The sequence below is a fragment of the Miscanthus floridulus genome, chromosome 6 (genome assembly GCF_019320115.1).
Source record: "Miscanthus floridulus cultivar M001 chromosome 6, ASM1932011v1, whole genome shotgun sequence".
NCBI lineage: Eukaryota > Viridiplantae > Streptophyta > Magnoliopsida > Poales > Poaceae > Miscanthus > Miscanthus floridulus.
The window spans coordinates 43,377,275-43,521,453 of NC_089585.1; the positions used below are offsets into that span (position 1 = coordinate 43,377,275).

At 45.1% G+C, this 144,179-nt stretch overlaps 6 protein-coding genes, 2 long non-coding RNA genes, 1 other non-coding gene and 1 pseudogene across 12 annotated transcripts; 5 read left to right on the plus strand and 5 right to left on the minus strand.

The window, feature by feature from the left end:
• Window positions 1–48,495: 48,495 nt before the first annotated feature.
• On the minus strand, window positions 48,496–49,129 carry LOC136458165 (uncharacterized). Its single transcript, XR_010759920.1, has 3 exons — window positions 49,042–49,129; window positions 48,792–48,890; window positions 48,496–48,629 (listed from the first exon to the last, which is right to left on the minus strand). It is a non-coding gene; the product is annotated as an uncharacterized lncRNA (long non-coding RNA).
• Window positions 49,130–53,033: 3,904 nt separating this feature from the next.
• Window positions 53,034–67,880, plus strand: LOC136455976 (uncharacterized). Of its 4 annotated transcripts, none has more exons than XM_066455718.1 (10): window positions 53,034–53,495; window positions 62,151–62,268; window positions 62,575–62,671; window positions 62,964–63,070; window positions 63,561–63,683; window positions 63,880–64,033; window positions 64,598–64,658; window positions 64,768–65,132; window positions 65,568–67,134; window positions 67,236–67,880. In XM_066455718.1, exons 1-10 carry the CDS (start codon window positions 53,377–53,379, stop codon window positions 67,480–67,482), a joined length of 2,958 nt encoding a protein of 985 aa, XP_066311815.1. In that variant the 5' UTR covers window positions 53,034–53,376; the 3' UTR covers window positions 67,483–67,880. The 4 variants fall into 4 exon arrangements, with proteins under 4 accessions (XP_066311815.1, XP_066311818.1, XP_066311816.1 ...); XM_066455719.1 differs by having other exon boundaries at window positions 53,358–53,495; window positions 62,117–62,268; XM_066455720.1 differs by having other exon boundaries at window positions 53,358–53,495; window positions 62,117–62,268; window positions 62,597–62,671.
• Window positions 53,689–57,548, plus strand: LOC136455977 (uncharacterized). The gene has a single exon (XM_066455722.1). The coding sequence runs from the start codon at window positions 55,837–55,839 to the stop codon at window positions 57,445–57,447; it is 1,611 nt and encodes a 536-aa protein (XP_066311819.1). The 5' UTR covers window positions 53,689–55,836; the 3' UTR covers window positions 57,448–57,548.
• Window positions 67,881–69,015: 1,135 nt separating the features above from the next.
• LOC136458166 (outer envelope pore protein 16-2, chloroplastic) lies at window positions 69,016–70,289 on the minus strand. The gene is made up of 5 exons (XM_066458152.1): window positions 69,989–70,289; window positions 69,810–69,910; window positions 69,680–69,713; window positions 69,493–69,560; window positions 69,016–69,359 (listed from the first exon to the last, which is right to left on the minus strand). The coding sequence occupies exons 1-5, from the start codon at window positions 70,161–70,163 to the stop codon at window positions 69,213–69,215; spliced, it is 525 nt and encodes a 174-aa protein (XP_066314249.1). The 5' UTR covers window positions 70,164–70,289; the 3' UTR covers window positions 69,016–69,212.
• Window positions 70,290–78,015: 7,726 nt separating this feature from the next.
• Window positions 78,016–81,562, minus strand: LOC136458167 (uncharacterized; annotated as a pseudogene).
• Window positions 81,563–87,573: 6,011 nt separating this feature from the next.
• On the plus strand, window positions 87,574–88,958 carry LOC136458169 (universal stress protein A-like protein). Its single transcript, XM_066458153.1, has 3 exons — window positions 87,574–88,028; window positions 88,179–88,404; window positions 88,614–88,958. Exons 1-3 carry the CDS (start codon window positions 87,839–87,841, stop codon window positions 88,693–88,695), a joined length of 498 nt encoding a protein of 165 aa, XP_066314250.1. The 5' UTR covers window positions 87,574–87,838; the 3' UTR covers window positions 88,696–88,958.
• A 946-nt stretch (window positions 88,959–89,904) lies between these two features.
• On the minus strand, window positions 89,905–90,005 carry LOC136462141 (small nucleolar RNA snoR128). Its single transcript, XR_010760660.1, has one exon. It is a non-coding gene; the product is annotated as a small nucleolar RNA snoR128 (small nucleolar RNA).
• Window positions 90,006–97,329: 7,324 nt separating this feature from the next.
• LOC136458170 (uncharacterized) lies at window positions 97,330–98,143 on the plus strand. The gene has a single exon (XM_066458154.1). The coding sequence runs from the start codon at window positions 97,456–97,458 to the stop codon at window positions 97,945–97,947; it is 492 nt and encodes a 163-aa protein (XP_066314251.1). The 5' UTR covers window positions 97,330–97,455; the 3' UTR covers window positions 97,948–98,143.
• Window positions 98,144–98,841: 698 nt separating this feature from the next.
• LOC136458171 (uncharacterized) lies at window positions 98,842–100,140 on the minus strand. The gene is made up of 3 exons (XR_010759921.1): window positions 100,061–100,140; window positions 99,032–99,627; window positions 98,842–98,943 (listed from the first exon to the last, which is right to left on the minus strand). It is a non-coding gene; the product is annotated as an uncharacterized lncRNA (long non-coding RNA).
• Window positions 100,141–103,474: 3,334 nt separating this feature from the next.
• On the plus strand, window positions 103,475–110,032 carry LOC136460536 (uncharacterized; the record flags this gene model as incomplete). Its single annotated transcript, XM_066460196.1, has 8 exons — window positions 103,475–103,703; window positions 103,835–103,918; window positions 105,763–105,842; window positions 105,952–106,020; window positions 106,145–107,516; window positions 107,614–107,735; window positions 108,679–108,769; window positions 109,795–110,032. Coding segments are annotated over 5 exons (516 nt in total), but the record flags the coding sequence as incomplete, so codon positions are not given.
• Between the last annotated feature and the right edge of the window lie 34,147 nt (window positions 110,033–144,179).

Genomic DNA, 144,179 nt, shown 5'->3' on the forward strand with positions numbered 1-144,179 from the left:
GATATAAAGAGAAAAGAAAAAGGAAAGAGAAAAAGGGAGGGGAATTGCTGTGCTGGATCTATTTTCCTGTAGTTTTTTTTTTATAGAATATAGGTTTACTTATTCCTTACTTGGACAAAAGGGTTCATTTGCCCAATTATAGATACCAGGGCCGTTGGGCAATCATAGCTCCTGGGTTAGATGGCCCATGTCTTATGAATATTCAATTTACGATGAAACTTTTTTTTGCCAAGCCAAAAATAGCTGAAATTGATAATATGAATCTTTAGTGAAACAGAAATAGTATCAAATTCTTGTGTACACGATATTTTAAAGCATCAAATAATCAATTAATAATACATGTTGTACGGTCAAACATAAATAAACATTTATCATAGAAAACACGTGCGACGTAAACAAGCAATTGATGAGGTACACCTTTCAAAGGTATGATAAAACGTCGAGCTTCGAGACACTTTCGAGACCCTCTATATATATTTGAATCCAACGGCGGTGTATGTTTCTTCTTCTTCTCCCTTCTTCCCGGCTGACCGTTGGCGCTATCCGTGATGGGGGAGGGGGTCCATATTAACCATTAGGTAGTATCACCTCCGACAATGCCACGTTAGGTCTTGTTTAACTACAATCACATCTACCTAGCTTAATCTATGTGTGTTACAGTGAAATTATATGAAAATAGGTAATTTTCCCACATCCAAGTACCTACGTGGTAGCTAAAGGGGGTGAATAGCCAATTACAATTTGTAAAAACAAAGACACTAGATAACAAGATTAGTACCAAGGATAATTCTACCACTATCTAGTGTTTTGGAACCTAGGGTGAGCTTACAACCTACAATTTTAATGTCAAAGAGGTAAATTAAGCTATGTCGCTAGAAATGAAATGCAAGTAATGAAAGAGTTAGAAAGCAATATCACACAAGGGATGGCACAATAGTATATCCCATGGTTCGCTGACTTGCCAGTCACCTACATCAATGTTGAGGTGAGTTCTAGGAATTAACGCTTCTCTACCAAGATTCAACACCGCAAGGTTGCCTCCTCCACTTGAGGGCTCGGTCTCTAAGCCGACTCGATCACAAGGCACTCTCAACTCCTCTTTTTTCACTAGAGTGATTCTTTGCCTCTCTAGTGGGGTGGGATCCAATAGCCCCTCACAAATCCTCCTTTGGACCACCTCATAATCTTTAATTGAGTACTTCAACATAGTCTCGTTGCTCCAAGCCATCTAGGTGGCGGCAACCATCAATAGTATTAAGCAAATCACACAGTAAACATAATCTCTAGTGCCACTCAATGCAATTTCTCAAAGCAATGCACTAGCATCTTGATCTTTCACTCAAAAGATAAATTCCAAAACAAATGTATAAGTGGAGAAGCTTGAGGAGTGCTCTAGTATGTGTACGTGACTGTCCAAAAGTCCAAAAAGGTTGCATGCCCAGGCAAGGTGTCGGCCCCTCATTTCTGAGAGTCCTAGGTGCATCTGTACTTGCGCCAGGATCATGCACAAGTACGCAGAAAATCAACAGAATTGGTACAGCTAAAAAGAAAGGTTGCGAGCTTTATTAATATCTAATAAGAGTCTTACAACCGTAGCCTGAATGGCGTAGTTGTAGGCTTACAGAGCTAGCAGAAAACTATTGCCACGGGCGACACTTATTCATGGTGGTCTCTAATACGATGGTATTCTACTACGTAGCGATAACCTATTCCACAAGCAAGCTCGAGCGCAGGCCAAAACCCTAGCTTCGATGTCATCTCCTACGTTTGGACTCTTCGCGTAACTCCTAATCTTCGTGATGCGCTTCCTCGTCATAACCTTGGTCTTCTTCGGTGCCAAAGCTTGTGTGTGTCAACAATAGGACGTACTCAGCAAGCCCTAATCATAGGGTGGAAATAGAGGTGTGGTGGTGATTATAATTAAGGGTTGGGTCCTAGTGGGGCATTACCATACCGGCTAGTTCTGGGGTTAGTGTCATCTTTGTGTTAGTTACCAGTTTCATTACGCATAAAAGTAAAGCTAATCATAGTGTCACGTCCTAACATCTGCCCATTCCAAGATCATGGCTATTCGAATAGATTTGAGTAACTCTGCAGAGGTGTACACATTTCCTGCACATGATAGGCACTATCCCTTCCATGATCAGTGGTTGAAATAGACCTAACAAGACCTCGTGCCCGCTTGGGTGCTACCCTAGACTTCCATATAACCCTACCACGGCTTCTCAGGGGTTGGCAAACACAAAAACCATGATGATACCTAATTATCCCAACATGATGATACCTAATCATCACAAGAGTCAATAATAATCATGGGCTCGAACGTGGCCAAAATCAAGGGGCTTAATGTGGAAGATCACCTAGCATCCACGCCAACCGGACCATGGAGGATCACATAGCATCAATGTCTGCTCCTAATATTTCGTTGCCTACATCGACCTCCTAATAGGAATTATACTTTCGCCCAACAGGGGTGTGAGATCCAGTCTACCCATATAGACTATGTGGCTGTACATAACATCGCACTAGGCGAGAGGGACTACGAACCGGTCCTTATGTGACCAAGACGAGCATCTCCCCGGGAACCCAATCCAGGCATTTCCACCAAGATAACTTATCCCACATAAGCTATCCCCGCTCGTCACCTGTCGACATCTAGTTTTAGATTTTCCAAGTTTTATGTTTTAGTCATTTTTATCCTTAAGTTCTTCAGTGTCATGGAGCTCATAATATAACAAAACGAACATGTATCTTACTTCAACACTAATCATTTTAATAACTGAGCTCATATTTTAGGATCATGATTAAGCAAGTTGTTTTAGCATAAGTGATTAAGCAAGATGGTAGAGGGGGAGGGGAGCTAGGACTTGCCTTCGCTGTTGACTTCTTCTAGCACGATCTCGTAGTCGGGGTCCTCACTTTCCCGGTAGTCACCGTCGCCTGTCGACGTAGCTATTGCATAAGACTACCACCAACGCAAAAGAAAAGGGGAAAAGCAAACATAGAATAATATGATGGCACTAGGGTGGATGCATAGAGCTAGATTTTAGGTGGATTTTAGAAGTGGTTACACCTAAAATGGAGTTAGGATGCAAAAGATATGCATTTTATAAGTTTATTTCATAGCTAATTATCTAGATGGAATTTTATATGTATTTTCTTGTGCATGAAAATGTGTGCAAACTATATGGTTAAATTCCTTAACGCATCTAGTTTATTTACAAATTTTCTAGAAATTTTTCTAAGCTAAGAAACTGGTTTTATTGCCTTATGTGTACACTAACCGGGTGCACCTAGCATTTTCCTAACTGTACCTAGCTCCGTGTGCATGTGACGTGTGTGCATGTGTATGACAGGTGGACCAGGCTGCCACATCAACGGTGACGGTGCCAGCGGCGTTACGACCGTGGGCCTGTGTGACAGAGGGAGAAAGAGAGAGAGAGGGAGACGACGGGACAGGACGAGATAGGACGGTAATGGCTATGCCGTTGCCGTATGGCCCCACAAGACAGAGAGAGGGAAGGGCGAAGGAGAGACAGCGGTGGCCAGGATGGCCTCACCATTGATGAAACAGGTGAGGGAGGCACCGAGCTTGCTAGAGCAAGTCACGCCGGCAACGTCGGGCCTCGGTGGTGACGGGTGAAAGGTGGACGGGGCTCGGGAGTACACACCGTCGGCGGTGGTGACCTTGCCGGTGACAATGGGTGCCCAAGGTAATGACAACGGCTCGCCAAAGGTTCTGCAGTGGCATCGCTCAACGAAAACGTCCCTAGTGGCCCTAACTATCCTAACCAACTACATGTGCATGTTTGTGGGTTAACGGTGAGTGCAACAGGGTACTCTAGAGTCTAGCCAAGCCTTGTCATTGGCTAGTCGGTAGACATGGCGACACGGCAGGGTGCGATGCACGGTGGCAGCACAACACTAGGACCTAGACCACTAACTAGCTAAAGCAGAAGGAAGAGGGGGAGCTCAAGGACTCACCTGCTAACCCAATCAACCAAAGGTGCAACAAGGTGGGAGGAAGAGGAAGGCGGCTCCAATGGCGCCGGCGGCTCCCAATTTGGGGAAAACCGAAATAGAGGAAGGAGGAGAGGAAAGGGGAATGGAAAGGGGAGATGAGGTGTTCTAGCTCAAGGCAGAGCTAGGTGGGGAGGAGCACGAGGTTGGAGCGGCAATGGCTTGCCCACGCGTGCTGGGAGAGCTCGGGCTCATCCATGGCGGTATGGCGAGGCGAGCTCACCACCAGTGTGTCGAGGGAGGTGCAGTGAAGAGAGTGAGAGAGGAGAGGAGAGGTGGTGTGGGGTCACGAAAAGATCTTCATGTCGCTGGCCTATGGTAGACGACAGCCCTGACAGCCAGGGTCCACCTGCCAGTGAGCGAGAGAGGGAGAGGGAGGAGGCAGGCACGGCGTGGGCCGGGGCGCTGTGATGGGCCTGGCCTAAGTCACATAGGGGAGGGAGAGGAGAGGGAGAAGGGAGTGGGCTATTGCCGCTGCTGCCGTGGTCCGAGGGGGAGGAATGTGCCCATTGCTCATTTTCCATTTTCCTTTTCTTTTTCTTTTTCCTAGATTTCCTATTCTATGTTTAAATGCAATTTGAATTCAAATTTGAACATGCATGTATGCAAGGTATGCCACCATATGCTCAAGCAAACAAGCAAACACTCAAGCACACATTTCTACACTATAGTTTTATTTCTAGGTTGGCATATTTACTACTAATTACTAGGTTATTTATTTAGGTGATTAGGTTATTAGGCAAAGTTTTAAAAAGTTCAATTTTTTGTGGTTTCTAAACTAGATCAAAATTTTAGGGTGTTACAAACCTACCCCCTTAAAAAGAATCTCATCCTCGAGATTCAAACTGATCCTCAAATAGATAGGGAAATTCTTTCTTAAGATGATCTTCTCTTTCCCAAGTGGCTTCTGCCTCGGTTGTACCCAACAAAATCTTACTGTAGTCCTTCTTGTTTTTTGGGTGGCAACATCCAATATCCTGACTGGTCTCTCTTGATACTGTAAATCTGGCTTGTAAATCCATGGCTTCCATAGGTGCTTGTTCTTTTGGTACCCTCAAACATTTCTTTAGTTGTGAAACGTGAAACACATCAGTGAACATCTGCTATTTCTGGTGGTAATTCTAGTCGATAAGCTATGGCTCCAATCTTTTCTATAATCTGATATGGTTCAATATACCATGGTGCTAAGTTTCCCCTGACTTAGAATCTTTGAGTTCCCCTAATAGGTGATACTTTCAAATAAGCATACTCCCCTTGTTGAAATTCCAATGGCCTTCAGCTGGGTGTCTGCATAACTCTTTTGTCTGCTTTGTGCTACTTTTAGATTCTCTCAGGACCTTGGATACTTGCTCTTCGGCTTCCTTGATCATATCTGGGCCAAATAAACTTCTTTCTCCAACCTCAGACCACATTAATGGGGTTTGGCATTTTCTTCCATATAATGCTTCAAATTGTGACATCTTCAAACTTGTTTGATAACCATTGTTGTAGGAGAACTCTATGAATGACAAGTTCTTTTCCTAGTCTTTTCCATAAGTGAGTATGTAGGCTCGTAACATGTCTTCCAATATTTGATTTACCCGCTCTGTTTGTCCATCGGTTTGCGGATGATACGCTGAACTATAATCCAGACATGTTCCCAATGCTTTGTGTAGGCTCTTCCAAAATTGTGTGGTGAATTGAGTCCCTCTATCTGATACTATTTGGCTTGGTACTCCATGCAAGCGAAGGATGTTGTCAATGTATAGTTGTGCCAGCTTGTTCCCTTTATAATTGGCTCTAACTGGTATAAAGTGTGCCACTTTCGTCAGTCAGGTCTACTATGTTCCATATGGAATCATGTCCATTTTGTGTCTTCGGCAGCCCTACTACGAAGTCCATGCTAATCTCATCCCACTTCCATACTGGTATGTGCAATGGTTGAAGTAGTTCGGTGGGTCCTTGATGTTCGGCTTTTACTCATCGGTAGGTATCGCATTGGGCGACATATTCAGTGATATCTCCTTTCATTCCGGTCCACCAATACTTTGGCTTGAGGTCCATGTACATCTTGGTTGATCCTAGGTGGATAGAGTATGAGGAATGGTGTGCTTCTTCTAGTATTAATCTTCAGAGGGCTTCATCTTGGGGTACGCATATCCGATCTTCATACCATAATTTTCCTTGCTCATCCACTCTAAATCCTAGGATTTTCTTCCTACTACTTAGCTTCTTGAGGTCTTGTATTTCTCTGTCCTAGGTCTTGTGCTTCTTTTATCTGATCTTCTAGTGTTGGTCGTAATTGTAGAACATTGAGGGTGCCTTGTGGTATGATCTGTAGGTTCAGTTGATGGATGTCTTGTGCTAACTCTAGGTCTCCTATTCAAGGCTGTCATGTGGTGGCAATAAGACTTTCTACTTAATGTGTCTATGACTACATTGGCCTTGGCTGGATGATACTATACACTTAGGTCATAGTCCTTGATTAATTCCAACCATCTTCGTTGTCGTAGATTCAAGTCAGGGCTAGGTGAAAAATGTACTTCAAGCTCTTGTAATCCGTTAATATTTCACACTTGTTTCCAATGAGGTAGTGTCTCTATATCTTCAGGGCGTGAACTACGGCTGCTAGCTCCAAGTCATGGGTTGGGATAATTTTCTTCATGCTTCTTCAGTTGTCGGGAGGCGTAAGCGACCACTTTGTCATCTTGCATTAGGACGCATCCTAGTCCTTGTCGGGAGACGTCACAATATACTATGAAGCTTCTGTGTATGTCTGGCAATGTAAGTATTGGGGCTATACTCAATCTTGTCTTCAACTCTTAGAAGCTCTCTTCACATGCATTGATCCACTTAAACTCCTTTCCTTTCTGTGTCTGGGCTATCATGGGTCTTGCGATCTTCGAAAATCCTTCGATAAATCTTCGGTAGTAGCCTGCTAGTCCTGAGGAAACTATGAATCTCTATCACATTGGTCGGTTGCTTCCATTCTGATATAGCCTTAACCTTTTCTGGGTCTACTTTTACTCCTTCTACGGTGATAATGTATCCTAGGAAGGCGACTTCTTGTAACCAAAATTCACACTTGCTGAAACTTGTCGTATAGTTCATGTGCTTGTAACTTGTTCAATATCACTCTCAAATGTTGCTCATGTTCTTCCGCACTTCTTGAATATATTAGAATGTTGTCGATGAATACCACTATGAACTTGTCTAACTCCTCCATTAAGACTTTTTCATTAGATTCATGAAATATGTCAGGGGCTTTGGTCAATCCAAATGACATGATGGTGAACTCGTATTGTCCATAGCGGGTCACAAATGTTGTCTTTGGGATGTTGCTGAGCCAAATCTTCAGTTAGGTAGTAGCCTGATCTCAGGTCTATCTTGGAGAAATACTTGGCACCTTTTAATAGATCAAATAAGTTGTCAATCCTTGGTAGAGGGTACTTGTTCTTGATAGTGACTTCATTCAATGATTAGTAGTCGAGTTCTGAGACTGCCATCTTTCTTCTTCACAAATAGAACTGGTGATCCCTAGGGTGATGAGCTTGGTCTGATATATCCTTTGTCTTGTAACTCTCGTAGTTGCTTCTTTAGTTCTCCTAACTCATTGGCTGCCATTCTATAGGGTCTCTTTGCTATTGGTGTAGTTCTAGGGTATTAAGTCAATGATAAACTCCAAATCTCTGTCTGGTGGCATTCTGGGTAACTCTTCTGGGAACACATCGGGGTACTCACATATGACTGGTACTTCTTCCATAGTTGTTGCTTGTACATTGCAAACCATTGGTTCTATTCTCAGGGCTTGAGGGTAACACTTCACCATGATTCCATTGTGATTTGTCAGGGTCGTTGCTCTATCACTGCAGGATGTGTTGTCATAGTGTCTCTTTAACCAATCCATTCCCAATATTATGTCCAATCCTTCAGTCTTCAGTACTACCAAATCCACTTGAAATTCCACTCTATTTATCATTATCTTCACTCGAGGGCATTTTAGAGTGCATTTGAGGATAGCTCTAGGGGTTCGAATCAAGAGAGGGGGTGGGGAGTAACACTATTCTTAAACTATTCTTAAGCATAAAACATGTAGAAACAAATGAATGCGAAGCTGCCGTAGTCAAACAACATGGTTGTAGACATGGAGTTTACTAGAAACTAACCATACATGACATCAGTTGTTGCCTGTACTTCCTCTACGTTGACGTGGTTTAACATGGCCTTGCCTGAAATGTTGGGCACTCTTCCTTGGTGGTCCAGAATTTTGAGGTGCGGTGCGTCCATTTCCTGAGGCGATTGTCCTATTACTGGCCACTGCCTAGGCTAGGGCATAGTTTGCAGGCTTTATAAGGGCATTAGGTGATACGGTGTCCTGGTTGATGGCATCCAAAACAAGCGTCTGACGCTATGGTGTTGTTGCTTTTGGGCTAAGTGTTATTACTATTATTGCTACTGTTGTTGTTCTTGAAGTTGGATGTGGTCTATGAGGTGTTGGATCTAGATGACTTATACTGTATGGTTGGCTAGTATCTTGCAGGTGTGGTATTGTTGGTATGGACTCACTGAGTCCTTTCTTGTTGGCGAGCACATTGCATCAGAAACTTGCGCTTTCTTTCTCCTTCACTTCTGTTGCGCTCTTCTTCCAATAGTATGGTGCGGTTCATCAGGGTGTTGAAATACAAGTATATGTGAGTAATTATTTGTGAAGGGGGCCATGGCGCCTAAGAGGGGGGGGTGAATTAGGCAACTTAAAATTCTAACTCTAAACTATGGCCTCTTTTTCTACCCTTAGCAAAACATATGCAAAAGATAAACTATCTAAATGTGCAACTATAGTTTTGCTAGTGTGTTGCTACCTCTACCACAAAAAGGAGTAATACAAACAACGTAAATGCGGAAGCTAAAGAGCAAGGTAGAGATATGCAAACTCTCGTTGATGACTCTAGTATTTTTACCGAGGTATCGAGAAGCGCGCAAGCTTCCCCTTAGTCCTCGTTGGAGCCCCTCATAAGGAATCCCTCGCAAGGGTCAAGCTCCTAGTCGGATACCTCCATGGATAGCCCCGGGCCTTCCCCACGCGCAAGTGGTCTCCGGTGTGCCTTCCGGCAAGCCTCTCCTGGACCGTTCCCCGCCATCTTCACTATCAAGCTTCCGGCCGAAACACTGCGGGCCTTGTTCCCTTTGGTACATGGTGGTGGCCACACTACAAACGCGGTTGGTGTGATCTCGCAAGACTACAACCCCCTCCGATGTACAACAAAGGTGCACACAAGCACCGAGTGGTAAGAGGTATGCAAACCTCACTAAACACTAGGGCTAAACCTAGAGCAAGCACATAAGCGGTGGTCTAATCAATCTAAGCACTTCGCAAAGTACCTACGCTAATCACCTAATGAATCACTAAGCACTATGCAAGTGGAGATCACTAAAATGATGTATCAATAGCCTTGGTATGTTTCCTCAGCTCCACCCACCTCAAATGGCTGGTTGGGAGGTCTATTTATAAGCCCCACAGAGAAAGTAGCCGTTGGGGATGAAATCCCTCTTTTCTACTACTGACCGGACACGTCCGGTCGTCCCGACCATTAGAGCGCGCATCAACTAATCGGACGCTGATGGCGTCCTGGTCACATGCCATTGGATGCGTTCGGTCACAATTTCGCCACTCTAGAACCTCTAGACTCGATCGGACATTGTAAGTTCCTACGACTGATCAATTTGCTGCCATCGTTCGGTCAGTACTGAGTGTGTTGCCAGGGATGACGAATAGTGCCATCAGTGCATCCAGTCACTTTCAGTACTTAGCATCCGGTCGCTGCTACTGACTGCCTGTTGTTGCTGAGCCTCTTGATCGGAGCATCCGGTCACTATGACGCCAACATCTGGTGCTAGCGTCCGGTCACCTCTATGAGCTCGTTTCTTCATGATCTTGCGTCCGGCTTGGTTCCTATCTTCATGGTTGGACTTTGCTTGATATCTTGGGTCTTCTCTTGTGCTTCTAGGGTCTTACTTAAGGTGTTGATCATCGGATCATCACGTCGCCTTCGTCCAAGTCACGTCTTGCACCCTATTAAACTACAAAACAATCACTTGCAAATTCACTAGTCCAATTTGGTTGTGTTGGTCATCAAACACCAAAATCCAAAGTAAATGGGCCTAGGGTCTATTTTCCTTACAATCTCCCCCTTTTTGGTGATTGATGACAACACGACCAAAGCAAGCAAATAATAATAAAAATTTTGGAATCTAAAAACTATTTACTTGCTAGGATGCAATGCGAAGGGCAAGTTTATATGATGTTGAAAGATACCACTTGTAAGCCTAAAAGATACCAATTGAAGATACCAATTGTAAAACTAAAAGGTACCACATGTAAACATCTTTGAAAACTTATCTTGCCCTTGCAAATGTCCCCATGTGATATTATGGATTTAAGCCTTGCTTTTGGTCCTACAAATTCTCCCCATTACATAGACTAATCCATAATCCACCATCCTCCCTTTCTCGGACCATTACTACTTGTAAATTATTATGATCAGGCTTGGCCCTACAAATTAATGCTTGCTTTTGGTCCTACAAATTCTCCCCCTTTGGAATCAAACACTAAAAAGGAAGACATTAGTAGCACAGAGGGTCAAACTTTGTGATCCTTTGTATGTGGAGTGGAATAGGTCACAAAGTTTGACTCTCACATTACATAGACTAAGCTCCCCCTAAATATATGCATACATATGATGGAGAATGTAGTCTATGCATAATTGGCAAATTAATGCTCAAGGGAGTTTAATCTATATAATGCATGGAGAAAGCATATAAATACCAAAGTGAAATCAACATAATGATATCGGTTCAGAAATACCACATGTGGAAACCAATTTGATTTCTACCACTTGCAATAGGTGGTGGATATTTGAAGTATGATGCTTAACTTCGGGGACTCCATTTTCCTTGCAACTGAGACTACTACACACATGATAAGCTTGAAAAGGTGTTAGTCTCAAAGCATCCAACTTGTAGAGTAACCTCCCCTAAAACTGTGCACACAAGTATGGAATACTTGTAGGAGACATGCACATTGATTTTAGAATAAAAAATACCACTTGAAAGATGACATCACATGAATGTGAGAATCATTTTCGAAGGTGATATTCGGGGGAATTATCTACAATTTGGACTTTGGCACATATTAGATGAACAATTGTAAAACAAGCTATGTGCCGTGCTCCTAAACAATTTAAACCATGTAGGTTTGCTCCAAGGGTTAAGAATGAAACCGAGCAAGCCTACCATAAGATATACCTAGTGTATGCAAGACAAAATATTAAACATGCAAGTGCAAACCTAGGCATGAATGGAACTAGATGCTAATTGAGGATTGCAAGAATTTGAATCTTGATACCAATTGCAAGAAATTAAATCTAGTTACCTAACATGGGAAGGGGAATCTGGGTCCATAGTATTCACTAACCCACTTGGCAATATCCTTGTCCATCATGATGCACCCCATGAAATGCACCCATACTTTGCCAAGTCTCCAAATTCCCCGACGTCCATCGGACTTCTCACTTCCCTTTTAGGATCCAAACCTTCTTGGTGCTCTTCATATTTGAAATGATCTCTTTTGGCACCCAAAAGCATTTGACCCCATTGTTGGCTTGCTTGTTCACCTTGATGGCCACCACCTTGTCATTTTTCTTCTTCTTTAAGAGATAAGGTATGGATGCCTTTTTGTCCACCTTGTTGATGTAGATGTTGGAGAGCCTGCTTATTTGCTTTTTCTCTTTCTTCTTAGCTCCTCCCCCATTCTTCACCTTGCACTCATAGGACTTGTGGCCTTCCTTGTGGCATATATAGCAAACCATGGTTTGTCCTTTATCAAGCTTCTTCACTCCCTTGATGGTGTTATCTTGATGAAGTTGGGCTTGCTTCATCTTGCCTTTCACTTGAGTCAAGTCCTTGGTGAGGCGAGCCACTTCTTGCTTGAGTTGCTCATTCTCCTTTGCAACCTCTTGTGTGCATGTATCTACAACAACTTTCTCAACACAAACTTGGTTGCACAAAGATGAGTCTAAACATAAATCATTACAAGAAGTAGAGGCATCCTTTTTAGGCATGTCAAAGATTGAACCTTTCTTATAAGTGCCTCGGTGGGGGTGGTACCGACGGCTTCAAGATTAGCAACTTTATTAGTTAGCTCATCACAATGTTTGCACATAGTTTCCATTTTAGCAAGCAAACATTTATAAGCATCTTGTGAGCTAGCTAACTTTTTCTTTAATTTTTTATTTTTCTTTACAAGTTGCTCATCATTGATTGTGCAATTATTTGTGTTTGCACTAGTCTCAAGTTGCTCAATTTTAGTAGATAGCTCCATATTAAGATTGGCAAAAGTTTCATATTGTTCAAGCAAAGTAGCATAAGTTTGTTGTGAGCTATCTAGTTTTTTCTTTTATTTTTTCAAGCTTCTTTTGTTGACTAGTGCACACTTTAGCAAAGTTAAGATTTTCTTGCACAATTTTATCATAAGAAGGTAGCTCATCATCACTATCATTGTCACTATCACTAGGGATAGATTTTTTGTTACCTCGTGCCATAAGGCTCACACGTGAGGTGCTTGATGATGAGTGCTTGTGCCCTCGCCTCTTGTGATGGTCTTCTTCTTCACTTGAAGAATTATCCCATGACCTTATTGATGTGAGGGCTTTGTCCTTGCATGCCTTCTTCTTTGTTTGGGTGTGGGCTTATTTGGACAAACTTCCACAAAGTGCCCCAACTCGCCGCATCCATAACATCCTTTCTTTCTTTGCTCATTTCTTTGATTGGTGAAGATGATATCTTGAATTTGGATGGGCACACCCTTGACATTGAGCCTTTGGATCATCTTCTCCACCTTGTTGATAAGCCTGATAGATTCTTCATCAAGGTCGGAGGTGGAGGAGGAAGATTGATCATCATCACTTGAATCATCATCATCATCTTCTTCTTCTTCATCTTCACTTGAGGAGCTTGAGCTTGAGCTTGTCTCAACTTGCTTGCCCTTCATCTTCTTCTTTTTCACTACATGTGAGAGCTTTGCCTTTGCTTGATGAAGAGGCTTCTTCTTGACCCATCTTGCATGACATTTCAAATGCCACTATCTTGCCAATGACTATGGGCGGGGTCATGGTGCTCAAGTCTTCCAAGTTGTGAAGGATGGTGATGATGCTTGCATATTTCTTTTATGGTAGCACAGAGATGATCTTCCTCACGATGTCCACATCATCTAGCTTTATTAATCCTATTCAATGAAGCTCATTGATAATTAGATTCAAATGAGAATACATATCATGAACAAGCTCATCATCATTTATTTCAAAGGAATCATAATTTTGTTTAGCTAGATAATGTTTTTGCTCACAGAACATTAGTTGTGCCATTATGGAGCTCTTGGAGTTTTAACCAAATTTCATGTGCCATATTTAAAGTGAACACTTGGTTAAACACATCCATGCTAAATGATTCAAGCAAGCAATTTTTAGCTCTAGCATTGAAATGAATTTCTTTTTCTTCACTCTTTGTGGGTTTATCGGGATTCTTAATGGGTTTCATCCCGTCACGAGTGACTCTCTAAACACCCAAATCAACCGCCTCAAGGTAACAAGCCATTCTAGCTTTATTGTGGGGGAAGTTAGTGCCATCAAAGTGCGGAGGCCTAGAGGTATCCATCCCAACCACTCTAAATAGCGTCGGCACAACGACGGTGAAGCTAAAGGTCCAAATGGAGCCAACCGGCTCTGATACCACTTGAAGGGGACCATGACGCCTAAGAGGGAGGGATGAATTTGGCAACTTAAAATTCTAACTCTAAACTATGGCCTCTTTTTCTACCCTTAGCAAAACCTATGCAAAAGATAAATTATCTAAATGTGCAACTATGGTTTTGCTAGTGTGTTGCTATCTCTACTGCAAAAAGGAGTAATACAAACAACATAAATGCGGAAGCTAAAGAGTAAGGTAGAGATATGCAAACTCCTATCGATGACTCTGGTATTTTTACCGAGGTATCTAGAAGCGCGCAAGCTTCTCCCTAGTCCTCGTTGGAGCCCCTCGCAAGGAATTCCTCGCAAGGGCCAAGCTCCTAGTCACATAACTCCATGGATAGCCCTGAGCCTTCCCCACGCACAAGTGGGTCTCTGGTGTGCCTTCCGGCAAGCCTCTCCTAGACTGCTCCCCACTATCTTCACTATCAAGCTTCCGGCCGAAATGTCGTGGGCCTTGTTCCCTTCAGTACACGATGGTGGCCACACCACAAACATGGTTGGTGTGATCTCACAAGACTACAAGCCCCTCCGATATACAACAAAGTTGCATGCAAGCACCAAGTGGTAAGAGGTACGCAAACCTCACTAAACACTAGGCCTAAACCTATAGCAAGCGCATAAGCGGTGGTCTAATTAACCTAAGCACTTCGCAAAGCACCTACGATAATCACCTAATGAATCACTAAGCACTAAGCAAGTGGAGATCACTAAAATGGTGTATCAACACCCTTGGTATGTTTTCTCAGCTCCACCCACCTCAAATAGCCGGTTGGGAGGTCTATTTATAAGCCCCATAGAGAAAGTAGTCGTTAGGGCCGAAATCCTGCTTTTCTGCTACTGACCGGACGCATCCGATCGTCCTGACCGTTAAAGCATGTGTCAACTGATCGGACACAGATGGCATCCGGTCACATGCCATCGAACGCGTCCGATCGTAATTTCACCACTCTGGAACCTCTCTAGACTCGATCGAACGCTGTAGTTCCTGCGTTTGGTCGATTTGCCGCCATTGTCCGGTGAAGTATTGAGTGTGTTGTCGGGATGATGACCAGTGCCATCGGTGTGTCCGGTCACTTTCAGTACTTAGTGTCTGGTTGCTGTTGTTGACGCCTGCTGTTGCTGAGCCTCTTGATCGGAAGCGTCTGGTCACTATGCCTGCCAGCGTCTGGTGCTGCGTCCGGCCACCTCTGTGAGCTTGTTTCTTGGTGATCTTGTGTACTGGCTTGGTTCCTATCTTCATGCCTAGACTTTTCTTGATATCCTTGGTCTTCTCTTGTGCTTCTAGGGTCTTGCTTAAGGTGTTGATCATTGGATCATCACGTCGCCTTCGTCCAAGTCACATCTTGCACCCTATTGAACTACAAAACAATCACCTACAAATTCATTAGTCCAATTTAGGTTGTGTTGGTCGTCAAACACCAAAATCCAAAGTAAATAGGCCTAGGGTCCATTTTCCTTACAATTTGCTCTCTCATACTGCATTAAGTTCTCTTCTAAAGCATCTCTGCTTCTTCTTGTCGGTATTGACATCATATGGTGCATAGCGCGCTAACTTCATGAATTTTCGAATATACTGATTTACTGTCATTGGTCCTTGTCTCAGGGAGCGAAAATTCTTCAGCTTTTATCTCCATAATTCCTTCGAGACTATGATATTCATGAAATGCTTCCACAAAATTTTGCCATGTGAAGTGTCCGGTTCATTAGCTGCATCTTGATAATTTTCCCACCATTCACCAGCTACTCCTACTAGTTGATGGTTAGTTGAATTGACCTTCTCTTCATCAGTAGCTCTTACTACATTTAACTTCTTGGTAATGGTGTGCAACCAATCATCTGCTGCAAGTGGGTCTTCTTCCGCACTGTTGAAAGTCGGACAGGGTGAAGTCTCATAAAAGCTGCCATTTTTCCTTGTCCATTTCCATTGTCTAGTCTTCTTGCAAGATTTTCCAATAGTTGTGTCGTCTATCCATTACTTCTACCAAGGTGGGTGGAGGTGGTGGTGGTTCTTCTCCTTGCACTAAATCATTTCCAATAGTCTGCTCTACTTCATCTTCGCCTTCTTCTTGTACTTCTTCTATAATTGGTATATTATTTTCCTGAGATTGCCCATGCCTCTGATTATGATGCCCGTGATTGCCTCTATTTGGCCTGCCTCTAGGTGGTGTAGCTTGTTCCTCTGCTTCATGAACCTACCTTTTGGTAGCCCTTTCACGGCATTCATGAATCATGTCAGATCTTCTTTCCATCTGTTGCTATGGAATAGCAAGGATGAGAAGACATCCTCTAGGTTTTCATTAGGGAAAGAAAACAAACAAGCCAATCAAGCATAAACAACACACAACATACTACATCATAGGGTAGTTACATATATATGACACAAGGGTGCATCATACACATTAACTGTTAGGATGGTACTTCGTGACTACTTGTACTCTAGTGACATCGAAGCACTACTAAGCGTACTACTACTAGGGTACTAGGCATAACTACTAGGTGCTACAGCTCAGATTATTTATTTTACAAGAGCTGCAATCTCATAGAGGTCCCATCACTAGATTCACTTGCACATCCTTTCACATCTTAAGGTGGTTCACTGGCATTTGCATCCCTAGCAATTTTCTTCTTGGTCTTGGTTCCTTAATAAGCTCTCTTTCCTTTCTTCCCCAAATGTTTCTTCTACTATGGATGCTCGAGGGCCTTCTGTAGTTCTTGCTTGTACTATTCTTTTTCTTCTCTCATGGCTAACAACTATGAGTTTATAATGAGTAGCTCCATCCTCAGGGCTCGTGCTTCTACTTCTGCTTCCTTAAGTCTAATGGTCTGTATCTTAAACTCCTACTCTTGATGTATGTAGAGGGTGTCGAGGGCTTGTAGGTACTTGGTAGTGGTCACTAATGGGTATATAGGTGACCGGAGTTCTACCTTTTCCATGGCCTCGATCTTCTTGCACCAAATAAGAGAGGTCTGATCCATCATAGGAAAAATTCTTGCATGGGTGTTGTCGATCTCCGCTTCATACTCCTAGCAAATATCCATGAGAGCTCGTCTTGCTACAATCTAACATGTGTCATCTAGTTCTTTTCCTTTTGCTAGGGATGCATCTAACCCTGGAACCAGTGCTTAATGGATGCTTAGTAATATGCAGGTGCACTTCGCACATGGATGTTCTATCCTCCTCGTACTCGCGGCCATAGTACAAGGGACATTCAGTAACTCCAAGGTGCTGAAGCGTCTCCCAGAGGAGTGGTGGAAAGCCTCCAAAGCTCAAGTAGACCGAACTGATCCATGTGTCCTCCATGGCTGCAAAATTTCACCACATAGGTTAGAAACATTTTGCGACAAAATCGAAGGGATAGTAGCAAAAGTTTGTTGTTATAGCATTACCAAAAGGGTGTGCTATCATTCCTACTAAAACTACAATTATAAAACGTGTCCCAAACCTAGGGCTTCGTCCTACGGTCAAGCTCGGCTCTGATACCACTCTATCAGCCCCTCATTTCTTAGAGTCCTAGGTGCATCTGTACTTGCGCCAGGATCACGCACAAGTACGCACAAAATCAATAGAATTGGTACACAGCTAAAAAGAAAAGTTGTGAGCTTTATTAATTTCTAATAAGAGTCTTACAACCGTAGCCTGAATGGCGTAGTTGTAGGCTTACAGAGCTAGCAGAAAACTATTGTCATGGGCGGCACTTATTCATGGTGGTCTCTAATATGATGGTATTCTACTACGTAGCAATAACCTATTCCACAGGCAAGCTCAAGCACGGCCGAAACCCTAGCTTCGATGTCATCTCCTACGTTTGGACTCTTCGCGTAACTCCTAATCTTCATGATGCGCTTCCTCGTCGTAACCTTGGTCATCTTCGGTGCCAAAGTCTGTGTGTGTCAACAACGGGTGAGTACTTACAAACTTAGCAAGCCCTAACCATAGGGTGGAAATAGAGGTGTGGTGGTGATTATAATTAAGGGTTGGGTCCTAGTGGGGCATTACCATCCCAGCTAGTTCTTGGGTTAGTGTCATCTTTGTGTTAGTTACTAGTTTCATTACGCATAAAAGTAAAGCTAATCATAGCATCACGTCCTAGCATCTTCCCATTCCAAGGTCATGGCTATTCGAATAGATTTGAGTAGCTCTGCAGAGGAGTACACATTTCCCCACATGATAGGCACTATCCCTTCCATGATTAGCGGTTGAAATAGACCTAATGAGACCTCGTGCCCGCTTGGGTGCTACTCTAGACTTCCATATAACCCTACCTCGGCTTCTCAGGGGTTGGAAACACAAAAACCAGGATGATACCTAATTATCCCAACATGATGATACCTAATCATCACAAGAGTCAATAATAATCATGGGCTCGAATGTGGCCAAAATCAAGGGGCTTAACGTGGAAGATCACCTAGCATCCATGCTAACCGGACCATGGAAGATCACATAGCATCCATGTCTGCTCCTGATATTCCATTGCCTACACCAGCCTCCTAATAGGAATTATACTTTTCCAATGGGGTGTGAGATCCAGTCTACCCATATAGACAAGTGGCTATATGTAACATCGCACTAGGCGAGAGAGATTACAAACCGGTCCTTACATGACCGAGACGAGCATCTCCTCGGGAACCCTATCTAGGCATTCCCTGCCAAAATAACTTATCCCACATAAGCTATCCCCACTCGCCCCCTATCGGCATCTAGTTTTAGGTTTACCAAGTTTTATGTTTTAGTCATTTTTGTCCTTAAGTTCTTCAGTGTCCTGGAGCTCATAATATAACAAAACGAATATTTATCTTACTTCAACAGTAATCATTTTAATAACCGAGCTCATATTTTAGGATCATGATTAAGCAAGTTGTTTTAGCATAAGTGATTAAGCAAGATGGTAGAGGGGGAGGGGAGCTAGTACTTGCCTTTGCTGTTGACTTCTTCCGGCATGATCTCGTAGTCAGGGTCCTCACTTTCCCGGTAGTCACCGTCGTATGTCGGCATAGCTATCACATAAGACTACCACCAACACAAAAGAAAAGGGGAAAAGCAAACATAGAACAATATGGTGGCACTAGGGTGGACCCATAGAGCTAGATTTTAGGTGGATTTTAGAAGTGGTTTCACCTAAAATAGAGTTAGGATGCAAAAGATATGCATTTTATAAGTTTATTTCATAGCTAATTATCTAGATGGAATTTTATATGTATTTTTGGGTGCATGAAAATGTGTGCAAACTATATGGTTAAATTTGTTAACACATCTAGTTTATTTATAAATTTTCTAGGAATTTTCCTACGCTAGGAAAGTGGTTTTATAGCCTTCTGTGTACACTAACCGAGTGCACCTAGCATTTTCCTAACTGTACCTAGCTCTATGTGTGTGTGACGTGTGTACGTGTGTATGACAGGTGGGCTAGGCCACCACGTCAGGGGTGACGGCGCTAGCGACGTTATGGCCGTGCGCCCGCGTGACAGAGGGAGAAAGACAGAGAGGGAGAGGACGGGATGGGACAGGACAGTAACGGCTATGCCGTTGCCGTATGGCTCCACAAGACATAGAGAGAGGGAAGGAGGAAGGAGAGATGGTGGTAGCCAGGATGGCCTCGCCAGTTATAGAACAGGTGAGGGAGGTGCTGAGCTCATCAGAGTAAGTCACGCCGGCGACGTCGGGCCTCGGTGGTGACGGGTGAAAGGTGGACGAGGCTCGAGAGGCCACGCCATAGCTGGTGGTGACATTGTCGGCGACAGCGGGTGCCCAAGGTGACGACGGCGGCTCATCGAAGGTTTCATGGTGGCTCCGCTCAACAAAAATGGCCCTAGTGGCCCTAACTATCCTAACCAACTACATGTGCGTGTTCGTGGGTGAACGATGAGTGCGACAGGGTACTCTAGAGTCTAGCCGAGCCTTGTCGTCGGCTAGCCGGCGGGCATGGCGGCACGGTGGGGTGCGGTGCATGGTGGCAATGTGACATGGGGACCTAGACCACTAACTAGCTAAAGCAGAAGGAAGAGGGGGAGCTTAGGGACTCACCTGCTAACCCAATCGACCAAAGGCGCAGCAAGGAGGGAGGGAGAGGAAGGCGGCTACAATGGCGTCGGTGGCTCCTAATTCAGGAAAGACCGAAATAGTGGAAGGAGGAGAGGAAAGGGGGAGGAAAGGGGGAGATGAGGTGTTCTAGCTCAAGGCAGAGCTGGTAGGGAGGAGCGCGAGGTCAAAGCAGCAATGGCTAGGCCTATTTATAGGCCGACCATGTTGGTTCCGGCAGCGAGATATATTCTCGCACGCCGAGCTCACCGAGCCACGCACACGTGCCTATTTCCGCTAGGTCGGTTCACCACAGTGCGGGCTTGCCCACACATGTGGCTGGGAGAGTTCGGGCTCATCCATGGTGGTACAGCAAGGAGCGCTCACCGCCACATGTCGAGGGAGGAGCAGTGAAGAGAGTGAGAGAGGAAATGAGAGGTGGTGTGGGGTCGCGAAAAGATCTTCACGAGCCTATCCTTTCACCGGGGCAAGACGATGGCGGTGGGGCCAGCTAGTTCAGGTGGCGACACGGTATTTGTGTCGCTGGCCCGAGGTAGACGACGACCCTGATAGCTAGGGTCCACCTGCCAGCGAGCGAGAGAGGGAGAGGGAGGAGGTGGGTGCGGCGTGGTCCGGGGCACGGTGATGGGCCAACCCAAGTAACAGAGGGGAGGGAGAGGAGAGGGAGAAGGGAGTGGGCTGCTGCCATTGCTGCCGTGGGCCAAGAGGGAGGAATGAGCCCATTGCTCATTTTCCATTTTCCTTTTCTTTTTCTTTTTCCCTGATTTCCTATTCTATGTTTAAATGCAATTTGAATTCAAATTTGAACATGCATGTATGCAATGTATGCCACCATATGCTTATGCAAACAAGCAAACACTCAAGCACACATTTCTACACTATTATTTTATTTCTTCGTTGGCCTATTTATTAATAATTACTAGGGTAATTATTTAGGTGATTAGATTATTAGGCAAAGTTTTAAAAAGTTCAAATTTTTAGTGATTTCTAAACTAGGTCAAATTTTAGGGTGTTACACAAGGCAAGTGTCACACCCGATTTTAAGGATAAAATAGGATACAAAATCTTATGTGCGCCCAGAAATCAATCACACACTTAAGCCGACAAATTATGAATAGTATCATCAAGAGTGTTTATTACATCATGAATAATAGAACATAGTCTTCACATATATGTAGCAGAAGTATAAAGTAAAATCTCTCGCGGAAGCTCCATATCACAGGGATGTCAACTAGTTGACCACAAGTCTAGTAATCCTCAGGAAAGTCGTCATTACCATAGCCATCTGTTACCCATCCAGGATTTTTATCCAAATAATGAAAATAAACAAGCGTAAGTACATGTCGTACTCAACAAGTGTAACATGGGGTTCATGAGGCTCAAAAGTCTTGACACAGGTTCAACAACATTCAGCTTTTACTTGTCACAATTTTAGCATAAGAGTAGCAACAAGTTGTTTCAATCCCAACGCAGAACACATGATCAATGTAAACATGAATAATGAATAGCATAAACACATAATTCTTAGTGATCATCTATTCCATAAATGTTCCAAGGCCGCTCATGACCGTGAGCACGGCTAATATACCAGTTTTACACTCTACAGAGGTTGTACACTTTTACTATGAGTCATGATACCCATATACCTAGGTTAATTACTCCCAAAACACTTCTAAGGTGAGCAGGCAGGGTCACTATGAAGCCTTTCAAAGGTTCTTCTAACAAGTTAGGGCCATTAGATTCACTCGACAAATAGATGTAGGAACCCCCTGTCGAATGGCACAATTCCATTGTGGCTATACGCATAAGAGTAGAGGTTGTCCTATACCCGATTCGTCAAGCCATTCTTACACCACAAACATGGTTGGTGTGATCTTGCAAGACTTCAAGCCCCTCCGATGTACAACAATGGTGCGCGCAAGCACCGAGTGGTAAGAGGTATGCAAACCTCACTAAACACTAGGCCTAAACCTATAGCAAGCGCATGAGCGATGGTCTAATCAACCTAAGCACTTCGCAAAGCACCTACGCTAATCACCTAATGAATCACTAAGCTCTATGCAAGTGGAGATCACTAAAATGGTATATCAACACCCTTGGTATGTTTCCTCAGCTCCACACACCTCATTTGGCTGGTTGGGGGTTGTATTTATAAGCCCCATGGAGAAAGTAGCCATTGGGGATGAAATCCTACTTTTCTGCTACTGACCGGACGCTGAACTCGTCATGACCAGACACGTCCGGTCGTCCCGACCATTGGAGCCGCAAACACTTGATCAGACGCTGCCAGCGTCCGGTCACCTACCATCGGACGCGTCTGGTCGCAATTTCGCCGCTCTAGAACCTCTCTATATTCGACCAGACTCTGCTATTCTATGTCCGATCAATTTTGTCGCTAGCGTCCGATCGCTGCTGATGAGGCCTATCTGCCGAGCCTCTGGTCCAGCGTTCGGTCGCTTCTTCCAGCGTCCGATCTAGAGTCCGATCGCCTCTACGAGCTCGTTTCTTCGTGATCTTGCATACGGCTTGGTTCCTATCTTCATGCTTGGACTTTGCTTGATATCTTAAGTCTTCTCTTGTGCTCCTAAGGTCTTGGTTATGGTGTTGATCATCGGATCATCACGTCGCCTTTGTCCAAGTCACGTCTTGCACCCTATTAAACTACAAAACAAACACTTGCAAATTCATTAGTCCAATTTGGTTGTGTTGGTCATCAAACACCAAAATCCAAAGTAAATGGGCCAAGGGATCCATTTTCCTTACAATCTCCCCCTTTTTGGTGATTGATGACAACATGGCCAAAGCAAGCAAATAATAGAATTTTGAAATTTAAAAACTACCTACTTGCTAGGATGCAATGCAAGGGGCAAGATTATATGATGCTAAAAGATACTACTTGTAAGACTATACAGAAACTTATCTAGCCCTTGCAAATATCCCCATGTGGTATTATGGATTTAAGCCTTGCTTCCTACAAGTTTTCCTAGTTTTCCCATTACTTAGGCTAATCCATAATCCACTATCCTCCCTTTCTCAGACCATTACTATAAATTAATGCTTGCTTTTGGTCCTCAAAATTCTCCCCCTATGGAATCAAGCACCAAAAAGGAAGACATTAGTAGTACAAGGGATGGTCAAACTTTGTGATCCTTTATGTGTAGAGTGAAATAGATCACAAAATTTGACTCTCACATTATATAGACAAAGCTCCCCCTAAATATATGCATACATATGATAGAAGGCAGAGCATATGCATAATTGGCAAAAAATTTTGCTCATGGGAATTTAATCTATATAATGCATGGAGAAAGCATATAAATACCAAAATGAATTCAACATGATGATATTGGTTTAGAAATACCACATGCGAAAACCAATTTGATTTCTACCACTTGCAACCGGTGGTGGATCTTTAAAGTATGATGCTTAACTCCGGGGACTCCATTTTCCTTACAATGAGACTACTACACACATGATAAGCTTGAAAAAGTGTTAGTCTCAAAGCATCCAACTTATAGAGTAACCTCCCCCTAAATTTTTGCACATGATATTCGGGAGAAATTATCTACAATTTGGACTTTGGCGCATATTAGATGAACAATTGAAAGACAAGCTATGTGCCAGTGCTTCTAAACAATTTTAAACCATGTAGGATTGCTCCAAGGAATAAGAATGAAACCGAGTAAGCCTACCATATGAAATACCTAGTGTATGCATGACAAAAGATATAAGCATGCAAATGCAAACCTAGGCACAAATAGTAACTAGATGCTAAAAGATACTAATTATAGGAAAATTTGAATCAAATACCAATTGTAGTAAATTAGATCTAGTTACCTAACATGGGAAGGGGAATTTGGGTCCATAGTATTCACTAACCCACTTGGCAATGATTTTGTCCTTCATGATGCACCCCATGAAATGCATCCATACTTTTGCCAAGTCTCCAAATTCCCAGATGTCCATTGGACTTCTCACTTCCCTTTCGGTATCCAAACCTTTTTGGTGCTCTTCATGTTGGAGATAATTTCCTTTGGCACCCAAAAGCGTTTGACCCCATTGTTGGCTTGCTTGTTCACCTTGATGGCCACCACCTTGTCATTTTTTTTCTTCTTCAAAAGATAAGGTGTGGAGGCCTTCTTGTCCACCTTATTGGTGTAGGTATTGGAGAGCTTGCTTGTTTGCTTCTTCTCCTTCTTCTTTGCTCCTCCCCCATTCTTCACCTTGCACTCATAGGACTTGTGGCCTTCCTTTTGGCACACGTAGCAAACCACGGTTTGTCCTTCATCAAGCTTCTTCACCTTCACTTGAGGAGCTTGAGCTTGAGCTTGTCTGAACTTGCTTGCCCTTCATCTTCTTTTTCTCGCTACATGCGAGAGCTTTGCCTTTGCTTGATGAAGAAGCTTCTTCTTGACCCATCTTGCGTGACATTTCAAATGCCACTATCTTGCCAATGACTATGCCCTGGGGTCATGGTGCTCAAGTCCTCCATATTGTGAAGGATGGTGATGATGCTTGCATATTTCATTTGTGGTAGCACGGAGATGATCTTCCTCACTATGTCCGCATCATCTAGCTTTATTAATCCTATTGAATGGAGCTCATTGATAATTAGATTCAAATGAGAATACATAACACGAACAAGCTCATCATCATTCATTGTAAAGGAGTCATAATTTTGTTTAGCTAGAGAATGTTTTTGCTCACTGGACATTACTTGTGCCGTCATGGAGCTCTTGGAGTTTTAACCAAATTTCATGTGCCATATTTAAAGTGAACACTTGGTTAAATGCATCCATGCTAAATGATTCAAACAAGCAATTTTTAGCTCTAGCATTGAAATGCATTTCTTTTTCATCACTCTTTGTGGGTTTTTCGGGATTCTTGATGGGTTTCATCCCGTCACGAGTAACTCTCCATACACCCAAATCAACCGCCTCAAGGTGGCAAGTCATTCTAGCCTTATAGTATGAGAAGTTAGTGCCAGTCAAAGTGCGGAGGCCTAGAGGTATCCATCCCAACCACTCTAAGTAGCGTCGGCTCAATGGTGGTTAAGCCAAAGGTCCAAATTGAGCCAACCAGCTCTGATACCAATTGAAGGGACCATGACGCCTAAGAGGGGGGGTGAATTAGGCAACTTAAAATTCTAACTCTAAACTATGGCCTCTTTTTCTAACCCTAGCAAAACCTATGCAAAAGATGAACTATCTAAATATGCAACTATGGTTTTACTAGTGTGTTGCTATCTCTACCGCAAAAGAAGTAATACAATCAATGTAAATGCGGAAGGTAAAGAGCAAGGTAGAGATATGCAAACTCATGTCGATGACTCCGGTATTTTTACCGAGGTATCGAGAAGCACGCAAGCTTCCCCCTAGTCCTCGTTGAGCCCCTCGCAAGGGCCAAGCTCCCGGTCGGGTAACTCCGTGGATAGCCTTGGGCCTTCCCCACATGCAAGTGGGTCTCTGACGTGCCTCTTGGCAAGCCTCTCCTGGATGCTCCCCGCTGTCTTCACTATCAAGCTTCCGGCCGAAACACCGTGGGACTTGTTCCCTTCCATACACGATGGTGGCCACACCACAAACGCGGTTGGTGTGATCTCGCAAGACTTCAAGCCCCTCCGATGTACAACAATGGTGCGCGCAAGCACCGAGTGGTAAGAGGTATGCAAACCTCACTAAACACTAGGCATAAACCTAGAGCAAGCGCATGAGCGATGGTCTAATCAACCTAAGCACTTCACAAAGCACCTACGCTAATCACCTAATGAATCACTAAGCTCTATGCAAGTGGAGATCACTAAAATGGTGTATCAACACCCTTGGTTTATTTCCTCAGCTCCACACACCTCATTTGGTTGGTTGGGGTTGTATTTATAAGCCGCATGGAGAAAGTAGCCATTGGGGATGAAATCCTGCTTTTCTGCTACTGACCGGATGCTGAACTCATCCTGACCAGACGTGTCCGGTCATCCCGACCATTGGAGCCACGAACACTTGATCAGACGCTGCCAGCATCCGGTCATCTGCCACTAGACGCATCCGGTCGTAGTTTCACCACTCTAGAACCTCTCTATACTCGACCGGACTCTGTTGTCTTGTGTCTAGTCGATTTTGCCGCCAGCGTCCGGTCACTGCTAATGATGCCTGTCTACTGAGCCTCCGGTCCAGCATCCGGTCGCTTCTTCCAGCATCTGGTCCAGAGTTCGGTCGGCTCTACGAGCTCGTTTCTTCGTGATCTTGCGTACGGCTTGGTTCCTATCTTCATGCTTGGACTTTGCTTGATATCTTGAGTCTTCTCTTGTGCTCCTAAGGTCTTGGTTATGGTGTTGATCATCGGATCATCACGTCGCCTTTGTCCAAGTCACATCTTGCACCCTATTGAACTACAAAACAAACACTTGCAAATTCATTAGTCCAATTTGGTTGTGTAGGTCATCAAACACCAAAATCCAAAGTAAATGGGCCAAGGGTCCATTTTCCTTATAGTAACCACTAACAAGCTAGAAAAGGTCCTCATACTAAGCTAAAGCCAGAGCCATGTAGCCCTCACAGCTGTACTGTAAGTCCCTGGATGATTACTTACAGATAAGTCCTTAGGGAGAGAAATCTAAAGCATTTAGAAAGTAGCTAAACACTCCTGCCCCATGTTTCCAAGTTGCTAAAAAGTCATATTTTAATGTTTATTGCATATACCATTAGGTCAAGTTACAAGATCATGGTTTAATCGGGCACTAGCAAAGCTACCCAATGCAAATCCCATAGGAGACAAGGTATAAGTTCAATTCTAGGGAATCCCTATAAAGGTGACACATGCAACATAAATTAAATGTATTAAAGTTGATGGAAAACAAGGATAATCCCATGCTATACTTGCCTTGAACAAACCACTCTTGCTGATCCTACTCGTCAAAGTAATACTCTTGGTCTCCCACTGAATTGTTCACCAGTCTATACTCGATAATCACAGCAACATACAAGCATCCAGAAGCAATCATGCATATCAAACAAAAGCTATAGATTAGAACTAGTACACCAACCAGCATAAAATCAAGATGAAAAGTTTGTAAAATGAATCTATGTCTCATTATGAACACACAGACATGAAGATCATAAAAATCAGAGCTAAAACGAAGAAGTTATGAATTAAACAAAATTTCCTTTGGTAAAATAATAGATTAAATCTAACCTCTAATTTTAAAATTTGAAAACCTACTTAAAAGTAGTATGAACATGTAGATTATGGAATTATGAACCTAACGCAACTTGAATGGATCAAATCGGAGTTAATACGGAGATTTTATGGCCTACGGTCCACGACTGAGAGAAACAAGAGCACAAGGAGAGAGGAAATCAGGGCGAACTCACCGCGACCGAAAACAAGGATGGGGAACCGACCATGGAACATGGCGGCGGCTCGAACCTGATGATGATGGTAGATCTTAGGGTTGCGCAGTGGTTGAAGCAAAAGCGAGGGTGGCGCGGGCTTGGCTACTATTTATGGGCAGAACTTACTTGGGGTTCACGTCAGACACGGCGTAGCGGAGGCAGATTTGGCAGCTACGACGGTGATGTTGTCCGGCTTGGACATGAACCAAGGAAGGAGATGCGCTTGACATGCCAGGCCCTCTCGTCAGCGACCGAGAGAGGAAGGAAGGAGACATGCGGCATAGTTGCTTGCGACAGAGCGAAGCTAGGCCGGTTGCGAAAGTGGGTCGGGAGAGAGAGCTGGGCCACACAGAGTGTGGGGTATGGCTCCTGGTATCCACAAGACAAGACATGAGTCACACCATCAGAGGTGGCCCAGTCCATAAGATCAAGGCGTGCATGGCGCTGCTCGGCGTGCACCGCAAGCTATTGTATAGTACCAAATAGGATACTTTCCTTGTAACCATACCCCTCTAGAGTATATAAGGAGAGGCAGGGGTCCCCTACTCGACATCTCAATGCAATACATCAGAACATAGGATGTAGGTATTACGTCATACTAATGGCCAAACATGTCTAAATCTTGTGTCTTGGTGCTTGTATTACCATCTCGCTCCTGATCTCGCTCACCTCTACAACAAATCTACCATCATGGGATACCCCTCGGTGGACTACCGAGCATCTTCTATCGACAGTTGGCGCGCCAGGTAGGGGGTGTGTGCTTGATCCCATGGCGAGACAAATGGACCTCAAATCAATAGCGCGTTCTTGTCAACAATCACATGGAGATCCATGTCGGTCCACGACGATGATTCATCACTGGCTACACCAGCCCCTACGACAGCAGATCCGATCTCGAAACCACCTCAGAGGTCATCTTCACCAACAACTCACTGCCCGCCAGGTGCTCGCCGTCAACGCCAACCACATAACGCCATACTCCGCAGACCAGATGTTCTGTCTAAAGCTAAGTCACGCTTTAATATTTTCCTAAATATTCTCCAATCTTCGTATATCGCCATGTTGTTTCTCTGAATTGTTTTCTCCATGTTTGCTCTCCAAATGATTTTTTGAACCCCTGAACAGTCGCGTTGATGCTCGGATGCCTCCAGAGATGGCCTTGTCTCTAGCTCCTCCCTACACGTGCTATAGGCTCCTCGCTCTGCATTATGGGTGGTCGGCAGCGGCTCCATGGTCACGCCTATTCCACCTACACATGCACGGGCTTCATGCTCGATGTTATGGACTATGGCCTAGCTAGGGCTAAAGACTTAGCTACACACTAACTGGTTGGGTGGTTTATATTAAATATAAATACATCTTCACACCAACTAATTGCCGAGGTACATATGCTATTTCATCGCCATTGCTGATTTTTCTCCGGAGTTCATATATTTTTACATCATGTACTACCTGTTCTACATGTTTGTATTGCAGGATCATCGTCCAGGTGATCGGATCACCTGGTGCTTAGACTTCTCCACCGATCAACTGGTCAGACCGCTTGGTCCATGGACTCCATTGCCGACCAGTTGATCGGACTGTTCACCAGTCGCTTCTACTCAATGCTCACTTCGCCGCCGACCAGTTGACCAGACTAGCGGCTCCTTAGTCACACCTGTTCCTCCTACACGTGCACGGGCTCCACGCTCGACGTTATGGACTATGGGCTAGCTAGGGCTGGAGACTCAGCTACATACTAACTAGTCGGGCAGTTTATATTAAATATAAATACATCTTCACACCAACTAATCACTGAGATACATATGCTATTTCATCGCCATTGCAGATTTTTCTCTAGAGTTCATATATTTTTACATCATGTACTACCAGTTCTACATGTTTGTATAGCAGGATCATTGTGCAGGTGATCGGACCACCTGGTGCTCGGACTCCACCAATCAACTAGTCGGACCGCTTGGTCCATGGACTCTGTCGCTGACCAGTTGATTGGACTATTCGTCGGTTGCTTCTACCCAATGCTCACTTCGCCGCCCACCAGTTGACCAGACTGTTCGTCGCTCGTGCTTCATCTCTAGCTACGCCGATTACTCCTCAGCGCTCAGATTCTTCATGCTCGAGGACTAAGTGGGCACACTTTACCGCATGGACATCGCTAGCTATGTTGGTGCTCGGACTTCACCAGCTATGCTAGGGACTCCTCGGTTTGCCAGCTTCGCTGGGAACTCCTCGGTCCTTGGACACCGCCAGCTATGCCGAGGACTCTTAGGTGCTCGGATATCACCAACTATGCTGGGGACTCCTTGGTGCTCAGACATCACCACCTATGCCAGGAACTCCTCGGTGCTCGGACATCGCCGGCTACGCCGAGGACTCCTCGATGCTAGGACATCGCTAGCTACGCCGGGAACTCCTTGGTGCTCGAACATCACCAGCTACGCTGGGGACTCCTCGGTGCTCGGACATCGCCCGCTACGCCAGGGACTCCTCGATGCTCGGACATCGCTAGCTATGCTGGGGACTCCTCAGTGCTCAGACATCGCCAGCTACGCTGGGAACTCCTCGCTGCTCGGACATCGCCAGCTACACCGAGAACTCCTCGCTGCTCAAACATCGCCAGCTACGCTGGGAACTCCTCACTACTCGGACATCACCATCTATGTCGGGGACTCCTCGGTGCTCGGACATCGCCCTTGGTGGTTACGTCTCATCGGTGTGCTATCAAGCTGCTCCATGCTGTTTGGATCAGGATGCTGATCTTGGGCAGCACATCTAGGGTCTTGATACGCGCATGTCGGATGACGTCGGCAAAGCTTTCAGACTTATTTTTCTTTGACCCTGCTACAAGATTCATACTTCATCTTCTAGCAGGCTCGAGGACTAAGTGGGCACACTACACCTTGTAGTGAATGTGCGCTTTTCTCATCTCAAGGCTACACCTAGGGACTGGCTACCTACTTGGCTGGTCTTCTACTTTCTGACCCTAGCACCATGTGACTACATCACCTACTATTAGGCTCAGGGACTAGCTTTGGGGGTATGGCCCTCGGTATCCACAAAACAAGACATGAGACGCACCATCAGAGGTGGCCTGACCCACAAGATCAAGGCATGCACGGCGCTGCTCGGCATGCACCGCAAGCTATTATATAGTACCTAATAGGATACTTTCTTTGTAACCCTACCCCTCTAGAGTATATAAGGAGAGGCAGGGGTCCCCTACTCGACAATGCAATACATCAGAACATAGGATGTAGGTATTATATCATACTAACGGCCGGACCTGTCTAAATCTTGTGTCTTGGTGCTTGTATTACCATCTCACTCCTGATCTCGCTCACCTCTATGACAAATCTACCATCGTGGGATACCCCTCAGTGGACTGTCAATCATCTTCCGTTGATAGTTGGCGCGCTAGGTAGGGGGTGTGTGTTTGATCCCATGGCGAGCCAGATGGTCCTCAAATCAACAGCACATTCTCATCAACACTCTCATAGAGATCCATGTCGATCCACAACGATGATTCATCACTGGCTACACTAGCCCCCATGATAGCAAATCTGATCTCAAAACCACCTCTGAGGTCGTCTTCACCAATAACTCACTGCCCGCCAGGTGCTCGCCATCAATGCCAACCAGATAACGCCATACTCCACCGACCAGACATTCTGTCTAAAGCTAAGTCATACTTTAATATTTTCCTAAATATTCTCCAATTTCCATATATCGCCATGATGTTTCTCTGAACTGTTTTCTCTATGTTTGCTCTCCAAACAATTTTTCAAACCCCTGAACAGTTGTGTTGATGCTCGGACGCCTCCAGAGATGGCCCTATCTCTGGTTCCTCCCTACACATGCTATAGGCTCTGTGCTCTATGTTACGGGTGGTCGGCAGTAGCTCCTTGGTCACGTCTGTTCCTCCTACACGTGCACGGGCTCCATGCTCGATGTTATGGACTATGGGCTAGCTAGGGCTAGAGACTTAGCTACACACTGACTGGTCGAGCGGTTTATATTAAATATAAATACATCTTCACACCAACTGATCGTCGAGCTACATATGCTATTTCATCGCCATTGCTAATTTTTCTCCATAGTTCGTATATTTATACATCATGTACTACCTGTTCTACATGTTTGTATTGTAGGATCATCGTCCAAGTGATCGAACCACCTGGTTCTTGGACTTCTCCATCGATCAACTGGTTGGACCGCTTGGTCCATGGACTCCATTGCCGACTAGTTGATCAGACTGTTCGCTGGTCGCTTCTGCTCAATGCTCACTTCACCGCTGACCAGTTGACCAGACTGTTCGTCGCTCGTGCTTCATCGCTAGCTATGCCGGTTACACCTCGACGCTCAGATTCTTCATGCTCGAGGACTAAGTGGGCACACTTCACCGCACGGATGTCGCCAGCTATATCGAGGACTCCTTGGTTCGCTAGCTTCACTAGGAACTCCTCGGTCCTTAGACACCGCCAGCTACGCCAGGGACTCCTCGATGCTCGGATATCGTCGGCTACGCTGGGGACTCCTCGGTGCTCGGACATCGCCAGCTGCGCCGCAAACTCCTTGGTGCTCAGACATCACCAACTATGCCGGGGACTCCTCGGTGCTTGGACATCACCAGCTACGTCGAGAACTCCTTGGTGCTCGGACATCGCCAGCTACACCGAGAACTCCTCGATGCTCGGACATCGCCAGCTACGTCGGGGACTCCTCGGTGCTCGGACATCACCTGCTACGCTAGGGACTCCTCGGTGCTCAGACATCGCTAGCTACGCCAGGGGCTCCTCGTTGCTCGGACATCGCCAGCTACGCTAGGAACTCCTCGCTACTCGGACATCACCAGCTACACCAAGAACTCCTCGCAGCTCGAACATCGCTAGCTACGCCAGGAACTCATCGCTGCTTGGACATCACTGTCTACGTCGGGGACTCCTCAGCACTCGGACATTGCCCATGGTGGTTACGTCTCATCGGTGTGCTATCAAGCTGCTCCATGCTGTTCAAATCAGGGTGCTGATCTTGGGCAGCACATCTAGGGTCTTGATATGCACATGTCGGATGACGTCGGCAAAGCTTTTAGACTTCTTTTTCTTTGACCCTGCTACAAGATTCATTCTTCATCTTTCAGCAGGCTCAAGGACTAAGTGGGCACACTTCACCTTGCGATGAAGGTGCGCTTTTCTCATCTCGAGGCTACGCTCGAGGACTGGCTGCCTGCTTGGCTGGTCTTCTACTTTCTGACCCTGGCACCACATGACTATGTCACCTACTGTTAGGCTAAGGGACTAGCTGTGGGGGTATGGCCCTCGGTATCGACAAGACAAGACATGAGCAGCACCATCAGAGGTGGCTTGGCCCACAAGATCAAGGCGTGCACGGCGCTGCTCGGCGTGCACCGCAAGCTATTGTATAGTAACAAATAGGATACTTTCCTTATAATCCTACCCCTCCAAAGTATATAAGGAGAGGCAGGGGTCCCCTACTCGACATCTCAATGCAATACATCAAAACATAGGATGTAGGTATTACGTCATACTGACGGACGAACCTGTCTAAATCTTGTGTCTTGGTGCTTGTATTACCATCTCACTCCTAATCTCGCTCACCTCTACGACAAATCTATCATCGTGGGATACCCCTCGGTGGACTGTCGATCATCTTCTATCGACAGTTGGCATGCCAGGTAGGGGGTGTGCGCTTAATCCTATGACGAGCCAGATGGTCCTCAAATCAACAGCGCGTTCTCATCAACAATCTCATGGAGATCCATGTCGGTCCACGACGATGATTCATCGCTGGCTACACCAGCCCCCACGACAGTAGATCCGATCTCAGAACCACCTCCAAGGTCATCTTCACCAACAACTCACCGCCCGCTAGGTGCTCGCCGTAAATGCCAACCAGATAACGCTATACTCCATCGACCAGACATTTTGTCTAAAGCTAAGTCACGCTTTAATATTTTCCTAAATATTCTCCAATCTCTGTATATCACCATGATGTTTCTCTGAACTGTTTTCTCCATGTTTGCTCTCCAAATGATTTTTCAAACCCTCAAAAAGTCGCGTTGATGCTCGGACGCCTCCAGAGACGACCCTATCTCTAGCTCCTCCCTACACGTGCTATAGGCTCCGCGCTCTGTGTTATGGGTGGTCGGCAGTGGCTTCTTGGTCACGCCTGTTCCTCCTACATGTGCACGGGCTCCGCGCTCGACGTTATGGACTACGGGCTAGCTAGGGCTGGCGACTCAGCTACACACTAACTGGTCAGGCGGTTTTTATTAAATATAAATACATCTTCACACTAACTAATCGCTGAGCTGCATATGCTATTTCATCACCATTGTTGATTTTTCTCTAGAGTTCATATATTTTTACATCATGTACTACCCGTTTTACATGTTTGTATTGCAGGATCATCGTCCAGGTGATCGGACCACCTGGTGCTCGGACTTCTCCACCGATCAACTGGTCGAACCGCTTGGTCCATGGACTCCATCGCTGACCAGTTGATCAGACTGTTTGCCGGTCGCTTCTACTCAATGCTCACTTCACCACCGACTAGTTGACCAGACTGTTCATCGCTCGGGCTTCATCGCCAGCTATGCCGGTTACTCCTCGGCACTCGGATTCTTCGTGCTCGAGGACTAAGTGGGCACACTTCACCGCATGGATGTCGCTAGCTATGCTAGTGCTCGAACTTTGCTAGCTATGCCAGGGACTCCTCAGTTTGCCAGCTTCGCTAGGAACTCCTTGGTCCTCAAACACCACCAGCTATGCCGAGGACTCCTCAGTGCTCGGATATCACCAGCTACGTCGGGGACTCCTCGGTGCTCAGACATCGCTAGCTGCGACGTGAACTCCTCGGTGCTCAGACATCGCCAGCTACACCAGGGACTCCTCAGTGCTTGGACATCGCCAGCTATGCCAAGAACTCCTCGGTGCTCGGACATCGTTGGCTACGCCGGGGACTCCTCGGTGCTCGGACATCGCCAGCTACGCTAGGAACTCCTCGGTGCTCGGACATCACCAGCTATGCCGGGGACTCCTTGGTGCTCGGACATCACCCGCTACACTGGGGACTCCTCGGTGCTCGGACATCGCCAGCTACGCTGGGAACTCCTTACTGCTCGGACATCACTAGCTACACCGAGAACTCCTCACTGCTCGGATATCACCATCTACACCGAGGACTCCTTGGCACTCGGATATCGCCCTTGGTGGTTACGTCTCATCGGTGTGCTATCAAGCTGCTCTATGCTGTTCGGATCAGGGTGCTGATCTTGGGCAGCACATCTAGGGTCTTGATACGTGCATGTTGGATGACATTGACAAAGCTTTTAGACTTCTTTTTCTTTGACCTTGCTACAAGATTCATTCTTCATCTTCCAGCAGGCTTGGGGACTAAGTGGGCACACTTCACCTTGCGATGAATGTGCACTTTTCTCATCTCGAGGCTACGCCCGAGGACTGGCTGCCTGCTTGGCTGGTCTTCTACTTTCTGACCCTGGCACCACATGACTACGTCACCTACTGTCAGGCTTAGGGACTAGCTATGGGGGTATGGCCCTTGGTATCCACAAGATAAGACATGAGCCGCACCATCAGAGGTGGCCTAGCCCACAAGATCAAGGCATGTACGGCGCTGCTCGGCGTGCACCGCAAGCTATTGTATAGTACCAAATAGGATACTTTCCTTGTAACCCTACCCCTCTAGAGTATATAAGGAGAGGCAGGGGTCTCCTACTCGACATCTCAATGCAATACATCAGAACACAGGATGTAGGTATTATGTCATACTGATGGCCAAACATGTCTAAATCTTGTGTCTTGGTGCTTGTATTACCATCTTGCTCCTGATCTCGCTCACCTCTACGACAAATCTACCATCGTGGGATACCCCTCGATGGACTGCCGAGCATCTTCTGTCGACATAGAGGAAACCAGGGAGGCGGGGTGTCTAGGCCTACGGGAAAGGAATGAAATCGAGCTAGGCCAGCGGAAAAGAAAACAAGGCCGGGTGGAAGCTGGCTGCTTGGGCCCAAAGCCAGGGAGGGAAAGGAAATCCTTTTCTATTTTCTAAACCAATTTCTAAACAAATTTTAAATGCAAATTCAAATCAATTTGAATTCTGATTTCAAACAACACAGTACAAAAATAATATGCAGCGGCATGAATACATAAACATGTAGGTAAACCTTATATTTGAATTTAATTTGATAAAATTTATTATTTTCCTATGTTGCATGCACACACTATTGCATAAATAAATCCAATTCACCCATTTTCAAAATGTTGCAAATTTTAGGGTGTTATAATTCTACCCCCCTTAAAATGAATCTCGTCCTCGAGATTCGGACGATGCTTACTCAAAAAGCTGCGGGTATGTTTTCCTCAAATCATCTTCTCTTTCCCAAGTAGCCTCATCTTCTGTGTACCGATTCCACTGAACCTTACACATCTTTATAACTCAGCTCCTCGTAACTCTTTCTGCTGTCTCCAAAATCTTTACCGGAAATTCCTCATATGTAAGATCTTCCTTAACTATAAGCTCTTCTAACGGTATCTGCTCCTCTAGTACACGCAAACACTTCTTTAATTGAGACACATGGAACACATCGTGCACACCCAACAAACTCTCAGATAATTCCAACTGATAAGCTACTTCTCCATGTCTCTAAAATCTTGAAAGGCCCAATATACCTTGGTGCTAACTTTTCTTTCATGTTAAACCTTCTCACACTTCTCATAGGTGACACCTTCAAGTAAACATAGTCCCCTACTTCAAAAACCAATTCTCTTCTCTGAGTGTCAGCATAACTCTTCTGTCGAGACTGAGCCACTCTCAAGTTATCTCTAATCATCCTTACTTGCTCTTCTGCGTCTCTTAAAACAATGGGTCCAACACTTGAGTTTCTCCCGTTTGATTCCAAAACAATGGGGTTCTACACTTTCGGCCATACAAAGCTTTAAAAGGTGCCATATTGAGACTCTTCTGATAACTGTTGTTATATGAGAACTATACATAAGGCAAACTCTTGTCCCAACTAGTACCATACTGCAATGCACAAGCTCTCAACATGTCCTTTAATATCTGATTAATCCTCTCAGTTTGTCCATCTATCTGAGGATGATATGCTGTGCTAAAATTCAACTTTGTTCCCAACAAACTATGTACTTGCTGCCAAAAATGAGATGTAAATTGAGTACCCTGATCAGACATAATTTTCTTGGGAACTCCATGTAGACACACTATCCTCTCTCTATATAATGCAACCAATTGGGGACCAGTATAGGTAGTCTTGACCGGTAAGAAGTGAGCAACTTTAGTTAATCGATCCACTATCACCCATATTGAATCATAACCTCTCTGAGTGCGTGGTAACCCAACAATAAAGTCCATACCAACTTCTTCCCACTTCCACTCAGGTATCTTCATTAGTTGTAATAATCCTACAGGTCTTTGATGTTTAGCTTTGACTCTTTGACATGTATCACATAAAGCAACATATTCAACAACATCTCTCTTAAGTCCATACCACCAGTACTTCTCTTTCAGATCCAAATACATCTTGGTACTCCCGGGATGAATAGAGTAAGCAGACTCATGCATCTCATGAAGAATCATGTCTCGTATAACCCTATTCTCAGGCACACATAGCCTTTTCCCAAACCATAGAGTTCCATTATCATCCATATGGAATCCTGGTGCTTTACCAATCACTATGTTTTCCACTATTTTTTTCAACATCGCATCAACTGGCCCTTACATATTTCTTGCTCTAGTTTAGGCTCCAACACCAACTCCACTGCATTAGTGACAAAGCCCAAGTCCAGTCTCTCAAATTCAGCACACAACACACTTGACATAGGTGCCACTTGCACCTCATTGGCATAACTCTTCCTGCTAAGAGCATCAGCAACAACATTCACCTTCCTAGGATGATAGTGTACCTCTAGATCATAATCTTTAATCAGCTCTAACCATCGAAGTCGTCTCATATTCAGATCCGTTTGAGTGAAAATATACTTCAAACTCTTGTGATCAATATAAATGTTGCTCTTATGTTCGATAAGATAGTGCCTCCATATTTTCAGAGCATGAACCACTCCTGCTAACTCCAAATCATGAGTAGGATAGTTTAGCTCATGCTTTCTCAACTATCAGGATGCATAGGCCACTACTCTTCCTTCTTGCATAAGAACACATCCGAGACCTTGACGAGATGCATCATAATAGATAGAAAAGCTCTTGCTCAAATCTAGCAAAACCAGTACTAGACTGTAGTCAACCTCTTCATCAATTCTTCAAAGTTAGCCTGGCACTTCTTGGACCACACAAACTTAGCATTTTTCTCCAACAAGGCTGTCATAGGCTTGGTAAGTTTAGAAAAACCTTCTATGAACCTTCTATAGTATCCAGCCAATCCTAAGAAACTATGAATCTCTCCCACATCAGTTGCTGGTTTCCAACTCAACACATCTCTCACCTTGTTTGGATCTACTGCTATTCCACCATTAGAGACAACATGGCCTAGGAAAGAAACTTCCTTCAACCAGAATTCACACTTGCTTCGCTTAGCATATAACTTGTCTTCTCTAAGCTTTTGCAAGACCAACCTTAGATGTTTAGCATGCTCTTCTTCTATTTTGGAGAATACCAATATATCATCGATAAATACCACCATAAACTTATCCAAAAACTCCATGAACACCTTATTCATCAAGTACATAAAGTAGGCAGGTGCAATGGTCAAACCAAAGGACATAACGGTGTACTTGTACAAACCATACCTCATAGTAAAAGTTGTCTTGGGTATGTCAGTTGCACGAATCTTCAACTGATGATAACCAGAACGAAGATCAATCTTAGAGAAAACATAAGAACCTCTCAACTAATCAAACAAGTCATCAATTCTAGGTAGCAGATACTTGTTCTTGATAGTAACCTCAATGAGTGACCGATAATCAACACACATCCTCTAAGTACCATCCTTCTTATCAACAAATATAATCGATGCTCCCTAAGGTGATGAACTAGGATGAATGAAACCTTTCTTCTGTTACTCCTTTATTAGTTTATTAAGTTCCTCTAGTTCATTAACCCCTATTCTATATGGATGCTTAGCTATAGGTGTAGTTCCAAGTAATAATTTAATAATAAACTCAATGTCATGGTCAGGTGGCATACCTGGCAAGTCATCGAGAAACACATCTAGAAATTCATCCACTACTGGGAACTCCTTGTTGACACGATCATCAAGCTAGTTCACTGTGGCTGTCGATTGATTCTGCACTACAACATCAACACTGATTCTATCCCCATTCGGTGCGGTCATAACGACTACCTTCTCCTTACACTGAATCACTACTTCTTGTTACATCATCCAATCCATACCTAGGATCACATCAATGCCAAATGTTCTCAACACAATGGGGCTCACTTTAAACTCTACCCCCCTTAAGGATAGGCTAGTCGGAAGACAATGATAAGAAGCTTGCATACTACCACCTGGTGAGTTTACTAATATGGGATTTGGCATGGCACATAAGGGATGCTATGGTTTCTAACAAATGCTTGTGATATGAATGAATGCAAAGCTCCAGAATAAAAAAGAACAGTGGCAAGAGTGGAATTAACATCAAACGTACCGAGCATGACTTCTGGTTCCACAAGCGCCATCTCTATAGACACATGATTCACCTTTCCTATGTTGGGTGCTGGCTTCTACGGTGTTCTTTTCTGATTACTATGCTAACCCTAGGGTGTTTGCTAATTTTGCTTCCTGGGGCAATGGTTAGTATAATGTCCAACCTCTCCACAATGATAGCATATGTTGGGGGTACTAGGTGCATTGGTCTTTATGGGTGTTGTTGGGTGTTCCCTGTCATGGTGTCTGCTAACCACTCTGCTGCTAGGGACATTGATTGTCATTCTACTGCTGGTTCAGGTTGCGCTGAGGGTACTGACCATGATTCCACTGATTAGGTGGTCCCTTGGTACCTCTGCTGGAAGCGTTGCTAAGGGTTGGTGCGCGGACGAGTATTACTTCTAGAGGCTTGTCCCTGAAGCCTCCTCTTCTTGGTCTCCATCTCTTTGCGCTTGTTGTCAATAACAATAGCGTGATTCACCAATGTCTAGAAATTGGGGTATGTATTAGACATAAGTTAGAGTTGCGGACCATCATACAAACCCTTGAGAAAGCATTGGTGTTTTATCAGCATCATTAGCCACCTCATTCAGAGCGTAACATGACAACTGAGCAAACTTGTCATGATACTCAGCTACGGACATAGATCCCTGTTTTAGAGCTCTGAATTCCTCCTGCTGAGCTCTATCAATCCTTCATGTATGTGGTAGGATCTAAAATTCTCTCTAAACTCCTATCAGGTGATAGGAGGAGCATTGGCGGGACATCCATACTCAAATGCCTCCCACCAGTCTTAGGCTTCTCCCTGGAGTTGTCCTGACGCGTACAACACCTTCTGCTGATCATCACACTATGCTATGTTGAGTTGCTTTTACACTACATGAAGCCAATCATCTGCTTCTAGTGGATCAGTGGCATGAGAGAACACCGGGGGTCGGCCCTTCAAGAATTCACCATGCTTGTCACACGGTGCTCCCCCAACCGGTTGATTCTGCTGATTCTACACCAGAGCTTATATAAGTTGTATCTGCACTGCTAGAAGTTGCTCAATAGTCGGTGGCGGTGGTGGTGGTGGATGTGGGGGAACACCTCCATGACCTCGGCCTCTTCCTATTCCAGACATCTGACATCCAACATAAATGTTCAAAATTTAGAGATTTTTTAGTTATATGCACTTATAGAGATATAGAATATATTCTGAAAATTTTCTGGATGAGTCCAACATTAGCAGCTCAGTAATACAGTCATATCTCAAGTTCCAGATATCCAAAAGAGGCATGCTTTATATGGTTCGAAAGTCTAAGAAATTATCTACAACTTTTATTCAGACCCCATTTCCAGATTATGTCATTAGATTACTCAAAAACAGGATACAACAGAAACTATTCTAGATTCCAGACTGCGTAGAAACTTCAACTTAAAACAGCTATATCTCACAAGCCATATCAGATATAGGGGTGATTCTAGAGGCATTGGAAAGATACTTAAGTATAGTTTCTCGCATAAAAATTTCATAATCTTTAGTCAAGTAGATTTAGATTGGCATTGAGATAAGTGCAGACTGCTTTGAAAAACAGATCCGAGAGAACAAGATGTACCAAACCCAACTATTTATTTATTGACTCAAACTTTAATATCCTTAACTATGGAACTTGTAGACATTCCCACAAAGTTCCAGCACTCATTACAAAAATCCAACTCACACATAAACATAATAATAAATCAACTAGGCACACCAAAGTTCACACCGCACTTCTAGACTCAACTCAACTTGACCCGTGCTACTAACGTCTTATTACATAAAAGGGACTCCAACACCTATAGGCGAAATTTATGGGGAAGCTCCTTGTACATCCTTGGCAGGTTGAGGCACACCCTTTGCTCGCCTATCACTTGTTGGTATCTCTTAAGGGTTTCCTGCTGTGCCTTCAACTGATCTTCCAATCGCCGAATCTTCGCTATAGACTCACAGCCAAAGTGTACCATTACTTGGGTAGTTGGATCCATGCCCTGTGGGTCCATTATTGCCCACTCCAATTCAGGGTGTTGGCGAGGGAGGAATCGATATTGGTCCTCCTTCATATCCTCAAAGCGACGACCATGGAGACCCATGTAGGCTGCAGCGGCTACATCTTCTATGCTATCTTCCATAGTGGCACAGTGAGCGTGATGCGCATAGTTCGAATCCATCTAGTATGCATCCTTCTATTCATCCCTGATGGAGATGCACACCTTAGTCTTCCAATAAGTGTCCTCTAGAGGGTGCGTACGCTTGGTGCAAACGTACTCCATAGCCGCATCCCAATCTCCGTAGTAGGTCTAAAGAATCCCTATAAGTCAGTGGTACGAGACAGAAGATTAACACCCCGGCTTGTACTAGACCTTTGTAGTCCATCCTAGGGGAGGGGTTGGCTCATCCTCTTGAACGGTGTCTTCCTCATCATCACCATCATCGGACAATAAGACGACCTCCACTTCTTCGGGTTCTTCTTCTTTAGGCTCTTCCTAGAATAGCTCAGGCATAGGTGCAGGTGTTGGCGAATCAACTTCTTGTTCCTGGGGTTCCTCCTCATGTGGCTCCATGGACAAACCATGAGGCGGGTAGTAGCCTCCGGTGCTAATGCGAGCGGTCTTATTGGCACGAGGCATCTACAGAATTAGATTTAGTCATATTAGAAGCAATATTTTTCATAACAGAGTAAGGCAAAAGGAGCATAAAACTTTAGCAAATAACAAGGGTGAGATGGAAAGCATGAAATGAGTGAAGCAAAAGAAGCTAACACGACCATTGCTAACTAGGCTTGTGTCCTACAGTCAACACGGCTCTGATACCAATCTGTCACACCCGATTTTAAGGATAAAATAGGATGCAAAATCTTATGTGCGCCCAGAGATTAGTCACACATATAAGACAATAAATTATGAATAGTATCATCACAAGTGTTTATTACATCATAAATAATAGAATATAGTCTTCACATATATGTAGCGGAAGTATAAAGTAAAATCTCTTGCGGAAGCTCCATATCACAGGGACGTCAACTGGTTGACCATAAGTCTAGTAATCCTTAGGAAAGTCGTCATTACCATAGCCATCTATTACCCATCCAGAATTTTTATCCAAATAATGAAAATAAACAAGCGTAAGTACATGTCGTACTCAACAAGTGTAACATGGGGTTTATGAGGCTCAAAAGGCTTGACATAGGTTTAACAGCATTTAGCTTTTAGTTGTCACAATTTTAGCATAAGAGTAGCAACAAGTTGTTTCAATCCTAACGCAGAACACATGATCAATGTAAATATGAATAATGAATAGCATAAACAAATAATTCTTAGTGGTCATCTATTCCATAAATATTCCAAGGCCGCTCGTGACCGTGAGCACGGCTGATATACTAGTTTTACACTCTACAGAGGTTGTACACTTTCACTGTGAGTCGTGATACCCATATGCTCGGGTTAATTACTCTCAAAACACTTCCAAGGTGAGTAGGCAGGGGTCACTATGAAGCCTTTCAAAGGTTCATCTAACAAGTTAGGGCCATTAGATTCACTCGGCAAACAGATGTAGGAACCCCCTTGTCGAATGGCACAATTCCATCACGGCTATACACATAAGAGTAGAGGTTGTCCTATACCCTGATTCATCAAGTCATTCTTACGCCAATGAAGGTAACCATTAACAAGCTAGAAAAGGTCCTCATACTGAGCTAAAGCCAGAGCCATGTAGCCCTCACCGCTGTACTATAAGTCCCGGATGATCACTTACAGATAAGTCCTTAGGGAGATGAATCTAAAGCATTTAGAAAGTAGCTAAACACTCCAGCCCCCTGTTTCCAAATCGCTAAAAAGTCATATTTTAATGTTTATTGCATATACCATTAGTCAAGTTACAAGATCATAGTTTAATCGAGCACTAGCAAAGCTACCCAATGCAAATCATATAGGAGACAAGGTATAAGTTTAATTCTAGGGAATCCCTATCAAGGTGACACATGCAATATGAATTAAATGTATTAAAGTTGATAAGAAACAAGAATAATCCCATGCTGCACTTGCCTTGAACAAACCACTCATCAAAGTAATACTCTTGGTCTTCCACGAATTGCTCACCGTCTATACTCGTTAATCACAGCAACATACAAGCATCAAGAAGCAATCATGCATAGCAAACAAAAGCTATAGATTAGAACAGTACACCAATTAGCATAGAATCAAGATGAAAAGTTTGTAAAATGAATCTACGTCTCATTACAAACACACAGATGCTAAGATCACAAAAATCAGAGCTAAAACGAAGAAGTTATGAATTAAACAAGATTTCCATTAGTAAAATAATAGATTAAATCTAACCTCGAATTTTAAAAGTTGAAAATCTATTTAACATTAGTATGAACATATAGATTATGGAATTACGAACCTAACAAACCTTGAACGGATCAAATCAAAGTTAAAACGGAGATTTTATGGCCTATAGAAGGTAGTGGCAATTCTGTAAATAAGTGGAACTTGATTTTTGAATTAAAATAAATAAAACCTGAGTTTTAAGTCTGGCTGAGGACAGCGGGCATTATTAAAAGAAAAGGTAGGGGTCCTTTTGAAAGAAACTAGGGACGGCGGGTTAAGATCTGAATAATTGTAATGGCATTTTTGCAAATTTCGTAGCGAAAGGGTATGGTTGCATCTGGACCGTTGGATCTAAAATCAACGATGCAGATAATATGGGAGCGGGGGAGAGAGAAAGCTAGCCGGCCGAAACAGGACCGACACGGTGGCGCCATGGCCGGAGCGGGCGGCTCTAGCGATTCATGGCCTACGGTCCACTACTGAGAGAAACAAGAGCACGGGGAGAGAGAGGAAATCAGGGCGAACTCACCGAGACCGAAAACAAGGACGGGGAACCGACGATGGCACGCGGCGGCGGCTCGAACCCGACGGCGGCGACGGAGCTTAGGGTTGCGTGGCGGTTGAAGCAAAAGCGAGGGCGGTGCTAGCTCTAGGACAGGGTAGGGAGGCGGCACGGGCTCGGCTGCTATTTAAGGGCGGAACTTACTTGGGGTTCACGTCAGACACGGCGTAGCGGAGGCGGATTCGGTAGCTACGGCGGTGATGGTGTCCGGCTTGGACACGAACCAAGGAAGGAGATGCGCCTGACATGCTGGGCCCTCTCGTCAGCGACCGAGAGAGGAAGGAAGGAGACGCGCGGCGCGGCTGCCTGTGGCCGAGCGAAGCTGGGCCGGTTGCGGAAGTGGGCCAGGGTGAGAGAGCTAGGGCCAGCGGAAAAGAAAACAAGGCCGGGTGGAAGCTGGTTGCTTGGGCCGAAAGCCAGGGAGGGAAAGGAAATCCTTTTCTATTTTCTAAACCAATTTCCAAACAAATTTTAAATGCAAATTCAAATCAATTTGAAATCCGATTTCAAACCACACAGTACAAAAAAAATATATGCAGCAGCATGAATGCATAAACATGTAGGTAAACCTTATATTTGATTTTAATTTGATAAAATTTATTGTTTTCCTATGTTGCATGCACACACTATTGCATAAATAAATCCAATTCACCTATTTTTAAAATGTTGCAAATTTTAGGGTGTTACAGCAAGTATATAAATCACACTCAACTAGTCGTTACACTCACTAACCTGGGAGCACCAGTGGATTCCTCAACGATAACATGCCAGTGTGCTCAACTATGCTGAAACTAGCCGTTAAACTCCGGTGAGATCTTCAATATGCCAACGGATGTTTTCGGTGAGTGCATGAAAACACCCTTTGGGATTACTCTCCGGCACACCTCTCTGTTGTTGCACTGAAGAGCTCCGGTGAGCATATTTGAAATTAGCGTTCTTCCTCTTGCACTGTTCAAAAGCTCCGATGCACACCAGAATGTTAGGTTTGGATGTTCGAAAACAAGCTAAGTGGGCCACTGTTACAACCCTCCAGTTCAACACCGGAGAGCTCCGATGACCCTACAAACGGTGCAGTCATCGTGTTTTACGAAACGTGCTAGCTCCAAATGGTTTCCCACAAGACAACCTTCACCTCTAGCACTTAATTAGAATTTTTAAAGGTTGGTCATGTGATTTTCAAAATACCACCTGAATCTATACGCAATGCAAAGATCGATCTCACAAGTGGCACTAAAGTGGCACTAGATAACTATATACAAACTTTAAGGAGCTAAGAGGTAATCTGTTATGTTGAGTACCCTTCATTGATGATCCCTCCATGCATGCTTGTTCTCTCGCTCTTGGTTTGACCCCCCAATAATAGTGAAGATGTGCCCGAGCAAAGGTAAGATTGAGTTCACTTTTATACAGATGCTTCTTCTTGATTTTCTTACTTTGGGCCAAAGCCTTACAGGGTTGGTTTGCCAATTGTTGATCTAAAGGATCAGCCAATGAAAGAGTTGGAGTATCACTATTTTAAGGAGTTAGAGAGTGTTCGGCTGGCATTAAATTGCTACTGTAGCAGCTGAAAAACATTGTTCATGCTGGAATTTGATGAGAGAAAAACGCTGCTTCCGGCTAGAAAAAAAAAGGCCAGCCAGCCAGCCGAAGCTGACCAGCCGAACACGCTGTTAGATTGCAGTAAGGTGCTAAAGCTGACTGAAAGTTGGCCCACCATTGATTGTTAATGATGGGTACTACATTGTAACTCATCTTCGGGAAATAAGTTACTACGAGGGTTGGGGGTGGAAAATTGTGGGAAATTGGGCAATATGATTCCTTTTGTCTTTTGTCATAGTTGTGTGTGAAAGATATTTTGGAGGTTCCACTTTTCTTGCTCTTCTTTTGCTTTAATTTCCATAATCATTTTATCAAACTTACATTCTTTGTATATGTGTGCCCAACGTTTTCGCTGCAATACATGCAATACAGTGGTTCTCTGCCTTGGCATCTACCGCCTTGACCTCCAAGTCCTCGTCGAGGAAAATCTTCCCCGCCCCTTTGCTTGCGAGACTGATCTAGGCCTGGAGGCTCCGTGCTTTGTTCAGTAACCCTATGCTACTTTAACCATTTTTGCCGTGTTCCATCAACTAAATCCCTTGAATCAACACACCTATGGAAAAACAATGTCATAATATATTTTTAGATCTGCTCGATTGGCTTAATCTCATTTGTTGGTAGCCTTCTATCAACTTTGGCATATTTTCTTATGACCTTCTCGAACGCCCTTGGTCTTTGGCTTAAAGTCAACTTTAGACATGCATCCTTTGAACTAGGCTCAAAGGTGGCGGATCGAGTACTCTCATCGAGGCGTTAGCAAATAGTTAGTCAATCTAGAAGGGAGATGTATGCGTAAGAGTTATCTCCTAAAATGTTGATAGTGGTACCCCTCCGTTCTAAATTATAAGTCGTTCTGAATTTTCTAAATATGTAACTTTTATTATATACTTAGATATAAGTCATATCTAGATATATAATATTAAATAAAGCTATGTATTAAAAAAAGACGACACAACTTACAATTTTGAATAGGAGTATCATATATGTTGCGCTGACAGATAGTGTAACTTCAACTTGCAGGCGGGCTCGTTCGCGGCCGGCCACTAACCCGCCTCGCTTGCCGCAAAGTTTATTAGCGGGCTTGCGGCTTGCCACAAAGCTGTGGATCGAGTGGTACCCTCCGTTCTAAATTATAAGTCGTTCTGAATTTTCTAAATATGTAACTTTTATTATATACTTAGATATAAGTCATATCTAGATATATAATATTAAATAAAGCTATGTATTAAAAAAAGACGACACAACTTACAATTTTGAATAGGAGTATCATATATGTTGCGCTGACAGATAGTGTAACTTCAACTTGCAGGCGGGCTCGTTCGCGGCCGGCCGCTAACCCGCCTCGCTTGCCGCAAAGTTTATTAGCGGGCTTGCGGCTTGCCACAAAGCTGCGGATCTTGCGGACAAGTGTTCTGCGAACACAACAAACTTGTATGCAAAACCCGCAAGACCCGTAAGATGTACAGTACAGTATCTATGTATTATGTTTCCTAGGCTAAAGGGATGTTGCCCCTCATGCAATCTTAATGAGAACAATGTCGATGTCAAGCCACTGCTCTATGAGAACATACTGATTCGTTGGCCAGCCTGTATAAGAAGCAAAAATTAGCTGCGCAGGATGAAGATACATAAGTGCATGGAATAAAGATGCTGTACTGATTCTTTCTCATCACAAAACAGGCAGAGATCATTTTCTACCTTTCTTCTTTTACCTAAGTTGTCTCTAGTTAACTAGCTTATTTTTCGTCAGCAGCCAAACAAAATAGGAGGGACTTTGATATCCCAAACAGAAGAAACTAAGACATGATGGACTCCCCTGAAGTTAACTACTTTATATAAAGACCGTGTAGAATATAATCCATTAGAGTTAAACTTCCAGATTAAAGCATCATCACTGTCCTCAAAGGAAATAGTTGTAGCTAACTGAAAAACTTCTTCCAGATCTCTGAAATTTAGAATAACCCTTGCAGTATTTTCAGGAAATTTCTGTGAGTCCCCAAATCTCTAAAATTTGAAACAAACACATAAATTAGCTTATCTCATAAATACAAAATAAATTCAAAAAAATGTTCACTTGTAACTATCTACCTTCCTCTTCTTTCCAAAATCCAACTAAGTAGTTCCATGAAACGTTCTAGGGAATGACCGGTTTGTATTCAACATGTAAGAAGTTTGTGGTCCCTTTGTTCTAGAAATCATCGTGCTCTGAAACATAAAGGAACACTCAAAGTTACTATGTTGATACTGAAAAGGCACAGCATCCAGAGCTTAATTCAAAGTTACTATGTTGATACTGAAAAGGCACAGCATCCAATTCCAATAATAAACCACAAGGCTAATTACTTTTTTTAGTGATAGCAATAAGAGCTGGAATAGTTTCCAATTTTCAGTCTGCTTCACCTTAAGCTTTGCATTTTCATTCACAGCTTGTTGAAGTTTTCCCTCTAAAAGGTCTATCTGTTCTGAGACTCCTCTGGTATGCTGAATTCATATATAAAACCATATGCATCAGTAATGGCACTGGAATGTTTGCAATAAGAAAGGTAAACTACAGCAAACGATATATACTGTGGCACTCCGAATTTAACAGCACTATCTGCGCAAAGCAGATGGTTTTTTTAATCATAAAAAAAAGAAATAGATGAACATACAGAACAAAAATATTCCCAGATTTTGCAAGTGAGCAATGTTCAGAGCTCTTTCACTGAAAAATACAAATCCAAAGGGTACATGCATCCTGAACATAATTGGAGTGGTTCTGAAAAGGTATGAATTCAAAGCATACATGCATCCAGAGCTTAATTCAAAGTTACTATGTTGATATTGAAAAGGCACAGCATCCAATTCCAACAATATACCACAGGCCAATTACTCGACACAAATGCATATATGTAACTTCTGGGGAAATAAACAAGAGACACTGCAAAGTGAGCAAAACACCATCCAGACAGACACCAATCTAAACCATGCTAGTATAGACTGACAGGATAGTTGGGATAAATCTCAAGAATAACTATAACAAGAGTTGCTTGTGAACTGATCTGCACAGCTGCTCCAAGTGCAATAACCTCATCAGGGTTCACTGTCACATTGGGGTCCTTTCCTGTCATTTTCTTGACAAGCTCTTGAACTGACTGGTATTCTAGTTGAGCCACCAACAAGAATAACCTCATCAATATCTTTGAATTGCAACTTTGCATCTCTAAGGGCATTGTCCACAGGAGTCCTCAGCCTGAATGATAGTTTGACAAAAAATATATATCAGCAACAAGTTCTATCTTCAATCCAATCGGACCATATTTAACCACATGCTAGTAGCTGTCAGAAGCATGCAAAATTATGTACATCTATAATCTTTGATCTGAGTATGCTATCATGGGCCATAATTATGTACCTATCAAGGAGATTTGAGCATAGCTCTTCAAATTTAGCCCTGGTAAGAGTAGTCTCAATATGCTTGGGGTCATCTACAGTAGCTGTAATAAAAGGCAAGCTGAAGGAACAGATAAGAAATTAGAATGGAGCAAGCAAAAAAAACACGCTTTAAGGATGTTAATTCTGAGAAAAAAAAGAACCTTATGTTTGTTTGGGTCAAAGCAAAAAAAAACACGCTTTAAGGATGTTAATGCTGAGAAAAAAAGAACCTTATGTTTGTTTGGGTCAAAGATGACAGCTCCATCTTTGCCTTCTCAGTTGCTTCTGTCAGTCGCTGCAGAGCTTGCTTATCCTTTAGCAAGTCTACCCTCATCATTCTTGAAGTTTCCAGCGAGCCAATCGACAATTCTCTGAAAGCATATATGGCATTATAAAAACATGTGTTTTGCAGAAGCTTTGAGTTATCACATCCACAGCAACCACTTAAGATTACTGTACCACTTATGATTACAGTTCTACAGGAAAGAAAATTACCAAATCCAGTTCAAAGTATATTAGCAGTTGCATTATCAATCCCAGAATATGTAGTCTTGCTTACCTCTTTGACCCCACCAAATTTTAACATATTTTACAAATAGTGGATTCTAAAAATCATAATGACTAGTGTATATAACCTCATTGAAAAGAAAGAGCATAATACTTGGTGCATAATTTAGACATTGGCACACTGCATTGGTATGTGCTGAATTGCTGATGGTAGTGCTAACTGTGAGCTCCCAGAAGAACTAACACAAATAACATGTACAATACCAAGAAATTAAGAACACACTATGTGCTTCTACATCCACATCACTAACCAAAGTCCTGCTAAACTTATGATGACAAGAACAAGATCTAGAAAAGAAGCCATGCCCCCACTGCAATAATCTAGGACCAAATATTTAAGAATTCCAAAAGACAGTAACATAAGTTGAAATGCTAAACTGAAAGGAGTTCTATATCTACAAAGATAAAAAAAAATGTCATTTTCTTCTCCAGTTCTCCCTGTCTTGCACCCCTTCTTTGCCACCCTTCTTTGCTCAACCTAACACCTCCTTTCCTCAAATATCGTCACCATCGCCAATATCATCTTCTGATAATTTAACATCTGATAAACCTGAAACAAGAGCGAGTAATGAGTTATAAGGTGTCGTTATTGCTCAAACAACAATACTCAAACTAACAATATGCTACTTTGTACAATTCAAAGAAAATGTACCTTCTGCTCTCAACCAATCCTGCAGGCATACTAAGGCTTGAACTTTCTTGCTTATTAGTCGGCTTCTGTAGTCACTAACAATTCTTCCACTAGTGGAAAATCCTAGATTCAGTAGCGGGGACCTCACAAATTGCACGTTCGAAGCAGATGACTTCCTCCGCTTCTCTGTTGGAGGCTTTGGAGCATTAACAGCAGATGACATCCGTTTCACTAGCAATGACTTCTTCACGTTCACACTCCTTGAAGTTGTATGCTTACTGCTTTGTTGATCTGCTTCTTGACCACTCAATTCTTCTGGCGCAAGCTCAGATGGCAGGGTTGCCATGTCCACACCAGCACATCTAGATAGAATACAGTAACATGATAAGCTAGAGGACAACCAAATGGTGGCAACAAAATATGGACTACAGTAAAATTAGATATTTATAGCTCAACATTAGTTTGATATTATCATGCTAATAGCTTACAAGTTATGATAATAGCTCAACATTAGTTTGATATTATCATGCTCGCGGAGAAAATAAGAAGTAACTGTCTTCGTCAGAGGATAAAAGATGAATGTAGCTTACAAGTTATGGTGCACAAAAAATCATGTACAAAGTGAGACAGTAGGTATTACATCTCCATCAACATTACAAAGAATCATGGTGTTGCCAGGAATGATGTTCAAATTTCGTGTAGCAGTTTTGATCAGCAAAAGTTTAACAAATGTTTGCAAGGTGCCATTTGTACTTTGCATGCAAGAAAAATCTGATCCTGACAACCACCGCACAAATCAATAAAAAGTCTTTGATCATATTATCTTACTAACACTTAACACATGTAAAATTAGAAAATAGCTTTCAAAGTGAGGATCCCACATTTCAGACACTTATAATGTTATTATCAAACCCATGTTTATGTAGTATCACCAAGAAGGTTGCCTTAAAATTATTAAGGTAGAAACAATTGTACAGCCTTAGATGTCAACTCTCAACAACGCACTTCAAGAAATATGAATATGCTTTCAACACCTGCTGGTATATACAAGGTATAAGATGCAATGTAGTGAAATGCATGAACAAGCTCTAATACTCCATTATTAAGAAAATGTTCTTTTAGCTTTCCTAACACAAGAGGATGACAATCAATTCTTCCACCCATGACATATCTACTCCTCTTATCGCTCCCACCTTCAATTAATAACACTCAATCCACCACATTCATGCAAACTCCAATTTGCAATAACTGGGATTTTTAGCAAACACCAGCTTAAAAACCTTAAAGAATGTCTCTTTGATATCAAAACCAAGTTTCTTATACAAAGCTTATAGTCTATTGGAAAATTGTAATGTGTCTGCTAACCTACTGCGAATTCTAGAATCTCTGTACAAACAACTGACATCCAAAAGACCACGGCCTAAGCCTTATACTCATTGGGATCAGTTGGAAACCTTCTACACTAGAGGTAAACAACCAAAACCAAAGGGAACCGAGCAAAATCCTTACCCATATTTATCTGTCTGTAAGAAATTGCAGGACGACGAAGCCACACCCGAGATCTGCGCGCCCCAATCCCGCAGAAGCCGACGCTAGGATCTTGGAGGCTTCATGGCCCCCGTCCTCTCCTGCCTCCTCTTGCTCCACCATGGAGGAGCGCGAGTCGAGGGCTAGGTTTCCGCCGCCTGCCACGACCGGAATCGGCATTTCCATCTGCGCCAAGGGCCAAGACCTAATTAAAGACAATTTACGTGATTCTGAACCTACATATCACATATGCAAGGTGGTTTCAAGCACATGATCTTTCGACCTGCCTGGCAAGTAAAACAACCATGCGATCTTTCAACCTGCTAGCTATTTGCTATAAAGCCAAGTAAACAAGCAGCTTCCTATTTGCTATTATTTAAAAAACAGGCTGCTACTTGCTACTAGGCCATAAACAACTGAGAGCAAAGTTGGAAATGAAACATTAGCATTGCATATTAGGAAGTTGGGAACAATGAACAAGTGAACAGCCTGCTAATTGCTAACTAGCTTGCTCCGGCCGGCCGCGATGTGTTGTTGGCCTGCACTGGCGAAGAGCTCCCGGCCAGCTGTCCCCCTCCGCCTGTGCTCTGCGGTGTACCCCGCCCACGCGGCCACGCCGCGACGGAGAGATGTTGGGTCGCCGCCTTGGCGGCCAGCGGCCCAGTACTTACCCACCGACCGGCGCGGACCGCCCTTGGCGGCCGACTGCGGCCTGCGCCCCGAGTTGCTGCAGCGGCGGCTAGGGTTTGAAGCACGAATAGGAAGGAACTGGAGGGAAAGGAGGATGAGGAGAGATTGCGGCGTGATAGGGCAGAGCGCCGCCAGGCGACTCGGGGTCGGCGATTCAAACACCGGTGCGGCCAGCCGGGGCACAGCCGGGGCGGAGGCACGGTGACGGCGCGGGCGCGCGACCTGCGCGAACGGGGAGCGCAGCCTGCGGCGGTGCGGCCAGCGCGTACGGCGAGCGTGGCCGGCACGGCTTGAACGGGAGGGCGGTAGGGTTCAGGACGAGCCGGAAGGGAGAGCAGAGGAGGGTCTTGCGGGTCTTACGGGTTGTTGCGAGGCTTCTCGCTCGTCCAACGTGCTTGGAGGGTTGGAAGTCTTTGGACCACGAAAAAATTGCAGCCGGTCCACAACTGCCACGAAGCCCAGTTTTGCGGAGCGAGCGGGCAGGTTAGGTTAACAACCCGCCCCGCCTGCAACTTTGAGTGTAACTCGATGAGTTGCTATGTTCACTTGCACCCGACCCTGTATGCTGACTTATTATCTATCACACTTATTTGGTAGTATGAATCGCTATGCTTGGCTTCCATTAACGTAAGACAATTTTGAGTCAAGGACAACAAAAGAGTTATTAAGGAGAGGGAAAAAAAAAAGCAAAATGACCAACGGCTCTATGGCTGCGCTGCGCCTGCGGAATTCACGGTGGAGACGAGTCCTGGCGTCCAGCTGCGCAGAGGTCGTGCTCGTGCACCACCTGCGGGAGGTTACCGGAAATCGGACTGACCGCTGCACCACCATTTTCAAAGGTTTGTCTCGTCTCGTCCTGCTGCTGGGTGCGGGCTTTACCGGACCGCCAATTTCCTCCCCTCCCCGCCGCGCTACTGTACATTTCTCTGCAACCCACCGCAGCGCGCCACCGCCCGGGGCACGGCACGGAGCCACGGACGGTGCCGCCGTGCTCGATCCCGCCGCGTCACGGAATAGCAGCGTCCTCACGCTCCCGAACTTCACCCGCACCTCCTCCCCGCGATATCGCGATCTGATCCCGCCCCAGCGCAGCAGCCAGATCCGGCCCCCATCCAACCACCAGTTTCTCGGCGGAGGGTGGAGGTGGAGGATGTCGGCGACGGTGGAGGAGCAGATGGTGGTGAAGGCGATCCGGGAGGAGTGCCCCTGGGAGTCGCTCCCCAAGCGCCTCCAGTCCACGCTCCAGACCAAGGACGAGTGGCACCGCAGGTACCCACCTCTCTGCTCTTGCCCTCTATGGATTTGCTCTGCTGCAACCAGCTACGCTTAGCTTTGAGCTATGGTAGTCCCAGTAGACGCCAATGCTGTGAAGTGACTGCTCTTGTGGCACTTATTTGGATCTCGTTCTCAACTAGCTGCTTCGAGGACCTCAATTTTGGTCGGGACAGTTGTAGTCGTCGTCTAGCAGGTCATATAGGTGAATCATTGGCTCCTTTGATTACTACATCTCTTGGCATTACTCTTTCCTAATAAGGGCACTGTTGGAGTAGCAGAATTGAACTATGAGTGCCTTGATTGACCTCGAGTGAAATTGGATAATTCTGAGTCTTGAAAATGGCTTGATATATCCTTCTCGAAGAAGGAAAGCACAGTTTGGTTAATCGTGAAACCTTTATTCTTACTGTTTTGTTACATACATTGTTTGCTGTCCTGCTGGCTACTAGTGATGTTTGCTTGAAACATTGGTGGCACAACATTTCTTAGCAAGCAAAATTGGTTCTATAGCACCAAACGGTCTCCAACTTGGGGAAATACCATTAAAAAGCACCGTTACATAAAATACCATCTAAAGAATGGATCCATTCCAGAAAATACCATTCTGTTACCTTTGTAGTTGTAGTTAACTGGACATCTTCCTCTCTATTGTGCAAGTGAATTGTCATTTCTACCCGCATCTTCCGCTCATCCTCCATGCAGCAGCAGTGCTGTTGGCCACACACGCATGCTTGTTGCACTCGCACTGCTGGCCACGGTTGCATTGCTTTCCTTGCCTGCTCTTAGCCTTTGCTACCTCCTTTCTCAGGTGCTTCCACGCACATAGGGATGAAAACAGTCAGGGAAAGCCCCTCAGCTACTTTTAAATTCATATTTTTATGCTGAAATGGGAATGGGAGCCGGGAGCAGGAATGCTGGTCAGGAAAACAGAAACAGGAAATTCGGTATATCGGAAACGAAATAATGTGGTCGGATACACATCGATAACGGTCGGGAACAGATAAGCAAAAACAGGAACACTGACCCATTGAACCACTTCAAACATGCACCTGAATACAATGGATTAAAAAATTACATCAATACAATACATGTAAACAAGTTACTATCAGGCAGCAATAGTCCACCTTAATCCATCAGTCATTCAAGTATTCAACACACGCATTCGTCCTATCAGCATGACAATAGTGTTTTTTCAATGCTTATAATTAGCAAAGTCGACAATAGTAATATTCAGACACCTTAAGTAGTTCATATACTGTATACTAATAGGAATACTAAGCAGCACCAAAATTAAATGCACATTCTTGAAATGAAACAACACTTATCACCGCCTAGCTTAGTAAAAATACCCTTCTTCCGTTTTTGTTTAGTATCTGCCACCTGAAAGTGTCCAGATATATCATGGAGAACACTGTCAAATTTACAACAACAGAACAGGGAAACAGAAAACGAACTAAGAAAAGTAAAAGTCTAAAGACTAATGTAACTAAAAAACACAATTGAAATTATGGATGGACAATCTTTTCCAAGATGCCAAACAAAATTTCATTTGGCTTTTGCATCATCTCTTAACTACTAGTGAAAGAGGAGGTAAGGGCCTTTAGAGCCGCAAGTCTCCGTGCATGAATTTCAACTGGATCTGCGTGATTACGTCAGCGTCCCCTTCTTTGACTTCTGTGGGTGGGAGATCTCCGGCAAGCAACATGCTTGTCTATTTGGTGGGAGATCTCCGATGCGCTGCCGGACTGGGCGTGGCGGGGCCGCAGGCTGGGAATTGGGGTGGCATGAGATGGTGACTTGGTGAGAGGGAGCCAGAGAGGGGCAGCGCTGAGAGAGACTCAGAGGGAGTGTGTCATGTGGGGCCGCACATATACACGCCGACAGCGGGCCCGGGACGTCAGGAGGGCCGCCGCGCGCGCCCCTAGCAGCCTGGCCGATCTAAGTGGCTAAGGATTGGCCTTGATTATAGGAGTTGATTTCCTTAGTTGTTAAGATTAGTTGCTTTCCATGTTTAGTTGGCCGATTGGCTATTTATATGTAATCTCCAAAGACAATTGAAGGGAGCAAGAATATTATCTTCATTCTCATCTATCTTCACCTAAGCCTGCGGTAGAGGGGTATAACCTCACCGGAGAAGACGGACGACGGCTACGAACTCCGTAGCCGCGGTCCTGCTCGTCAGGGGTTTAACGCTCTTGACAACCTGGTATCACTCTCCAGGTCACGCCGATCCTCGCCCGCCTGCTCCACCCAGCCGCCCACAGCCACCGCTTCCAACCCTAGCCCACCGCCGTCACCGACCTCGTCCACTGCCTCCGCGCCACACCCAGCCACAATGGCCGAACCAACCCTAGCCGAGGTCATGGAGATGCTGAAGTCCATGAACGCGGAGATGCAGACCCTGAAGTCCGATATGGCGGCCATCAAGTATAAGCCCGGATCGTCCACCATCAGCGGAGGCGACTCGCGCGACCAAGACTTCCACCCCAAGCACAAGAAGTGGGACTTTCCCCGCTTCGATGGTACGACGGATCCGCTGCTCTTCCTCAACAAATGCGAAGCCTACTTTCGCCAACACCGCACCATGGCGGAGGAACGCGTGGGGCACGCGGCCTACCACCTGGTCGACGCCGCGCAGCTGTTGTACGATCAACTCCAGGAGGATGAGGGCACGCCCACATGGGGGCGGTTCAAAGACCTCCTGAACCTTCGGTTTGGGCCTCCCCTCCGCTCCGCCCCATTGTTCGAGCTCACCGAGTGTCGCCGCACCGGTACGGTGGAAGAATATACCAACCGCTTCCAGGATCTCCTGCCACGTGCAGGCCGCCTTGACGAAGCGCAACGCGTCCAACTCTTCACCGGCGGCCTACTGCCACCCCTCAGCCATGCCGTCCGCATCCACAATCCGGCGACGCTCGCTGCGGCCATGAGCTTAGCACGCCAGGTCGAGCTGATGGAGGCTGATCGTCAGGCGCCTCTCCCACCGCGACCTCCTCCACGCATCACCCCTGCCTCGCCTGCGCCACGGCTCGCCCTACCTGCGGCCCAGCCACTGCTGCCGCTCCCTGCGCCCCCGGCGGCCGGCCAACAGGGCCGTGGGGAAAGCAAGCAGGGCTGCCTTACACCAGAGGAGATGGCAGAACGGCACCGTAAAGGTCTGTGCTTCAACTGCAATGAGAAGTATTCGCGCGGGCACAACAGATTTTGCAGGCGTCTTTTCTTCCTGGATGGCGTGGAGATTGACGACGCCCCAGGAGATGGTGACGCGGTCCAAGCCGCGACCGGCGACCCAGAGGCACCTGTCTTCTCCCTCCACGCTGTGGCAGGTTTGCCTGTCGGCAAGACCATGCAGGTCCGCGTGTCAGTGGGTGCGACGTCCCTCATCGCTCTCCTGGACACGGGGTCTACTCATAGCTTCATTGGAGGGGAAGCCGCACAGCGGACAGGGCTACCAATCCAGCCGCGACCTCGCTTAACAGCCACGGTCGCCAATGGAGAGAAGGTTCCATGTCCGGGCGTCCTGCGCAGCGCACCACTCGCCATCGACGACCTCAGCTTCACCGTCGATCTGTTTGTCATGCCGCTTGCAGGCTACGACATCGTCCTCGGGACTCACTGGATGGCTACACTAGGCCAGTTGGTGTGGGACCTCGCCGCAGGCACCGTCTCGTTCCAGCACGAGGGACGCACCGTGTGCTGGGCGGGCGTGCCAGCCCCCGGCGCGCACGGCCCTTCCACCGTCTCGGCCTCCGCACTGTTGCTGGAGGAGTTGCTGGCGCGCTTCGAGGGCGTCTTCGCCGAGCCTTCCGGCCTACCACCAGTCCGGCACCGCGAACACGCCATCACACTCAAGCCAGGAGCGACACCGGTGGCTGTACGGCCCTACCGATACCCGGCGGCCCACAAGGATGAGCTCGAAAGGCAATGCGCGGAGATGCTGGCGTAGGGCATCATACGACGCAGGGACTCGGCGTTCTCTTCACCGGTTCTACTTGTCAAGAAGCCGGACGGATCATGGCGTTTCTGCGTCGACTACAGGGCCTTGAACGCGCTCACCATCAAGGACGCGTTTCCCATCCCGGTCGTGGACGAGCTGCTCGACGAGCTCCACGGCTCCCGTTTCTTCACAAAGCTGGACCTACGGTCTGGCTATCACCAGGTGCGCATGCGGCAGGAGGATGTGCACAAGACGGCGTTCCGCACACATGACGGCCTCTATGAGTTCCTCATCATGCCTTTTGGCCTATGCAACGCGCCGGCGACTTTCCAGTCTCTCATGAACGATGTCCTCCGATCGTTCCTGAGACGTTTTGTACTTGTTTTCTTTGATGACATTTTGATATACAGCGAGACTTGGGCAGATCACCTTCGACACCTTCGCGTCGTCCTCTCCGAGCTGGCGCGCCATCACCTCTTCATTAAGCGGTCCAAATGCTCCTTTGGCGCGCCATCGGTTGCATACTTGGGCCACGTCATCTCCGCGGCCGGCGTCGCCATGGATCCGTCGAAGGTCCAAGCCATCCACGACTGGCCCACGCCGCGATCAGCTCGAGCGGTACGAGGCTTCCTCGGCTTGGCAGGTTACTACAGGAAGTTCGTGCAGAACTACAGGACCATCGCAGCCCCCCTCACCGCGCTCTTGAAGAAGGAGGGGTTTGCGTGGACCACGGAGGCCGCAGCGGCTTTCAGCACGCTCAAGGGCGCCGTGACGTCCGCACCGGTGCTGACGTTACCCGACTTCGCCAAGCCATTCATCGTGGAGTGCGACGCTTCGACGTACGGCTTCGGGGCCGTGCTCCTGCAGGAGGGCCATCCCATTGCCTTCTTCAGCAGGCCTGTGGCGCCACGACACCAGTCGCTCGCGGCGTACGAGCGCGAGCTCATTGGCCTGGTGCTTGCCGTGCGCCACTGGAGACCATATCTCTGGGGGCGGCAATTCATCGTCAAGACCGACCATTACAGCCTCAAGTATCTCCTCGACCAACGGCTCGCCACCATACCACAGCACCATTGGGTGGGCAAACTCCTCGGCTTCGACTTCACCGTGGAGTACAAGTCTGGCGCCTCCAACACCGTCGCGGATGCTCTCTCTCGCCGCGACACCGAGGAGGACACCGTCGGTGAGCTTCGTGCGGTGTCGGCCCCGCGGTTCGACTTCATCGCGCGCCTCCGACAGGCTCAGGCCGTCGACCCGGCGCTGGTCGCCATCCACGCCGAGTTACAGGCCGGCACGCGCACGGTGCCCTGGGCGGTGCGGGACGGCTTGCTCCTCTACAGCGACCGCATCTATATTCCACCTGCCTCACCCCTTTTACAGGAGATCGTCACTGCCATCCACAATGATGGGCATGAAGGGGTCCAGCGGACCATACACCGCCTCCGCCGAGACTTCCATTTTCCGCACATGAAGCGTGTGGTGCAGGATTTTGTGCGCGGCTGCGTGACTTGCCAGAGGTACAAGTCGGAACATCTGCTTCCGGCCGGACTGCTCATGCCATTGCCCGTTCCGTCCGTGGTGTGGGCGGACATCGCCCTCGACTTCGTCGAAGCTCTTCCACGGGTCAACGGCAAATCAGTGATTCTCTCCGTCGTCGACCGATTCAGCAAGTACTGCCACTTCATCGCACTGGCGCACCCCTACACTGCCGAGACGGTGGCACAGGCCTTCTTCACCGACATCGTGCGCCTCCACGGCGTGCCACAGTCGATGGTGTCCGACCGTGACCCGGTGTTCACGTCGGCGTTCTGGCGCGAGCTGATGCGTCTCATGGGGACTAAACTGCACATGACGTCGGCTTTCCATCCGCAGTCCGACGGGCAAACAGAAGCTGCCAACCGTGTCATTGTCATGTACCTGCGCTGCTTCACGGGTGACAGGCCTCGGCAGTGGCTGCGGTGGCTACCTTGGGCCGAGTATGTGTACAACACGGCATACCAGTCTTCGCTGCGGGAGACGCCGTTCCGGGTGGTCTACGGCCGAAATCCCCCGACGATCCGCTCATACGAGCCGGGTGAGACGCGGGTCGCCGCCGTCGCCCGCGACATGGAAGAACGCGAGGCCTTCCTAGCTGATGTGCTCTACCGCCTGGAGCAGGCCCAGGCCATGCAAAAGCGCAGCTACGACAAGAACCATCGGGAGGTTCACTATCAAGTGGGCGACTGGGCATTGCTTCGACTCCGTCAGCGTACTGCTTCGTCCCTGCCCCAAGCCACCACAGGAAAGCTCAAGGCGCGGTATCTTGGGCCCTATCAGGTCGTCGAGCTCATCAACGACGTCGCAGTTCGTCTTGAGCTGCCGCCACAGGCCCGTATTCACGACGTCTTCCATGTGGGCACTCTCAAGAAGTTCGTTGGCACTCCTCCCATCACACCGCCACCGCTGCCGGAGCTACACCACGGCGCTGTCATCCCTGTACCAGATCGCGTGGAGCAAAGTCGCCTGGCCCGTGGGGTTCGTCAGCTCTTGGTGCATTGGCAGGGTGAACCGGCTTCTTCGGCAACATGGGAAGATCTTGATGACTTTCGCCAGCGCTTTCCGGATTTTCAGCTCGAGGACGAGCTGGATCTCGGGGGGGGGGCGAGATGTCATGTGGGGCCGCACATATACACGCCGACAGCGGGCCCGGGACGTCAGGAGGGCCGCCGCGCGCGCCCCTAGCAGCCTGGCCGATCTAAGTGGCTAAGGATTGGCCTTGATTATAGGAGTTGATTTCCTTAGTTGTTAAGATTAGTTGCTTTCCATGTTTAGTTGGCCGATTGGCTATTTATATGTAATCTCCAAAGACAATTGAAGGGAGCAAGAATATTATCTTCATTCTCATCTATCTTCACCTAAGCCTGCGGTAGAGGGGTATAACCTCACCGGAGAAGACGGACGACGGCTACGAACTCCGTAGCCGCGGTCCTGCTCGTCAGGGGTTTAACGCTCTTGACAGAGTGGCAGCTGGGGGCAGGGAGCAGTAGAGGATGGTTAGGGTTTGTTTGGGGACGCATCGGAGGCTGTGTAGGTGGGCTGGGACGCTGGGTGGCTGGGCCTGCAGTGGGCTGCTTGGCTGGAGGAGCTAAGAAAAGGGATTTCTGGCAGGAAACTTCCGCTGAGAATACAGGAACCGACCAAACGGTCAGTAAAACAGCTCTCCTGATTTCAATCCAGTATTCGACGGATTTTCCCAGATTTTATCCTATTTCCTTTTTTTCCCGAGAACACGAGATATGGACGGTTTTTGCGGCATACAGTGCCGGTCGGTATGGGATTTTTCCTTCCCGTTTCAGGCTGCTGCAGTCACCGCTATTGCTACTACTGCGTTGCTGCTCTCCTAACGCTATCTCCCACCCATCGCTTTACCTAGTTTCCATTAGCTTGTGCATTGACCGGATGGGGCTGTGAAGATGCGGAGGGCTCCATTTGCGTGGTTAAGTAGGTCATGTGTGCACTGCATGCTTTGTGTGCAAAAGTTGTATATATATATATATATATATTTTTGGAAACGGGAGCTTTTGTTAAACCAAAGAGCAGTACATCGAGTTGATACACAGACTTTGGAACACTCCCAGCCTCTGCCTAACTAAGAGGCACACAGCATAAAGGGAAACGGAAAATCAACAACTAATGACAGTCAATCCGTAGACTAGACCGCCACCCAAACGCCTGGCAAAAGAAGACCTTCGCCACCTGCTCCAACTGTTGCGAGACCACTGCAGCTATACCCTGCATATCCGACCGCTGGAGAATATCCCAAGAACGGAGTCGATGGGTAGCTGCATAAATAACCTGCAAAGGAGAATAAAGTTTTTTTCTTTTCAAAAACAATGTCATTCCTGTGCAACCATATAGACCAGGCAATCACTCCTGCTCCCAAAAGAACTAACGACCTCAACTCTTTCTTGACACCATACAACCAACTACCAAACATATGCGATATACTTTGGGGTTTTGCTAAATTCAACGCTATGTGAGCAACGCTCCAGACCGATCGCGCAAAACGGCAATCAATAAACAAGTGCTGAATTGTCTCGTCCTCGTGACAAAAGCAACAAGTTTTGTTTCCTTGCCATTTGCGCTTAATTAAATTATCTTTAGTTAACACAACACCTCTCCTCAAATACCACAAGAAAATTTTAAACTTAAGGGGAGCTTTCAGTTTCCACAGTCTCTTGTGCGTACTTGGTATTGGAGTTTGTATCATAGCTCTATAAATTGATTTCACCGAGAACTGACCATTTTGGTGCAAGGACCAATGAAATTCATCATGACCTTGTGATAAATGGAAACTACCCAAACGTGTCAGCAATTGATTCCATAAAACTAGTTTTGGACCTATCAAATCTCTCCTCCAAGAGATGTTTGGAGGCGTTGAAGCGAGGACTTCTGAAATGGATACAAATTGAAAAGTTGTATATATATATATACATGTTTTGAAGTGCTTCTTATATGATGTTTATTTTTTAGCAATTGAAAATATACTGTCAAGAAATAATAAAGGTAAAAAACTATTTTTAAAGACACCCTACAATAGTGGATGGTAGGAATACTTTTTGAAAGGATTTAATATCAGGATTTAAGAAGTCTGAATTGCGCACCCTAGTAACCAGTTGTCAATATTGTTCAATATCAGGCATAATATCTTGTTCTACAAATTTTGATGTCAGCATTGTTGAGTATTGTATCCGAAAACGGTTGCAATGGAATACCTGCTTCGCCCGTAGAGTATGCAGAGAAGGGGAATACTATGAAGAAATGATGCGCTACCTTTGGAGGAACCTTGCAGTATGCTCCTCAATTCTCCTTTCTGGATAATATATAGGCTGGACAATAGCTTGGTTTTACCTTGTTTGGGGTTATTCAATCGTCTGCTGATAACATCAAGCATTAATAGATCCGCACACATGTTTTTTTATGTACTTTGTTTTGTATGCTGGATCTGCCCAGTTATCGTTTCTAGTAATTTTTTTATTGAGGTTTCTGTAGTTACCTCTGCAATGGGTTTACTTATGCACATAGCTTTTTCTCATCTGTTTGAACTGTTTACCCAAAAGCTTTCAATATTCCAACATCATATACATTGGTTTGCAGTTATACCCATACCACCTTGCAGACTATATATGCCGAGTAATGAGGATCTCGCCTTTCAGATATTATTGTGACATCCTTTTTGAAGCTATGAAGAATGGTAATCCTTTTTTTTAACTGAAAAAGTTTATTGTGAGGAGTGAGTTTATGTTTCTTTAGCATCTACATGGTGCCATGGTAGTATCCTGCTGTTAAAATTTAATTTTACCAGAGGTTTTGGGCAACCCTAGTCTAAACTGCTTGACCATGTTGGTAAAATACATTCTTCAATGATTCTATTCTTTTTATTTGTAGAACAGGGTGACATACTGTCATGTGATTGCAAGACTGAAGCACTGTTCCACTATTTTTTTAATAAATGTTTATGTTTCTAACATGTTTGATTGTGGCAGAACAACCATATGATAGTATTCCGAACTTCACTGCTGCTGATGCACTAAGGCTTACTGGTGTTGGGAGAAACGAGTTTATCGATATTATGAACAAATGCAGATCAAAGGTAGTGCTGCCCATGGTCTTAGTTTTTTACTGTCACATACTCATGCAGTCTTGTTAACAGACATAAGTTTCAAATAGTTGATCATGTGAGTATGTGGGTAATCTACTTCATACTGAGAAGTGCAAATAAATGACTGCATGGTTTACAGATCTGAGATCAAAGGATAACAACAGAAATTTTCACAAGAAAAAGCATGTAGCCCTCAATCTTGTGGACCTTAAAAGGATAAGACAGAATCCTAAATCATAAAACCAATACAGTCACAGTTAAACTGTGAGCTATTAGGGCCTATGTAGAATGCTAGACCATGATTAGCTATTGCATGGGCAATCAATCTAGTTGATGTAGAAAGTAATGAATAGTAACTGGACTAGCATGTTATACATGTTCTTAGTAAACATTTTTGTGTGTGATTTTTTATGTTCTATTAGATATTATCTTTCAGCAAGATAGATCATTACAGATAATGTTTCTTTGTTGAATTTTCCAGAAACTAATGTGGAAGCTGAACAAATCGATCACAAAAGAAATGCTGCCTACACAGCCTGTTGACTTCCCAGTTGAGCCTTGGTGGGGGGTCTGTCTTGTTAACTTTACACTGGAAGAGTTCAAGGTCAGGTTTGCTATATTTCTCGTATTGTGATACATTAATGTACTTTTGATACATAATATGATGAGACTTGTTCTTAATGAGAAAAGATGGAAGCCTGGCTTTCTTTTTACCTATGTAAAGCTATTCTTTTTATGAAGCCTTCAGTGATCTTTCATGAAGTCTTTTGATAATAGTTTGTGTTATTGGTTTAATGTAGAAACTTTTAGAAGAAGAGACAGCAACAATAGACAAAATATGTAAAGAGGAAGCCAATTCATATGCTCTTTTTGATCCGAAGGTTATAGACGGACTTTATAAAAGAGGGCTAGTGTACTTCGATGTGCCTGTTTACCCAGATGACCGTTTCAAAGGTATTAATGAGATATTTTGAGGGAACAATCAGTCCACCAGAATTAAGCTAACTGATTGGCATTGTGGCTCTATGTTTTGTGTTCATGCTTTCTCCTTATGGCATGCAAACAAGGATGATGCTCAGCCTTATAACCTAGTGTGGTTATGCAAGAAGACAGCATAAACTTTGGATAAAAAAATAAAACATCAGAGCCTTCTATAGCTTTATATCTTATTTGCAAAATCATATTTGGTAGATCAATATCTGAATAATAGGAGGTCCACTTTCAGGCAATGAACTAGCTTAACATGGCATATAGATGTGCTAAATAAAGACATACTAAAATAACATAATATTTTATTTCCAATGTACATGCATAAATATTTGATATTTATGTGATTATTTTAGCCTCATTAGCATATCAAAATCCCCTGATCTTGAGCCTCCTTAGGTAAGAATTTATAAACTGCCTGTCTAATTTGTTATTCTAGACTGCTATATATCATGCAGATTTTTGTTTACGAATCTTATATTAAGTTTACTAATATAGAATTTGAAAGAGATCATCATTACTGTTTTTCAGTTTCTAGGCTTGAAAATTTTGTTTCCAATAAGGATCAATCATATGAAGACCCAATTGAAGAGTAAGTGCTTACGGTTTTCTGTGTAATGATCTTCTATCTGTTATTCACATCTATTTCACATGTAACTTTCTGCAGTCACCATAGTAGTGACTTAAATTTTTTATTGCAGGCTATTGTATGCTGTATTTGTTGTATCAAGTGCTAATGCTACTGTTGCTGAACTGGCTGCAACTTTACAAGCTGACCTCTATCAACTCCAAGCAGCTGCATCATTTGCTTGCCGATTGGGCTGGGCTACAAAAGTCATGGATGCAGACTCTGTTCTTAATGATGAAGGTGCACCTGCGTTTCCTAGTAGTATTCTTAGTGATGATGAAGAAGGTTCAAATACAAGTATCAACTCTGAGAAGTCTGGTCAACAATTGATTAGCACGGATTCTGATGGACCCAGGAAAATTTCTGGAACTGCTCATGTGGGCTTCGTTGTTGATGCCAATGTTACGTCATACTTGATGATGGGCTCACTATCGCCAGGTTAGATATCGTAATGCAGAGTATTGGATTTTGCCCCGCATTCTATATGGTCAAAGATGCTTAGTTCTGCTACGGTACTCCCATTTCATGAAAAAGAACAGTTGATTTTACCGCTCAAACTTGGACTACCAATTTTGCAAGAAACATGCATATAAATGATTATAAATGTACAATTGTTTATAGTACTTTTAATGGTCAATCCAACAATAATGTTTTTGTTTATGTAATACTTTGAAAGTTACTGTTAACCAAACTTTGTAATGTGAAGTTAACAGCGACATTTAGGGTAAAAAAGATTTTCTGCAACACAGAAATCTAGCAAATGCAATTTCTTCTTTGAACAGTAGTTGGGATTTGCAATATGGATTAACAATACTATGTAGCCAAAATGCTTTGATGGATACTGTAATGACTACCTTCACCAACATCCTGCAGGGTTAAAATCTCATGCTGTCACACTGTATGAGGCTGGAAAACTGGGTTCTTCTTGCATTGCAGAGCTATGTAGTGATCTGGCTAGCTTAGAGGGAAAGAAATTTGAGGGTGTGCTAGAGGAGTTTGCAAGTCATGCATTCAGTCTGCGATGCTTCTTGGAGTGTTTACAGTCTGGTGGAGTTTCCGCAAATGAAATTACTGATAATGCTGGTGAAGCAAAGACTCCAAGAAGCTCTGTTCATGATATTGACAATGCTGCTGACCATTTGGCCAAGGTAAACATTGAGGGTGTTGCTGACAATAACCATAATGAAGTTTCCGATCATAACCAGTGTGTAGGTGATTTAGATAATAGTGATGGGAATATACTATCACCAGCTATGGCTATATCGGAACGTGCAGAAAGCATGGTTAAAAGTGATGACGAGAACGATTCAACCGTGCAGCTAGACGTTTCAACTGAATCTCGAGTTTTGAAGAACAAAAGGAAGTACAAAGTTGATATTCTTCGATGTGAGAGCTTAGCCTCACTTGCCCCGGCTACATTGGAACGGCTATTCCTTCGGGACTATGACATTATTGTGTCAATGGTTCCTCTTCCTTCTTCGTCAGTTCTTCCAGGCTCTTCAGGCCCAATTCATTTTGGACCACCCTCTTATTCCTCCATGACACCTTGGATGAAGCTAGTACTGTATACAGCAGGACATTGTGGACCGGTATCTGCTGTGTTCATGAAAGGGCTACGTTTTAGATTGCTGCCTGAACCATTAGCTGGTTGTGAGAAGGCACTGATATGGTCTTGGGATGGCTCTGCAGTGGGTGGCTTAGGGGGGAAGTTTGAAGGGAACTTAGTGAAGGGCAACTTATTGTTACACTGCTTGAATTCGATGCTTAAACAATCTGCTGTGCTGGTGCAACCACTTAGCATACATGATCTTAACGTGTCAGGAAACCTTGTCACTGTGGATATCCCTTTACCCCTAAAAAATGATGGTCAGTCAATTGAATCTGTGGTAGCTCAAACTAACTTGCCAAAGGAACAGATCTTAGATTTGACTTCTGTATTGAAAGACCTATCTAGTAAATTTGAGCTGAGCACACTTGGCTACCTCCGTCTACTGAGACTTCACAGGATTGACGAACCAGATAAATTTGACCCAGAAAATGTCAGCTACCAGTGGGTGCCTCTGAGCTTGGAGTTTGGGATTCCCTTATTCAGTCCAAAGTTGTGCGAGAAGATTTGTGAAAGGGTGGTTGCATCCCATATGCTTCAGAAAGATGATCTCAATGTGCATTATGATGTGATGCAAAATGTAAGAAGGCAGCTGAGAGAACTTTGCAGTGAATATCAAGCAACTGGTCCGATAGCTAAGTTATTTAACAAGCGTGGAAGCTCAAGGGACTCGCCACGTGCCTTAATCAATAGTATTAGTGGCAGATGGAATCTCTCTAATGACCCTTCAACACCAACTAGTGGAGGAGCCCCAAGTGAACACGAGAGGCTAAAATTTGCTGGAAGGCAGCGATGCCGAACAGAAGTTGTGAGCTTTGATGGGAGCACTGTCAGGTATTGCTGAATAAATCACATTATCTATGTTTTAAGATTTCATGCAATAAATACTGATTTGATTATTATTCAACGTTGACATGTGTTCTGGATTCCTGAAGGTCATATGCACTTGGTCCTGAGCACAATGAGGCTACCTTCAGACCTAACTCTGAAGAACAATCATCCGTACATGACGTAAAACCAGATCCAGAGGAAACCGAGAGCAAGGATGTCGTCTTACCAGGAATAAATCTTATATTTGATGGAGCCGAATTACACCCCTTTGATATTGCTTCATGCCTTCAAGCACGTCAGCCTCTTTGGCTTATATCTGAGGCATCAACTGCTTCATCGGCATTACTATGAGGGGCTTATGATCCAATTTCTCCAAGTTGTCCGACAAAAATTCATTAGTTGTGGTTATTCAAAAGTATTGCCAGTCTGATTCTTAGGAAAACACAGTAGCGGGTTGATGCTTTGTTCACTATGGCTGAGTCCTTTCATAGGAATTTGATCAGATGCTCCTGATCAACTGGGATGCGCTGATGCTTTAGTTGTCAGACCCTATACCAAATTTAGGATAGCAGCTTGCTGTGAGAAACCGAACCCCTGAATGTTGCTTTTGGGTTTCCCATTATTGGGACAACCCAAGTTATCCTTGAAAGTGTTTCATGTTCTGCCAATAGTGACAATGTTTACACGGCACCTTGATAAGAGCTCCAGGATTATCAAATGAGTACTAAACTGAAAATTCATGGACAAAATAGATTGGATGGGTTACAGGCTGTAACCCATCTTCGTTTGATCCTGGAACCATGGGATTGCGAGGGATTGTGGGGGATTAAATCCCGTACAAGTCAAAATCATCCTCAACCCCCTCCAATCCTCTGAACAACCGAAGGCCTTACCTGGTGCCTGTCGGCTGGCTTAAATGGTTACACAATTAGCTTTCGTGTACTCTGCTCTATAGGCCTCATTAAGTGAAATCGCAGTTTCAGATTGCTACAAATTACTGTCTAAGAACTGAGGACCAGATTTCCAAGATCGTACGTACTTTGTTCATGCTTCAGAGGTCGGAAGTCTCTTTTTCTAAAAAAAATACAATACTCTGAGCAGTATTCCACAAACTAATTTCTTTGATGGAAATGTAAGGAAAGACTTCACATGTTTATACGATTTTCAGCATGCATACATTTCAAATTGTACCTTATTTTTTGCATTAGCTTTTAGGTTTGTTCTATCTTGCGATTTAGGCTAGGGTTTTTGGGTGTTGATGTAATGTTCTTTGTTTGCATTTCATCAAAAAAATGTTCTTTGTTTGCAGGTTTCTTGGCCAATATATTACTCTACTTTTCACTTGTGTCTCAAATTTCTTAGTGCGTGCTCCTACTTCAAGATTGTTTGCAGACTTACGGTCGTTCAGTTAAGAGGCTAGAGGCTACGAAAAGGCCGTAGATTTTTTTTGTCAGTGTAAAAATTGCCATGTAATAGTTCTGGTATAATGGCACAGCTTCCTTGTTTGTGGTGATCCCGTTGGGTCCCATGTCGTGCGACAAGCGTGTCAATTTTACGTTTACATGAAGGATTGTTAGCTCGGCTTTAGTGATTTTCCTTTCTTCAAAGTGTGAAATTCATGCCTACATTACTACCGTGAAGAAGCATGTATATACACTTCCTATCATTGTAGCATTTGCAATGATGCGGATATACATCAGAAATGTAGTAACGAACAACGACATCACTCAGATATGTGGAGATGCACCGCTTTTACATCTGTTGGCGATTTCACATGTCACCGTCCTTTCGCATTTTCTAGTCGTATCGTATGTATCCGCATGCATCTAGGAAGAATATTCGAACCTTTCGTACTAAAATATATTTCCACACGTCCAACCAAGAGGGAACTCGGAGAAGATAATTCGAAATGTTTTAGAAACTGATACACGAAGCAAGATTACACTACACTGGAAAGGAAGCTGACAGGGATCTAAGGAGACATTTCATTGTTGGCCTGAAATCAACTTTTTATGCTAAACCCTCTGATGAAGCGCCTAACCGGGCAACGGACCCGTGTCCGGTACACTGGCTGGGCTCAATCAGAATATGCCGGAGAGCAAGCTCGCGGCACTGGAGAGCGCAGCGCCGGTGATGGCGAAATGGACGAGCTTGTCAGAGTGGCCACCGGCGTCACCCGTGAGCGCCACCGCCGCCCCAGCAATTGCACCTGCGATCGCGCTGTTCTTCTGCACAAGGACGTAAACGGGCATGAATCAGCAGTTGCTTTACTTTGTTCTGTCGAATCTGTTCAAAGTTTACAGGCGAGACCGAGCCAAAACGGCAATCTGATCAGCTAGGAAATGGGCAAATGGCACTGACCCAGTCGTGGCATCCCCTGGCCTCCCTCAGGCCGTACGTGAGCCCAGAGTAGACTCCGGCTGCCAACCCTGCATGTCGAGAAAAAAACATGGTTATACTTGTGGACCTCCAATTGTTAGATTAGATCTAAAGAGACTGTAGTCACAATCTCGTTTTGAGTTTGCTTGTGCTGGAGCTGAACACTCACCCCACTGGAAGGCCTCCTTGCCAGCCGTTTTTACCTGCAGCAAGTTTAGCATAGCATGTGAGAGAGAAAAAAATAACGATTAATGAATCTGCAAAAAAGATCGCAGCTTTGAGCTGTGTTTGTAACATACCACTGCGTCGAGCGACCTCTGGCCGTCATCACCTCTGATGCTGGAGAAATGGTTCCTCTTGCCGCCGTCGGGGTCCAGCCCGGACGAGTCCCCTGAAAGCCCTGCAGATCGTAATAATGGACGGTGAGCACCAGCCGCTCGCTGCCGTATCACTCGCACAGCACGGGAATGCATGGTACCTTCGACGGTGACGAAGTAGGCCTCCCTGGAGACGGCCCTGGCCGCCCCGACCCCGGCGGCGCGGATGAAGGTGTCGGCGACGCGGTTGAGGAGCGGATGGCCGAGGTCGAGGAGGCACCGCCTGTCCATGCTCGTCAGCTCGTCCTTGAGCGTGCGGGTGTCCAGCCTGCTCATCTTCTTCGTCGCCTCTTCTTGCTTTGCCCGGGCACGCACTGCACTGCTCGCCACTCACTCACTAGTCACGGCGCGTCCGTCGATGGGAGAGAGCTGGAATAATGCGGCGAGGCGGCCGTGGGGGGGACGCGTGTGCGAGGCCCGGCACGTGTCCGCGGTCGTGGCGGTCGCACCGGGGGCGCGTGGACACCGGCACACGGCGGGCGGTTTCCAGGGCGTTCGGCACTGACTCCCTCGGGTGTCGCGTACGAGTGGGCATCAGTCGCATTATGGGCTTCGAGGCCGAGGCACACGTCCTGGGCTGCAGCCTGCCTGTGTTGATAGGCCTGCTCCATCTTCCATGGGCCGAAGCAGGGCACCTAAAAGCAGGTGTTGATAGGCCTGCCTGCGTTGATACTTATAGGGCGCTGTTAGCTGCCGGCTGGTCGGACCTATAGATCATGGGCCTTGGGCCTTATTCTCTCTCGGTTTTCTTTCTCTACTATTTTAATATGGTCCAAACAAAACAGACTTCAACTATGGTTTTGTGGCCAAGCAAGCAACAGCCATATGTTTCTCAAAAAAAAAAAAGAGCAACAGCCATATAGAAGCTTGTATGCAAATGAAACAAAATTGCTTATGTCACCACTCGTGATAACATTTTGTGATAAAAAACAATCATATTTTATGAACCAGGTATCTAGATTAAATTCCGATTGTACTATAATGTTTTTTTACAACAAATGCTTCAGACAAAATTCCACTTAAGTATATTGGGATAAAATTCATTGAAGGACATTTTTCTCATAGAGATAGAATATTTTATTTTTAATCTCTCCGTCCTAGAAAGGTAATTGTCGACGAAATCTCACGAAGGTAGATTTGTCGGTGGGGGTGCGTGTAATCAGGAACCGAATGGTGACACAAGGCACTGAGACAGCGATTTAGATAGGTTCGGGCCATCTGATCGACGTAATACCTACGTCCTGTGTCTTTGGTGTATTGTATTGAATATGGGATGTATATAGATGTCGACTAGGGGACCCCTGCCTCTCCTTACAAGGAAAGTATCATATTTGGTACTATACAATATTTTATGGTGCACGTTGACCAATGCCATGCACGCCTTGATCTTGTGGGCTGGGGCACCTCTGATGGTGCGGCCCATGTCTTGTCTTATGGATATCGGGGGTCATATCCCCTACAGCTAGTCCCCGAATGCCTTGTATCCTTTGAGCAACGTTATCTTAACAAGTCCGAGCATTTTGACGTGAAGCCGATCAGTTTAACTAGTGAACCAAGCAGTGGAAGTCGAAACCGACCAGTTTAACTGGTGACCTGAGCGGTGAAGGTCGAAGCCGACCAGTTTAACTGGTGACCTAGGCGGTAGAGGTCGAAGCCGACCAGTTTAACTAGGTGACCTGGACAGTGAAAGTCAATGCCAACCAGTTTAACTGGTTAGAAGACCTCGGACTTAGCCAAGTAAGGCTTGCTAGAAGGATGTAAGGGGCTCAAGATAAAATTTGAAAATTCTTCCACTTAAAAGAAGTGTAGCCACTTAGACTCCATTAATAAGGAGGGTAAATCAAGAAATAAGCACTACATTCACCGCCAGGTGAAATGTAGCCACTTAGTCCCCGAGTCTGCTGGAAGATGAAGAATGAATCTTGTAGCAGGGTCAAAGAAAAGAAGTCTGAAAGCTTGGCGACGTCATCTGACATGCGCGTATCAAGACCCCAGACGTGCTGCCCAAGATCAGCACCCTGATCCGAACAACATGGAGCAGCTTGATAGCACATCGATGAGACGTAGCAAGATCCGACCACCCAGGGAGTCCTTAGCTTAGCTAGCGATGCTTGCACGAAGAAGGAGTCCCCGACGTAGCTGGCGATGTCCGAGTACTGAGGAGTCCCCGACGTAGCTGGCGATGTCCGAGCACCGAGGAGTCCCTAGCACAGCTGGCGATGTTCGAGCACCGAGGAGTCCCCGACGTAGCTAGCGATGTCCGAGCATCGAGAAGTCCCCGGCGTAGCTGGCGATGTCCGAGCACCGAGGAGTCCCTGGCATAGCTGGCGATGTTCGAGCACCGAGGAGTCCCTGACATAGCTAGCGATGTCCAAGCATCGAGGAGTCCCCAGCATAGCTAGCGATGTCCGAGCATCGAGGAGTCCCCGACGTAGCTGGCGATGTTGGTGTAGCTGACGATGAAGCACGAGCGACGAACAGTCCGGTCAACTGGCCGACGGCAAAGTGAGCATTGAGTAGAAGCGACCGGCGAACAGTCCGATCAACTGGTCGACAACGAAGTCCATGAACCTAGCGGTCCGACCAGTTGATCGATGGACAAGTCCGAGCACCAGGTGGTCCGATAACCTGGATGATGATCCTGCAATACGAAATATGTAGAACGGGTAGTACATAATGTAAAAATATATGAACTCTGGAGAAGAATCAGCAATAGTGATGAAATAGCGTATGCAGCTCGACGATCAGTTGGTGTGAACACTTAGTGTTATTATGAAGATGTATTTATATTTAATATAAATCGTCCGACCAGTTAGTGTGTAGCTGAGTCTCTAGGCCTAGCTAGCCTGTTAACCATAACGCAGAGCGCGGAGCCCGTACGCGTGTAAGAAGAACAGGGCGTCGCTAAGGAGCCGTTGTCGACCACCTATAATGCAGAGGGCAGACGCTCGTGCACGTGTAGGGAGGAGCCGGAGACAGGGCCGTCTCTGGGGACATCCGAGCGTCAACATGACTGTTCGAGGAATTGCTTTAGGATTAGCTGTATGTCATCTTTAAGATGGTATACATGAAAGAAAAACGTTTGGTGAAAAAACAGCTCGGAGAAACATTATGGCGATATACGAAGATTGGAGAATATTTAAAAGAATATTAAAGCGTGACTTAGCTTTAGACCGAACGTCTGGTCGACGGCGTATGGCGTTATCTGGTCGATGAAATTGTCCGGCCATCGAGCTTTCTGAACTGTCGTCGTGGCGACGGTCACGGCTGTCACGGCGCCGTACTTCATGACAATCATCATTGCGACGCGACAGGTGGCCGGAGTAAGTAGTCCAGACGATGTCGTCCTTATATTAGTGGCCGACGACTCGAGCGGCTCACTTAACGGCTCAGGCTCGTCCTGATACTCCATCATGGTGTCGAACGGCATCCGGAGCTGCGTCGTCCAGATCTTGCGGTCTTGCACGGCGAAGGACCATGAGAACAGTTGCAGCGCCTCCGAGCAGGCGGCGTCCTTGTTTGATCATTGAAACGGAAACAGCTGGCGATGTAACTCGAGTCCGACTTGAATACATGTATGCTGCTTGATGCCGTACATGCAAGTGTTCATCAACCCGTTCGGGAGGCCGTATCGTATCATGGATTATTTACTGCTGGCTGATTTGGTGTGAGAGAAAAACAATATTTCCGGCTAAAAATTTACGATCGTTTACAGAAGCGAACAGGCTGCATGCATGTATGTTCAGAATCTTGATTACTTTATTTAGCCTCCATGGTTGCCGTCGCTGGTGGCGTCACGCCCTGGGACATCATGCTGGATGATTCCGATCAGGAAAGCGGAGCCTTCCCTTGGCTAGATTCCAGTACGTCGCTGTAGATCCGTCGAATTCTCGTGCTTGTACTATTTGGTACAGTACTGCCGCCGAGATCCAGGTGCTGGCTTCTGACCTCAGAAAGCGTGACGGCACCGGGCTGTCATGCATCGGCCAAAGAACGGATCGCATCTGACATGAACTCCTGCTGGCGCCGATCGATGTTGATGAAGAGAATTCCTATCTGGTTCTTCGTGGGATCAGTACGCACACGCCCCACGGTGGATGTCATTGTCAACGAAATATCATCGGTAGTTTTCGAGGGGTATCTCCACAAAGATAGATTTGTCGGTGGGGTGCGCGTAATCAGGAACCGGATGGTGACACAAGACGCAGAGACAGCGATTTAGACAGGTTCGGGTTGTCTGATCGACGTAATATCCTACGTCTTATGTCTTTGGTGTATTATATTGAATATGGTGTATTGTATTGAATATAGGATGTATGTAGATGTCGACTAGGGGACCCCTGCCTCTCCTTATATACTCTGGAGGGGTAGAATATTTGGTACTATACAATATCTTGCGGTGCACGTCGACCAATGCCGTGCACGCCTTGATCTTGTGGGTTGGGTCATCTCTGATGGTGTGGCTCATGTCTTGTCTTATGGATACCGGGGAGTCATATCCCCCACAGTAATAATATTTTGTATTGGGAAAGTCAAATGAACAAAATGTGACCAACAATTATTCAAATTATATATAATTTAGGACATGAAACATGTATCAATAATTCGTATTTAAAGTGTCCCTGAGATGATATTGATTCTTTAGCAAATTACGGCATACATTGTAAGAACAAGTAATGGTCAAAATCTATTTTATTTGAATTTTCCTGATCAAATTACACTTATCATTTTGGGACGACAATGTTTTAGGATCATGATAAAATGTTCCTATAGGAAGTTTAGCATGTGACAGTGTGTTCTAGGTTCATGATAAAATGTTCGTATAGTAAGTTTAGCATGTGACAATGTTCTACGTTCACGATGAAATGTTTTGCATGTAACAATAAAGGTTAAGCAGGGACAAAATGGGTCCATAATAAAATGTTAAGCAGGGACAATATTCTAGGTTCACAATATTACGTCTTCAAAAAAGGTTCTATGATCCAGGATAATAATATTTTAGATTTAGGAGAATAAAAATATAAGTTCAGGTGAATGATATTCCATAATATTCATGTGCACTAGTAGAAAAAGGAGGAACAACTGAAATATACCACAAAACATCCGATGAATACTAATCTTGAAACATCTCATGAATACTATATAAAAAATGAAAATACACAGTTTATGGAACATGGATATTTTGAGAAAATAATTCAGAATACATCATGAAACATCTAAAAAATACTATGTAAAAAATACATAATACATCATGGAAACATCCCATGAATAAAAATTCAGATTTCACCTCATAAATACTATAAGAATATTATTATTATATTATAGAAGAAATAAATAGTACAAGTGAATTTGGAATATATGGATACAAGGAAAAAATGCTATGAAAGATATATCAAAAGTACAAAAATAACAACAATTAAATATAAAAAATAAAAATGGAGAAAACAAAATATAAATGATGCACGATGAAAAATCTCCTAAATAATATGAGAACAATAAAAAATCTACCATAGATCATCTAATGAATATTTTTGAACAATAAAAAGTATATCATAGAACATCTCATGACTCGTGATTCGTGAATATAAGGAAAATGATAAAGTGTACACTATGGGACATTTCGTTAACAATATTAGAATGATAAAAAATAGACTATCGAACATATGATGAATAATGGAACAATTCAAAATACACCATGCAACATGCCATGCATAATACACGAGAACATCTCATGAGTACTACTGAAACAATAAAAAATACATCATAGAACAATTGTAGTCCTATAGAGAAATCATCATCCAAAACACACCGTGAAATATGTCATGAGTACTATCGAAACAATAAAAATACATCATACAACATATTGTAGTCCTATTGAGAAAAAAAGAGAGAAAGAACCATATTTTGCAGGAAGAATAAGTGAATTTATTTAAAAAAAATAACAAAAGGAAAATGAAAATACACTTCAATAAAAGCCCACGTGGGATGCTCCCGACTGGTCACCAGCGAAGATTGGCGGTGTTGATAAGCCTCTTCACAGGTTTTCATATATATACCAAATGGACGAAATTTTCCACATATCATTGAACAAATGTTTTCTCTACTCCTGCCGTGTCGCGCGGAAGAATCGAGAATGAATCGCAGGTGACCGGGATCCTGCATGCCTTGCGTGGTCTGACTTCTGTTCGTTTCAGTTGAAATGACCATGGATTATTTACCGCTGATTTGATATGTGAGCCCAGCCGAACAGTCTGTATAGGTCCATATCCTCGCCCCATACTGGACTCGATAGTGGTGGTCCTCTTTGCATTGCATTGCATCAATTTCAGCGGTAGATAAAGCTGCATGTCCCCGGCCCGACCGACGGACGCACCGAGCGTTCGTAGTGGAACTGGAACATGAGCTGAAATTCATGGCACTTTCTCCGTTCCAGGGGCCAGCCTCTCTTTAACTTGCTTCATTGCTTGTCATTTATGTCTTGTCACAATTGCTCCATGTACGCCCTTGTTTAGTCGGTGGAAAGTTGAAAATTTAGCTATTGTAACACTTTCATTTTTATTTAGCAATTAGTGTTTAATCATGGACTAATTAGGCTCAAAACGTTTGTCTCGCAATTTCCAACCAAACTGTGCAATTAGTTTTTTTATCTACATTTAATACTCCATGCACGCATCGCAAGACTTGATGTGATGGATACTGTAACATTTTTTGAAAAAACTTTTCGCGAACTAAACAAGGAGTAGATTCCTTGTGGGGCGGATTTGATTTCCATGACCGAGGTCACGTTTACCGGCTACGTACTCCTTTTCAGCCTGCCACCGCCACGTGCTCATAGTTTCAATTCCAAAACTTGGTAGCGTACGCGTGTTTTTTTAGATCAATGTTCACAGTAGATGTACGTCGAAAATGTGTTCACAACAGTTTTGCGCCTTGGATGCTCATCGGTCTAATAATCTGAAGCTACCCCCCTTAATGCACGTTACTGTTTCCACGTTGTGATGCGACGCTGATGCCGAGTTAAGTCTTTCACTTTCAGCGCTATTATTCTTCAAACATATTCAGCGTTAACAATCAATAATATTAGTATTACCAGATTTTTTTTAAAATATATATATTTTTATATGCGTAGCATATAACTCATTCTATTTGAGATAGAATATTCCTATAGATATTACTCGACAAAGTATTATTCATGTACCACGTAAAGCACTAATGAATTTCAATTTGTGATGATGAGCAATACTAAACAAACAATTCAGAGATTACCAATAACTCAGTGTATTATAAATTGTAAATTAAGATACAATATCCATCAAATTAGGCATATGGGAAGGGAAAACCCCCACAATTTGGGATGACCTAAAGTAATTATCTCGCCATGACCATTTGGTTTCTACACCTAGAAATATGGCTATAGAGATAGTTTGCTCAAATAGAGCCCTTTCGATTTTGGCATTTGAAATTTTCCGGACACCCCCAAAACTAGCTAAAATTGTGAAATTTCAATGAGGTTTTGCTGATGTTTTAAAAACTTCAACAGGAAATATGATTTTCTATTTTTATTATCTGAAACAAAATATTAGCATGATTTGTGACCACATATTCTTTGAGTAAAATAATATACAACATAAACAATAGAAAATATAAGTCTATAGTTATATATTTACAATAAAGCACATGTAGTAGTGTAATACAAAATACCATTAATATAAAAGTTCGATTAGCAGAATAGCTATTTTTATTTAGTTTAGGAGGTTCAATAGGACAAATTGTTTGAGAGGTGGGCGACTTATTTATCAAGAGGCCAAATGCATATTATGGTTGTATGAGTTATTATATACACAAATGGGTTTTGCGTTAAACATCTATCCAGGCATACGCTTGTGCTACTATATACGTAGTCTTGTACGAGTATGCACCGCTTTCCTGGCGATTGCTTAAAGGCATGGGCTCCATCATATTCTGAACTCTGAATCTGAAGTGAAAAGGGAATAAAGTGGGTGGATCTGTACAGGATCACTGTCGTGCGCCTATATTTATACGTTCTGCGGTGGTAGTACGACGTCAGTGCATTCATATAAAGGGGGAGATGGAGGCGATCGGTAAATCCAACATTACGCCAGCTTTCTTTCCCTTTTCTTTTTACAAATTTATATATGTTGATCTTTTTAGCAAGATTTTTTTTTCAGGTTTTTAGAAATGCCACGATGAGGTAGTACATAAGCTTGTGGCTTGTAAACAATGCTTTTCTTTGCGTGCTTCCCGTTCAGGCGTTCACCCTGAAGGCCTGAACAATGGAGCGGTACATTTTACAACCTTGTACATGATGAATGAATATAATGATTGATTTATGAACACTAGATGAATGCCTTGTTCCTCAGCGAACCAGGATGACATGCTGCTGCTGTTGCTGTTCCTGACCGTGCAGCCGGGCCAATCTCAACGCGTGTCTCCTCTGCTCCTGCAGCACCCAACATACAGAATTATTACAGGTCGTCGGTGACAAAGCAAAAACATTCAGCAACCTAGTACCTGTTCCGCCAACTGTTGCTTCCCTCCAGCAGAACAGCCAGCACCCAACGATATTTATTCAGAAGTGGCAATCGATGGACTAACCTGGAGCAGCTGCAGGCGGTACTGCCTCTGTCCCTGCTGGATCACGGAGATGAGCCTCATGACAACGTAGAACGGAAGCAAGATCCCGCTCGCCCGCAACAAGTATACCTTCCATTCCAACCCAAGGAAGAAACAAATGTTGTGTTACAGTCGAGCCTGGGGCGGATCTACAGGGAGGCTAGGGGGGCTCCAGACCCCCTACAGTTGATGCATCAATGAAAATATGGAGAGGGTGAGGGAGAAGAGGAGGTGGAGGAAAGAAGAAAAATAGAGAGAGAAGGAAGAAGAGACCAGTCTCCTTCAATCCTGTTCTGCGTCCGCCACTGAGTCGAGCCAACGAAGAACGAATATTCTTTCAGGTGGAGTAGGACTACTCACTGTGAGGAGGCTGAAGGCGAACTGGTTGGCCGCTCCGACCGTCACCACGGTGACCAGGTGCCTCAGCAGCAGGACGATCGTGAACTGCAGGGACAGGCAGAATGCCAAGTTCAGAATTCAGACACGATGCAGGGTCTGAAACTGAAACTGGAAATGTGATTGGGTTTTCTGTCAGTCAGTCACGTACCGTGACGGCCACGGAGCGGCACCAGGACGCGCTCCTGCCGGCGGCGCGGGCGCACTCGGCGTACTCCGGATCGCTGGCTCCGATCAACGCCGCGTCATCCTCCTCGGGCTCGTACTGCAGCCTGGGCACCTCCACGCTGTCTCTGCACATACACCACGCAAGCACAGATCAGCAACGCGCGTGGTGGTTGGCAATGGCAAAGGCAATGGCTGGTAGTAACTGTACTGGTGGTTGCTGAACAGCCCAGCTCGACAACAGATTCCACAAATTTTCTTCTTTTTGTGAACCCGATAATGCCATACTTTTGTCTTCGCCAGTCACATTACAATTAGAATTGCAGACGAATGATTGGTCGTGCTGCAGCAACTACTGATGAACGGACGGCTTGACTCCTGTGCCAACGGTGCAGGACAGCAGGGTGGAGTGCAGGGCACGGCTTGCATCGCATTGGTCTACTCCAGCAGATGTGCAGCAACAGTGCAAGGGCATCCGCATCATATCATCTTATCTGCCATCTCATGCGGCGATACAATGATTGGGACCCAACCGGTGGTTGGCTTGGCTAACTAACGGGAACAGCTCGGCCGGACCCACCTGGCAGGTGGCAGCCACACAGCCCCCCACCCGCCTCAGGAATCCTGAAGAACATAACATGCTGCGACAGCTGCCAGAATGGAATGTGCCTGACCAGCACCACTGTTTGATCAGAATGCTTGTTCGCCTGTGACTGTGATACAGGCCATGCCATGGACACACAGACAGCCATCTTGGAATTTGGCTGGTGGTAGTATACGAATGCGATGAGCTATCAAGAGGAGCGGGTGGTTGGTCGTCTAAGTGCTTGTCTCGCTGGCAGATTCCATTTAATCAATCAATGGAAGATAAAAGATAGGTTGGTCAGGTCAGCAACTTAGCGAGAGAGCCAGTCCCTCATACTTGACCACTCGGTTCAGATGAGGATGAGGATGCCAAACGAAAAAGAAAGAAAGAATCAAATGGCCGAAATGGATGTTCAGCAAAGCAAGGGACATTGGCAGACACACACTTGTTGGCGTGAGGTTCTGACTTCTGATGACAGTTTTTTTTTAAAATTATGGAACAGCTAGAACCGACCTACAATTAAACACAACATTCACCTTGTTCGATAGCCTTAATGCGCGTATCAATACCATTGCCCAGTTAAGAGAGAGAGAGAGAGAGAGAGAGAGAGAGAGATGCACACCTGATGGTCACCGCGACATCAGCAGGTTGGCTTTTCTTGGGAGGAATGGTGTAGCCCGGCTCAAAGTTCTGTCAGTAGAAAAAAAACACCAGACGGCTGTTATTAAACAAAAGGCGAAACTGCACAAGTAGTACCATCAGAGGGACCTTCCTATCTCCTACGTAGCTTTGATTACTTGGACTCTGAGAAAGATACAATACTTTGCTAAAAAAAAGCACTTGGGGTTAGATTGATCTCGAGGATCCTAGAAATCTATCACTTGCATGCTGTGATCAACAAGGGAGAATTGCTCAGGAAGATAGTCTTTACGAAAGCATTGCTCGTGCCATCCATGCAGAATTTGAGTTTGTTCAGGGAAAGGCGGAGGCAAATTCATGATCATATAAATTTCTTAAACTTCACCCGAGTTAAATTTTCGTCCAACTCAAGCTCAGTCGGAACAGTATTTTTCTCTCACACAAACCAGCCAGCAGTACTTCTCCACGAACCAGCGACGAAACGAACCAGCCAACCGAACATGCTAATGGAAGGGGAAACTTCCATGGATAAAACAGTGAGGAACAGTGAACGGGCAAAGAAATCGGAAAGGATCATTGGTGATCAAACGACAAACCTGAAGGCAAACCTCGCAGATGGTGCTGCCCTTCTCGTCGCACCATCTCTGCACGCATCCCCTGTGAGCATACTGCAGGCGCGAGGAACACATCATTCAGATGACTTTGTGACCATCAGGCGAAGCGAATCCATGAGACACAACAGAACGGAGCAAAAGGTCGAGACTCGAGAGCCCATCAGTACGATGCGCATAGCCGCATAGCACAACGCACATACCTTGAGGGAGCCGGAGCAGGCGCAGGGCGACTCCATGGTGGAGCGCCGCTTGGTCCTCCTCGTCATGGCAAATCCTGCACTGGCGCAGCGAAGAGGAGCAGTAAGACGAGCACGCCTCCTCCTGCTCCATCTTCTTCCTCCTCGCTCTCTCGATCCGCGTTCTCTGTGTCCCTCTGGTTGTTGGCTACTCTGCCTTTGCTCCCTAGCTCGCGGGCCTGAACGCAACGGAAATGACTTTAAATTAAATAATCTGGAGGAAGGAAGGAAGGAAAGGCAAAGGGAAGCGAGGTGGGGCCCACCGGCACCAGGAACGGCCACGACAGCTCCTAGCTAGTCCCGGCCCTCCGCGGCAGGCATGGCTCCAGTTGGCTAGCTTCCTCCGGTGCGGCGGACCACCGATCTGCGATCTGGGGGGCTCGATGCAGATGCGTCCCTGCGCCTGCCGTTCTGCGTGATACGTTACATGTTTGTTTGTATGAATAAATTTGTTGCCATACTGCCATGCGTGTGTGTATAGGCAGTAGTACTCAGACTTCGTTCCTTGATGCGAACGGTAGTGTGGTACTCTACTCCGATTTTAAAACCGACTCTTTGAAGCATATTTCTTAATAAGAAATTAGGCATCCAAGATCTAAGGTTATAGTCAGATCACAGGTGTTTATATACTATCAGAATCATCGGATCGTCAGAAAAATTGTAGAAGCGCAAATTTGCACGGACTAGATCGAAGAATCGCCCTCTAATTCTGATCGCAGAGACGCAAAATCGAAAAAACTGAGACTTCAACAACAATGCGTCAAATCCAAGAGAACGTTAATGAAGTTTAACTTATGAAATAACTAAAGTGACGAATTTCGGAGGTGGCAAATCGAAGAGGGAGAAAAAAAAATATACCAAAACCATTAGGCACGCAAAAGAGTAGTCGATCGATTTTGATTTATTAGCTGTGCAACCTGGTGAACCTTTCGTCTAGGAACAGTCAGCGAACAGCCGAGCTGGGATATGATGCTTCTTGGTGGCCAATCGAGTGGTTCTAGTCACTTTTAGAGAAGAAGAGTTCGTACATGACCAACGCTAGATGCCAAAACAGTGAAGCGGCTCTCGTTTTTGCTCATCTCTACTTGTCTGTCACATTATTCCATCGACAATTCATAATCCTACCGTTGCATTGCAAAGGTTTCCTTACCCGTTCAGCGCGCTCTCTCTCTCTCCCCCCAATTTACACATGTTCGCTCGATTGTTTCTGTGGTTTATAAGTCGGTTAATGCTATTTTGTTGCGAGAGAAAAATACTATATCATGACTAATAAGCATTGCTGAGAACACTGATCGAAAATTTTAATGTTCCTAGCCTACTGTTGAACATAGTAATAGGAGCCAACAGTAGTCCATTTGAAACCTTGTGCTTGTGGTGGTAGGACCCACTGGCCAGAGGCGAGGATAGGATGTTCTTTTTTAGGACCAAGGAGGATGTATGTTCCAAGGGCAGATCGAGCTGGCGACCAACTAATCTGGTCGGCCACGCACAGGTTAATTTAGTGTGGCACTATCGTCACACCGATGTGGAGAATCATGTCAACAGGCACCAGCTATATGTACTCCCCCCCCCCCCCCCCCCCCCCCCCCCTCTCTCTCTCTCTCTCTCTCTCTCTCTCTCTCTCTCTCTCTCCCTCTATATATATATATATATATATATATATATATATATATATATATATATATATATATATATACACACACACACTATCATCGGCCAGGGAGAGACGCGGAGAATTTTTATATTTTAATCATTTTTATTTAATATTTTAATAATAGCCAATCTAAAAAAATTCAGATCTAACCCTTTTAGACCCGTCAGTGGGGCCGGCATGACCGAATAACGTTGTCGCGCCACATGTATTGACGCGATAAGATGTGCCACGTTGGATAACGTTTTCGATGTGAAAACCCTTGTCATGTCACTCCCGCTCGTGCCACCGGGAGTGGCATGATAAGATTAAAACTTTGAAAAATCATAACTCTTTAATATGACGTCGGTTGAAGATGAAATTTATAAGAAAGTTGTAGCTCTCGACGAGATCTACAATTTTCTAGTTTTGAGTTTTTTTTCATTTGAGGACGTCAAGATGCTCAAAAAATTAATATAAAATTTCAGGACCATAATAATCAAGTACTAGTGCTTGTCGCATTAGAAAAATAATATTTTTTTATATGTTGTTAAATGAAGATACTTTTTACATCAAAGTTGTAGCACTCAATTAGGTCTACAACTTTGTAGTTTTTAGTTTTTACATTTGAAGTCGTTCAGATGCAGGAAAAAATAATATAAATTTCGGCAGCTTAATAATCATGCACTAGGTCTGGTCGCTCTACTAAAATTATATTTTTTTTCATGTTTGGTGTCAAACGAAGATACTTCTTATATTAAAGTTGTAGCTACCTATGAGATCAACAACTTTTTAATTTTGAAGTCTTTCATTTGAGATAGTTAAGATATAAAAAAAATAATACAAAATTTAATAGCATATTAATCATGTTTCACCACTTATATTTTGGCACCAATATAGTTTTTAGCACCAATATTAACGCACGGCTTGGGGAAGGACGTGAGACCAAGGAAAAAAGGAAAATCAGGCCATCTTCTCTCTCTCAATCAGATTGATTCCTAAATCTAAGGGATTGGTTGGGGCATGTGCTATGTACGGTGGGAAAGTTTCCAAACTAATCGACGTGGGAGCTGATATATACCTATATTTTGGAATTTTCTTTAGAAATCTATATGGCTTAAATTAAGGAACGGAGGGAGTATATTTCATTTCTGGTGTAGCATAAAAATACTTTTCACTTGAAACTTGTAGATCTCATTAAATACTACAACTTTGGTATAAAATATATCTATATTTGACATCATACAAGAATAATATTATTTTTCTAATGCGACAAACGCTAGTATAAGATTATTACACTGCTAAAATTATATATTATTTTTTTGTAGGTCTTAACGATCTCAAATGTAAAAACTAAAAACTACAAAGTTATAGATCTAATTGAGAGCTACAACTTTGATGTAAAAAATATCTTCATTTGACAACATACAAAAAAAGATATTATTTTTCTAAGCGATTATTATGGTCATGAAATTTTATATTAATTTTTTGAGCATCTTCTTGACGTCCTCAAATGAAAAAAAAAATTCAAAACTAAAAAGTTGTAGATCTCGTCGAGAGTTACAACTTTCATATGAATTTCATCTTGATCCGACGCCATATTAAAGAGTTATGATTTTTCAAAGTTTTAGTCTTGTCACGCCACTCACAGTGACGCGACACAACAACACTGTTACGCAAGCAGGAGTGGTGGGACAAGGTTTTCTATGTCGAAAATGTCGTCCAACGTGGACACATCTTGTCGCACCAACGCATATGGTGCGAACAACATTATTTGATCATACCAGCCTCACTAGCAGTGATCAAAAGTATCATATCCGTAATTTTTTAGAAGAGGTTATTATTAAAATATTGAATAAAAAAGATTAAAAATAAAAAAAATCCGAGAGATGCAGGCCATGCACAACTGGACATAGTAGTAGTAGACTAGGAGTGTCATCCAACTCTTAACCTTTGACTTGGTTATTATCTCCTACTACTATCTACTTGTACCGGTGATTGGTTTAAGCCTCTACGGCATCGTTTATACTCTATCACATCGACATATATATGAAATATTAAATATAAATTAAAAAAATAACTAATTACACATATTACGACTACTTTGTGAGACGAATCTTTTAAGCCTAATTAGTTCATGATTTGACAATAAAGTACTATAGTAACATATGTGCTAATAATGGATTAATTAGACTTAATAAATTCGTCTCGCGGTTTACTGACGGATTCTATAATTTATTTTTTTATTAGTATCCGAACACCCCATATAACATCCTCCTGCAACGAATCTAAACGAGGCCTACATTAGCTGCCGAACCTGCTAGGTACCGTACCTTTTTTTAGTAAAGAATAGCACAATCTGTGGAAACTATTGCAAACAAAGATTGTGAGCCTATAGCTAAGTAGCCAGCAACCGGCGGCCGGCGAGGCACCGATGATAATCAAATGAAATGAAACCAGCTGTATCGCAGATTCTGTTGCTCTCTATTACCTCGTTTCGGTTTATAGCATATATATAGGCGACTAAAGTTGTTCTCAATGTATTGTTTTTCTTTTTTTTTTAAAAAAAAAGACGGCAAGAGTTTTACCGCAACCGGCGAGGCACACCGATGAAGATCAAGTGAATTCAGCTGCACCGCTGATTCTGTTGCCCTCTATTACTCTACCGTGTCCTCGTTTTGTTGCATTTTAACGTATAGGCGACAAGTGCTATTATCAACGTATTGCATCATGCATGTTAAATATACTTCATTAGTTTTGTATACGTTGAACTATCAAAACTCTTCTGTAAAAAAAACATAGGATCAAAGTTGCTAGATAAAAGTGACAAGTACATTAAGATTTTTTTTATAAAAACGATTTTACTAATTCACAACCATTATATTAAGTTGCAATAATCATTAACTCACTTCCATCCTCTATATAAAACCATACAGTCTAAACAAACACAAAAACAAGCTGTGGCACTCTAATAACTATCAGTCCTAAGACTAATTCGTCACTCATTTGCTTGGCAGAAAATAACCGTGACCACTTCTATCAATTGTTGCAATGTCGCCACACCCACAACCAAAGCCCATGATGAAGTAACCTTTTAGAGGATAACCTATGTGGTGAAGCAAATGGATAACCGAATGTACCACACATAAAGGAATAATGTTTCTTTCAAACACCAAATCGTTTCTACGTAACCAAAACAACCAACAAGTACCTGCTGTCCCAACAAAACTAAAGATTTTAAATCTCTTTCAAACTCCTGAAACCAACTCCCAAACATTCGAAAACTACTACGAGGTTAAGGAAGCCATAAAGCAACATGTATGCAGCCCCAAACCACATGGCAAAATGACATTCAAAGAAGAGGTGCTTAATTATCTTATTTTGTCGCAAAAGCAACATTTTTCTCTGCTTGCCAATTGCATTTGGTCAAGTTATCTTTTTGTTAGAATCAATCATCCACGAAGATACCAAAAAAACATCTTTAATAGAACCTTTAATTTCCAAATGGTTTTGTTTAAGTCAGGAATATCTAAGTGAATCAAAGCCGAATAATGTGATTTCATCGAGAGGTTCCAAGTTTTAGTGAAACATGTGTGCTCTTGTGAAAGCCTGGTATTAGCAATGTGAGAAAAAGTTCATTCTAGGCTACTGATTTAGATCCAATGAAATTACATATATCCATGAGATATAGAGGTGATGTACTAAATATCTGGACTAGAGTAACATGCTTATAGCTAGCGATGTTATATAGACGGATATTATTCGTTCAAAACTGAGTTTTCCAACTATGTCCTCCTAGAATGTTATTTGGAACCCATTTTTATTATGAAGTACCCCTCCCATTTCAAGTTATAAGTCGTTCTGATTTAATATGTAGCTTTTGCTACGTATCCAAGCATAATATTTAGGTACATAGCAAAACTATATATTTAAAGAAGTGAGAAGGACTTACAATAAGAGGAGTATATTAAGAACGGGAAGTACAATGGTTTCAACCTTTATTTTTTTATTAGACATAACAAGCTATCTAAAAAGAATTTTTTTGGCGGAAAATCTAAAAGAACATTGACATAACACTGTATTTAATAATATTAATAATTCAAAAATAAGAAAAAAACTTAGTGGCTTAACAACAGCGGGAGCACGAGGCCATAAAGAGTCCACCAGCCTTGGAACGGCATGGATTGATTATATTACTACTACTACGGGAGTGGATGAACGCCGACACGTCGGATGATACCGAGGCGCTCCGGCCGCCGCACGTCGTCATGTCGTCGGCCCACCGTCCAGGGTCTCCACTCTCCAGGCTATAGAACGTTCGTTAGAGGAGTGACGTGACGCACGGGTCTTCCAGAGACACGCGTACGTGGCGTTCCTTCCGCCCGTCCCCTCCCCTCTGTTTAGTTGGCTGAATTTTAGAATTTAGGCTATTATATTATTTTCGTTTTTATTTGATAATTAATATTTAATCATGGATTAATTAGATTCAAAATGTTCGTCTCGTAATTTCCAACCAAACTGTATAATTAGTTTTTTTTCATCTATATTTAATACACATACACGTATCGTAAGATTCGATGTGATGGGTACTATAGCAGTTTTTGAGAAAAAATTTTAAAACTAAAGGGCTCACTGTCACGGCTGCCCTCCACAGCGGCGCCACGTGTCCCGCCGGCGACGACGACTTTTCTAATTGCTCAATTACAATAATAATGACTTTCCTTGGTTTTGGATAGGGACGGACCTGCCTGACTCACTAGATACAGATGGCATGGGCATTTCGGGAAACGAGAAAAACCGGGTGAGGCTGAGGAGAAAACCCAGCGGCGGCCGCGGTCGCCGCAAACCCAGGGCAGAGTCGCACGGAGACGGGGGCAGCCAGCCAGGCGCCGCAGCTGCCGTGCACCGTGCAGCACGACGGTCGACGGCTCTTCTTTTTTAAAGCAGACTGGTCTCCTCAATTCTCAGTCAATACTAGCATCCAGTTAATTGTTCTCAGTTCACAGTTCACAGCCCCTGCAACAATCGTTCACCGATCTAGTGCTTCCTGCATGGAAACTGCCGCCGTCGCCGCCTCCGGTGCCGGGCGCCGCATCATGGTGGCCGTGGACGAGGGCGAGGAGAGCCTGCACGCGCTCAACTGGTGCCTCGCCAACGTCGTCTCCCCGGCAGGAGGCGACACGCTGCTGCTCGTCCACGCCCGCCGCCCGCGCCCGGTCTACGCCGCCATGGACAGCGCAGGTATGACTTACTACTACCGCAGACTGCAGTTGTAGATTTCTCCAGACCACATGGAGCCGGCCAGTCGGGCCGCGCGTTCAAGCTCACAAGCCTTAGAATGGAAGAGGCGCTGATGACCTGGGGCCTGCCTGCCCCTGCCTCTGCCTGCAGGGTACATGATGACCTCGGACGTGCTGGCGAGCGTCGAGAGGCACGCCAACGCCGTCTCGGCGGCGGCGGTCGACAAGGCCAAGCGCGTCTGCGCCGACCTCCCGCACGTCAAGGTGGAGACGATGGTGGAGAGCGGGGACCCGCGGGACGTCATCTGCGACGCCGCCGACAAGATGGCCCCGGACCTGCTCGTCATGGGCAGCCATGGTTACGGCTTCATCCAGAGGTGAGCTGACACTGACACATGCTAAGAGTCGCTTTCCTCTCCTTGTTCAAAACTACCCTACAACGGATAGGATTAGTACACAGGTTGAGTAACATCAGATATTTTGTTTCCCTCTGCTTCAGATAAGGATTAGTACATAAGTTGAGTAACCCTCTGCAGCAGCAATCTACTCACTCTTTTATCTTCGTTTCAATTGAACATTGCTGCAGGGCCTTCTTGGGCAGCGTCAGCAACCACTGCGCGCAGAACTGCAAATGTCCGGTCCTCATCGTCAAGAGGCCCAAGGAGTAGAATGCTCCTCACATCGCACTTTACGCTGCAGCTTAGCCAATGTGCCATGGCAAGCTACAGCTTAGCCAATGTGCAATGGCGAGTATGTGACATCATATATGTACATATTTCGCATCTCATTGCATGGCAGTGTCTTTTGTAGTTCACCAACAATGATCCAAGCACTACTTTTCTGCTGGAATAAGATGTTAAGAAAGATTATTTCCCCAATTACTGTACTTTATATATAAGCTCTTGCATTTGCAACTATTGTTTAGAGAAAAGCGTCATTCATATTCAGCTGATTGAGAGCTTCCTTAACCTTTGGTTGCCTCGATGAGCGATTAGGCATCTCTGAAATCTGAATAATCTGGTTGTTTATCCTTAGCAGTTTGTTCCTGCTAACATGGTTATATTAAAACCCTGCTCTGCTCCACATAACAAATGCAGCAACTTTTAACAGTTCCAGACTTCAAGCAAGCTCCACTCATCTAAGTCTCCATGTGTTTCATGCCCATCACCACCAAATTTCACATCTTCAACTGATGCCTCGCATAGTGGCGCCAGTTCATCCACTCAACCATCAGGTAACTGTTTCCCGAGCACCTAAGCAGCAGCCGCAGAGGTGTCAAACTGTAGAAACCTAACTTCAATGGCATTGGGCAATGCTTAACACTCGATCCACGCAAAATAAAACATTAAGCCACCCCTCAAATAGGTTAGCCTCCAATGCAAATAGCCTAAAAACCCAGAGGCAATCCAGAAATCTAATTATAGTTACCAAGGGCAAAAATAATGAACACAGAATAGAAAGTAAACCGTAATTCAAAAGGTAGCATGAACTTCAAAACATAATTATCATAATAACACTTGGCATCAAAAGGTCCTTGCCATCATACATTAACAACACTTAAGTTCCATCTTTAGCAAAAACTCCAGATCCTAAAGGTAGAACTGAGCTAAAACAGAGGAAACACAACCATGCATTCCTTCCTACTCCTCAGCTTCAGCCTCACCACTCTTCTTGTTGCCCTTCCTTGAATACCTCAGGTTCCTCAGGAACTTGGGGTCCATCTGCAAAATGTCAAAGCAAAAGGTTAGTTGAGAGCAAAAACCAATATGCATCTCAAGCTGCCGGTGGAGATGGAAAAATGGCAAAAGTAACAGTTGTGTTGCATGTCAATACAAATAGCATCCTAAGTGAAGCACAACAGGATTAAGGTTGTGCAGTTGCTCAGGTAACCGCTCAGGATGAAATATGAAGAATATTTCCCAGGTTCATAGAGCAGTAATCTGCCCTCAGAAGGTATTATTATGTCTCATCATAGCAACAACCTCAACCTCATCAGAACTCTGGAGATGAAAAATCAAATACAACTTCGAAGTAGTCTCCAAATACACTAGTAAAATACTAGGGTACTAAAAAAAAGTAAAATACTAGGCTGATCAACTGGACCAACACGAACAAAAACATTATGAAGATTATTTATACAACAAAGACAAGAAAAATACTAGCTGCAAGAACTCATACACACCATAGCAGTAAACGGGCACTAAATATGTTTTCAAATCACAAGTAGAAACAAATTCTAGCAGAGCAATAACAACCCTTCGAGACAAACGGTCGGAGAAAACTTGGGACTGTTTGGATAACCTCACATCTACCTCAATCCACATGTGTTGAGGTGGATTGGGGTGTAAATTAGTTCAAGTTCCACCCCAACACATGTGGATTGAGATGAATACGGGAGTATCCAAACAAGGCCTTAGTGGGTTCAGATAAAAAAAAACTATGCACAAATCCTTTTGATAATTGATTGCAATAGGACCCTTCAGAAAATCAGAGAACTTCTCATCACCGCACCAAGTTGTGACTTCGCAAATGGCTTACATATCTTTCATCCTAGAAATGACTAACAACATTAGCTATAGCTAGTACCGTGAGCATATGAGCCACTACTTGCACGGCACTATAACGGACCATGCCAAAAGCAAATTAGCATCAACGAACCAACTTCACAACCTAGATGGATTTCACCTATCCGGAACAACCATTAAAGTCGGCAATTACATGATTCTGGGATCAACCAATAACCACACTGACGCAGCTGCACAATTAATCGAACGGAAGAGGAACATGAGGAGTAAATTATCTTACCCCCTTGGTGGAGGTCTGGCGGTGGCGCTTGGGCTTCTTGATGCCGTTCTTGTGCGCCTTGTACGACTGGTTGTGCGCCGTGTGGTTCTTCGACTTGGCCATCTTTTACGGATCCCTGCCAACAAAGCACGAATTAGAGAGGTGGATTGACGGTAAAGACAAACAACACACCTAGTAGGATCTGATCGAGCAGGGTGCCGGAGAGTTACCGAAGCGAGGGGTCGCGAGCAACGAATGGTCTGGCGGCGGCTAGGGTTTTTGCGAGTGGCGATGAGGGGAGGGTTATGTAAGGGAGGCAGGGCGTGTGCTAAATGACCATGTTGACCTCGGTGCCTTCCCTCACTCCGATCGTGAGATGACGGGTTTGCACGCATCGCAAAGCAGGCCGGGTTGCGTAATCCTGGCCTGCTGGGGATTACAATTATGGGCCTTTGGACTACGACGACGGCCCGATGGACTCCTGGAATAGGTTTCCTTCTGTATATGAGGGCTCCTTTGGATGCCCCGATACCGCCGGTATCCCTGCCTCATCCACGGGTAGCGCGAGGCCCGTGGGAGCAGCATCCTCCTCCATTCCGCGTTGCTGTTTGGATACCCCTTGCGCTAAGAAAGACCCGTGCCTTGTCAGCCCGTTCCCCGTCGATCCGCGGGGGAATAAAAAATCATCTCCCGAGTCGTGTTTCTGTCTCCCGTCGCCTCTCCGCTTCGCTCGCTCGTTTCGTCGACTGCCTCTGACTCGCAAAGGATGGAGAGGCATGGCAGCTAGGGTTTGAGCGCCGCCACTTCCAGTCTCGTACGCCACTCGTCCCCATCTCCCTTCGGCCCTGACTCCCTTCATACCAGTAGTGGCGCGCACTCCATCCTCCCGGAAGAAACGCCGACGTCCCTCTGCTCACCGCCCTGATTCCCTTCATACCAGCAGCGCCGCTTCTCCATCCGCCGGGAAGCAACGCCGCGCACTCCATCGGCTTGGAAGAAACGCCGCTCCCCTCCCCTCGTCATCCTCCGACCCTATCCGAGGTACAAGCACAATCCTTGTACTACGTATTCTTGTTTGTGAGCTACTGAGATCTATTTTCCCCATTCAAATTAAAGGGCCTGGTAGTGTTTTCTTTGCTTGTCTGATGTTCTTAGCCCTAGCGTGTACTTGTGAGTTTAGATCTGGCAAGAGCCCCCTAAACCCCTACAGTTTCTATTGATTTTTTTAGTTTGAATAAATTTTAAGAAATCTGTACCACTGCTCCCCACTCCACTACAATTTGTTTAACCTGAAGATCATACATTATGAAACCTTCCTCTATTACCTGCTTGCCTGCTTTACATTGTTACCTCTTTTCGATTACTAGTTTTAGGTGATTCCATGTGCTGGAAAGTTTAATGCTCTTGTGTAAGTTTTTTATGTCATCTGATAATCAGAGTGCTGGTTATTGATATAATTAAGTACTAAGAGGGGGAAAATAAGTCTATCATTTCAGAAATAATTGTTGAAATAGCTCAACAAGGAAATACTACTTCCAATTCATATTTTCTCTAATGCGTGAATGATTCTTGTCATTTAAATGGAGAATAAGTATCATCTTTTGCTCTGAGGTAAGCGATGAAGGTCGGTTGATGACTGTACTGTATATTGCTACTAATACACTAATGTTTATGGTTGTACATCTGAGCACAAATAAATAGATGGAGAAATAGTTTCTTCCGATGATCACAAGAAATAGTTTCTGATTTAGTACTGCTACATGAGATGGATAAATTAGTATTGCTGAAATTAGTATTGCTACATGTGATCTAGTCTGATTTCTTATGCATTTAGCTAAAATATTTCTTGTGCATTTGTCTGATTTAGTTTTCTGAATAAGATCTAGTTTAGTTCTTGCTGGTTGCAGCCACTGTTCGTCTAAATGGTCGTTTAGCCCGTTTAAACACCGTGTAAACGCTATACGGTGGTGCGCCGTTTCCGTTTAATCACCCGTTTACCCCGTTTAATTGGCCGTTTAGCCCGTTTAATGGGACGTTTTGCCCGAATAATGGCTAAACGGTAGGTGACCGACTGTTTACCGTTTAGCGTTTAGGAAAACACTGGTTGCAGCTGGAGTCTAACTTGACCCCTCTGCAGTTCAGTTTGTGTCGCAGGTTATAGCTGGTTATGTCAGCTAGCTTAATTTTTAAAATTATAAATACATAAGTTGAGTTCTGCAGTTCAGTTTTCATTCAGTCGAGTTTAACTCGATTTCGTTGAGTTCTAGAGGTATGCAGTATTTATTTTTCTTGTACTCCTTTATCTTTTCTGAAATGCATTTAGGGTGCAGTAGCAGTTCTGCATTGGTATCTCTGTTTTTGTAAGTTGTCTGAATTAGCTGCACTCTCCGTTTTTCAGTCAGTTCAAAGCTTCTCTGTATTCCTATCGTTGTCGGTACAAGTCTGAACTTGTGTGATTATATTTTTTCTTGCAATAGTGTTGCCTGTTCCTCTTAATTCCAGCACGTACTTAGTTCACCTGAATTTGCTTTTGTCCTAGCTGTAGCAGTATGTCTATCTAAATGTCTTGTATTTGCTCTGTAGTTCGTCAGCCAGTGGTAGTGCATTTGGTTCCTCTTTGTTTGCAGCTTGTGTTTAGTACACTTCAGTTAGTTTTTCCTTGTTCTTTTTCAGCTAGTGGTTAGCTTTTACAGTAGGCACAGTTTCGGACCTAGCTGAATTTTCATCAAGTCATAGTTTGATGGTAGCTTACCGTGATTGCCTCACGGTCCAAGTAATAGATTGTTAACATGTAGCTTATGTGACTTTTTTTCCAGATTTCTACCACATTATCCTGTGTTCTCAATCAATAATAACTTCTCCTTTCATCTATTTGCAGGGGGAGGAGGGCTCTTTTGTTGTCCTGCTGGTTGTGATGGCTGCAAGTGGACATTTCAGTAGTTTTGTACTTGTCTAGTTGTTGATTACCTTGTCAGTTTAACCTGTGTTCATCCTTGGTTGAGGACCGGGCCTTCTCTTGGATCAAGTTAGGCAGTTTTTTTATTACTTTATCAGTGCAAGAGTGTTGTGACAAGTGAATTTGTAGATGACCTTTTTAATATGTAGTACTAGAGAAATTATATCCATGGTACTAATTTTGTGGATTGGAGCAACATTTTTGAATTCTTTGATTTTTTCTGAATTTACTGATTTTTTTAGTTGGAGGGGATTTTAATCCCCATGTCTCCCAAATGGTCGTCGGGAATTTCCTCCCGGCAGGGGAGTGGGTGTCAAATACAGGGGAGGAATCCCCTGTGGGATTCAAAAGCACGTGCTTTTCTCTCCCTAACATCCAAAGGAGCCCTGAAGGTTGCTTTCGACCGCCTTCAACTTCCACGACCGTCCAATTTCCTTCCTTATTTATAAATCTCATTGGGTTTTCTAACCCTCAATTTTAAATAGTTTGTTTAAATGATTTTGATGGTAACTTTTACTTGCATAGTGTCACGTCAGTTGCGAAAAATTTAAATCGGCTAAATTAAAAGTTCAAGAGGTAAATCTGACTAAAATATTTTTAAAAAATATCCAAAAAAATCCATCAAAAATGTTTTCAAAAAAATATCTAATTTTTTTTACATGGAAAAAAGCAAATAAAAACCTAAAATATGGTTTAATCTTAGAAAATTTATAGTTTTTTTTTGTTTTAGCTCGGATAATTATGAAACTAGTTTCAAATTTTATTCTAAAATCATGTTCTATCTTATCGTGCCTAGCTTGAAATTATTTGAATCTTGATGGACTCATTTTGGTCTTTATTTTTTAGTAGAAGCTCTCGCTATCTAAATAGATAATTAGTCCATATTGATCATTCGAGCAATGTAGAAGTGACGGTGAAGCATCGGCAGTGTTCGGCTGGCTGGTAGCCGGCTGGCTGGCTGGCCAGCCACCTCACGAAATCACTGTTCACGTCCTGCCAGAACAGTATTTTCCTCTCACAACAATCAGCCGGAACAGTATTTTTCAGTCCTGCCGAACAGGCCCATCATCTTTACGACCACTAGGCGTTGGCCCCCTACCATGGATAAATTTTTAAAGTACAGATGTCAACATGCGTGGTTGTATGCACCATGCGTTTTATATAATTAAGTTCTACCAACTATTGAATTTAAGTAAATTTTAATACGAAGAATTATGGAGCATAATGCAACATGGAAATTTAGGTGGTAATATACGATACATGATGTTTGTACAGATAGGATCAAGTGACACGAACAGGATCAAGTGGAAAGCATGTTCATACTAAATAGATGTATGATGTGATACATAACACTTGTGTTACCGTCAAAGTCACTTGGTCATTAATATACATTAATTATAACATATAACAAGAGCATCTACTAGCAAATAACACTAGTATAGAATAGATATTCAGGGATGGGCAAAATCATTTCACAGAGGCGGCCACAGTGCCCGCCTTTGTTGTTTGCACTGTTAACGAAGAATACACATGGGAGCAAGAGCTATAGTGCCCACCTCTGTTAATAAGAAAAAATCCCATTGCGGTGCTCGATCCCGAGCCCATTCCCAAGCTAGCCTGCCACCGAGGCAAGCCCAACTAGAGGATAACTGTCTAAGTGGAGTACCATAGCAAGCCTCAAGTCTAAAAGCATTGAGGCCCAATTGGATTGAATTAATTTCAAAGGAAAATTGTAGGAATCTAAAATAGAGGAAAGAAAATCCTTGTGAGTGTTTGGAATGGTGAAATCATCTAACCCTTTCCTTTGGGATCCTGTAGCATGCTAGCCATTTCACAGGAAATAAAATATCCATTCTAGTCCCTTGTTTTATTTTCCATCGACTGTGTGGCTATGTGCGAGGCAATCAAGTAGAAATGAGAGTCATTGGGGAAGAACCTAGTCTACTGCTATTGATGTTTCAAGCCTCTCGCATCTAGACCATTATTGTTGTCGCTGTCTCCATGCAGGTTGCCTACCACGGTTGGCTTGACCTCACTGTGCCTCATAGTTGTGGTGTCCTTGCTGCATCTGCTCCGCTAAGGTGTGTTTGGTTGCGAAATTGGGCTTGCATCGTATATCTGGATGAGGGGATGCAGACTAAGTGGAACCATATTTCAGAGAAAGAGGGTGTTTGGTCAGGTTGCATGAGCGGATGCAACAAATCTGGAAAGCTGTTTGGTTACCTGTATGGGCGGATGCAACTTGTATGAGTTGTGAGACTCACATATGGAACCCCGCACCCCATCTATGCATCCACCGGGCCTGGCTGGCCAGTGAAGCTCGATTTGGGCTGCTCCCTAGAGCCAGGATCCCACCGTATATTGCATGAGCGGAGTAGGGTGAGAACAGTGGAAACAGGGATCCAAATGGCCTTCTTTTGGAGCGTATATGGCTTAGCTCATGCGGGGATGGTGGGAGTGGGGTAACCAAACACACCCTAAGGTCATCTGCTTGGCTTCTCTCACGGATTGGTTAGAAGAGAACGAGAGCAAACATAAGATAAGGAATAGAGGAACAACGGAAGGGGATGAGAATGAGCGGACCAAAATGACTGAATGAGAGAGCAACTATGTGCTTTTTCTATTAGCCTACAGCCCTAGAGATGATGGGTCCCAACATCTTGGGCCCATATGTAAGTGGCTTAGTAGGTAAGATATGCAATGAAGCTATCTTTCTTTTTACAATTTGTGAGACTCACTAAAACTACAATTCTCTGTTTTTATAATTCTTGCGTTCCAAACACTAATTCCTACGTTTTCTTTATGTTTTCCGTTTTCCTTTGCTCCGCTTTGGCAATGCATGCATATTTGATTCATGTACTTTTTTCCATTCATGTGTTTCTCGTTCCTCATGATGGTGTGGTAATGAACAAACTGACTTCTAAACTAGGTCTAACTGTTGTTAACTTTTGTTTTCTTATAAAAACGCAACGTAATAGCTAGAAGCATTCAACATCGGAGCAGCCCGACTCGATCGACCTGATCAATCTGCTGACTCGGCATTACTATCATGCTTCATAATTTCATAATATCAAGCTGCACTAGCTGTTAATTGCATGCGACGAAAGTTTGATTGGATGACACAAACACTAAACCACTCCTCCTATGATGGACCAATATGGTTTAATTAATGACCTAAATTTCCACCATCATCGCCGTTCAAAAATCTATCATCTCCCCGTGTTGAAAAGTATTCGCTGGTGCGCGGGCAACGCCGAGTCAAAGTCAGGCTCGTACCAAACAGACGAGCACTCCCTTCCCACTCAATGTCGGATCGTTGGTTAGTTTCTAGGTTAATAATCTAGACTAGTGTTGATTTGTCTTGAGAAAAAAACACTATATCATACCTAATAAACCATAGCTGAAACCAATCAGCGATCAGCTGACTGCCACTCCCACTGTCCCACTCCCGCCACGCACTCAGCTCCTCCACGTGTCAGCCGCAGGCCGAACCATGCTCCTTTCAGGAAGCTTCCTCGGGTCGTCTCCGCACCCCCGATATAAGCAGCACATCCATCCAGGTCATCCATCAGCTCTGCCCTCTTCTCACGACTCACAAGCAACAGTTCTGTTCGAACTCGATCTCTCCATTCGCAGGAGGAACGGAACCAAAGGTCCGCTGGTTGCCTGCCAGTAGTCAGGACACGGGATGGGCAACCTTGTCTCGCAGTGCGTCGCGAACGGTGCCGGCGCGCGGCGGCCTCTGGTCGTCGGGCCGGACGGCAGCCCGACGACGGTGGAGGAGAACACCGGGGTCGCGGAGCTGATGATCGACGCGCCGGGGCACGTGGTGGCTCGCGCCACGGACGTGGCGAGGGAGCGGCGGGTGCGGGCCATGGCGGCCGACGAGCTCCTGCGCGCTGGCGTGGTGTACCTCCTCGTCCCCGCCGGCCGGGCCGGTGCGCGGCTAGGCGACCGTGAGGTCGAGGCCATCGGGCGGCTGGCCTCCGGGAAGAAGAGCTCGAGGAAGAGCAGGCTCGCTGGCGGCAAAAGGGTCTTTCCGGACGTCAACGGCGAGGAGAACGTGGCTGAAGGTGAAGGAAAGGAGGTGGTTGTGTGTCCCGGTAAAGGGGCTCGCGATCATGGACTTGGGCCGCCCAGGCAATGGAAGCCCGCCCTGTATACCATCTATGAGGCCTAGATTTTTGTTAAGAAGGAAAAGATAGTTTTTTTTTTCTTAGAAAGAGAATAGGAAACCCCATTCTTTGATTCATATTCTTTTTTCTTGTTCTTTCAATCCTTCCGGTGAGGATGGGAGGCCAAGTTGTGTGCATACACCTTGTAAAGACCTAACCCCTCTTGATGTAGTCATATATATACGAAATTAGAAATGTCAATGTTAGTGGTTGATGGCCGGAAGTGAAAATTACTTTCTTCGTGCGTGTTGAATTCGTCTAAAGAGTCATGAAAAGTTAAGCGCTTCGGTTCTTCATTAATCCATCTCTTCCAACGACCTTCAATATGGAAAACGACTCGTCAATATAAAATATCTCTTTCTAAATAAATAGATTCCTAAAGCTATCTTAAGTCAAATTTTTTAAACTTAAACTTTGACCCTATTTCTAGAAAATCCCTTCAAAATTTATAACGTCAAATTAGTATCATTGGATATACCATAGAATATATTTTCGTAATGTGTTCATTTTATGTCATAAATGTTGTTACTCTTTTTTATAAAGTTGGTTAAACTTAAGATAGTTTGACTTGTACGGATTTCAGGAATTGATTTATTTGGGAACGGAGAGAGTAATCTATATCAAACCACACTAGTATAGAGAATGGCGGATCCAAAAAAGACCAAGACGGGGCCTAATAAATAATAAAAGAGTAGAAATCTTACTAATAGTAATTAATAGGTATAAGAAGGAACACAGATGACGATATCATTTTGAAGTGCTCAAACAAATATAGAATATTGAAAAAAGAAAATACAAATAAGGAGCATCCACATAATCAAAAGATCGTATATGTCTTCACAATTCCACACAGCTTTGGCCACCCGATACAATACATATCATTCTTTCCTCGGGCCCTTGCGTGGTCTTTTTTTCTCAATCCGCATCTCTTTAGTTTTAGTAGTACTATCTGCCACATCTTTCTCAATATAAAATATATTTCCATCCTAGCCTCCTATGTCCTATGATATGAAAATGTTTCAAATTACAATGGATTTTTCGAAAATAGACATTGACATTTAATAAATATATGAAGTCCAATAACCATACCCGGATCTCACCTATCCCGTGCACTTGCATTGTACCGTGCAATAGGAAGGTGGTGTTGCATTGCCTCTGGCGCCTAAGGAAGAGTGGGGCGGGCTGCATAAGAGCAGGTATAATAACATATGTGAGCCGGCGAGATGAACTCCATGTCATCAAAAATCTTACCACGCTAGGAGAGAGAAGGTTGAGTGGGCGCTTACCTTGCCGCCGGCTGAAACACAGAGTACGAGAGGAAAAAACAGTCTTGCAGCCGGATGCAGGCTGGGAGCTAGCTGCGTTTTGTTCTTCTTGCAGCTGGATGCAGGCTGGGATTATTAAACTTGCTCTAAGGTGCGGAACTGGACACAATGGCCGGTGGCAGTGAGTTTACTATTGGCGTGCGGCACTGATGGTTGGGCTTGTTGGTTGTAGAGAGAAGGTGCGGCGAGCTAGCGAGGGTCGAGGGGCCTTCGACTTTGGTGCTCTGCATCTTGGGCGCGATTGGCCTGCCACGACAAGTACTCGTGGACTCGTAGACAGAAGCACGAACAGAAGATGCAGATTCATGGGTGACACTCACGAGGCAGCCAAGAAGAAATGCATGAGGGGCTAACCTTCAGCTGAAAAAAATGGCCTCTATTAATGATTAGTATAGGATGACATCTTAAATCACCCGCCTCTGAAAAATCGCTGATTAGCACTACCAATTACCAGTGGCACTCGGGCTGCCTACTTCTGGAATTTGTTTTTACTGCTTCTATTAATAAATCCTGTAGTAGTGTTTAGCGGTAGATTTATTTGCAATAAACTTTAGCAAACTAGATCTAAAGGACTGTTGTAAACGAAATATGGGATCCCCTCTCCTTCTCAAGGTTGTTAAAATTATGATCTTGAATTGGATCAGAAATCCAGTGGTATGATCGCAAATCGTAGGATCATAATTAATAGAATCATAATATCGTAGGTTCTATCAAGCCGATAAAACTAAGATCACAAAGTTGTAAATGGTACCATAGAATCGCGATTTTAACAACTATATATGTTCGTTCTTACCACCGATCGACTTGACGTAGAGGAAGAATGAGAAGTGTGTCCGAAGCGGCAGCGAGGAGCCTGAAAGGGGCGGCTGCGGCTGTCTTCTGAAAGGGGCAACGACGGCTCTGTAAGAGAAACTCTAACAGAAGAGCTATATATGTTGTGTAATCTATATTTGACTATTTTGAAAAAAAGAAGGAGTCCAACAACTATTACATCTGACTTTCTAAAATAGCAAGTCATGTATGCCGGAGTTCTCGCATGCTAGATATAGCTTGCATGTGCCGCTAGCCATTCGCCTCACCCTATTGGAAAGGCTGTTGGAATTTTTCTGTTTTTTTTTCTGGGGTTTCTATTTTAGAGGTTGGCTAAATCTTGAGTTTAGCCATCTATTTTTACCAACTCTGTTGGAGTTGCTCTAGTGACTCTTCTTTTCTTTTTCTATTTATGCTATATTTTAATTTTTCAAATCGGTAAATCCTATTGTTCCTTGTTATATCTTAGATAGTTCATTGTTGCATTCGTGAAAAATTATTATTGTACTAGTACAATTCTATTATTTAACATTCAAAATGTTGCATTTTATGCAGATATATTTTGGTTGTTCCAATAGGAAACATCAACTGTTCCCTGCAGCGGACGGATCCAGAAAATATTTCAGAGGGGAGCTGAACAATACTGCCTGCTCGATCTTAAGTCTCAGCCCCCTACACTATAGAACTTTGCCTAAAAATTTATAGGGGCTCTACAGAAAGGTTCCACTGTTTCGGTATGGATAGGGGGGGGGCTTGAGCCCCCCAACCCCACCGTTGGATCCGCCCCTGGTTCCCTGTTATTCATTTATTGTTCCGTTAGTAAAACTTTATCATCCTGCTAGTACAACTAAATGAGCCATGATTTTCGTTTTTATTTTTTTGCTGTATTTATGTTTTTACTAGCGGGTATATCGGTTCCATATTACATCGTGTTCCATTCATGAGTTTTTTTTGTTGCAGGAGTACAATTCAATTGCCGTACGACTTATTTTTATGCGTCTACATATTTGTAGCTATATTTTCATTGTTAGGAATAATCTATTGTTCCATGCTATAGTTTGATTCGTTCCATTTGTAAGAAAAAGGTCTAGTAGAAGTCAATCGAGACAATCTACGATTTTTCAAATGGTAATGGTGCCAGTTCGCTGGTCTGAATCAGATCAGCCAGTCGGCTACTTCCCCTCTCAAGTTACTGTTCACCAAACCAGCCGAACAGTGTTTTTCTCTCACAGCAAATCAGCCGGAACATTGTTTTCAGCCAAGTTTCAGACCAGCGAACGGGGCCAATGCTCTCTACCGAACGTCGTCCAGCGGGGCGGGACGGGACGGATCCACCTGCCCTATGCTTCGTGCCTTGCGCCCCCCACTCGCGTCTCGTGCCTCGCGCCCCCACCCGCGCCTCGCGTCGTGTGCCACTTATGCCTTGCGCGTCGCGCTGCGCTCCACCGCACCTCGCGCCTCCCACCTCCCGCCTGGACTCACGCTACGCACAGCCGAGGTCCGACCTACGCGCCGTGGCATCGAGCTCCATGCCGGCGTCAAGCTCCGCAACGAGCGTCCATGGAGGCAGTAAGTAGATGAGCACATGTTGCAACCGTATGTTTTATGCATTTCGGATGTATGTTCCATATGTTGTAATGACTATACACATATATTGTAAGTGTATGTCTCAAATATTTCAGCTATTTCAAACGTATGTTGCAAGTGTTTTATCTGGATGTTGCATATGTTGCACTGGCTATACACGTATGTTGCAAGTGTATGTTTCAAATGTTTCAGCTGTTTCAAACGTATGTTGCAAGTGTTTTATCTGGATGCCGCATATGTTGCAGTGCCTATACACATATCTTTTTATACGTTTCGGACGTATGTTGCAGCAAATGTTTTATGTTGCAATTGTTTCATGAGTGTGCGTGGCAAGGGGACACAGGCGAAGGTAGTCCCCTCGGACGCAGCGGTCCCCTCGTGCACGCGAGAACCAAAGCAGGCGCGGTGCACAAAGTTGTATCCATAGGTGTGGCAAGGGGGCGCAGGCGAAGGTTGTCCCCTCGGGCGCAGCGGTCCCCCGTGCACGTGATAACCGAAGTGGGCGCGGAGCACAAAGCTATATCTATGGGCGTAGCAGCAGACGTGGAGCACAAAGCTGCATCTATAGATAAACAGCAGGCATAGAGCACGAAGCTATATCTATAGACCAATAGCAAACGCGAAGCTGCATCTCTAAGCGTCCTAAGGATACAATTATTGAAAAACCGACGAGCAGTCGGACGCGGGCGTCGTCCGAACGTCCGGGCGGTATATGTGCCATTGTAGGCGAATCTTCATCACTGTGACCCCCAGAATGCATAACATGGTCCACGTGACCACATGGGTGAGTGGACACAGCGGCGGATCCAAAGGGGGGGCTGGGGGGGGCTCCAGCCCCCCTTAATTTTTTGATTTCAAGCCTAATCACTGTAGCAAAAGCTTGATTTCATCATTAAATCTTCATGCAAATCAACATCTCTATTGTTTTAGCCCCCCCTTATCCCGCATCGTGCATCCGCCACTGAGTGGACAGGAGGAAGCCCCTGTACTATACAGTGGATGACCTATGAAATTTTGAAAAAAAACAGCTATTTTGAATCGAGACGAGTGATGCCACCTGCTATCCTATAAAATTGTTAAACAGAACTTGAACAAGTAGACATAGAAAAAACAAAAAGGTTTGTTATACATGAATTGAACTGGCCCAGCTAATGCTCCATTTGATCGGAATGCAAGCCATTTAGGACGTGGTACGGTCTCTAATGTGATGCTTTGACTTATTTTTTTTAGATAATTATGATGCACCTGTTGACATCAACCGCGCATGCTGTCAATCGATATAAGGGTTTGATGATTTGAGTGGGTAGCTCAGATATATAGGGTTATGTGGACGGGCAATTTCAGTATCTAAGGGTTTCACAAAATGGAACTCGCGGGCCACTTGCATCGTCATCGCGCGCGCCGGGCATGCTAAATTGCTAATGCAATTGTGCTTGTGCATGCGGAGGTCGTCCTGGACACGCGGCCAGGGCGCCCGGCTGCGGCCGGAGCCACTTGTCGGCCGCGATGGCAGCGTCCAGCGGCACGTCGACGTCGCCGCGGTAGACATGGATCAGGCCAGAGGAAGGCTGAGAAGGAAGATGCCGCACGCCGCGTGACGTACAAGTACAACCATGTGTGTGACCAATGCAAACCAAACTCTCCGGCCGCACCGCTTCCTTTCTGCTGCCTCCTTTGCTGCCTTGAGATTTTGGCTCAGCTTAGCTTCTTAACAACAAGGACCGTTCCAGCATCGGCCGCCCCAGCTCTGCTGATGATCGATCAGCGAACGTGATAGGGTTTTGGTTTCCTCCTCTCCCTCCAATTCTGAAACGTGGGACGCCGCATACACTTGCACCGTTCCACGCGCACAGCCCCTGTGTGCTCTTCTCCTTTGGAATTTGGTCCAGACCTCGGCGTGTCTGCAGTGCCTGCCTGCTCTCGTGTTCTGATTTCTGAACCTCCTCACCTACCTCTCGCCGCCTCCACCGGCTATATCATAGTAGTAGTATCTTCATCTCTTTCTTCGGTAGCTGCAAATCTCTGTCTGATACAGGTAGGTAGGGTCTCATCTGAAACAGAACTGCCTCCTCGCTCTTTCTCTATCCTTCTATACATACAGATACAGGGTACTTTCCTTCATTCCTGGCCCCAAGGGTTCGACCAATAGGTTCTCAATTCTGCCTTGCAGGTTCTGCGTTACTGTGGGAGGGGAGCCTTGTTGGAGATGGCAAGCTTCAACCAAGAGAGCAGGGCAGCCCCGCAGAGGGAGGAGGTACTAACTACTACCATCTCCATGCTTAATTTCTCCGATCATACGTTTTACATGCGTATCAGTTATCTGCTTATTCGGAGGTCGGCAGCACACGTATATCATCCTGCCATGTCGATAACAGCTCCTGTTCTTCTTCTTTTACCACGGGACTGTTCACTTCCCTTCCTACCGCGCGACATATGTTTTGATTCACAAGCACACACAACCTTTTTCTTTCCCTTGAAGAATTGAGGTGGATAAGTTTATACTCTCTGAAATGCCCGAGAAAAATATTCCTACCACTACCATGGACAGCCATTGCAGGTCCAGATGAAGGTGTCTATATGTTTCCAAGTTACAAAATTTGACTCGTTCGGTCCATGGTTGCTTTTCCCCTGTATGTATTGAAGAATAGAAAAGATGATCGATGAAAAAGAAAACCACTTGAAAGTTGAGACGTCACATGCCACTTGAACACACCGGTGGTTTCGTTTCGTAAATACGAGAGGACGATGCCAATTTGGTCTCGCTTTTGTTGTTTCTATTTCCACGGGTGAGGAGAAACCGAAATTCCAACGTTCTTGGCCGCCCATTCCGCTCACTCCGAATATTCCGCGGCGAAATGCGCCTCCGGATACCTAGGTCAACCCGGGGAATTCACTGGATTTTTACTTGGGTGGATTTGGGCCTCAGGTTTCAGTTGAGCTGCTGCCGACCAACATCTTTGGTCCACACCTAAAAGCCCACGGCGAAAGGCCACGCGGGTTTTTTCTTTTTTCAATACAAGTTGCATCATCATCAGGATATGAAAGTCTGCAGTGTTGATTCAGTCCTATTACTTTGTTTTCTGACTTTATTTAGAGACATGGGACATCTTTACATCATAGCTTGATGTGGTAATATAGCAAGCTTCCGACCTAGATGGGCCATGGTTCAGAGATTGTGGCTTGTATGAAGAAGAAGAAAGTAAGTACTCCTATTTGATAATTGCCCTGAAATGGTTTTCCAAGAGATTGTATGGTTTTCAAACCTCCAGGCCCAGGGTCAATTGCTCAAAAGCTGACATTTACAGTCTTGTGGTCAAATTAAGACAGATGTGACAGTGATCTCGCCCTTATTCCTCCTGGGAGTTTTTTTTATGCAAAGCTACAAACTAATCCTTAGACCTTGGTACAACTGTGTCTGTTGGCCGACGACAAAATATCATCCTCCTCTGAACCATCGGCCAATCAGGATCCAACCTTCTTGGGGGCAATTCAGCTGCACTGTCTGATTCAGGAGCGTCGATAAGATTGCAGTAGGTAGCAGATCACTATCCTAGTACCCTGAAGAAACAGAGCAGGTTGGCTGCTGGGCAGTGGGGCAGTGTGGCTGGAAATGCTTGAGGGGCCACGCCACCGTGGCGAACAGCAAAATGCAAAACAAAACAAAACAACAAGTTGGCCGTGGTCTCTTGGTTTTACTATTGCGGTCGACAGTGTTGGCGTACTAGTTTATTAGGACACGTGGGCTGGTGGGGATGTCAGGATCGGATTGCCCCGTACTGTACGTTGTTTAATCGGAGTGATGGTTTAACGATACTCCTACAATATGATAGCATATCAGTTTCTTTATATATATTCACACACACAAAAGAAATCTGCCTGTCTGTCATACCAGTTTCTGATGTGACGCACAGCTACCTGCTAGTAGGATGTGCGGTTTTGGAAGAAAGCGTGAAACTGAAACCGTGAATGATAGCATGTTCGCTTGCTCTAATATGATCGTGCATTATAAGTTGGAATAATATTTTTCTCTCAGTAAATAATGTACGATCATTTACGACGAAACGAATGGTCGATCTATTTTCTTTTTCTTGTTTGCAGGCATTTCTCCGAAGAAGCCCCTCATCAACAAGGATCACGAGCGCGCCTACTTCGACTCCGCCGACTGGGTCCTCGGCAAGGTAACGAGAAACCAAGGAAATAACCCGCGAAACAACAGCAAATATCCACGAACTGGTTGCAGTCTGCAGACCCGTACTAACCCCCCTTGTGGGTGTCTCGTGTGTGCAGCAAGGCGCGAGCAGCAACAGCACCACGACGGTCCTCGCCACCACCGAGCCCCTCAAGCCCAAGCTACAGGTATGGGCAACAGACAAGGAAAACCATGTTTTCTCGAAACCTTTGCTACATCATGCTACTACTCGTGAGTCGTGGCTCTGATGGGTGCGTGCCTCTGTTTCTTTCCGTCTTTGATGAAATGAAGCGGACGGCGTACCACCAGCTTCCCCCTCGACGGCCCGCGTGCACGTCGGAGTAGCTCGGCGAACGGTGAGTCGCCGGAGCATCGTAGGGAGCCGGAATGCACGGAGGTGACACCACTTGGGCTGTAAATACTGTACGGGGATGCATGCTATTCCCAGTGTGGAGTACTGGAGTTCGTATGTGAAATGAAGTGACCAGTTCACTCCGTCTCGCCTTCTTTTGCTCTGTGCTTCTTCGGCCTCATCTGAATTTACATGTGATGCTGATGCCCCTACGGAGGAGATTAGGCTCAAGGTATCCACGCACGCAGGCTGCCTGGCCTTGCTTAACGCTGGCCGTCAGAGCATCCCACACGGCCACGGCCACGCCCACACCCCATCGCAGCACAGTCCCAATGGTCGCGCAAATTCACATCTGTCGATGGGCTGTTGGGAAACAAAATCGGACAACTTGGGCTCAGGCGCTCAGCCCTATGAAAGTGTCAATGGGCCTCAAGTTGTGGGCTCCGACAAGATAAAGTGGTTTGCAATTCGCCATATTTCTTCATGGAAACCACTATTAGAATTCCTTGTCAGCATCCACAAATTGCCCATGTTTGATGGTGCAGCCATGCCACTACCATGGGCCTAAGCCCAACCACCTTAGGATAGATTACAACCTCCTTAAATAAATAGTATATTTGTTGAACAATGACCACAAAGCCGAAGAGGGTAGGACCCTCATGTTGATGGAGGTGTAGGGTTCTCAAATGAGAAAGTCGTTCTCATTATATTCTGGGGTTTCGATATGCCTACGAGTCCAAGCGCTACCAGAAGATCATGGCCTGTGAGGTCAATGCCATCGAGTCGGTATGCCCCAATATCTCTAGTGGTGAGTTTGCGATCTCCTTCGACCGCTCAGATCACCCTAAATACATATCCAACCATGGAGGTTCTCCTTAGTGGTAGATTCACTCATTCACGGCATCAGCCTCACAAAGGTCCTTATGGATGGGGTGGGGTTGGGGGGGGGGACCCTGCTATGTCCACCTGAAGCTGTAGATGCCAGGTCCCCACGAGATCTTTACAGTGCAAAGCAACTTCCACATAGTTCAATTGAGTGGGCTTACCATTTCAAGGCTAGCCAGGTACTTAGCCATCTTTGTCTCTAGTACTTATTTATCACATTAGTAATGAGCTCCACATAAATACAATTCTTTAAGACATATAAAGGTCTCATTTTCAGTTTTGACTAATGAATTGGGCCCTAATGATGTTTATTTTTTATGGAGACAAAACAATGGGCTGTCTAAATGTTATTCTGAAGGGAAGTGACTAATGGCTTGAGCCAATGCTTGTTGCAAAGGATTTTAATAAAGTAACATATTGGCTATGGTAATTGTGATGACACTTATTAAAAGCTTCATGTTTGGTTTTGGAAATTGAGTAACCACTAGTGGACTAACCTTTTGCTAAGTGTTGATTAATCTAGGGTAAGTCCACACCAAGCTGGTGAGCAAGGCTAGGAGATGGATGAAGGGTGATCAATCCATATTGAGCAAGCTCACACTTGGAGAGAAGATGACGGAGGTGAAAACAAGCCCGAAGGCAAAGGTATATGTTAGGGGTTTTGTTTTTGCCGACCGAGATGCAATATAGTGCGTGGTTGGGTTTTGGATAGATAGTCATACGATTAAGAGGGGAACTCTAAAGTAAACACTACAAGGATTTGACCTTTTTAGTACCACTTTGTCTTTTTTGCAACACCACACATTTGGTTGCAATATTGGGTTCTATATCAAGCAATGTTATAATTGGTAGCGATTTGTGGGCCTTATGGCCACCAAAATTGTGTGTTGCATTAGTCGTATGCTCTGTTGCAAGAGGTAGGAGTTATCGCTATGGCTGTAATGGCGTGTTGTGTTAATATTGAATCTTCGTTGCTAGAGTAATTTGGTGTCACTTACGATTTTAAAAATGGTTGCAAGTAGTTGTGAATATAGCCACAATGAAACTCTGTTGCCTGAATGTTGCCCTGCGTTGCCCGAATGGAGAAGTAAATGCGGTTATGTGGCGACACTAGGTGTTGATTTACATGCATAAGCATTAGAACCTAGTGACGTGGTGAGTTGCAAGCAAAAAGGTTTTTCAAAATACTTAAAAATGCTAACTCGATGCTTCAATGTTTGGCAAAACATTTTGTAGTTAGCACGCTTGTGAATATGGGAGTGAAAGGCACTCGGTGGTGCTATTTTTCACTCACCATGGTGCTCTGGTGTGGCATTAGAATGCCCACTAGAGTGCAGTTCAAATTTAAAAGGAAAACCCTATATTTATTTAATTTAAATACGAAAATAGTTCAGTCTACTTACAAAACTGCCACTAAACCCTAATTTAGCCATAACTTCTCCATTCTAATCCTGATTTAAGTGATTCTCGAACCTACGAGTTCATCACAACGTGTAAAACAGTTTTATAGGCTTGTTTATACCTGTTCTATGTATTGGTGTATTGTTCCTAATTAAATTCTTGTTTTGCCTTGTATGTTGTGTTCTAGTATGCTACGCTTGTATGTATAGAAGGGGATCATTTTGTGGTTACCGACGAGCAGGTTTTTGAAGGAGCTGAGTTGCAAGAGTTTGGAGAAGGCAAGTGCCCGTTGACCATGTTCTCACCTATACAACTTTAATTCACTTTATTTACTATTTCATGCATGTGCCTTAATTTGTAAACCCTAAGGACTTACCTAGTCTTGTCAATCATTCTTTGTACCTGGGTTTACATATGGGTATTTTAGTTATGCTTAGCTGCTCCAACCCGCACATGAGACAATGATCTAAGATCTGTAATCCTAACTAATGGCTTATTGCAACAGATGACAAAAGATGGGTTTTAGCAACATGGAATCATGATTAGTGGGAATGAGTACCTAGGCCCTATCTTTTTGGGTACTTATGTCCGCCCACCCTAAGCACCGATTCTTGGAGCTTCCACTCGAGATATACGATGCAACCTCAAGCCAGGTTCTAGCTTGACGTAGTAACAAATCTTTTGGTAGTAATGTGGCAACTTTCTAGGTTGGCGCAAAAGGGGGGTCTAGGTCATTAAGTTGTGGTAGTCTAGGGTCTCGCTAGGGAGGCTTTGGGTCTATTACTTGGGCTACCTATGAGGACGATTACCATGCGCCTAGGCTAAAACCTAGAGTGTTGTCACACTTACTAGTAGAAATTGTGAACAGTCTCATAGTGAAACCCTATGGTGCACCTTGGAAGTGCGATGTGGGCCTTGCTAAGCCCGACAAGTGGGAATCACGACTTGGGGGTAAAGTTGTACACCTCTGCAGAGTTTGATCAAACTGATATATATATCAGTCAGTGCTCACGGTTATGAGCGGTCTAGACCCTAAATGGATCTTGATGGAAATGGTTATTAATTCGGATTGATGGTATTTCATAATGATGTTGCTCTCATTATACAATTTAATTAATGGTCTTGGACTGTTTTACTCACCATAGTAATCATATTGTTTTAATAAAATATTGCCAACTAAAAATGCTAACCTCCAGTAAGCTATGTGAGCTTTTACCTTGATAACAACCTTCCAAGTCATATTGTTTTTGCACTTGCTGAGTACGACATGTGCTCACCCTTGCTATCTCAAACAAAAATAAAGGCTGCTCAGAAGATCAAGAATGGGATGGCTATCCTGAGGACTTCCCTGGGTACTAGGTGCGTGTGTCCTATCATCGACTTTCCTGTGGCTAGATGGAGAGGATGCCTCGTCCTTTTTTTAATGATGAATGCTACGCTTATGTTCTGCTACTTTGATAAGTTGTAATAGTAATATCCTCTTTTTGTACAATGTATTTGGTTCACCATTAATGAAGTCAAGTACATGTGTGGAAATTGATTCTGGCACACATGTGATATGCATCTGGTTTTGTCCTTCAAAATCGAGTGTGACAGAATGTAACACCCTGGTGTTACATTGTGATGTTTTGCTGAAACATTTCGTAAGCATCTGATTTATGTACATTTGTGTATGATAGGCTTTATAATCAATGTTTGGCATTGAAACATTTTTATGAAACGGGAAAGCAAAAGGTTATGTTTCGTGTCACATAACGCGTTTATTATCTTAATCGAATTCTTGTTAACGCAAAATGTTATAAAACGTTTTGCGAATGGCGATAAAAAGGTGCGATCGATGACATGGATGGCTAGCGCGTACGTCCCGGGGGTCGGGTTTGGGGTTTCAACGTGAAACCATTCAAATCGACGTCCTCCGCGTAAGTCTTTGAAGTGGTCGACGAAGCCATCTTTGGCATTAGTTGTAGAACAATTGGCTTAAGAAGTAGCGTAATGTCGCGACTGAGGGTGATGGCTCGGTGTACCCCTTTTCACATCGAGCAATTAGCTTAGCGTTTGGAACATGGCGTACGTATTTTCTAGCTGCTTTAAAAATCGTGCACGCCACCTGGCTGAGCTCTGGGCGTGGTCACCACCCCGGTTGGCTTGCCAGCGTGCTCTGCTGCACGGGCCAGAGCCCATTGCCACACCCGGCTGCGCTCGCTGCATTGTGCACGTGCATGACCTGTGCGTCCTGGCCACCTGCTCGCTGCTGCCCACCTACGCGCTCTGCCCTACTGTTGCTCGCCTGCCGCCACGTCTGGCTCGCCCTGCGCGCCAGCACAGGCCTTGTTTTCCTTGCCATCGGGACGCGACGCGCACGTCTTGCTTTGTGCTGCTTTGGCCGGGAGCGCGTCGGTCCCGCACTGCACGTCGCCCGTTGCCACGGCGGTTCTGCGCCGTTGACATCGCCTTGGCTATTTGTGCGTTGGACGACAATCTGCCCGCCGTCACCTCACGTCGCACTCGCGCTGTGTACCTTGTCGGATGCTGCCCGCTGCGTCGCCGTACCGTTGCTTCATCGGCTTGCTGCCATGCCTTGCTGGCTGGCGCCTGGAGCCACTGCACTACTGCTTCCCCATGGCCGTGCAGGTCAGTAATTGCATTGCCGACCACCGCAGGTCCAAGCCATGCCGCGCCAGGATCTCCCGTGTCTCCACTGTCTCCTTGCCGCCGAAGCGATTTTCCCCAATTCGCCTTAACCATAGCCGTAGGTCTCAATTCACCTTAGGCACGGCTCTGTTAGGCGTCTGGCTGCGCCCCGTCCCCACCTTACTGTGGGTGTCCTTGCACATGACCGAAATTTCATAATTCTGCGTCACCGGCTCTATAAGGCCGAGCCGACGCCCTCCAGCGGCGTGCCAGTTTCTCAGTACACCTCGTGGCGATTCGATGCAACCACAGACTCGCCATGTTCTCCTGAGCATTCCGCGCCCCGCAGCCGTAGCGTCAGTAGCAGGCCAGTCCCATCGCCGTGGTAGTGCCATCGTCGGGCACCACCTCACCACCGTGAGCTCACGTGGCCAGAATTGCTCAGACCGCCCCCAACCTAACCGTCGACGCCTTGAGGTTGGTGAGTACTCCCTGGTGCTCGCGCGCTCAGGTGCTGGCCTCTCTTTCGCTGCTGCTCACGGGAACGAGATCGCCCTGGCAGGTCGGGAGTCACCGCCGGGGAGGGGGTTCATCACTGCGCCTCTGCTCGCCGTGTCGCCTCCGGTAGTTTCGGCTTGTCGTCAAGGTACCTATCGACCCCTTAGGTAGACCATAGAGGTTCGGGTGAGGCCAGCGTAGTCACCCATTGCCGCGCCGTCGCGCCGGTGCACGCCATGGGTGGCCAAGGACTTCGCCGCGGGGAAGACATAGAAGTCGGAGGGTGCTGTTGTAAAAACGTAGACTGCTGAAATAGGGACCTAGAGCTTGTTGCGAATTTGTTGTAGAACAGGGTGTCCGTGCATAACCTCCATCGTGCGCGGGCCTCTCTCGTCGTGGGCCGTGGCCAGCTGGGCCGCGCGTGCGCGCATGGGCCGCGCTGCTCGAGTGTGTGCGCCGTGCAGTCGTGGGCCGAGGCCACGCGTTTTGGGCCGCGAAGCCAGTTTTGGTTTTCTCTATTTCAGTATATTAGAAATTGTTTATATATTTAGGTTATGAACTGAACTTCGATAATTAGTAGTAAATTTCGTGTTTGTCCAAAAATAGCGAAACTAAGTTTGTTAGGTTCACAAAAATGTCATCTACCTGTTAGTACAGTTAGTTCACCATTAGCTGTTAGGATGGTTGGCTCATAAGCTTGAAGTTGAGAGCTTAGCGGTATATCGATCTTTAATTGCAGGATTTGTTGTGGTAAACCGACAATAGCTTTAGCTTTGAAATCGTTACAGTAGGTTCCTTAGGCATTTATATACTTGCTGTAAAAATGGTAACCATATAACGAGTCGTTTAATGGCGTAGTTATTATCCTTGCTTTCCAGTATGTATCGTAAACTGGCATTAGGAGTATGACTATCCGTAGTCATCGTAAGAATGTAGGACACGTTCATACTTGTTAGTAGTACTGGTATGTAGCTTAGACTTTAGTGGGTAGACCTCGCTTAGTAATTTAATAGAGGTATTTTTGCATTAAGAATTTCTATTGCCATAGTGTTAATCATTGCACCGTCATTTCATGTAGATCACGAATAGGTAGACTTTGTACCTGTCGGTGATCCGGAGTACGATGAGGTGATCGAGGAGTACGAGGAGGAGCTTTTCACACAGGAGGGAGCCCAAGAGCCTGTTGGTACTGACTTTGCTGACCCAGCACCTGCCCAAGGCAAGCCCCGGTGCATAACCCCTATTTTTAAAATGATCACTAAATATATTTATATGATATGCATTTACATTACAGGCATTTTATGGAAACTACATGCATAAATATATCCACCATGAGTCCTACTAGTACAGGTCGAGTAGCTGCCATGCTCAGGATGTCGGTAGCGTGAGTAACCTGTCGTACTCGCAAATAGGTGACCGGACAGGGATGTGGATTGTGGTACTATTGGGTGTGAGGGGTTGTGTCCTGCGGCCAACAGGGCATAGCCCGGTTACACTTTTTCCCTGTCCGTGTCGATTAAGGACCGGTCGTTGCATATGACTCTAGGCAAGTCACATATTATTGTCCCGAGCACATACTTGGGTATGGGCATAGGGAAGGCTTGCTGCTCTCTTGTCGCGGATCCGGTTCTTTCCAGACCGACTGATGGGAAGAGGTGGTGGAGGTTCTTGCACCGCACTGAGTCCGGGACTCAGAGGTGGGGGCTTGGAGTCCAAGTTTGGACGGGGACCTAGACACCTAGGATAGGAGAGTGGTGGGTTAGTCCTGCTTGTGCCTGGGGTACAATCAGGGCGTGTGTCTTCGGGGCACCCAGCTGGGCACATTGATTCGCGAATCGCCGGGTTATCCGGTACGGCTTGTCTGCGGTTTAGCACCGTAGTAAGAACTAGAAGTGGAAAAGAGAAGGAACAGTATCAATTGCTCAACCCTTGCTTGAAAGTAGAATAGGTGCTTATATAGATTGACTAGCTGAAAAACTTAATACTGGCTGATGATAATAATGTATCAATAAGGACTCACTATCAGTATTGCTTTTTGCTAAAAGAGAACCAGCAAACCATAAAGCCTTGCATATTCCTTGGAGTCAGGAAGGTATCCCCACTGGTCGGTTAAGTCTTGTGAGTACATTGTGTACTCAGGGTTTATTTACCCCTGTTGCAGGTGATGCTTGAGGAGTACCTTGTGTGGAGGATTCTTCTGGTGGGCTTAGACGCAATCCTCGTTATCTTATCACTAGATGTTATCTTTTAATATTCCGCTGTTTATCATTTTGCACTCTGTATTTGGTATTGTAATAATGTACTTTTCAAGAAACTCTAATGTATGAAATGGACTTGTGTTGTAACTTGTTTTCATTATTGGATCCTTGGGAAAAATGTGGATCCTTCGGGTTCTCCCTTGGGGTGTGCCCGACGGACACCGCTCGCTGTAGTTACTTTCGGGGTGCCTAGTGTCTGATGGAAGATGAGCGCCTCCATAAGTATGCTATTTCGGGTGGTTCTACCACAGTTGGTACCAGAGCCAATAATGGTCACGAGTTCCTCACTCTTTTACAAAACTAAAAGTTGACCAACAAAAGTTTGAGAAAAGTAGGATGCGATTAAGTAAGTTATATAAGTATCAACCCTAGCTATATGGTATATCTAGGATAGCGGCACTAGTTTTATCTAATCAGTTTTCTGCAGGTACACTGACTTACGTTGCATACGAAATCGCTTAGTATACGGAAAGTGAGTGTACGATGTGCCGAGAATTTTACGAACGCCGCTATATTCCAGCTTGAGTGAATGTATAGGTCGAAGCATGCATCATATTATAGCATCTTACTTGCACTAGGAATCCCCCTTCACGTATAATGAAAGTAGTAAATTGGTAGGACTAACTTAATGAATGCTTTAATAAATGTGCTGCCATCTCTTTAAGCCCTGGATTCTGATCGAAAGGTGTCCTAATGGATGGTTCGTCTCTCTTACAGATGAATCTAAGGTCCGGACATGGGAGCACCTAGTTCAAGAGCGGCCAACGAGGGCCATGGTGATAGTGCTCAGGCCTTTGAGCGTGACAAGTGAAGGAGCTCGTGAGGTTCCACCCTTGGTTCCTCAGCCTTTTTAGCCACCGCCACCGCCTCTGCCGCTGTTCCGCCATGGAGGTTATGGTGGATGTTGTTGGCTACTCGTCAGGAGTCAGCCACTACTTGTCAGGAGACTACTCGTGCCTTGGAGATTATGGCATAGGCCATCAGCGAGTCTCGCCCATGGAGGCCCCAGGAGGCAACGGTGGGAATGGGGGTGGTGCTCGCCGTCCTGAGGGATAGTCCTCTTACCAGGACTTCCTCAAGACCCACCCACCCATGTTCATGCCATCGGACGATCCATTGGAGGCGGAGCACTAGCTTCGCACGCTGGAGCAGAAGTTTCGGTTGCTCGGAGTGGCCGATGAGCAGAATGTGCACTTTGTGTCCCAACAACTTTTGGGGTCCATAGGTGCCTGGTGGGAGACTTTCTAGGCCATGGAGCTACCGAATCACCCGACGACTGTGGTAGGAGTTCTCCACCACCTTCCACGAGTTCTTCATACCTGCTGGTGTTATCCACCAGAAGGTGATCGAGTTTATGGAGCTACATCAGGGGAGCAGGACAGTCATGGAGTATGTGACCCAGTTTAACCACTTGGCTCAGTATGCTGGTAGTTCAGGTGGACATGGATGACAAGAAGAGGGATCGCTTCTTTCGCGGTCTCACTCCTGCTCTTCAGGAGAAACTGTACCTGGGGAACTATCTGACCTTTGGGGCACTGATGAACGCCGCCATTGCTCTTGAGGGTTTTCAGCGGGCATCTTAGGCAGATTGGAAGTGGAAGCGGGTGGCAGCTAGATCCTCTAGCCATCCCCATACTCAAAAGGTGTAGATTGTTAGGTGGGGGCCCTATCAACCATCCGGTGGGCCTCCGTTCCGGTCACCCCAGCAGACATCACAGACTTCTGCTACTTAGTACAAGGCACCTCCATAGCAGGTGCAGCCCCAGCAGGCTCAGGGACAGCAGGTCCCACCCCGTCAGGGATTCAGGAACAAGCCTGGTGCTTATTTCAAGTGTGGCAAGGAGGGCCACTATGCCAGGGAGTGTCCTTAGCAGCAGGCAACTTAGTCGTCTCAGCCGTCTACAAATTCTAGGCTCATTAAGAGGACTTTCATTAAGAGGAAGGTGCCTAGCAGATCTGGTCAGGTGCACTTCATAGATGCTCAATAGGTTGTGCAATAGGAGACAGTTATGGCTGGTATGTTTACCATCGAATCCCATCCAGCTTTGGTGTTGTTTGATTCTGGTGCATCACATTCCTTTATGAGCATGGGGTTTGTAGAGCAGCACAACTTATCACTAGTGGCTATACCGTATGCCTATAAGATCCATACTATGGGTTCTCAGATGTTCATCAATACTCGCATGGATATAGTAAGTTTGGTATTAGCCACCCACACCTACTGTTTACAGTTCATGATAATGCCTGGGCAAGGCATTAATGTTATTCTTGGAATGAACTAGTTGTGGGTGTATGGGGTAGTGTTGGATATGAAGAGAAGAAGTGTAGAGTTACGGCTTCCGTCTTCTAAGGATAGGATGTCCCTCATCATACCCTCAAAATTGGTCTTACCTATTGCTGCCCATGCTGAAGCCATTCCTGATCTTACCTCCATTCCAGTAGTATGTGAGTTCCCAGATGTTTTCCCTAAAGATCTTCCTGGATTGCCACCGAACCGTGAGGTAGAATTCTCCATTGAGCTTGAGCCTAGTACTGCTCCTATCTCTAGGCGTCCATACCGCATGGCTCTGAGAGAACTAGCAAAAATGAAGAAGCAACTGGAGGAGTTGATGGACAAGGGTTTCATCCGCCCAAGTTCTTCACCATGGGGTTGCCTAGCGATTTTTGTGAAGAAGAAGGATGGTACTCTACGGATGTGTGTGGATTACTGCCCCCTTAATGTGGTAACAGTTAAGAACAAGTATCCCTTGCCCCGCATAGATACTTTATTCGATCAGTTAGCTGGTGCCAAGGTGTTCTCAAAGATAGATCTCCTGCTCGGGCTACCATCAGATCAAGATCATGCCACAAGATATACCAAGGACAACTTTTTCTACTAGGTATGGGTTGTATGAGTACCTAGTGATGTCTTTCGGTCTCACCAATGCCCCGACTTTCTTCATGCACCTAATGAACTCAGTTTTCATGCCAGAGCTAGATAAGTTTGTGGTAGTTTTCATTGATGACATCTTAATCTATTCCAAGAATGAGGAAGAGCATGCCTGTCACCTCCGAATAATACTGACTTGACTCAGAGAGCACCAGCTGTATGCCAAATTCAGCAAGTGCGAGTTTTGGCTGGATCGAATGCAGTTTTTGGGACATGTGTTGACGCCTGAGGGCGTTTCTATGGATCCTAGCAAGGTGCAAGATGTATTAGATTGGAAGTCTTCTAGGTCTGTGCACCAGATCCATCAGTTCCTTGGACTAGATGGATACTATTGACGTTTCATTCCTGATTTCTCCAAGATAGCCCAGCCCATGACTAAGCTGCCCTAGAAAGAAGCTAAGTTTGTTTGGAGTTAGCTTGTGAAGAAGCTTTTTAGTCCCTGAAGACTTTTCTGACCACTGGCTCAACCTGATATTTAGAGGCCCTTTGATGTTTACTGTGATGCCTCAAAGATAGGATTAGGGTGTGTGCTTATGCAAGAGGGGCGTGTGATAGCTTATGCTTCGTGCCAACTGAAGAAGCACGAGGTGAACTACCCTACCCATGATTTAGAGCTAGCGGCTGTAGTTCACTCTCTGAAGATTTGGAGGCATTATTTGTTGGGCAATAAAGTGCATATCTTCACTGACCACAAGAGCCTTAAGTATATTTTCACTCAGTCTGAGTTGAACATGAGGCAAAGAAGATGGTTAGAGTTGATCAAGGATTATAATTTGGAAGTCCACTATCATCCAGGAAAAGCCAATGTGGTAGCTGATGCCTTAAGTCATAAGTCGCATCAGGTTGAGGAAATACCCTTGTCACTTCACCACACAGAGGTGCTAGCTCAGATTGCTTTAGCCTCAGAGCTGCTGGAGCAAATTATTCAGGAACAAAAGGAAGACCCCGAAGAGATTCCTCACATCAAGAAGTTGCTAGCTGAAGGACGTGGTCCTCATTTTAGCATTGATGAGCTAGGAGTCATGAGATACAAGAATAGACTGGTGGTTCCATCTAAAGAAGAGCTAAAAAGTAAGATTTTAAAAGAAGCCCATCATTCCAAGCTGTCTATCCACCCTGGTAGCAACAAGATGTACCATGATCTACTGCCAACTATACTGGTGGTCTTACATGAAGCAAGATATCACCCAGTTCGTTGCTGAGTGTGACACTTGTGGTAGAATCAAGGCAGATCATATGCATACTCCTGGGTATCTATAGCCCTTGCCCATTCCTGTTTGGAAATGGGAGGATATTTCCCTAGATTTCATTGTGGGTTTACCCCGCACCTCTTCAGGCTATGATTCTATTTGGGTCATTGTGGACCATCTCACCAAGTCTGCCCATTTCCTTTCGATGGACACTAGATACAATGCCAAGAAGTATGCGGAGTTATACTTTGATCGGATTGTGACCCTACATGGGGTTCCTCTCACCATCATCTCTGATAGAGGGTCAGTTTTTGTCTCTTGTTTCTGGAAGAAGCTCTAGGAGTGCTTGGGTACTTGTCTTCTCAGAAGCTCGGCATACAACCCACAGACTGATGGTCAGACTGAAAGGGTGAACTAGGTGCTCAAGGATATGCTGCGGGCTTGTACAATCTCTTTTCCTGAGAAGTGGGATCAATGTTTGAAACTGGCCGAATTTTCTTATAATAATAGCTATCAGGAGAGTATCCGTATGGCACCATTTGAAGCTTTATATGGGCAGAAGTGTAGGACACCACTAAACTAGGTTGAAGTAGGAAACCGTGGGTACTTTAGGCTTGATTTCATAAAGGAGGCTCGAGAGAAAGTAAATATAATTCGTGAACACTTGAAGTCAGCTCAGAGTCGATAGAAGGCTTACGCAGACAAGCGAAGAAGGCCTTTAGAATTTGCAGCTAGAGATTATGTGTATCTCAAGGTATCTCCTATGATAGGGGTACATCGGTTTGGTGTCCATGGCAAGTTTGCCCCTCGGTATGTGGATCCATACAAGGTGTTGCAGCAGTGTGGCCCCATTGCTTATCGTCTCCAACTCCCTGAAATTCTCTCGGCAGTTCATAATGTATTTCACGTCTCGCAACTAAATAAATGCCTACGAGTTCCTGAAGAATCGGTGGAAATAGAAGGACTTCTGCTCTAACCTGATCTATCCTATGTAGAGCATCCTATAAAAATCTTGGATGAGAAGGAGAGAGTGACCAGGAATAGGGTGATAAAGTTTTATAAGGTACAATGGCAAAACCATTCAGAGGACGAAGCCACCTAGGAGCAAGAGAGCTACTTATCAAAGCATTACCCCCATCTCCTTTCTAGGTCGGATAGTTAGTTTTGCGCAAAATGTACTCCCTACCTCTTTCTCACACTAGGCACATGAAATCTCAGGTCGAGATTTTGTTTTAGGGGGGTAGATTTGTAACACCCTGGTGTTACATTGTGATGTTTTGCTGAAACATTTTGTAAGCATCTTATTTATGTGCATTTGTGTATGATAGGCTTTATAATCAATGTTTGGCATTGAAACATTTTTATGAAATGGGAAAGCAAAAGGTTATGTTTCATGTCACATAACGCGTTTATTATCTTAATCAAATTCTTGTTAATGCAAAATGTTATAAAACGTTTTGCGAATGGCGATAAAAAGGTGCGGTCGATGACATGGATGGCTAGCGCGTACGTCCCGGGGGTCGGGTTTGGGGTTTCAACGCGAAACCATTCAAATCGACGTCCTCCACGTAAGTCTTTGAAGTGGTCGACGAAGCCATCTTTGGCATTAGTTGTAGAACAATTGGCTTAAGAAGTAGCGCAATGTTGCGACTGAGGGTGATGGCTCGGTGTACCCCTTTTCGCATCGAGCAATTAGCTTAGCGTTTGGAACATGGCGTACACATTTTCTAGCTGCTTTAAAAATCGTGCACACCACCTAGCTAAGCTCTGGGCACGGTCACCACCCCGGTTGGCTTGCCAGCGCGCTCTGCTGTGCGAGCCAGAGCCCACTGCCGCGCCCGGCTGCGCTCGCTGCACCATGCACGCGCACGACCCGCGCGTCCTAGCCACCTGCTTGCTGCTGCCTGCCTGCGTGCTCTACCCCGCTACTGCTCGCCTGCCGCCATGTCTGGTTCACCCTGCGCGTAGGCACAGGCCATGTTTTCCTTACCACCGGGACGCGACGCGCACGTCTTGCTCTGCGCTACTTTGGCCGGGAGCGCACCGGTCCCGCGCTGCACGTCGCCCGTCGCCACGGCGGTTCTGCACCATTGACATCGCCTTGGCTGTTTGTGCATTGGAGGACAGTCTGCTCACCGTCACCTCGTGTCGCACTCGCGCTGTGTACCTTGTCGGATGCTGCCTGCTGCGTCACCATACCGTTGCTTCGTTGGCTTGCTGCCACGCCTTGCTGGTTGGTGCCTAGAGCCACACCCTACTACTTCCCCATGGCCGTGTAGGTCAGTAATTGCATTGCCGACCACCGTAGGTCCGAGCCATGCCGCGCCAGGATCTCCCCTATCTCCTTGCCGCCGAAGCGATTTTCCCCAATTCGCCTTAACCATAGCCGTAGGTCTCAATTCACCTTAGGCACGGCTCTGTTAGGTGTCTGGCTACACCCCGTCCCCACCTTACTATGGGTGTCCTTGCACATGACCGGAATTTCATAATTCCGTGTCACCGGCTCCATAAGGCCGAGCCGACACCCTCTAGTGGCGTGCCAGTTTCTCAGTACACCTCATGGCGATTCGGTGCAACCACAGACTTGCCATGTTCTCCTGAGCATTCCGTGCCCCGCAGCTATAGCATCGCAGCAAGCCAGTCCCATCGCTGTGGTAGTGCCACCGTCAGGCACCACCTCACCACCGCGAGCTCACGTGGCTAGAATTGCTCAGACCGCCCCCAACCTAACCGTCGGCGCCTTGAGGTCGGTGAGTACTCCCTGGTGCTCGCGCACTTAGGTGCTGGCCTCTCTTTCGCTGCTGCTCACGAGAACGAGGTCGCCCTGGCAGGTCGGGAGTCACCGCCGGGGAGGGTGTTCATCACTGCGCCTCTGCTCGCCATGTCGCCTCCGATAGTTTTGGCTTGTCGTCAAGGTACCTATCGACCCCTTAGGTAGACCATAGAGGTTCGGGTGAGGCCGGCGTAGTCGCCGATTGCCGTGCCGTCGCGCCGGTGCGCGCCATGGGTGGCCAGGGACTTCGCCGTGGGGAAGACATAGAAGTCGGAGGGTGCTGTTGTAAAAACATAGACTACTGAAATAGGGACCTAGAGCTTGTTGCGAATTCATTGTAGAATGGGGGTGTCCGTGCATAACCTCCATCATGCGTGGGCCTCTCCCGTCGTGGGCCGTGGCCGGCTAGGCCGCGCAGTGCACGCATGGGCCACGCTGCTCCCGTGTGTGCGCCGTGCAGTCATGGGCCGAGGCCATGCGTTTTGGGCCATGAAGCCAGTTTTGGTTTTCTCTATTTTAGTATATTAGAATTTTTTTATCTATTTAGGTTATGAACTGAACTTCGATAATTAGTAGTAAATTTCGTATTTGTCCAAAAATAGCAAAACTAAGTTTGTTAGGTTCGCAAAAATGTCATCTACCTGTTAGTATAGTTAGTTCACCATTAGCTGTTAGGATGGTTGGCTCATAAGCTTGAAGTAGAGAGCTTAGCGGTATATTGATCTTTAATTGCAGGATTTGTTGTGGTAAACCGACAATAGCTTTAGCTTTGAAATCAGTTATAGTAGGTTCCTTAGGCATTTATATACTTGCTGTAAAAATGGTAACCATAGAACGAGTCATTTAATGGCGTAGTTATTATCCTTGCTTTCCAATATGTATCGTAAACTGGCATTAGGAGTATGACTATCCGTAGTCATCGTAAGAATGTAGGACATGTTCATACTTGTTAGTAGTACTGGTATGTAGCTTAGACTTTAGTGGGTAGACCTCGCTTAGTAATTTAATAGAGGTATTTTTGCATTAAGAATTTATGTTGCCATAGTGTTAATCATTGCACCGTCATTTCATGTAGATCACGAATAGGTAGACTTCGTACCCGTCGGTGATCCGGAGTACGACGAGGTGATCGAGGAGTACGAGGAGGAGCTTTTCGCATAGGAGGGAGCCCAGGAGCCTGTTGGTACTGACTTTGCTGACCTGGCACCTGCCCAAGGCAAGCCCCGGTGCATAACCCCTATTTTTAAAATGATCACTGAATATATTTATATGATATGCATTTACGTTACAGGCATTTTATGAAAACTACATGCATAAATATATCCACCATGAGTCCTACTAGTACAGGTCGAGTAGCTGCCATGCTCAGGATGTCGGTAGCGTGAGTAACCTGTCGTACTCGCAAATAGGTGATTAAACTATGATATCATGATGAAATAATGGAAAGGAAAATGGTGACCAGACATGGATGTGGATTGTGGTACTAGTGGGTGTGAGGGGTTGTGTCCTGCGGCCAACAGGGCATAGCCCGATTAAACTTTTTCCCTGTCCGTATCGATTAAGGACTGGTCGTTGCATATGACTCTAGGCAAGTCACATATTATTGTCCCGAGCACATACTTGGGTATGGGCACAGGGAAGGCTTGCTGCTCTCTTGTCGTGGATCTGGCTCTTTTTGGACCGACTGATGGGAAGAGGAGGTGGTGGAGGTTCTTGCACCACACTGAGTCCGAGACTCAGAGGCGGGGGCTTGGAGTCCAAGTTTGGATGGGGACCTGGACACCTGGGATAGGAGAGTGGTGGGTTAGTCCTGCTTGTGCTTGGGGTACAATCGGGGCGTGTGTCTTTGGGGCACCTAGCTAGGCACATTGATTTGCGAATCGCCGGGTTATCCGGTACGGCTTGTCTATGGTTTAGCACCGTAGTAAGAACTAGAAGTGGAAAAGAGAAGGAACAATATCGATTGCTCAACCCTTGCTTGAAAGTAGAACATGTGCTTATATAGATTGACTAGCTGAAAACTTAATACGACTGATGATAATAATGTATCAATAAGGACTCACTATCAGTATTGCTTTTTGCTAAAAGAGAACCAGCAAACTATAATGCCTTGCATATTCCTTGGAGTCGGGAAGGTATCCCCACTGGTCAGTTAAGTCTTGTGAGTACATTGTGTACTCAGGGTTTATTTACCCCTGTTGCTGGTGATGCTTGAGGAGTACCTTGTGTGGAGGATTCTTCTGGTGGGCTTAGCCGCAATCCTCATTATTTTATCGCTAGATGTTATCTTTTAATATTCCGCTGTTTATCATTTCGCACTCTGTATTTGGTATTGTAATAATATACTTTTCAAGAAACTCTAATGTATGAAATGGACTTGGGTTGTAACTCATTTTCATTATTGGATCCTTGGGAAAAATGTGGATCCTTCGGGTTCTCCCTTGGGGTGTGCCCGACGGACACCACTCGCTGTAGTTACTTTCGGGGTGCTTAGTGTCTGATGGAAGACGAGCGCCTCCGTAAGTATGCTATTTCGGGTGGTTCTACCACACAGAAGTGGTACAAAGCCATGTTGACCATAAGGTATGCAACCTAGTTACACTACTACACTCGCACCTTTCACAGCCGCATCGTAACCCACATCAGTAGTTCAATTTTGGCCTTGGGGGTAAGCTGTCGACAGTGATGGTCATAGCCCTTACCGTCGGCATTTGGGACCGACTGCGGTGTACACTAACACCGCCGATTGGCTTACGATCCGTCCATGATTAGGTCCTTACTTTCAGTCACATTGGAACATGATCCGGCTATGGACACTACTAGAAATATCAAATTCTATGATGAATAGCTTTCATCACTAAAGGAGCCAAATTTGTCATAATTTTAGTTTTATGACGAGTTTATGATGAAAAACGGTTCATCATAGAAGTCATGTCATTCCTTAACTTCTATGATGATTCTAAAAATTTGTCATAGATGTGGATAGATCTATGACAAAAACTGACCGTCATAGAACTGCTTTGGCATATGTGGCAAGGGGGCATCCACGTTGGTGGTTGCTTCCGTTGGAGATGCTTTGCCATGTGTACCTGCTATAGCCGGTTGCATTGGAGATAGTTCGGGTATGTGTGACCTTGTTATTGGACAATGTGGCCATCCCTGGTTTTTGCACTGTTTTAGGTTCTTAATGGACCACGTGTCGGGCCCTGTTGTTCCATATGTCAGTTTTCTATTGGCACACATGTCATGTTATGGTTGGGTCACGTGTCATTTCTTCATTGGACCATGTGTCATTTTTTTATTGGTCCACATGGCCATTTCTTATTTGACCACATGTCATAGTGCTGTCCGTCCATGTTTCATTTTTTGATTTAGCCACGTGGCTTGCTGACTTCCTTCCACATGTTGGATTTTTATTAGCCCATGTGTCGTGCCATGGTTATTTCACGTGTCATGCACTGGTTCATCCATGTGTCGCATTTTTATTTGATCACGTGGCCTGCCTAGGTTCTACCATGTGCCCAACAATCAATTCATCATAAAAGTAATTCAAGATCGTCACTGCTGCACATATTGACTACATAATTATTCGAACGATGTCTATATAATTATTCAGCATGACAATCAAATACAACAAATTACCGTTTACACATTAGCAGCAACCCACTAACAGTTTTACCACATTAAACCTAGCACATGAGTACACAGCATCAAACCACAAATGTTCACTGCATCAAGCCAACAGAGTTGACGACTGAGAGTTAATAGAAGAAGAGCTGAAGCACATGATATCCTCACGTAGCTTATTGTACTCCTCCTGTTGCTGTATCTTAAACTTCTCAAACTCCCTTTCAGTCAGTTTTTGTCTTCCTCTTTAGTTTGTCCACTTGTTCGATGAGGTTAGCAGAACTTTCCTGTTCAGCAACAAGCTATTCCCGAAGCATTCTATCCACTGATGTCTCTATTCAGGCGAAGCTTGTTAGGATACCATGGGTGTTGCCGCTGACCTAGGAGTGGACCTGGCCATGGGAGAGGTAGAGGACTATGGGAACAACATCAGCACTTGTCAATGGTTTGTGCCCATTAGCAACAGGTTCTGCTCATATAGTTTCCATACCTTCTTATGAAATTCAAGCAGTAAACATTAGGTTATAGATAGTGGAAGAGGACTTTAATTGAAAACCCAAGAGATTAGTTCATAACAAGTAACACAGGTTTCATATTGTTATGGATTATATAAGCACAATGCACATGTACTGGTATGGATTACATACTATGAAATTCAAGCAGTAAACAATAGGTTACATATATGGATTACATAAGCACAATGCATAGGTATTGCAACTTTAAGATTAAATGATGATGCCAAATTTAGGGCCCCTTTGGTTCATAGGATTTCTAAAGAAAAAATGTAGAAATCAGTAATCCTATAGAACCAGCACCTGTAGAGGTCTTGGGTTCACAGGAAGAAATGGGGAAGGAAAACCATAGGAAAGTTTCCTATCCTTCAACTTTAATAGGAAAAACAAAGGAAAAAAACATCTAGTGAAACCTCATTGTATTGGTTTCCTATGTTTTTCCTATACAAAACCAAACACCCCTTCTAACAAAATTTCTCTGTTTTTCATTCCTTTATTTTTTATATGGATTCCAATCATATTCCTGTATTTTTCCTATTTCTATGTTTTTTTCGATCCTATGTTCCAAAGGGGGCCTTAGGCTCCTACCACTATTGCTTCTATTAATAGTGCACATGAGTTTCTTTTTATACAAAGTCTAGAGTAATAATAAAACACAACCATCACTTACAAATAATTACATTGTACAACACAAGAGCGAGATCCTGTAGCCTGGTGGCACTTCGCTTTTGCATGGTTTTGCTTGTTCTTCTCAGATCCATGAGCCAACTATCTAGGTCAGTGTTGACTTCACTCTCTTGGACTACATTCCTCTAGGACTGATATCAGCGCTGCCTTTTGTCCTGCTAGGCGGAGCCTCCTCTATGGCTTCTTTGAACTGGATGCTGAAATTGGAGAAACAAATTTAAGGAGGAAGCATGTACAAATTGCATTGCTATCTACAGCCCACCCTTCCACCCCCTAGCCCCCAGCCCCTCCTGCCCAAACTCAATACAAGGTAGAACAAGCACCTCAACTGCAAGGGCCACTGGCTCATCTTGTAAATCTGAATATGTTTCATCTATATCACAAAATCCCTCAACAACTACTCCTGGTTCTTCCATCTTCCTATGATTCTTTGTGACTTGTGCCTCCCACTCTCATTCAAAAGCAGTTAGTGGCTGTTCATCTAGATTACAAAGGTATTTATTAACTAAAGCTTCTAGCGAATGTCAACATAACAGAGAGCAAGAGTATGCAAATAAGCGCCTAACTAGTAACTACATCTTATACGGAAGTCATTACTCCAATAAATCACATGTCAGCTACACTCAACTATAGGAAATATGCAACCCCATCGCTATCTACATATCCTAGGTTGAACCACTATAATACAGCACACATCATAAAAGAAATTTGGGTACCTCTTCCACTGCATACCTTGGCTACTGCTTCGTCATCGGCACAACTAGTCTTGTCATCGTGGTCACATAATAGGTGTGGCCAACGTTGATGAAGGGGTACCAAATCTGGCTTGGGCTAGGGTTCAGATATGTCTAGTCATGATAGGTGCCAAAGTAGGGGATCCAGATATGGCCTATATCGTCATCTAGGCGGTCCTTCCACCATCAGCTGACCTGCTATCGATGAATTGAACGGAATCTGGCTTCAGCTAGGGTTCAGAAAGCTATGAGAGAGGGTGTGACTAGAGAGTGAAGATTGATGAGTTGAGCTTCTATGCCGATGGTGCCTAGGGTATGGAGAGGGGTGGCTAGAGGGGGGTGGCTAGAGAGTGGAGTGGAAGGCCTATGGGGCTAGGATTTGGAGCAGGAGGAGAGACGGTGGCGGCTAGAGGATGGAGATGGAGGAAGAAATGTCAACTCCTTGTGCTTTTATGTGGCCATCACAGTACCACAAATGCCCTTGTCTAAAATCGATGGCATGGTAAACCTATTTTCTGAGCAGAGGGCAAAAGAGAGTGTCGCACCCAATTTTGCATAGCAAAACCAAGTATTCATATATGTGCGCCTAGGATGTCTAAACACACACACATATATCACAAATTGTAATAGCATCAAAGTAAAGTACTTATTACAATGCATATCTCATCATAATGTTATTACAAAGTCTGCTCAATGGCAATATTATTACAAACATAGTGGAAATTCTAGCCCAATCTACCACAGGGACTCCAACTGGTGAACGTCTCCCTAGTAGTCCTAGGACATCCTCTAGAAATTCTTCATATCCATTATCTATTACCCATTAGGGATTTTCTTTGGATGTAAAGCAAGTGTAAGCTCACCATGCTTAGCAAGTATATCAAAGGGATCTATGAGGCTTAAAGGCTTGACACTATTTGACTATGGTTCACAATTTTAGTTATTCAAGTTTTAAGCATCCTGAATCACTACTTTAGTGAACAGTCCTAATTCCCAAGTGATATTAGAGTATAAGCAAGTTTATATCAATTCCCAACCATCCATAGTAGCCACTAATGTTGAAGGATCCAGACCGCTCATATCTATGAGCATGACTATTATAATAGGTCAAATATTTCTGTAGAAATTGTACAACTTTACCCACCGAGCCAGTGATTCCCAATGCCAGGGTTTGCAAAGCCCACTACACCTCTACCTAGGAAGTGTGGCAGGTTTCACTATGTAACCCTTAGCTAGTCGCACTAACAAGTCGTAGCTGCTAAGGTTTTAGCCGTCTAGCCATATGTGTCCCTCCTCTAGGAGTGGCACGTGTGGGCACGTAGCATGGTACACACACCCTAGCAGGTAAGGCAAACATACCAACTAGTGCCTCCCTCTTGCCCTTACAAAAAGCTACAGACGAGCTAGTACAATCTAGCTAATAGGTTAAAGTCAGAGCCATATGACACTCGGGGTTGTATGAAACCTCCTAGGGTGGCTGCTTCAGGATTAAGTCCTTATGGAGAGGCACTAGAGTACTCAACCTCGTACTCTAGCCCCCTATCTATTGCTAAAAAGCTTCATGTTATCACATTTCATAATGTCTTTAGTCATGTTTAACTATTATTCTATGTTTTGCGCTACAACATCTATCCAAAATGCATACCCAAACCCTAGGTAACAAGGATATGTGGTACGAGTATCCATCTAGGTAAAGTCCTTAAAGGTATATCAAATTAGACACATGCATGAATATGAAGTGTAATAATTCATAGGTACAAGGGGCCTTTGGTACACTTGCCTTCTTCAAAGTTGTCCTAGGAGTACTGCTGATCCTGTAGTGGGTCCTCAGCTATCTCAAAAAGCTCACCCTCTAATCAGTGTTCTAAATCACCAATCAAGCATCAATCCAATCATTACATGCATACAAGATAGACTTCTATTAGAATAGTACACCAAATAGTAGAAACATAGGTTAAAAAGCTTATAAAACTATTCTACGTACTGCTATGAACACGTGGGCGAAAGAATCACTCAAATCAGACTTAAAACACAAAAGTTATGCATGAAATAAGGTGTAATGGCAATTCTGTAATTAAACTAAAATGTATTTTTGAATTAAAACAATTAAAAATATGAAATTACATGGTTATTGGACTATGGGTACTATTTCTAGAAAATATAGGGACCTAAACAAATAAAAATAGGGCTAAATTGTAATTAATTTGAACTGCTACGGACTGCGGGTTGATTCACCAAAAACTGGAAGGGCTTCTCTATAAAATGCGTATGGCTTGACTAGATGTTGACCACATCGGCTGACTGGACCAACACGTGGCCCGTGGGGACTGGCTCGGTGCACCACGTGGCGTGGTGGACACACTGACATAGCACCATGGGCTAGGTCTACGGGTCCACAGTGGACTAGTTATGATCCAATCGGTATGGTTAGATCTCAGCCATTTAGAACCGATCCGATGGCATAGGAGTCACAGGAGGACCTGCGCCGCTGTACAGTAACACTGGTGAGCATGCCATGGCGATGGTGAGGCGGGAACGGCGGCAAACACCAGTATGGTGGTTCTAGCCATCCCGAGACAACCCAAGCACACCTAAATGATCTACGGGACGTCATGAACACAATGGATGCAATTCTGAGGCGGGGAAGGCACTGAAGCGTCGGTTCTGTGGCAGTGCCATGGTTGGTGGGGTCTGGAGGTCATCGGTACAGCATTCCAAAGCATGAAATGGTGAATGGAAAGCATAGGAAGGACAGGGATCTCACTGCGAGTTGATTTGAAGGGTCTACAGTGTCTAGGACAGGCTCTAGAGGCGGGTCATCGACGGTGGCTGGAGAGAGAACAACAACGCGGTGAGGGAAAAATCCAAGCAACGATGACCAAAACATGAAATTCATGATACCTATGGTTGCAGGAGATCATGATGGAGCTCTAGGGTCACATCATCGTCGAGGTCCTGAGGCATGGGAGGGATGAATTGATAGCAGCGGCGGTGACTGGTGAGCGCGAGCAGAGGAAGGGGAGAAGGAGGGTGTCGGCTTGGAGCTTTATAGGCCAGGCGGGGGTTCGATGGATGGAAAGAGAGCGGAGCGCTGAGGTGGGATTGGCCGCCTGCCTTGCATGCAGGACGGCGGTGGCTTGCCATGCTGGGCATCACCATTGGCGGGAGGTGAAGAAAGGAAAGACACTAAGGAGAAGAAAGGAAAGGAGCATGCGGGCACTGATTGGTCTGCCAGCGGCGCAGCGAGAGAAGGAGTGGATGGGCGTGTGTGGGTGCAGGCATGGGCGCATGTGGCAAGCCGAGCAGAGTAGGCCACCTAGCTAGGCCATGGGTGCGTGCGGTGCGGTGCTAAAGCAGCAGGCACATGAGCAGTGGGTCGGTGCGCACGTGGGAGAAAATAAGAAGGAGGGGAGGCGCGTGGAGCGGGCCACCGAATGGGCTGGAGCGAGTAGGTTGGGCACGTGAGAGGGGAGAAAAGGGAAGGGAAGGCTGCTGGGCTGCCAGGAGGCTGAAACTGAGGGGGGGGGGAGGAAGAAGAGGGCCGGGCTGGTTCTTGGGCTGGGCTGAAAAGGAAGGAAGGAAGGATTTTTCAAAATCAAAATCTTTTCCAATTCTAATTTTCAAAACTAAGCCAAATTCAAATGAAATTGAATTTAACTTCAAACCATCTAGCCCTACACTCAATCAAAAATAATATGCTCCAGCAGGAATGCAACAAACATGTTTCTAAACCTTGTAGTTTATTTTATTTATCCAAAATTTATTATTTATCCTAGGTTAAAAATACATAGAAAATTAAATAAATGCTCAAAATTAATTGCTAATTTCTAGTTGAAATTTTTGGGTGTTACAAACCTAACCCCCTTAAGATGAATCTCATCCTTGAGATTCAGATGGTTCAAAGAGATTGGGATAGTCAGATCTTCCTCTCTTTCCCAAGTTGCCTCATCCACTAAGTGTCTGTTCCACTAAACGTTGCACATTCTTATTATCTTACTTCTTGTGATTCTCTCCGCTATTTCCAAGATTCTCACTAGATATTCTTTGTATGATAGATCCCCTTGGATATCCAGTTCTTCCAAAGGTAGTTGTTCCTTAGGTACTCTCAAACATTTCTTAAGTAGCGACACATGGAAGACATCATGAACACCTGAGAGCTGTTCTGGTAATTCCAGTTGGTAAGCAACTTCTCCTCTCCTGTTGATGATCTTGAATGGTCCCACATACCTGGGTGACAACTTTCCCTTAATATGAAATCTCTTAACTCCTCTCATAGGTGAAACTTTGAGATAAACAAAGTCACCAATTTCAAACACCAAATCTCTTCTTCTCGTGTTAGCATAACTTTTCTATCGAGACTGTGCAACCTTCAAGTTTTGCGTTATTGTTTGTACTTGTTTCTCTACCAGTTGCAAAACTTCTAGTCCAAAGACTTGACTTTCCCCTGTTTGATTCCAAAACAGTGGGGTTCTGCACTTTTTGCCATACAACGCCTCAAACGGTGCCATCTTAAGACTTTTCTGGTAGCTGTTATTATAAGAGAATTCTGCATAGGGCAAACTTTTATCCTAATTTGTTCCATACTGTAGAGCACAAGCTCTTAGCATATCCTCTAAAATTTGATTTATTCTTTTGGTCTGCCCATCTGTTTGAGGATGGTAAGCTAAGCTAAAGTTCAACTTCGTATCCATGGACTCATGCAATTTCTGCCAAAAATGTGATGTGAATTGTGTACCCCTATCTAAAACAATCTTCTTTGGTACTCCATGTAAACATACAATCCTTTCCATGTATAGCCTGCCTGGTCATGTCCAGGTTCTGCACCATCATCTCCTCCCTTGGATGCTTCTCTACCAGCCTTGGTTCAAGCTTGAAGAATGAGGTGTTAAGGAGGAGGCGGCAAGCAGGAAAGGCAAGTTCACAATGTTATAAGGCAATTGTACTGACTCCCCTATTTTTCCTCTATTTTTATAGCAGGGGACGTGCAAGGCCACTGGAGTTCTAGTAGATGCCGGGCGATAGAGGGAGGTAAGGTGAGGCCACATCTCCACGATCTCTAAGGAGCACACCTTCCGAGAAATACACATTGAGAAACAAGCCACCGAAACAGAGCAGCCTGATAGCTTGTTCATATTTTATTGCACTCGTAAGAAAGTCTGGATGTGGCACATTTGATCTCATTGGACACTATAAGTACAGAGCTGTGAGTAAAACTATTGCCAACGGAGTGCATTCGGTCACAACATTTGTATCCATAGTAGTAGTCTTGAGTGGCTTTGATCTATGTTGAACCCAACTCATCTTATTTTCGTGTATTTGATAAGATTTATTGAACTTTCAAGAACCATGCATCAAAGATAATTTTATTTAGAATTTGGTTTTTTATTTTGATGCATGCCTCTACAAACCAAGAGAAATTGCAGCAAGTCCTCAGTCTGCCCCTTGACTGTCGTGACTGCTTGGTTTAGACCACACTAGTCTATACTTCATAGGATCACACACGGTCTGGCTGTTTGAAATTTGGACTTCTCGGATAGTGCAATTGATGAACGACATGCTCCTGCATTCCCACACAGGTGTGTGCGCGTGGGTGGAATCAACAACCTATTATAGTAGGGGATGTCGCCTCCAGGCCCATTGCATTGATGTGACAAAGCGAAGCCCCTCCACCCACCCATGCAAACGTCTTGGTCGTGGGGTGGTCGATGGCCCCCAAACTATAGCAGCAGAGACAAGGAGCGAGAGGGAAGGTTATACCTGCTACCTTCTCACTCTAGAGCTCCTGATTCCATCCCAAAGCTTTTGCCTTCCACCCTACTACGCTGCCGATGCCTCCTGCTAGGACCATGGCAGAGTGGACGAGGTCATCTGTCGACCGGGCTGAGTTTGACCAGTTACGAGAGAGGAGGGTGATCCTAGATGAAACTGACCCCTATTTCCATGAAGGGAAATCCATAGCATCAAAGTGTAATAAGACCATTGTAGATTCATATTATCCAAATTCCAGTCGAGTATCACATCCATACAATGATAATATCAGAGTACAAATAGTGTGGATTTACATAAATTATTACATCGCCGCATTGGTGAAATCAAAAGTAGCTTTCATTCAGAACAGCTTGAAGATAAGATCGCCAAACTCGAGCGTAGGCATGAACCCCTTATCTGTCAAACTCCTCGGAGCTATACTCCTCAACAGAACTTGTGTGCCAAAATTTATCAGTACGATTTGTACTGGCCACTCCCAACCCTATGAGCATTTGCTTTGAGGAAATTGGATGCAAGTTGGATATAATCAAAGGAACCTATAAGGCTAGGGTTTCCTATGCATTAGCATATCAAGTATATAATAATAGTTGGTCAAGTTTTAACACCATACCCACACACATTCCACCCCATTCCCTTCCAGAGCCAGGTTTTGATCCTGGGATCGATACACCACCATCACCACACCATCACCATACCATAACCATGCCATCGCTTAGTCGATAGGACAACTCCCTCTCGGCACTATCTCAAGGCCCTGTAGCCCCTGGCTACAGTCCGACACTCTCTCACAGTGGAAGAAGAGAAGGACTCATCTCTCTATCTAGTTTAAGTGAAACCCAGGAAAGGTCCATAGCCGACAGGTCAGCATATGTATCGATCGATCAACCATACACTCTGCAGAGGTTTTACATAACCACAAGATCCGCCTTCCTCGCTAACCATCGTCAACTGGCCTAATTTCTAGCCGCTTGCTAGCCTAGGATAATGCCACTCTACCATTCAGCCCTGGTACACCCCAAGTCTAGTCTAGGGTGGCTAAAACTGTGAGTCATGAGCTAGGTCCACAAGGTCTCCATGAAGTCTCAGAAGGGTGTGGGGAAATCCTCTATGCCCCGTACCTCCTTACACTGTCCGCTATCAACCTAGCAGTAGTGGCAATATCCTACCAAGTAGTTTGGCCGTCCCACACCATATAGGGCGAGTGGTACGTAAGGCTTCCCGATGAATCTAAGTACTAGTAAGTCCTTAGGGTTGACCAAGCTAGAATGTCTCCATCAGGGTTTCCATTTACCGTGCCACCACAGCACCTCCATCCCGTGCTCCTCCCATCATAGGTTCACACCCAAGACCACCTCATATACCATTTACCCACCACAGGTATCCATTCTAGGGGTGCCTAGGTAGCACCCCATGGTAAGACTTGCTCTAGGCTCGTCGTATACTCCAACTTGGTCGACACAACCCTCACCCTCCATGCACCCAAGTCACACACGCAGCACTCTCCCCATGGTCCAGATAACACCAGTTTCCACCACGCATCAATGTAGTGCAAGCGTAGTAGAAGTAATAAGCAATGAAATATAATAGCAAGTGTGTGACTAGCCTAACAGCAGGGTGAGCAGGGATAAGGTTGTGTCAAGGTAAAGGCCATCAAGAAAGCATACTACCATGCAAGTCCTACCATAGTGTGATCATGATAATAAAGTAAAGCACTAGCATTTCTATTTTAGCCATGCGTAATAGGTGCTACGAGATTGGGTGGGATGTGGCACCTTCAGTGTAGTCATCTCCGTACTCCTCATGGTACTCACGATCCTCGTCCATCCGGTTCTCCTCCGAGTCTACAAACTGATCGAGGTATAGTCGCGTTAGCGACGTCTATAGAATAGTCACAAAGAAGCAATGAAAATTCAAAAGAGCCAAATGTACTCAAACATGGGTTCATTGCGTAGAGCTCGATTTTAGATGAATTTTGGTCCTAGTTTCATATTTTTCTGAGGTCATATGAATTAGTTATGAATTTATGAAGTTTAATTCATTTCTAAAAATGGAAAAGGCCGAATTAATTCTGGGCTGACACGTGTCACGCTGTGACTGGTCCACGTGGCATGATGACATCAGCATGACATCAACATGACGTCATTATCTCAGTTCCGAGCTGACAGGTGGGGTCTAGTTGACATCAGCATGACGTCATCAACGTTGTCAGTTCCGACAGGTGGGTCCAGGGGCTATTGGGTCACTAACATGTGGGTCCGATCAAAGTCAACATCAGTCAACAACGAGTCAACGGTCAACGGTCAACGGTCAGGGTCACTGACGTGTGGGGCTAGGGCTGCTGACGTCAGTAGCTGACATCATCATGACATCAGCATGACATCACCCCGACTGCGTTGGCTTCTGACGTGTGGGTCCCGTGTGACATCATCATGACGTCAGCGTCTGACGTGTGGGTCTAGAGTGCCTGTGCCACTGACATGTGGGGCTAGGTCAATAGTCAACATTGACCGGTCAACGATCAATACGGGTCGGGTTCAAACTGGGCCGGTTGGGCCTAGATATGGGCTAGATTTGGGCCGGGCTTGGCCCACCACATCGCGTGCTGTGGCGCTGCCACATCGTAGCCGTGGGCCTCTACTAGGCTTCGTCCATAGCGCTAGCTCACGGTGCGTGGTTCATGGTGGACGTAGGGTCACGGTCCATGGACCTAAGACAGGGTCCATGGTGGACCGAGTCCTCCCTTCATCGCCTCCATTGCGGTCTTCGTGAACCGGGTGTACGCGTGTGTGGCCGGCGAGGGGAAATTTCCCCTGCTTCCTCCCGGTGTGTTCCCACTGGCAGCGAGCCTCATCGGTGAGCCTTTCCATAGGCGCTGGCATCCAATTGAGGAGGGGAAAAGCTCTCCTACACCATGGAGACTATGATGGTATGGTCGGGGCATTGGCTATGGGATCCTAAGGCCTTAGCCACAGTGATCGGCGGCTCGGCGGTGCTCGCCGGTGGAAAGGTCGCGTGTGTTGGCTCCCTAGAGGCTCGGCGGGGTGGCTAAGAGCTTCTGTGGGTCCGTGGAAGCACGGTGAGGGCATCTAGGGCTCAAGGTGGGCCTTAGGTACTCTTGTGGCTGGTGGGGGCTCCATGGTGTCCATGGCGGCATGGTGGCGGCGGTGAGGCACGCAGTAGCGCTACGGGCACCGGTGGGGTGGTCACGGCATGCGCGTGAGTTACCAGTGGCTCCAGCGAACAGGACAGGCAAGACAAGGAGACACCAAGCGCTCCCAGCGAACCTAGCCATGGTGGAGTGTCGTCCACACCGGCTCCGGTGATCTCCCGGTCCTCCTCCCAGCAGTGGCTCCGCCCTCTTTGTTCTTCTCCTCCCCTTGGCCCTCGTGCTGGGTGGTCTGGTGGGTGGCCACAAGTGGCGGTGGGGCGATGGAAGGGTGCTAGGGGCAACCGAGGGCTGTGGCTTTATAGCCAGAGCTTCGAGCTCCAATGGTGGATGACTGGGGATTGTGCTGAGCACATCGAGCGGCATCGCGGGGCATGGGTGGTTAGCGCGGAGATTGCGTGGGCGCAGCGCCAAGGGGACAAGGCCATGCCCTGGGCGTGACCCCCCCTGGCCCGCCCCTACCATGGCTGTCGGCCTCCGGTCACGTGGCTTTTGAGGCATGGGGGAAGATGACACTATGGTGGGTGTGCAGCTAACATGCGGGGTCCAGCGGGCAGCGGCTGCGGGCGAAGCAAAAAGGGGCGCACGGGTGAGTAGCGTGCGGGGCTGGTTGTATGGGCCATGCGCGAGTCGGGCCGGCCTACTGCTGCGCACGCTGGGTGAAGGCGAGCGCGGTTGGGCTGGCTGGCTGGCGCGGTGGGGATGGCTGGGCTGTGAAGCCGAGCGGGCCTGGGCCACAGCGAGGCTTCCTCTTCCTCATTCCCTTTTTCTGTTTTCTTTTTCTTCTTCCTTGATTTGAATTCAAATTTGGTTTGGGTATTTGAATTCAAAATAGGTGTACCAAATTCATTGGAGTTTTAGATATGAGGCCCACCATATTCTTTTATATATATATTAGGAATTTATTTAGCTATTTTGTATATCAACATAGGTGTAGTTTGTTATATATAAAAATAGAATTAGTTTTCTCTTTTTACACATTTATCCTTTGGTTTGAATAGTAATTACTTTATGGTGTGTTTCTTAAAAAGAGTTGTTTAAGCATAACATAAAACAAATGGAAATCCAAACAACAATTTGAGTTAACCATGTATGCATCACCTTATTTGTTAGCAATTAAATAATCATAATCAACAAATGACATGCCATGCTTATGTGTTGACTTGGGTTGGGGTTAGACCTAATGCATCTCTTAGGTTGTGTTTCTATACATGACACTCATCATCACATGTAAGTTTTAAGAAAAAATTTTGTAGTTGGTATTTTTGGTATATGGATTTTTGGGTTGTTACAGTCCTACCCCCTTAACAGAATCTCATCCCCGAGATTAAAGCGTAACGTACTCTTCAAAGAGATAAGGATACTGTAGCTGGAGGTCAGACTCTTTCTCCCATGTTGCTTCTCTCTCTGTGTGATTACTCCATTGGATCTTGCACATAGGAATAGTCTTGCTTTGGGTCTCTTTGGTATCTCTGCCCAAAATTCTGATAGGATGTTCTTTATACTCAAGTGTATCTTGAATGTCAAGTGTATCTATTGGAACTACTTCATCGGGCACTCTCAAACACTTGCATAGTTGTGAGACATGAAATATGGGATGTACACCCGTCAATTCCTCAGGTAGCTCAAGTCTGTAGGCGAGCCTTCCAATCCTCTTGCAAATCTTGTATGGGCCAACAAATCTAGGGGCAAGCTTCCCTTTCACATGGAATCTGACAGTCCCACGTAGCGGTGATACCTTGAGATAGACGAAGTCTCCCACATTGAACTCAAGTTCTCTTCTCCTTTTATCAGCATAGCTCTTGTATCGACTTTGTGCAATTCTCAAATTCTCCTTCACTTGAGCAACTCCTTCTTCTGCATCTTGTATTTTAGCGGAATCAAAGAATGATCTTTCACCCGGTTGAGACCACATCAAAGGTGTCTTACAAGGTCTGCCATACAGAGCTTCAAATGGCGACATCTTGATACTGGCTTGGTAGCTGTTGTTGTAAGAGAACTCTACATAGGGTAGGCATTTCTCCCAATCAGAGCCATAATTCAGTACACTAGCACGAAGCATGTCTTCTAAGATCTGATTTACTCGTTCTATCTGTCCATCTGTCTGTGGGTGATAAGCGGTACTAAAATCAAGTTTGGTTCCAATGGACTTGTGTAGGGCTTCCCAGAATCGGGACACAAACTGAGGACCACGATCGGATACAATACTAGAGGGAGCTCCATGCAACCTAAGAATATGCTCAATATATTGATCTACTAATTTTTCTACATTGGTCTTGGTCTTCACTGGTACAAAGTGAGCAATCTTGGTCAAATGATCAACAATCACCCATATGGAATTGTTGCCTTTTTGTGAACGGGGCAATCCAACTATGAAATCCATGGATATACTCTCCCACTTCCACTCGGGAACGTCAAGAGGCTTTAGCAAACCTATAGGCCTTTGATGTTTAGCCTTGACTTTATTATAGGTGTCACAATGTGCCACATGTCCTACAATGTCTATCTTCATGCCTTTCCACCAAAAGTGTTTCTTTAAGTCTTGATACATCTTTGAACCTCCAGGGTGAATATAGTACTTGGAATCATGAGCTTCTGATAGAATTTCCTCTCGTAGTACTAGGTTCAGATGGAACATAGATTCTGTTCTTGAACTAGATGGTTCCTTGTTCATCTTCTTGGTGGTTGGTCTTATAGCCTAGTTTCATTAGACCACGGAGATATTCGATCTCTTCACAACTTTTCTGAGCTTGATGGATGCGATCTGTGAGATCATACTATATGCGGAGCTCATTCAACAAGCCATGCGGTAGTATCTCTAGTTAGAAATCATCAATCTCTTCCTTGAGCTCAGGTGGTACGGATTCAGTGATCAAGGTGTGACAGTAAGTCTTGCAACTGAGAGCATCTGCGACTACATTAGCTTTTCCCGGATGATAGTGAATTTCTAGGTCATAGTCCTTGATCAACTCTAGCCATCGGTGTTGCCTCATATTTAGATCTTCTTGAGTGAAAAAGTACTTCAGGCTCTTATGATCCGTATAGATATCACACTTGTTGCCTATCAAGTAGTGTCTCCTAGATCTTCAATGCATGCACAACTGCTGCTAACTCAAGATCATGGGTTGGGTAATGGTTCTCGTGTTCTTTCAATTGTTCGAGATGCATATGCTATCACTCTTCCATCTTGCATCAGTACACAACCAAGTCCTTGATGGGATGCATCACAATAGACCACAAAATCTTTGCTGATATTAGGCAATGCTAACACAAGAGTTGTGGTAAGCTTCTATTTCAATTCCTGGAAGCTTTGTTCGCACTCGAGCATCCATTCAAACTCTTTAATCTTCTTCAGAAGGTTGGTCATAGGACTGGACTATCTTGGAGAAGTTCTCAATGAATCGGCGATAATATCTGGCCAATCCCAAGAAACTTCTTATTTCTGTCACATTATGGGGTTGATCCCACTCTTTCACGGCTCCAATCTTGGCTAGGTCAACTGCGACACCTTTGGCTTGATAGTACATGGCCTAAGAAGGCAACTTCCTATAGCCAAAACTCACATTTGCTAAACTTTATGTATAGCTGATGTTGGGCTAGTTTCTCAAGCACCGTTCTCAGATGATGTTCGTGTTCTTCAGCGGTGGATGAATGAACAAGGATGTCATCAATGAATACTACCACGAACTTATCCAGTTCATCCATGAAAACCTTATTCATCATGTTCATGAAGTATGCGGGAGCATTCATGAGTCCAAAGGACACCACGGTGAACTCAAACTGACCATACCTAGTCACAAAAGCTATCTTTGGGATGTCACTTTCTCGAATCTTCATCTGATGATAGCCAAATCTGAGATCAATCTTGGAGAAATACTTGGCACCTTGAAGCTGATCAAGCAGATCATCAATCCTTGGCAGGGGGTACTTGTTCTTAATGGTGACTGCGTTCAAGTTCCGATAGTCAATGCACATTCTCATTGAGCCATCCTTCTTCTTAACAAATAGAATAGGGGATCCCTAGGGTGAAGCACTGGGTCTGATATATCCCTTCGAGATGAGCTCATCAAGCTATTTCTTGAGCTCAGCCAGTTCATCAACTGACATGTGATAGGGTCTCTTGGCAATGGGTCCTGTTCCCTGGCAAGAGATCAATGATGAACTCTACATCATGGTCTGGGGGCATACCCAATAATTCTTCAGGGAATACATCGGGATAGTCTCTGACCATAGGCACATCATGAACTATCTTCTCCTCTTTCTATGATTCTGAACTGGCTTTAAGGGCACACAAGATAGAGGTGGACTTTCTGGACTGGGGTTCACATCTAATGACTTGGCCTGATGGGTGGGTCACTTGGACGTATCTAGGTGAACATGATATGATACCTCGGTGAATGGTTAACCAATCCATGCCTAAGATGACATCTAGGTTAGTGGAAGGTAACAAGGTTAGGTTAGCTTTAAAGGTAAGACCCTCAATGGTAAGACTCACTCCCTTATAGATGTGGGTGCATTTTAGGTCTCCTAAAGGTGAGTTGGTGATGATAGGCTTTTCATGTGGGGTTATAGGCAGGTCATGCTCTCGAGCAAACTTGGATGATATGTAAGAACAAGTTGCTCCGGAGTCAAATAGAACTGATGTAGTATTGCCATTAACTAAAAACATACCATACACCACGTCAGGGGCAGCCTGTGCTTCCTCGGTGTCCAGATGGTTGAGACAACCATGGGTAGCAGATCCCTTGAACTGAGACTTCTGAGAAGTTGAGTTATGTGGGCACTCAGTGGCTTTGTGACCTAGTTGGCCACAAGCAAAGTAGGTGAAAGTCGTATCGCCTGTAGGTGTTGGCATGGGTGCCTTCCAGTTTCCATTGCTTGGTGCGGAGCGGTTCTGTGCTGGGCGATCATTCGCTGAGCAGGGACGGTTGAAATAGTCCTAAGTGTTGTGGTCTTGAGCATAATGGTCCTGAGTGTAACGATCCTGAGCAGGGCGGGAGTATTTGGTGGTGTAGCCTCCACTACCCCTACTCGATCTAGGGCTATCATCCTTGTTGTGGCGAGAGCGTTCCCTAGGATGGTGCATCTCTATGGAACCTCTTGCGATCACTGACCACGGAGGGTCTCCTCAGGCTTACGCTTCCTCTCCCTATACTCTTCTCTAGCTTCAGCATGGTCTTTCTTCGATCTGGATGCAGTGATCCACCAAAGCACGCAATGTGTTACTCTCAATATCGCCTAACTTTAGCTTGATGTGCGAGTTAAGTCCCTTGCGGTAATAGTACAACTTCTCCTTCTCAGAGTTCACAACATAGGAAGGTGCATAGCGTAGAAGGTTGGTGAAACAAGTAGCGTACTCAGTCACCTTGTCCTTTTCCCATCTTGATGTTGCAAAACTCCTCATCTTTGGCCTCCATGACTCCCTTGGGAATGTGATACTCAGTGAATGCTTCGGCGAATTCATCCCACAAGATGTTGGTAGGGTCCTCATGGGAATCACTGAAACTATCCCACTAGGCGCGTGCTACACCTGTGAGCTGGTGTGAGGCTGCTCCAACACACTCATCATCGGTGAAAGTAGTGAGGTCAAGCTTCTTCTCCATCTCCTTGAGCCAGTCATCGGCTACAAGTGGGTCAGGGTTGGTGCCATCATAGGTAGGTGGCCTTAGCTTCAGAAATCCTTCCAGCTTCCTTTGGAAGTCATTCTGCTGACCTCCCTAGCGACGGTTTGCTCCTTCAACAAGAGCTACAAGAAGCTGGGTCTGTTGTGCCATCACTTCTGCTAGGTTTGGTGGTGGTGGTGGTGGAATGTTCTCCTTAGGTGGTGGGGTATTCTCTAGGTGGAAGGGTATCCCTCCATGTCCACGGCCATGGCCATGGCCACGGTTGTTGCCACCACACCCCCCATTTGATTCGACTAGTTCTGGGGTAGGCGCATGTCCACGGTTCATCAGACGATTAGATCGGTGGTTCGACATCTGCAACACGAATCATAGGAATCTTAGTGCTTGTGCCATAAGTGCTTATAATTTGATATGATTACATGATTTTGACAATTTAAAGAAAAACATTTACACTATCCAACACTCATTACAAAGAAGCGATAAGATCCATAAGATGCAATAAGATCCAAATCATTCATTACATGGGTTTTATTACATAGCATCATCTCCAGTAGCTACACTAGAAGACATGCGAGAATTGTACTACGCATAATGTCTCATAATACATCTCATAAGGGGTACATCATGGGGTACAACTCATGGAAGCTACTGACATGACTCATGACCATGCAGGGTCATTCTACTCTAACTCATACACCATCGCTGGGATACGACTGTTCTCAATCTCGATCTCCTCATCAGACTTGTGAAGTTAGGACACGTACTTCAAGGCCTCGGCAAGCTCCTTAGTAGGCTTGGCTCCAGGTAAGGTAGGGCAGGCATCTAGGTTGAGGTAAGTCGAGGCTAAATCAAACTCTTCTATCCTAGGCTTCGTCTTGCTATGGATCTCCTTGGGTAGCTGATCCCACATACCCTTCATCTCCCTGAGGTGCTTCCTGTCAGACTTCTGCCAAGCCTGCCATGTCCTCTCACACTTGTCCTATAGGTACTCGGTCTACCTGAGTGCCTCGATCAGTTGACCCTGTATGCGAATGGCCTTCTTCCTAAACTCCTCTAGCTCTTGAGTCATGGTCTTGTTCTGAGATTGGATCTTCAGCATATCAATCCCCTTGGATCTCTCTCTGTCTCCTCTATGGTTGAACTCAGCCTTCTTGTCGTCCAACTCACTCTGCAACTCCAAGACCTTGCTATCGAGGTAGCAGTTCCTGTTGCCTAGGTCAGCGGCTTTGTCCTATAAGTCTGTGACCTCAGTTCTATGGACTTCTTCATGATGGTTGAGTTCGTCCTACAGCTTGGCAACTGTCTCTAGTAGACTAGCTTGATCCTATGCTCTTTGTGAGTCTCGCTCCTAGTACTTCCACCGAAGGGCCTAGTCTTGACGTCTCCTCTACTCCAGCTGGGTCACGTACCTATCCTACTCCAGTAGGTGGATAGCTGAGATGCGAAGGCATCTATCCTCCTTGGCAAGGATAACTCTGCTGGCTATGAAACTCTACTCACTAGGGGTAAGGCTGAGGTCGAGGGCCTAGGGGAGTAGATGGAACTCTATTGTCTTCAGGTGCTCGTAGTGGTCCCTCATCACTCTGTGAAGTGCCTTGTATGAGATAGCTTGCAGTCCCTCCTCAACTGTGTCCTCTATAGTCAACTCGGTGAAAGCTGGGACAGAAGGTAAGGTAGTGCTAGCTAGGAACTCGATTGAGCTGACAATCAGTCCTTCGATTCCTCCTTCCTAAGCTAGCTTCCTGGTGCAGGTGACCTTGACAAGCTCATTGGGGACACCTAACGTGACGAGAACTCAATAGAGGGTCTGTGCAAAACCCCCGAGCTCATGTAGGTCGAAGGTAAGCTTGGCATGGTCCAGAGGTAGCAGGTCCTAGAGGTGGCCAGTCATCGTTCGTTGTCATCTACATGTTTTAAGGAACAGGGGTTAGCAGGTCAAAAATAGACAAGCCTTGCATAGAAGTAAATGTAGGGTCGGTATATAACCGAAAGAAGGGCTGTTCATGTCCTATTCTATCATCCATTCCTAAGGGTTTCATCCTATGGTCAAGTATGACTCTGATACCAACTAAAACGACCCTGATTTCCATGAAGGGAAATCCACAGCGTCAAAGTGTAATAAGACCGTTGTAGATCATATTAGCCAAATTCTAGTCAAAGATCACATCCATACAACGATAATATCAGAGTACAAATAGTGCAGGATTTATGTAAATTATTACATCGCCGCATTGGCGGAATCAAAAGTAGCTTTCATTCAGAACAGCTTGAAGATAAGATCGCCAAACTCGAGCATAGGCACAAACCCCTTATTCAGTCAAACTCCTCGGAGCTATACTCCTTCAGTAGAACCTGTGTGCTAAAATTTATCAGTACGATTTGTATTGGCCACTCCCAACCCTATGAGCATTTGCTTTGAGGAAATTGGATGCAAGTTGGATATAATCAAAGGAACCTATAAGGCTAGGGTTTCCTATGCAATAGCATATCAAGTATATAATAATAGTTGGTCAAGTTTTAACACCATACCCACACACATTCCACCCCATTCCCTTCCTAGACCCAGGTTTGGATCCTGGGATCGATACACCACCATCACCACACCATCACCATACCATAACCATGCCATCGCTCAGTCGATAGGCCAACTCCCTCTCGGCACTATCTCACGGCCCGTAGGCCCTGGCTACATCTGACACTCTCTCACAGGGGAAGAAGAGGACTCACCTCTCTATCTAGTTTAAGCAAAACCCATGAAAGGTCCATAGCCGACTGGTTGGCATATGTATCGATCGATCAATCATACACTCTACAGAGGTTTTACATAACCACAAGATCTGCCTTCCTCGCTGACCGTCGTCAACTAGGCTAATTTCCTAGCCGCTTGCTAGCCTAGGATAATGCCACTCTACCATTCAGCCTTGGTACACCCCAAGTCTAGTCTAGGGCGACTAAAACTATGAGTCATGAGCCGAGTCCACAAGGTCTCCATGAAGTCTCAGAAGGGTGTGGGGAAATCCTCCATGCCCCGTACCTCCTTACACTGTCTGCTATCAATCCTAGCAGTAGTGGCAATATCCTACCAAGTAGTTCGGCTGTCCCACACCATATAGGGCGAGTGGTAGTAAGGCTTCCCGATGAATCTGAGTACTAGTAAGTCCTTAGGGTTGACCTAAGCCAGAATGTCTCCATCAGGGTTTCCATTTACCGTGCCACCATAGCTCCTCCATCCCGAGCTCCTCCCATCATAGGTTCACACCCAGGACCACCTCATATAGCATTTACCCACC

What these genes read in the sequence shown, in the direction of transcription:
- LOC136458166 (XM_066458152.1), bottom strand. Translation starts at nt 70,163, where the DNA reads ATGAGCAGGCTGGACACCCGCACGCTCAAGGACGAGCTGACGAGCATG. An exon ending in CTACTTCGTCACCGTCGAAG is followed by an intron (nt 69,911 to 69,988) that starts GTACCATGCATT and finishes TACGATCTGCAG; the next exon opens with GGCTTTCAGGGGACTCGTCC. An exon ending in CAAGGAGGCCTTCCAGTGGG is followed by an intron (nt 69,561 to 69,679) that starts GTGAGTGTTCAG and finishes CTCGACATGCAG; the next exon opens with GGTTGGCAGCCGGAGTCTAC.
- LOC136458170 (XM_066458154.1), top strand. Translation starts at nt 97,456, where the DNA reads ATGGGCAACCTTGTCTCGCAGTGCGTCGCGAACGGTGCCGGCGCGCGG.
- LOC136455977 (XM_066455722.1), top strand. Translation starts at nt 55,837, where the DNA reads ATGGCCGAACCAACCCTAGCCGAGGTCATGGAGATGCTGAAGTCCATG.
- LOC136458169 (XM_066458153.1), top strand. Translation starts at nt 87,839, where the DNA reads ATGGAAACTGCCGCCGTCGCCGCCTCCGGTGCCGGGCGCCGCATCATG. An exon ending in CGCCGCCATGGACAGCGCAG is followed by an intron (nt 88,029 to 88,178) that starts GTATGACTTACT and finishes CTCTGCCTGCAG; the next exon opens with GGTACATGATGACCTCGGAC. An exon ending in GGTTACGGCTTCATCCAGAG is followed by an intron (nt 88,405 to 88,613) that starts GTGAGCTGACAC and finishes ACATTGCTGCAG; the next exon opens with GGCCTTCTTGGGCAGCGTCA.
- LOC136455976 (XM_066455718.1), top strand. Translation starts at nt 53,377, where the DNA reads ATGTCGGCGACGGTGGAGGAGCAGATGGTGGTGAAGGCGATCCGGGAG. An exon ending in AAGGACGAGTGGCACCGCAG is followed by an intron (nt 53,496 to 62,150) that starts GTACCCACCTCT and finishes TTTTGATGTCAG; the next exon opens with CATTGTTGAGTATTGTATCC. An exon ending in TTTTGAAGCTATGAAGAATG is followed by an intron (nt 62,672 to 62,963) that starts GTAATCCTTTTT and finishes TGATTGTGGCAG; the next exon opens with AACAACCATATGATAGTATT.